This window comes from Equus asinus, chromosome 26, assembly GCF_041296235.1.
Source record: "Equus asinus isolate D_3611 breed Donkey chromosome 26, EquAss-T2T_v2, whole genome shotgun sequence".
Lineage (NCBI taxonomy): Eukaryota > Metazoa > Chordata > Mammalia > Perissodactyla > Equidae > Equus > Equus asinus.
In genome coordinates this window covers 30,194,313-30,305,112 of record NC_091815.1, presented here as the reverse complement: position 1 = coordinate 30,305,112, position 110,800 = coordinate 30,194,313, and the positions used below count along the sequence as shown (strand labels likewise).

General features: G+C 52.5%; 4 protein-coding genes and 2 long non-coding RNA genes across 11 annotated transcripts; 3 read left to right on the top strand and 3 right to left on the bottom strand.

Moving 5' to 3' along the window:
* Positions 1-2,418: 2,418 nt before the first annotated feature.
* Positions 2,419-6,245, bottom strand: LOC123281211 (uncharacterized). 2 transcript variants are annotated; one of them, XR_006520560.2, is made up of 3 exons: positions 5,988-6,245; positions 5,021-5,146; positions 2,419-2,926 (listed from the first exon to the last, which is right to left on the bottom strand). It is a non-coding gene; the product is annotated as an uncharacterized lncRNA (long non-coding RNA). The 2 variants fall into 2 exon arrangements; XR_011498684.1 differs by having other exon boundaries at positions 2,420-2,926; positions 5,883-6,172.
* Positions 6,246-6,969: 724 nt separating this feature from the next.
* Positions 6,970-15,834, top strand: CKM (creatine kinase, M-type). The gene is made up of 8 exons (XM_014868288.3): positions 6,970-7,178; positions 9,189-9,399; positions 10,090-10,244; positions 10,717-10,849; positions 12,736-12,907; positions 13,965-14,088; positions 14,585-14,774; positions 15,302-15,834. Exons 2-8 carry the CDS (start codon positions 9,207-9,209, stop codon positions 15,478-15,480), a joined length of 1,146 nt encoding a protein of 381 aa, XP_014723774.1. The 5' UTR covers positions 6,970-7,178; positions 9,189-9,206; the 3' UTR covers positions 15,481-15,834.
* A 2,959-nt stretch (positions 15,835-18,793) lies between these two features.
* Positions 18,794-48,968, bottom strand: MARK4 (microtubule affinity regulating kinase 4). Of its 2 annotated transcripts, XM_044759093.2 has the most exons (18): positions 48,792-48,968; positions 44,197-44,397; positions 42,134-42,187; positions 41,992-42,040; positions 41,213-41,278; positions 41,058-41,128; positions 39,563-39,619; positions 36,896-37,132; positions 33,038-33,157; positions 32,529-32,628; positions 30,982-31,091; positions 30,725-30,884; positions 27,777-27,994; positions 25,321-25,424; positions 22,950-23,228; positions 22,697-22,776; positions 21,679-21,723; positions 18,794-20,095 (listed from the first exon to the last, which is right to left on the bottom strand). In XM_044759093.2, the coding sequence occupies exons 1-18, from the start codon at positions 48,840-48,842 to the stop codon at positions 20,031-20,033; spliced, it is 2,067 nt and encodes a 688-aa protein (XP_044615028.1). In that variant the 5' UTR covers positions 48,843-48,968; the 3' UTR covers positions 18,794-20,030. The 2 variants fall into 2 exon arrangements, with proteins under 2 accessions (XP_044615028.1, XP_044615026.1); XM_044759091.2 differs by lacking the exon at positions 22,697-22,776 and having other exon boundaries at positions 48,792-48,967.
* Positions 47,558-51,406, top strand: LOC139042209 (uncharacterized). The gene is made up of 3 exons (XR_011498685.1): positions 47,558-47,790; positions 49,850-50,003; positions 50,703-51,406. It is a non-coding gene; the product is annotated as an uncharacterized lncRNA (long non-coding RNA).
* A 1,772-nt stretch (positions 51,407-53,178) lies between these two features.
* EXOC3L2 (exocyst complex component 3 like 2) lies at positions 53,179-72,443 on the top strand. 3 transcript variants are annotated; one of them, XM_070499366.1, is made up of 12 exons: positions 53,179-53,270; positions 56,856-57,394; positions 60,369-61,002; positions 62,794-62,905; positions 63,862-63,963; positions 64,068-64,168; positions 64,368-64,478; positions 64,899-65,034; positions 67,630-67,752; positions 68,195-68,350; positions 69,114-69,235; positions 71,777-72,443. In XM_070499366.1, exons 2-12 carry the CDS (start codon positions 56,872-56,874, stop codon positions 72,063-72,065), a joined length of 2,409 nt encoding a protein of 802 aa, XP_070355467.1. In that variant the 5' UTR covers positions 53,179-53,270; positions 56,856-56,871; the 3' UTR covers positions 72,066-72,443. The 3 variants fall into 3 exon arrangements, with proteins under 3 accessions (XP_070355467.1, XP_070355466.1, XP_070355469.1); XM_070499365.1 differs by lacking the exon at positions 53,179-53,270 and adding an exon at positions 53,879-54,021; XM_070499368.1 differs by lacking the exon at positions 53,179-53,270 and adding an exon at positions 56,159-56,264.
* A 16,838-nt stretch (positions 72,444-89,281) lies between these two features.
* Positions 89,282-110,114, bottom strand: LOC106848436 (very-long-chain 3-oxoacyl-CoA reductase-B-like). Of its 2 annotated transcripts, XM_014868324.3 has the most exons (11): positions 109,827-110,114; positions 109,491-109,537; positions 105,829-105,904; positions 105,184-105,294; positions 104,961-105,028; positions 91,617-91,661; positions 91,354-91,388; positions 91,051-91,132; positions 90,534-90,599; positions 89,918-90,058; positions 89,282-89,750 (listed from the first exon to the last, which is right to left on the bottom strand). In XM_014868324.3, the coding sequence occupies exons 1-11, from the start codon at positions 109,984-109,986 to the stop codon at positions 89,646-89,648; spliced, it is 936 nt and encodes a 311-aa protein (XP_014723810.1). In that variant the 5' UTR covers positions 109,987-110,114; the 3' UTR covers positions 89,282-89,645. The 2 variants fall into 2 exon arrangements, with proteins under 2 accessions (XP_014723810.1, XP_070354902.1); XM_070498801.1 differs by lacking the exon at positions 109,491-109,537 and having other exon boundaries at positions 109,827-109,967.
* Between the last annotated feature and the right edge of the window lie 686 nt (positions 110,115-110,800).

Here is a 110,800-nt window from a genome sequence, read left to right as displayed (position 1 = left end):
ACTTAGCACATGCCAGCTACCGATGGCGTGATGTTATCGCTTCTCCCAGACTAGAAAGTCCGCTCCCGACGGCTGGGCTCTGGATGGTCCGCGCTCTATCTTCAGCGCTAGAACAGAGCCTGGCGCAAAGGAGGTGCCCAACAAATGTTCGTTGCATGACTGAATGAATGAATCAAGTCCTGGAAACGTAAACCGGCTAAAGCTGGGCGCGCGGCATAGAATTCGGTTCAATGCGAGTTTTTCCGAACTCTGACGGTAGCCGGGCCCCTGCACATGGATATATAGGAACATAGGATGCTTCCAGCAGAGGGCGCTGCCGGCCCGCGGACCAGGCCCAGACCCCGCGCGGCTCCTCGGCCTCCCGCAGAGCAGCCGCCGACCTGCTCTCTACTCATCAGTTCCTCGAGCCCCAGGGCAGATGCTTCCTCCTCCGGGAAGCCCTCTTGGACCACCCCAGGCTGGATGAGACGCCCCTTCCCGGCTCCTGCAGCCTCCTGGGCTCCCACATCCCAGCCTTGCCCTCTCTGGGTCCTCAGCGTCTTGAGGATGGCTTTGCCTCCCGCGCTGGACTGTAAGTCCGAGGAGGGGATGACTGACCAGGGCAGTCTCACCCGCTACTGTGTCCCCAGGGCCACGCAGCACAGGCTGAACACAGAGAAGGCACTCCGGAGAATGGGTGTTGACTGAATGACGGAAAATAAGACGCCACCCACCATGCACACTCTCACTTTTCCAGCTTATTTCTAGGGAACGGGGTAGAAGGGAGCAACTGAGTCCCTCCTCTTCCCCCTCCTGCGTTGTTTTGGCCTCAGGACACTGGACGTTGGTTCTGGATCTGCCACAGGCTTACTACAAGGCAGCACAGGGACTGGAGCCTGCGCGAATCCCTGCTCCGTCATTTGCTGGCTGTGTGACCCTTGAGCCAGGAACTAACCTCTCTGGGCCTCAGGTTCCTATTCTGTAGAACAGGACTCACAAGGGTAACCTACTTTGCGAGGCTGTTGCGGGATTAACGAGTAATCTCTTTAAAAGGTTTAGCACTGAGCAGCGGGTGGTCACGCCGTGGGGATGGGGGTGGGGGTGGGAGGGGGTCGGAGCCAGCTAGATCTGAGTTCAAATCCTGGTCTCGCCATTTCCTTTCCGTGTAACCTGGGGCAAGCAATGATTTTCTGAGCACGTATATCCCTGTCTGTTAAGCCAGGATTGTCACACTCATCGCATAGCTCAGTGTTGAGGATTAAATGAGATAAAGGCAGAAGGTGGCCGTTTCTTTAGGCCGGCCCTGCGCCAAGCTCTTTGCACAGCACCAGTGAGGGCGGGAGTTTCTGAGTTCTTACCCAGGACGGGCCTTACGCCAAGGCTTGTAAATTAGTCCTCACACCAACCTGATGAGGTCAGTGCTATGATTATCCTTGTTCCACGGGTAAGGAAGATGAGGCACAGAGAGGTCAAGTGACTTATCCAAGGTCACACAGCCAAGGAATAGCAGAGCCCCGGAGTCCATACAGGACCCCAGAGGTAGGCACTATTGCTAGCCCCAACTAAAGATGGGGAAACTGAGGCTCGAGAGGAGGAATCCCTTGTCCCAGACCACAGCCAAGAAGGCACTCAACAAAACTCCTGTCCTCTCACTGAGGGCCTCAGTTTGCCGTGTCAGGAAAACGGGCGGATGGGTTGGGGCCTTTTTGATTTTCACCTCTTGGCCAGTTTTTAAAAAGCTCCCCCCGCCTTTGTTTAATTTACAGAGTAATGCACTGTCAGAAAGAATGTCACAGAGAACAGAAGACTAGTCTCTCCTTGGTCCCTAGACATCACTCCCACCAGCAAACATGATGACCCCTTTCTTTCTTTTTCTTTTGAGGAAGATCAGCCCTGAGCTAACATCTCCTGCCAATCCTCCTCTTTTTGCTGAGGAAGACTGGCCCTGAGCTAACATCCATGCCCATCTTCCTCTACTTTATACGTGGGACGCCTATCACAGCATGGCTTGCCAAGCGGTGCCATGTCCGCAGCCGGGATCCGAACCGGTGAACCCCGGGCCACCAAGAAGAAGAACATGCGCACTTAACCGCTGCACCACCGGGCCGGCCCCCGTGACCCATTTCTGATATCCTTCCAGAGGCATCCCAAGGGCACGAATCGTGTGTGGCTGTGTGAGCGTGGTGCCCATTTAAGAAAAACGGAAATGAGAAAAATCTTTACCCACGGAGGGAGAGGGGACGGCGGCCTTGACACTGGGTGTGGTCATGCGACTTGCTTTGGCCAATGGCCGAGGGGCACCAGGGACGCCGTGCCAGTTCTGAGCTTCGATCTTGAACATTTCCTTTTGTGACCTGGCCTCGGCATGAGAAAGACCTCCCCTGCATGGCCCACACCATACGATGTCCACATATTGTTAAAAGATAAACTGAGGCACGGTAAACATTTTAAGAATTTATTTGAGCAAAAATCGATTTGAATCGGGCAGCGTCTGATCTAGCCGATAGAAAGGAGCTTCGAGGAGCAGGACAAAATGAAGGACTTACAAGAAGGGAGCAGGAATGAGGAGGGTGTGTTAGGCCAAAAGGCAGCTTGGTGACTCAGGTCACTTTCCCTGATAGGGGACATCAGGGGTCTGCCAAGCAGACACCGAGGGAGGGCTGATCAGGCGGTTCCTGATGGACGGGTTTAAGGTTCCATTTTTAAAAAATTGTCTTTATTTATTTATATATTTTTTCTACTCTTTCTCCCTCAATCCCCCCAGTACATAGTTGTATTTTCAGTTGTGGGTCCTTCTAGTTGTGGCACGTGGGACGCCGCCTCAGCATGGCTTGATGAGTGGTGCCATGTCCGCACCCAGGATCCGAACTGGCGAAACCCTGGGCCATTGAAGCAGAGTATGTGAACTCAACCACTCGGCCGCGGGGCCGGCCCCAGGATTCCATTTCTGGGAGAGCCGAAACTGTCATTAGGTTCAGTGAGTATGAGGGGCTTCTGGGAGGTGACAAGGTCCTGAAGGTGGACCCCTCACTAGTGGGATTGATGCTTTTATAAAGGAGAGCACAAAAAGCTCCCTTGTCCCTTCTGACACGTGAGGATAGAGGAAGCCTGGGATCTGGAAGAGGCCCCTCCCCCGACCCCACTGGCACCTTGATCTCAGGCTTCCAGCCTCCAGAACTGTGAGTAATAAATTTCTGTCATTTGTAGGCCACCCTGTCTGTGTTACGCAGCCCGAATGGACTCAGGCTCTTAGCAATTATTCCAGAGCACTACATGTAGATTAGCTTTTTCCCCTTTTCACAGCTACATATTATCCCATTAGGTGACATCTCATCTTTTGTCCATTCATACATAAAAAGATTTTTTAAAAGCCACTCATCAGACAAAGAAGAAATGAGAACAGAAATTAGAAAATATTTAGAAGTGACAGTCATCAGACTGCTCTATAGAAAAACCTACTAAAAACACTCTCTTGCTGCCTGTGACCATGTGAACAAATCTCAGTAGACGGAATGTTGAGCAGAAGAAGTCAGACAGAAGAGAGGACAGCCTGTGTGATTCTATTTACACGAAGTTGAATCACAGGCAAGACTGATCTATGGTGTTAAAAGTGAGGATAGTGGTCCCTTTGGAGAAGAGAGGGGACACTGAGTGGGAGGGGGCATGAGAGAGCTGTCCAGGTGCTTGGTCCTGGTGAAGCTTCCTCAGATGGACACATATATAAAAGTTCATTGTTCTCATTGGGCACTTTGCTGAATGTAAGTTATACCTCAACAAAAAGGTAAATTTAAGAAACTAAAACATGAATGAATGTGACCATCCAATGCTCCAAATGTAACATTTTCAATGTAAAGAGTAAATTTGAAATGTTAACAGAAAGTGAAAACAAACCACCAAAAAACAAAACAAAACAAAACTGAGATGCAGCTAAAGCAACACCTAGAGGAAAACGTATAGCCAAATTCATAACAATGGATTTGGAGGGACTGGGCAGGGCAGGGCAGGAGAGGAGTCATGAAAGACTATCTCATTTGCCTGTCTTCCCCGGCCCCACCACCACATGGGCCTGACGTCCAGTTGGTTACAGGGCTGCCGCAGGCCTGGCCTTGCTGTCAGGGAACAAGAAGCAGTGGGCAGGTCCTTAAGGCTCTGCTTCTGGGGCTGACTATGATTTACAACTCATCTTCCCTGAATCACTTGGCATCATAGACCACAAGGACTGGGAGAGGAATTTTGGGGTTGGATGAGGAGAGAGTTCTGGGGTGGTGGGCCATGAGGATGGAGTGCCGCCTTCCAGACTCTCTCCCGGAGGTGGCAGCCCCATCCCCAGAGGAGGGACAGGGACAGGGGAGGTGGTAGGAAAAAGGGGGAGTTTGGGAGCAGAGTTGCTCTGCAATGCCAGGACCTTGGGGGTGAAGGGAAAAGAGTACAGGCTCTGGAATTCCAGAATACTGGCTGTGAGCTTGGGTGACTCCCTTGCCTTCTTGCAGCCTCAGTGTCCACCTTCTGTAAAATGGGGCTTCAGCACGAAGAGGTGGGATCAGGAAGAGGTTACGAATACAAGCTCAGGGCCTGATGATCTGGTCCAGTCTTGTTCTGCTACTTCCCAGCTGTGTGACTTTGGGTAAGTGACCTGACCTCTCTGAGCCTCATTGTCAGGAGTGTTAAATGAGTTAATATATGTGAAGTACTTAGCATAGCACTTGACATATAGGAGCGCTCCATAAGAGTCAACTATTGTGGTGGGGACTGCGGAGTGGCCAATCAGTGTCCCTGCTAACCTTCTGCTAGCACGTCCAGGGAGCATGGTTCTGTAGGTGGGAGGGGGCAAGACCAGGGCAGGAGAGAATTCGGAGGAGATGGAGGGTAGGAGGAGGGATGGACAGGCCTTGGAGACTGACGGGCTCTGGGGAGGGGGCTGAAAGATGTACGATGGGGGTCATCCTGCTCCCCAACACCAATTCTTCCTATGAGACTCAAAGAAGATAAGGCGGGTAGAGCTCAGGACGCAGGGTCCTGCTGGAGTGTTTGATTGGCTCACCTTGATCACATGACTGGACTGTTGCTGCAAAGGATCCTGGGAAATGGAGTTTTTGACATTGTTGGCTTCTTCAAAGGAGGCTGTCATCAGGTGGGAACGCCCCAAACACAGAAAGGGCTTCTGACACTGTGTGGCCAGAAAGAATGTCAAATGTCCCCACAAGGGCTTCTTAGGGGTCCAGGGGGCCCGGCTATGCCACCCACCAGGTCTCTCCCCTGCTGACAACAGTCAGGGGCTCCTATCCCACCCACAGAGGCATGGAAACTCCTCCTGTCCCCCTTCCATCCTCATCTTCTTCCTCCTGCTCTCTCATCTGCCCCATCTGCTCCAGTCCTCCAGCCTCCTCCCTGTCTCTCAGATATGCCAAGCCACACCCACCTCAGGGCCTTTGCACCTGCTGTTCCCCTTCCATATCCCCAGATGGCTGGCTCCCTCCTCTCCTTCAGGTCTCTGCTCAGATGTCACCTCCCCACGGAGGCCTGACCTGACCTCCCCTGCTGTGCCATCACTCATCTGTCACCCTCTTTCATTTTCCTTCAAAGCCCTTATGGCCCCCGACATCACAGCATACGGTGACTTGGGGTGAGTTCTGCTGTGTCTCCAGTAAGTGCTTAATAAATAATTGGTGAAATGGTAAATGCATTATGATTCCAGACCAATTCCTTTTAGTTCTCCATGCCTCAGCTTCCCTAACCGTGAAGGAGAACTTTGCCACTCTGACCTTGCCGGGAAGGGACAGGTGGGTGGAGAGCTCAGGGTCTGGGCCCCAAGGAGAAGTTTCCTCTGCATCCCCCTCCCCACCAGGAGTCTAGGGAGATTCTAGCAGAGAGAGCCCCGTTTCCCCAGGTCAGCCCCCACTTGCCTGGGAAGAAATGGGGGAGACCCGGGAGGCGCCAGAAAAGATGGAGACCCCGGGAGGAGCGAGGACCCCCAGAGGGAAAGGAGCTTTCTGTTCTAGGTTGCAAACCTGGGGGCTCCCTGGGCTCGCTCGTCCTGAAATCTTGGTGCCTTCCAGGCGGAGGAAGCAGCTTCCTGTAGGCCCCCCTTTCACCGAATCCCCTCTTCAGCCCTTGAGGTCCCCCCTGGTCACACACTCGGTCACACACTCGGTCACACACTCGAGGCGCCCGTAGCTCCTGCTCCGCCCGAGTCGCCACCCAGCCCCCTTGCCCTGCGCGCCCGGCGCCTCCCGGGCCCGCGGCTGCCCTTGTAAGGAGGCGAGGCCGGGGACACCCGAGCCGGCCGGTTATAATTAACCCGGACACGTGGCGACCCCTCCCCCGACACCTGCCCCCGCGCCCCCCATCCCGCCCCCATCCCGCGGGGCTCGGCCTCCGGCAGAGGAGACAGCGCAGCGCGCGCTCTAAAAATAACCCCGGTTCCCGGCAGAGTCCCCGGGGCGTCCCCTCCAGAGCGGAAACCTCCCGGAGGGACGGGGACTGCAAGCGGGGCGGCGACCACCGCCTCCCACCCCGGCATTGAGTTGGAATCTCCTCCGCTCCGTCCAGCCTCAGTTTCCCCCACCTCACTCCCCAGGAGGAAAGTGCATCCAGGCACAGGCTTCTGGGGTCAGCCTGCCCTGAATTCCCACTCCTGCTTTGGTCATATGCTCCCTATAGTCGGGTGACAGCGGGCAAGTCACGGCCTCTCTGGACGTCTGTTTCCTCTTCTGGAAATCCAGATTCCTGGCTCTCCTGGGGCCATTGCGAGGTTTCCCCACGTGCAGGGCCCAGGACACACTGCCATTTCCCAGGGTCAAGGCCACCCTGGCCGAAGAGAGGCCTGTACGTGCCTGGGACATTTCTTGCCACCGTCTCGTGTCCCTGACTGGGGGCCAGCTGTCCCCGCCAGCCCGACTCAGCACTTGGTCGGGGGATCAACTTGGAGGGGGTGGCCAGGGCCCAGCCCCTGGGGCAGCCCATACAAGGCCATGGGGCTGGACGCAAGGCATGCCTGGGTCCAGGATGGGCCCGGTGCCCAGGGAACCGGGGGGGGGGGCAGCTCAGCTGCTCTCGGGGGCCCCCTCCCTGGGGGCAGCCCCTCCCAGCCAATAGCACAGCCCGGCCCCCCCTATATAAGGCCAGGGCTGGAGGCCCATCCTTCGGGTCAGTGTCACCTTCCAGGATAGAGACAGCCCCGTTCAGCACAGCCCAGCCAGGTACCGCTTGCGGTGGGACTCCGGGTGGGGGCCAGAGTGGGGGTGTCCACGGGGGCCAGAGACCCGCCCGGCTCTGGCAGGGGTCTCGGGCATCCGCCCGACGTCCTCCTGCATACAGGTGTGCAGGAAGATGGACCTCTCGTCTGGGCGTCCCCTCCACCTGCGAGACCCCCGCTGGGGCTCGCGACCTCTGCAGCCCAGGGTCCTGGGGAGGGACCCCAGAGACAAAGGAGTCTTGACAGCTGCCAGCTGTCATCCCCTGCAGGGGCTGCGGGCCCAGCCTTGTTCCTGACGCTTTGTCTCCAGAAACGGGCTGCCACCAGACGTGCGAGGCGCCTGCGCCTCACCCGTCCCGGTCCACAAGGGCGGGAGCTGTGGGTTCTTTGGGGTTTCAACCCTGTGGGTCCCTGTTGTGTCCCACAGCCGTGCGACCTTGTGTCTGACTTTCCGTGGCCCCCGGGAGTGCCTGTATCCTGCATGTGTCCCAGAGCCCGGGGGTGTGTGCCTGTGACTTTGTGGTTTGATCTGGGGGTCCCAGATCGCATCTGGGGGGATGTGAGCGTGTGTGGCTCTGGGGCTATTTCTGCTCATGTCTCCTGGGCTCAGGGCCCTTTCCTGGGGGTGGGGGTGGGGGTGGGGACGCCCTGCGAAGGGGTCTTTCTGGGCTGGGAGCTCTTGAGCCCCAGGGCCTGGATGCGTGTCCGCCCAGCCGTCCTGGCCCACCTGTCTCCGGCCTGCTGAGCTGGCGCAAGCTGAGCCCCTGGAATGTGGGCAGCGGGTTCGGGGGGCGGCAGCTGGCGGGGAGGAGCCTGCCAGCCGCTAAAAATAAACCCAGGCCCTGGACAGCGGCTTCAGAGGGCTTCGTGGTCCCCATCCCCCACGGCCTGAGGCCTCCGCCTGGGTCCCCGTCTCCTTCCCATCATCCTCCCCGCTTCCCACTCCTGGAGCCGGGAGAGAGGGTCCCCCCCAGCACCGCTGCTGAAGGGTCCCTCCTCCCTCCTGGGTCTTGCAAATAAAAATAATAACAAGAACGGCAGCCATCCCTTCTGGGTACCAGTTCCCAGTCCCATGCCGGGACCTCTGCCTGAATTCGAAGAATCCGCCTGGGAATCCCAAGGGGAAGGCTCAGTTCACAGGAGACAGAGGCTCAGAGAGGCTGAGCCACTGGACTAGGGTCACACAGCAGGGAAACAGCATGGGTGGGATTGGAACCCAGCCCTGTCGACCCCAGAGGCTGAGCTTTTCTTCTCACCTGAGCCCTGCGGGAGAGTTGTCAGCAAAACGAGTGAGGCCAGGCGCCTGGCCCTCCCTTCCACGCTGCTCCTCATCTCTTTGACTGAGCACCCAAGAACCGTGGCAGAGAGGCTGTCCCCTCTCTGGTCACACACTCATTCCCATCAACACCGTCCACCTTCTCTCCAGCTCCTCACAGAGACCTTGAAAATAACGATGATGATGATAATAATAATAACGGCTGAGCAAAATAATGCTTATTGTGTGCCAGGCACTATTCCAAGCGCTTTATATAATTAACTCATTTAATCCTTCCAGCACCTCCATGAGCTGAGTGCTCTCACGATCCCCATTTTACAGATGAGTAATTCGAGGCACAGAGAGGTTAAGCAACTTGCCTAAGGTCACACAGCTTGTTGTAAATGGCAGAGCTGGAACTCAAACCCAGGCTGTTTGATTCCAGAACCCATACTCTTATTCATACCGCGATGACTACTCTGGCCCAAGGGGTTCCCCTCTCCATTTTCCAGCTGGAGAAATTGAGTCTTTAGCAAGGTCACTAGACCAGGGTCACCTGCCAGGATTTGGCAGAGCCAAGATCCTAACCCAAGACTCCTGATGCATCTTGTCAAGATGCAAGAGCTCAGAGAGGGGGCTTCCTCTTGCTCCAAGTCACACAGCGCAGAAGTTAGGCCTGACCCTCAATGCCCGGCTCTGTGCCCTTGCTGGTCTCTGCTGGCCACAGGCTGACCTTCCTCTCCTGGCCTGCCCCCCCAGGCCCCCAACACCGCCACCATGCCGTTCGGGAACACCCACAACAAGTTCAAACTGAACTACAAGCCTGAAGAGGAGTACCCGGACCTCAGCAAGCACAACAACCACATGGCCAAGGCGCTGACCTTTGACATCTACAAGAAGCTGCGCGACAAGGAGACTCCATCGGGCTTCACTCTGGATGATGTCATCCAGACAGGTGTGGACAACCCAGGTAAGCGCGTCACAGGGAGGAGGTGGGGGCTCAGGGAGGGGCTGCCAGGCCTCCATCCCACCTCCTGGGTCCTCAGTTTCCCCACCTAAAAAATGGGCCCCCCTGGTATGGAAACATCGGAATCAGCGCCCGACACAAAGTGAGCTCTCGGGACCTGACAGGGGGTGCTATTGGTGCTGTGCTCGCTCTCCGAGGGCCCCCTCGAGGGCGAGGGGAAGTGGTGGCAGGGGCTCCGCTTCCCGAATTCGCCTGCGACTCATCGTAGCATCGAGGGGAGAGGCTCTCTCTTTCCCGGCCTCTCTCTCCCCATCTCGGAAATAACTGGATCTTTTAAGTCTCTGCTTATCTGTGGGAGCTGATAGTTGAAGGTTCTGAAAATTTTTAGGCAAAGCCTCCAGGATTTGGGGACTCTGAAATGGGAATACTTTTCGTACCTTGTCACTGGCCCCCTGAAACTCCCTTCCTGCTCTGCTGGGCCCCCCAGCATTCTTCTCTCACCCCAGATGCCACCTTGACCTCTCCCAGCCTTCCCACCCTGTCCTGCAACCCTCGGCCTTCTCACTTCTGACCCAGAGGTCTTGAATGAACCTCTGCTCACACACACACACACACACAGACTACACTGGACCCGGGAACCCAGGCCTTCCCTGCTGGGGACAAGCACCTCTGACCCCACCCTGACACCCCCAGGTCATCCCTTCATCATGACCGTGGGCTGTGTGGCCGGTGACGAGGAGTCCTACGTGGTTTTCAAGGAACTCTTCGACCCCATCATCCAGGACCGGCATGGGGGCTACAAACCCACCGACAAGCACAAGACTGACCTCAACCACGAGAACCTCAAGGTCGGCTGCCCCCAGGGGAGGGGAGGGCTGGGGGACAGAGGGCAGAGGGAGCAGGACGGAGGTGGAGAGAGACGCAGAAGGACGGAGGTGGGAAGGAGCACGCAGAGACACAGAGATGGAGAGAGAGACAGAGGGAGATGGGAAGAGAGAGAGGGACAGAGAGACACAGGGACAGACAAGGAGACGGGGTGGGGGGCAGAAGCACAAATCAGACATGTAGAGAAGGGAGAAACAGAGGCACAGAGAGAGGATGGAGAGGGTCAGAGATGGGAAGACAGACAGGGAGAGAGAAGAAGAGAAACAGAAATAGGGGGGAAGAGAGGTTTGGAGAAAAAAATAGGGACAGATGAGAAGACAGCAGCGAGCCAGAGAGGATGGAGGATCTGGGGGAGACGGGCTTGCTGGGGAGGGGGCAGCTGGGGAGGCGCGCCCAGGAGGGTCCACCAGGCCCTGACCCCCACCCGTCCTCCAGGGTGGAGACGATCTGGACCCTCATTACGTGCTCAGCAGCCGCGTCCGCACTGGCCGCAGCATCAAGGGCTACACGCTGCCCCCCCACTGCTCCCGCGGGGAGCGCAGGGCGGTGGAGAAACTCTCCGTGGAAGGTGAGACCCCTACCCTGCCCACCCTGGGCTCACCCAGCTCTGGCTCTGCTCCTCCGTGGGCAGGTCTCTGGCTCCCTGGGCCCCCATGTCCCAAAACACGGAAGGAGCTTGGTAAATAATGGCTGCTTGGTGAGTGACAGCTGGCAGTATTACCCCGGTGGAAGTCTGGGGGGCTGTTAAGACATGAGGGGCCTTGAACAGATTGATGCAGATGCCCACCTGCACCGGAGTCCTGACATCCATGCATCCATGCATCCATCCAACCATCTATGCATCCACCCATGCATGCATCTATCCACCCATGCACCCATGCATGCACCCATGCACGCAACTATCCAGGCATGCATGCATCCATCTATCCATCCATCCAACCATTCATCCATCCAGCAAACATTTACGGTTCTTATGGCCCTGTGTGGGGAGCTGGGGCCGCCAAGGTGAATAAGATGGACAAGGTCACAGCTCTCACAGGGCTGTTAGCCTGCTGTGGAGATGAGAAGAAACACAGAAACCAATCAAGCAAAGAACAAGATAATTCCAAAGTGCCATGAAGCCACGAAACAAGGGGTGTGGCAGAGGATGACGGAGGGGAGCTAGCTTAGAAAGGAGGGTTTGAGACCTGATTGACAAGGAGGAGCCTGCCGTGGGAAAAATTCCAGGCAGGTGGAACAGCAAGTGCCAAGCCGCCGAGGTGGGAAGGTGTGTTGGAGGAAGAGCAAGGAGATCTGAGTGGCTGAAGCCGAGCGGGCGAGGGGGAGAGGGGAGGAGTTGAGGACAGAGGGCTACAGGCGGGCAGGCTGTGCAGAGCCTGTGGGCTGTTGGAAGGTGGAAGCCATGGGAGGGTGGCGCGCAGAGGAGGGACTGGTTCAGACTTCCATGGATCCCTCTGGCTGCTGAGTGGGGAAAAGACTGCCAGCAAAGAAGGAGCAGAGAGACCAGGAGGGGACAACCGCAGTGGTCCAGGCAAGGGATGAGGGATAGCAATGGGATGCAGAGAAAGAGTGGGTATGTTTTGGAGGTAAAACCAATAGGACTATGGTTGTTCCGGTAAATGTTTAACAACTGGCTCTCAAAAAAAAAAAAAAAAAAGCCCTGATTTGCAATGGCTGCCAATTTCTGTGGGGTAAATTCTCCCACCACGGCCAATTGTAAGTTATCAACGTGACGTCATACAGAGATGGGAAGAGACGCAAAGAGATGCCAGGCAGCAAATCATTATATAGTATTCCCGCCACACAGATATGATAGATGAAAGTGGCTTCAAGAATATAGATGATGGTAAATGTAGTAGAATAATTAGGAAGTGATAGTTTTGAGGATTTATTACCTTTGTTTTAAGTATAATTTAGTCAATTGTAAGTTTACATATCTTATTTTAACAATATACTATAGTATATATATAGTAATGTATAAAATGTATATAAATATGTATATATTATGTAAATATTATGCATATATACATATATTTATTATCCACAAAACGTATAATTATTATGCATAGGAATATATGCGAATCCTATATATACTGTATGATAGTAATTTTGACTGATGGCTCCCCAAATTCCTGAGACACTGACTTTCTGGAGTGGGCACCGGGATAGTGTCGCTTGCCGGTGCACTGGATGCGAGGGGCAGGGTGGGAAGGGAGAGTCCACGTTTTCCAGCCTGAGCACTTGGGGTGGCTGTTCCGGGGACCCGGGCAGACAGGGGAGGAGCATGCTTCAGGGGATGTCATGAATTTGGGTTTACATCGCGTATAGTCGCCTTTAGGACCTCCACGGGGCCAAGGTCCAGGCCTGTTAGGGACAGCAGTGAGGGGTCCCTGGGCCCCCACACCCTGCTTGAGGTGGGCAGGCTGCTGACCACGCTGCCGTGTGGCCCCTCAGCCCTCAACAGCCTGACGGGTGAGTTCAAGGGGAAGTACTACCCTCTGAAGAGCATGACGGAGCAGGAGCAACAGCAGCTCATCGACGACCACTTCCTGTTCGACAAGCCCGTGTCCCCACTGCTGCTGGCCTCAGGCATGGCCCGAGACTGGCCCGACGCCCGTGGCATCTGGTGAGGTGCCCCCTGTCCCAGGGCAGCCCCTTCCCCCCAACCCCCTCCTGTCCCCCCCTCACCTTCCTCCTCACTCCTCCACCAATGTCAAGACCCTACAAATAATGACCTTGCCAAGTGCCCCAGAAAATGATCTTGCCCCCCCGCCCCTGCCTTCCCTGTGATCTGTGTGTCACATTTTGGGAAACTTGGACCAGAGAGGTGGCAGTTAGGAACTCAGGCTCGAGCCAGACTCCCTGGGCTCAAATCCCAGGGCCGCCACTTAGCAGCTGTGTGACCTTGGGTGCATTATTTATTGTTTCTCTGCCCCAGTTTCCTCCTGTGTAAAATGGACATCACACTAATTCATAGCTGAGGATTAAATGAGCTCACTTACGTAATGTACTGGAAACAGCACCCGGTATCCAGGAAGTGCCAGTCCATCTCGGCTGTTAGTATGATCTTTACCACTAACTATTGTTGCTAGTTAGGCTTTCCATGAATCTTTGAATCCCTGATTCTCAGAGGCAGGATTTAAAAAGTTTTCCAGAATCTAGGTTTCAAACGGTTTGAAGCGTCTGGGTTCTAAGTTGGCCAGATTGGATGAGTCTAAGATTTCAAGATTTTAAATATTTTTAGGTCCTCAGATCCCACTCATTTCAGATTCTGTGATTCCGTGGTTTCAAACATTTCCAGATCCTGAAGTTTTATGACGCTAAGACTCTGTTCCAGAGATGTCACAATGTGATGGGAAGGTTGTCTGTCCTGAGACCAGATGTAGGATTTCCAAGATTTATCCATTCTGATTCCGGGCATCTATTTTTTAAAGATTCTGAGATTCTAAGAGTCAAAGACTTAAGACCCTAAAAGCCCTTGATCCCAGGATTCGAGCTTTCACACGCCCTGGGACCGTTAGTGTCCGCAGGCTTAAGCTTCTGCGGTTTTGAAGAAGCCGATGATGTCGCGCCTCCTGCCCCACAGGCCCGCTGCCCAAGAGCGGGGGGCATGTGTTTGCAAGAGGGAGGAATGGGGTTCCCGCGGAGCTGATTCCTTGGCCTCTTGCTGCCCCCCACCCTAGGCACAATGACAACAAGAGCTTCCTGGTGTGGGTGAACGAGGAGGACCACCTCCGAGTCATCTCTATGGAGAAGGGGGGCAACATGAAGGAGGTTTTCCGCCGCTTCTGCGTCGGGCTGCAGAAGGTGAGGGCCTGCCGCTCACTGACTTCTGACTCCACCCTGTACGCCCCCCAACTTCCCAAGGCCCCGCCCCTCGGATCCCGGCTCCTCCCCATGCCAAAGCCCCGCCCCTCAGCACCCGCCCCACCCACTTCCCAAGGCCCCGCCCCTCGGGCCCTGGCTCCTCCCTATGCCCAAGCCCCGCCCCCAGCACTCGCCCCACCCACTTTCCAAGGCCACGCCCCCTGGAACCCGGCTCTTCCCCTATGCTCAGGCTCTGCCTCTAAGAACCTGCTTCCAAAGCATCTTCGAGCCCAGCACCCTTGGAATGCTTGCACTGTCTGTGCCATGTGGCCCCTCCTCACAGAATCTCCTCCCTCCTGGGTTCCAGCCCCGCCCCCTCGGAACCTCGCCCCCACTCACATCCTCACGCCTTGTCCCTCCGAACGCCCTCCCGGTCGCGCGTGTGTTTGGCGACCCCCACTGGCACTGACCCCTGGTCCTCTTCCCCCTGCCTCAGATTGAGGAGATCTTCAAGAAAGCCGGTCACCCCTTCATGTGGAACGAGCACCTGGGCTACGTGCTCACCTGCCCATCCAACCTGGGCACGGGGCTGCGTGGAGGCGTGCACGTGAAGCTGGCGCACCTGAGCAAGCACCCCAAGTTCGAGGAGATCCTCAAACGTCTGCGCCTGCAGAAACGGGGCACAGGTGCGGCCCCGCGGCCCCGCACGCGGCGTCTGGGGCGCGCCCTTTGCGGCGGCAGAAGGGAAGCGGGGGCATCCCTGCGGGTTCTGGGGTCGGGGAGGCTGCCGCTCTGTGAGCCTCAGTTTCTATCTCTGCAAATGGCCATCAGCACGCCTTATTTCATAGGAGTCAATATGACAGCATCATGGTTGTACAATATACCTTGTGTACGTCCCCGGCTTCCTAGGGGCCTCAGTTTCCCATTTGTAAAGAGGAGGATGGTGGGGGTTCGATCCCAGGCAGCCTGGCTCCGGAGCTCACTCTTACCCACCATGCTATATTTTCTTGTTGGATGGTTGAGGGGTGAGGTACCCAAAGCCGGAGACGGGGGAGCTTGAATAGACAGACGTCTAGGGGGCTCTGCGTGCACGCAACCTGTTACACAGTAGGCACTCAATACATGCGGCTGTCGCAGTTGGCACGGGGGCCGCCTCCCGACCCCGCCCCTGCACGTCTGCTTCCTCCTCACGCCCTGCCTCCTGTTTCGGCAGGGGGCGTGGACACGGCCGCCGTGGGCTCCGTGTTCGACGTGTCCAACGCCGACCGGCTGGGCTCGTCCGAGGTGGAACAGGTGCAGCTGGTGGTGGACGGTGTGAAGCTCATGGTGGAGATGGAGAAGAAGCTGGAAAAGGGCCAGTCCATCGACGACATGATCCCCGCCCAGAAGTAGGCGCCCCGCCTGCCCGCCGCCGCCGACTGCTGGAGCCCCAGCCCCCGGGAGGCCCGGGCCCCCTGGAGGCCCGCCCCTTCGTCCCTGGCCCCGCCCCTTTCCTCCGGAGGCCCGATCGTGGTTGGGTCCACCCGGGGCTCTATCCATCCATCTCGGAGTTCCGATTCCAACCACAATTCCAACCAATGGGCTCCATCCTCTGGGTTCTGGCCAATAGGAAGCCTCCCTCACGCGCTCTCCTTTCCCGGAGCTCCGCCCACCACCTGGAGCTCTGGCTGGTGGAGCTCCCCAGCGCATCTGGGGCTGGTGCTTTTTCTCCACTCAAAGCAACAAATAAAAGCAATGGTGGCCTTAGCTTTGTGTGCGATGCTTATGGAGGGAGGAGAGACTTTTGCAAGTGGCCGCTGTGTGACTTCGAAGTGGTTCGCCCTTTCTAGGCATCTTTTATCACATCTCTAAAATGAAGCCAGGTTAGGGGACAGAGTCAAATCCAAAAATTGTAAGGCTCCGTGGGGGAATCTGAGACCCAGAGAGGTGTGGCTCAGTGTCACATAGCCAAGCTTGGGCCCTTCCCAAACTCGGCTCCCGATCACTCAGACTCAGATCTCTAACACAGGGTTCACTCCAGGGAGAAATGCAGGCCCAAGAAAACGTCTAAGACTTGAATGTGGCCCCCGGGCCTCCAGTTTGAGACCTCCCGTGCATCTCATCGTATATACCTCATTATGCTTTTCACTGGCCGCCTTCTGTGCTGCGTGACTTCATCCCTCTGTAGCTGCTACCAGTCTTTTCAACTTCCCTAACCTGGCTCACGAACCTGCCATGGCTCCCCGCACCTCCTAGAACGCACTCCTATTATTTGCGATTCTTCAAGGTCAAACTGCAATGTGAACCCTTTGCTGAAGGCTCATCTTTCCAGTTCTTTCCCCATGATTCCTATATACACTTTCTCTCCTTACACCCAGCAATTGCCACCTCAGTGTCTTTGCTCCAGCTGTTTCCTTCCTCCAGACTGGGGCTTGGGTCAGAGCATTCCCGTAAAGTTTTTGGGCACGGGCCTTCCGGAGAGCTCGGTCCCAGGAAAGGGCCGTGGGCGGAGCGGGAGGGGCCGATAATAGAAGTCAAGAAGAATCTGAACACGTATTGGGTGTTGGCCACGTCAATCACTTCTACGGGCCCCAGTAGGCTGAGGCCTCTATCCGCCAGGGCACACGGTGGGCCCCCAAGAAGGCGAAGGTTTCGGAAGGAAACGTGAGGCAGAGTAAAGAAGACGGAGCCCTCCGCGACCTGGAGGAGGCGCTTTTTCAAACCTTAAGTCACACAGGTAAAGAGCTCTTAGGGATCAAGAAATCTACTCTCCGTTGGACAGAGGGGAAACTGAGGCCCAGGGAATGTCCCAAAGAGTTCCCGGAGACATTACTGAAACGAGAAGAGACCCCAAAGGTCAAGGCAGGCAGGACCTGTCAGACGCTGGGACGTCCCTTGAAATATTGTCCCCAACTGCAGATCCCATCGCTAACTCCAGCTCCACCTCCCAGGCCACACAGACCACAAACACTGCAGCGGGGAGGGTGGGAGCCAGCCAAACCCGCAGTCCGGGGATCTCGCAGCTAGCACGCTTGTCCTGCCCATTGCGCCCCATAAGCCTTAAACCCACCCCTTCTCACCTCACCTTCTGTCCCGCCCCGACCTCCTCCCTGCTCTTCTGACCTGCCTGCTTCCCTCCGTTCACAGCACAAACCTGCCCCTGCCTCTCCTTTGCTCACAACCTCACTATGGCTCCCCAGTGCCCTTGGAAGAAAGCCCAGGTTCCTCTCCACGACCTTCAAGGCTCTGCCAGCATCTCTCAGGGACTCTCTACTCACCCTGCATCCTACGACGTTCGCTGAAGGTCCTGTGCTCTCTTGCTTCCCAGCCATTGCACAGGCTGTTCCCTCTGCCTAGAATGCATGCCCCTCCACCAGGAAGCCCTCCTTGGTTGGGGCAGGCGCCCCCTCTGGACTGCCTCAGCCCCTGGGCTCCCCTACACCAGCCTTGCCCACTGTGGGCCATCAGTGAGGATATAGGTGCCTCCCCTCCTGGACTGTGAGCCCCACGAGGGCAGGGCTGGGGCTGTCTCGGTCACCTCTGTGTCCCCAGCACAGGGCTGGGCACAGAGAAAGCCCTTAGGGATTGAGACTTCAAGACATGCTTGGTTCACCTCCACAGCGCATTTTCCTGCCCTCTCAACTATAAACACCTTTCAGCAGATCCCTATCCCGGCCTCACTTCTAAGACAGTAATGTGGTTCTGCCCCAGACCCTGAACTTTTCCCACGGACCACTCAATCTTCACTACCCTTCGTTTCTCATTTGAGTTCCTATCAGCCCCATGAACAAGACGAGGGTTGACTCTACCTGCCCCAAATGGGCAACTGAGACAGTTCTAAGTCTCTTCCTTGCATAGAACCCTCCATGGTTCCCCAGTGCCCGAGAATCAAAGCCCAGCTTGTTCAGTTTGGCCCACAATGTCCTGGTGAACAAGCCCTGCCATCCTATACTGGATGGCCCTCTACTGCTTAAGTCGACCAAGCTCCCACTTCCCTTCTGCTCACAACACCTTGCCTGTCCTTTGTGGAGCCCCCTCTAAGTCCAGCTCTAGGTACCGGCTGGGCCACTCCAGAGTCACAGAGACTGGTTCATGGATGATCACATGACTTATGTGGGCCAATGAGAGTCTGTCTCCAGACTTTCGCCGGAAGTTGGCAATGAAGAACTTTCTGCTGCAGAAACCAAGCTGGAGGAATGAAAGCTTGGAACTGCTGGGGTCATCTTTGCGACCCGGGAGTGCCCACTGGATGAAACTGCCGGAATGGAACTCACACTGAAAAAAGCAGAGGTGAGATGGCCTGCTGCCTGGATCCAGCCATACCTGAAGCCAGATGCCCTTGGACTATTAAATAACATAAGCAAACAGATACATTTTTGCTTAAGGGCAGATGGATTATTAGTCCTAATACAGCATTTCTCTTGCTAAATCTCCACCCACCCCAGCATAGCAGCCACATGGAAACGACCCACAGTTCTCTGAAGATATACCACACACTCCCACTTCCAGGCTTTCGCCCAGGGCATATCCAATACCTGGTCAACTCCTACACGTCCTTCAAAGCCCAACTCCAGCACCAGTTCCCCCAGAGCACCTTCCCCAACCTCCTCTCACTTTCTTTTCTGGGCTCCCCAAAGCAACGGTTTCTTTAGCGTTTGCGTCAGAACCCACGTCCCCCAACACAGGGGCTCCTTGTGTCTGCGTGTCCAGCACTGGGTCTGGCATGGAGTAGGCACCGGTCAATGACTGTTTATTGAATAAATGTACTACCGGAGTAAGAAGTGGTTGAGAGTCCAGTATAACGTGGGTGGGCATGTGAGTGGACGAATGGGGTCCAATATGGGAACTGGGGCCTCGTGGATGAGGCCGATTCTGTCCCGCCCTCCTCCACAGTCATCCTTGACCCTCGCACCCCCGCGGCTCCCATTCTGCAGATGAGAACACCGAGGCTCAGAAAGGAGGACCCACTCGCCCAAGGTCCCACACCTCCTCCTCGTCACACTTGCAGGGGAGGGCAGGGAAGGAAAACCCCGGGGGCAGCGTGGGGGAGGGGGGACTCTCCTAAGTTTATTGGGCGACAGGCTGCAGGTGAGGGGCTGACAGGGGGCGGGGTGTAATAACTTAAAAACCGGAGGTGACAGCGGCAGCTCCTTGAGAGATCTCTGCAGAGGGGAGGGGGTGGGGGGTATTTACACGGATTTGTACAAAGTGCCCCGCGCCAGCCTGGGGCAGGAAGGGGGGTTCGAGCACGAGGGGAGGGGGAGGGGAAGGAATCTGCCTCTCGGACCCCCACTCCCAGCCCTCCTCCCCCCCATTCTCCAGTCTTTAGGCTCAGTTAACTCCTCCGGCCCCTGCCCAAGCCCTAATTCTTGAGCCATCGGGAGGAATGGAAGAGCTTCCTCAGTTTCCCTTTCTGCCCCGGCCCTGCCCCCAGAGTCTCCTCAGGTGCCCCATGGCAGGGCGAGGGGGGACAGGACCTTCTGGAGGCTCCAGGAAGTGCCAGCTCCCCCTGCCAAGCACCCTCGCTCTTCTCTCATGCCCAGCAACCCCGCAGAACAGCCGAGGGGACAATCTTGGCCCCTAAACCGACTTCAGGGAAACTCAGGTGATGACAAAATGAGAATCCCCTCCCTGACCCCAAGGGGAGGGGACGAGGAAGAGGAGGGGGAGGGGACCCGGGGCCGTGGCGGCTCAGAGCTCGAGGTCGTTGGAGATGCGAGTGACCAGGGTGCGGAAGGCCAGGGCGGTGCCCGCCACGCGGCGGAACAGGACCCCCCGCAGGCCCGGCCGGGGCAGCTGGCAGACCTCCACTTCGAAGTGGGACAGGGGCTCGGGCCCGCCCGCACCCCCGTGCAGGCAGGCCAGCAGGAACGGCTGGGGCTGGCGGCAGCGGCAGCGGGCGGCCGCCGTGGCCTGGCGCAGGGCTGCCATCAGGGCCTCGGGCGGGCGCGAGCTGGTCAGCTTCACACTCCAGGGGAATCGGAGCAGCCGGGGGGCGGTTTCCGCTTGATCCCAAGGTAGATGGCAACTGCGGGGGGAGAGAGGACGCTCAAAGGAGAGAAGAGGACGGTAACCCGTCTCCCCGTTTCTCATCCCAGTGACAGTTTCAGCTGGACACGCAGCTGCCCAGCCAGAGACTACATTTCCCAGCCTCCCCTGCGGCCAGGTCTCCCAATTCCAGGATGCGAGCGGAAGGGATGCGCGCAATTCCGCGCACACCGCCTCTTTCAAAAGACACCGCGTGCCCTGGACTCTGTGGCCCCACTCGGCTGCAGCATGAGCCACCCTCTGCTGCGAAGATGACCACAGGGCTCAAAGGGATGGGGATGCAAGACCCCTGGCTCCCTGAGTGACCTAATGGAACAGATTGGCCCTGCCAGCCTGGCCTGGCCACAGGGTGCGGGGAAGAGAGAAATTTACTGCCGTCTGTATGGGGGGGGAGGGGTCTCTGCTCCAGCAGCTGAGCTTGCTTCCTAGGTAATACGTCCTTCTGGTAACAATCACCGCTTTTGGAGGCCCAGCCCTCCCCACTCTAGGGCACAGGCTCTCACCTAGAAGCCGTACTGCCCCCCAACTGGGTATCTGGACATTTCTGGGGCTTTGTGAGTGCCACAATGTCTTGGGATGGGCGCACCCGTGGCATTTATTAGGTTGAAGGGGAGGGATGGGAGATCACGCGCGTTCAGCAGTGCGGGAGGGGGCCCTGCACAACAAGGAAACGTCCCGCCTAAACTACCCACAATGCCCCTCTTCAGCAGCGTCCCACATGGAGTCTTCCGGGTTCAGGAGGGGACTCCACTTCTCAGCTCCAAGGGGCAGCACGTGACTCAGTTCTGGCCAATGAGGACATTCCACATCCACTGTGATTGGTTCAAGGCTGAGCAGATGACCAGGTCTGACCAATCAGAGAACTCCCTGCCCCTGACTACAGGCATTGGTTTAGGGGTGGACATGTGACCCCATTCCAGCCAATGAGAGTGAGTCCTGGGACTTTGTTGAACTTACCGGGGAGGCTGTTTATTCCCACTGGGGTCTCTCCATTGCTACTGTGTCAAAGAAGGCAGGGCTTGGCCAAGGACGGCCCGCCTGCTTTTGTCAATAAAGTTTTATTGGCACATGGCCACACCTATTTTTTTTTCCTATTGAATAGGGCTACCTTTGTGCTGCAATGGCAGAGCTGAAGAGGTGTGACAGCGGCTGTCTGGCCCTCAAAGTCTAAACTATTTCCCACCTAGGGCTGTAGAGATAATGTCTGCCACCTGATGGCCCAGAGGTGCCTGCGACCGCCCTGCCTCATTGGATGAGAGCGGAGGGGAGGCGTGGTGTCAGCAGGGGGAGGGGTCGGTTGTAGATGGAAGAGGCTGAAGTTAAAGACGGTCAAGGGATGGAGCTCAGGGATGCGGGTGGGAATGAGGGGAAATCCTTGGGGATGGGAGCTGCGCTAAGAAGAGCAGAGGAGCGACGGTCACAGGGCATTTCAGGAAGCTGGCCTCGGAGGATGAGGCTCAGGTCCCATCTAAGGGTCTAGGGGAATGGGGGCAGGTGCTGAGACACCTGGCCAGAGGAGGGGTGGGGGCTGGTGTGGTCGCCAGGGGCAGGCACACGACTCACCTTGTGACCTCAGGTCCCCCGATTCTCTCAGGTTCGTCTGCGACCCTAAGGAAGGGGAGGGGGACAGAGTGTCTCATCTGGACATAGGGAGCCCCTCCCCCAACCCACTGCCTCCAGGACTCGGGGCAGCCCCCCTGGCTGAGCCCCGGTCCCTTCCCCCTGGCTGGAGCTGGACCCGGGAGGGCCGGGAATCGGGATCTGAGCTCCCTCTCCCTGCCCAGAAGGGGCGCCCAGTGTGAAATGGTTAGTGCAGGTCAAAGGAAAGAGACGGAAGAATCTGGAAGACGAGAGAGAAAGGGTGGCGGGTGGAGACACACACCTACACACAGAAGGGGCCACACACACACACACACACACACACCCCCCTCTCCTTCAGGCTTTGCTCATATGACACCTTAGGGAGGCCCACCCCATTTAAAACTGCACCCTCCCTCTCCACGCCCCGCGCCCCCTTCCCTGCTCTATTTCTCCCCTTAGGACTTGTCACCACCCGAGAGTCTATACATTTTATTTACTTATTGTCTAATGTCTGGGTCTAGCAGAACGTTGGCTCTGCCTGGGGAAGGACTTTACACATCTTGTTCACGCTCTACTCCAGGGCCCAGGATGGCCCCAGGCACACAGTAGGCGCTCAGTGAGTAACAGCAAACATTTATAAGGCATTTTCCAAGGCAACGTTCTAAGCTCAGTCCATATCTCACCTCGTTTAGTCGGCGCCACAAACCCTATGAGGAAGGTGCTGCTATTACTATCCCCCTTTTACAGAAAAGGAAAGCAAGGCCCAGAGAGCTTGAGTGACTTGCTCAAGGGCACTCAGCAAAGCTGGGGGATGAACCCGGAGTCTGGCTCCAGAGGCCGGACGATTGTTTATCAAATGAGTGAGTCAACGAACCACCAGAGCCCACCTACAGACCCCATCCCCGCTCCCGGAGCCCCCTTCCCCCGATGCCTGCACACACAGATCAGACATGCAGACAGGGAGGCAGAGCCACGAGAGCAGAGGGGGGTTGGGACTTACTGATCTTGGATCCCTGGGGCAGAGAGGCGCCCGAAACACAGCGGTTAGAGTTCTGGCGTTTAGAGGGATCGAGGGTAACCCTGCAGCGTGAGGAGGAGGAGGAGGAAAAGGAGGAGGAGGAGGAGGAGGAGGAGGAGGAGGAGGAGGAGGAGGAGGAGGAGGAGGAGATGTCGGGGCACAGGAGGCGGAGCAGAGACAGGTTAGACCCCATCAGCCCCATCCCGCTCCCGCCCCCACGGCCGGGGAGGCTCACCTTCGCGTCAGTTTCGAGGTCAGCTTGGTGAAGAGGTTGGTGGTGGGGCGGGGCCGCCCGGTGGGCAGGGGCGTGGCCTCGTGGGCCAGCGTGGGAGAGGCGGGGGGACCGTTCTGCACGCCCCCACCTCCCCCGCCCCCTGCCCGCCTGTCCCGGACCTGGCCACCGTGGAAGGTGCTGCGGATGGTGGAGCCGCGAGCCAGGCGGCTCCGCTCCCCTGATGGGGGAGCCAGGCTGTGACTGGAGGGGGAGGCGGGGGGCACCCGTGGGGTACCCGAGCTGTGGGCAGAGAGGGACGAGTCAGGGTGGGGCCTCGAAGAAGGTCAACAAACCCCAACCAAGCTAGAGCTCAGAGACAGGGCTGCCTTGTACAGTTGTCCAGGCTGTGTACTGTACAACCCTAGTATTATTTTACCAACTCTTCTCCCCTCTTAAGTCATCCCTCCTTCAAACTGTCCTTTCTTCAATCTCTACCCTCTCCAAACTCAGCAATAAATAGATTCAGATATATTTTTGCAAGAATCCCTTGCTATTTGCCATCCAAACCTCAGGAGCCAAATCAACTTTGCGAACACTCTGCTATCTCAACTTTCATTATGCAAACTCGGGAAAATGAACAGATGTGAAGGTCAAGAGTACCTATATTCATTATGACAATTTTTCAACAGGTGAAAATAAAGAGTTAGAGACCTTCTTCCTAAATTTCCATTGTCCCAGGACCCCCCTCCAGCCCTTCTGGCCCTCCCAGTCCTGCCAGCAAGGACTAGACCTCCAATTTCTATTATTCCAGGGACCCCAGGACCAGCCTGGATCTCAGAGGGGGAACCCTGACTGTGGCAGATGCCCCCATGTCTCCCTCACAATCCATCCTCCTCGTTTTATTCTTTGTAACCAAACCTCTAAGAGCAGGGCACATGGCCGCCAGCCAGAGACTACACTTCCCAGCCTCCCTTGCAGCTAGGGGTGGTCATGTGACTATGCTCTAGCCAATAGGATACAAGTAGAAGTGCTTTGTACTATTTCTGGGTCAGGCCTCTAAAGAGAAGGCAGTTTGTGCTCCACTCTCTATCCGCCCTTCTTGCTGGTTGGGAAATGGTGGCAACTGGTGCAGCGGCCTTGGACCAGAGCAGGAGCCTCATGCTGAGGTTGGCAGAATCAACCTGGGTCCTTGGAGGACCCTGGCCTCCTACGTCTGGATGCTTAGGTCACAGTGGACTAAAGCTCCATTTTATTTAAGCCACTGTGCCTTGGGGACTCTCCGTTACAGCAGCCGAGCCTATAATCTAACTGGACACTGTCTCCTGACCAGAACTGAAGGCCATGCCTTATCAGCGGTTACAAATACCGATCCCAGAGTCAGTCTCGAATCTTTGCTCCTCATCAGCTGTGTGGCCTTGGACAAGTTACTTAACCCGTCTGTGCCTCATTTCCTCAGCTATAAGATGGAGAAACCTCACAGAGCTGTCAGGGGCATTCAACCAGCTAATATACAGAGGCCTGGCACATGGTTACCGCCTGATGAATGTTAGCTATTATTATTTTTATTTAATAACCACAAAAAAAGCTCTTAGTCATGGAATGCCTACTATGTCCCAGACCGTGTGCCAGGTACAGGACGCACCTGATCTCTACTGGATCCCTCTATTGGGGCCCGGAGGCAGAGAACATCACCCCCGGCTTATGGGGGAGGAAAGAGAGGCTCAGAGACTTGTCGAAGGTCATCTTGCTAACAGAGTGCAGAGGCCAGATTTGGAACTCAGAGCGAGGAGCCACAGAATTCCTGCTATCCATCACTCATCTCCCTGCCCCGCCCAGGAGGAACACCTGCATCCCTTTATGACGTGCTTCCCAGAGTGCACCTTGGCATCCCATCCTACAGCCCCGGGGGAGGGGGGGCAGTTGTGTCATTATCCCTAAGCCCGCCCCCGGCCTGGACTTGAACTGTGATCTGAACTAACTCGTTCTCTTTTTAGGCTCCAGCCGGTCGGCACTGGTTTCCCTCACTTCCCAGCTGAAAGGGACGGAAGGAACTCAGGCAAAGAAGTCTGAAAACCAGCCAACCAGAGGATGCTGGAGCTGTGACATTCTGGGGCTTCTCTCGAGTTCTAAAAACGGATCATTCAAAAAACAACAATCCACTCAGGTTCCCAAGGCTGGTGGGCGGAGGACAGGGCAGGCTGGTTTCCTGGTGTTGGTGACGACTCCATGAAGGGGGGTGTCTGCGAGGGGGCGGACGTGGGTGGACCCTGCCAGGGGCAGGGCACACGCAGACACTCCGCAGTCCCCGCCGGGGCCCCCTCCCCCACTTCTGTCAGCTCAGCCCCAGGGGGCCCTGCTCCCTCCCCCCGCCCCGTCGCGCCCGTCTCCATACCTGTTCTCTTTGCCATTTGGCAACAAGGACGGGCGCTCGGCCCCGGGCCGTTCTGTGCAAACGTAGGTGTTTCTGCGGGTCATCATGCTGGGGGGCAGGTTGTTCTGTGGGAGACACGGCCAGGAGGGGGGTGAGGCGGGGCAGGCACAGCCCTTAACGCACCCCTTTTCCGTTCTTTGGCCTCCATCCTTATGAAGGAGGTAGAGGCCTGTGTGTGGACCGAGGGGGAGCCGGCGATGGTTCACGCCGGGCCATCCGGAGGTTACTGGGCCATGCCAGCAACGCAGGCTGAGCCACGGGAGCCGAGAGGAGGCGGTCGGGCAGGATTCCCAGGCGGCAGCCTTGTCTCCCTCACTTCTCCCAGCTCCCCCACCTGGGAACAGTCCAGCCACGTCAAGCTTTCTTGAACATCCTTCATGCCACATTTTGCCTCTGTGCTCAGCCCCGGGCTGTCTCATCTGCTAGTTACACCTCCTGACTCACGCCTGTGTGTGTGCAGGTGTCTGTTCCTAACACACCCCACCCTCGGCCCCAGGCTGACTCAGGGGCCTCCTGGGGGCCCCTCCGCGACAGCCTTCCTCCCTCCGTATTGTCAGAGTCTGTTCGCATATATGTCCCACCCGGACTGGGCACCGTCTCTGAGGACAGAGGACACCACGCCAGGATTATGTCGCCTCATACATATGCTGGTTAACGATTCCTCTTTTTCTGTCCTCTGCAAGTGTGTCTAAGATCAGTATTATTCCTTCTTTCCGTGTTTCCAAGAATTCCACCAGTTAGCGCTATCTGGGTCTGGAATTTTCCTTCTGGGAAAGTTTGAAATCATGGATGCAATTTAACAAGAACCTAAGACTCTTCAGGTTTTCTATTTCTTCTCACGTCAGTTTCGGTAAATTGTGTTTTTAAACATATCTGTCCATTTCATCGAAATCGTCAAATTTACTGGTATGAGGTTGTTCCTAATAGCTTCTCACTTGTTTTTTAAAGATTTTTTTTTTCTCCTTTTTCTCCCCAAAGCACCCTGGTACATAGTTGTATATTCTTCGTTGTGGGTCCTTCTAGTTGTGGCATGTGGGACGCTGCCTCAGCGTGGTTTGATGAGCAGTGCCATGTCCGCGCCCAGGATGCGAACCAACGAAACACTGGGCCGCCTGCAGCGGAGCGCACGAACTTAACCACTCAGCCACGGGGCCAGCCCTCTCACTCGTTTTTTTATGTTGGAACATAGTTCTCGTTTTCATTTCTGATATGAGTAATTCGCGTTTACTGTCTTTTTTTCTTAACCAGTTTTGCTAGGGGTCCGCTGATCTTACTCATCTTCTCAAGAGCCAGCTTTCGGCTTCGTTCATTTTCTCTAGTGTACATCTGTTTTCTCCTTTATTGACTTGTTATTTCCTTCCTTGGACTTCTTTTGGAGCTAATTTGCGGTTCCTTTTCTAGTTTCTGAAGGTGTGGGTTTCTTGTAGCCATAACAATAGCTCTCATTCGTTGAGCGCTTACTGAGCCCGACACTGGGTGAAGTACTTTCCGTACAAGATCTTACAAGAGGTTCACAACAATCCAAGTTCTCTGATGAGCCCATTTCACAGGGAGGAATGCTGAAGCTCAGAGAGGTGCAGTCACTTGCTCAAGGTCACACAGCTCATCAGTCTAATTCAAACTCTGGTCCGTGTGGCTGCAGAGTCCTGACCACTTTCCTGCATTGTGCCTGCACCCTCGTCTCCCAATGTTAAGGCTCCTTTGGTTCCTTCAAACCTCCCATTCTAGGGAGCTCCAGAAGCAGGAAAGCCAAATATTACATCCCTCAGACTCCTCTGAAGCTCGAGGTCTGTATATGAATGGGTCCTGCCAATCTTGGCACTCACAAAGATCTGGAAGGTGGAAATGGGGTGGCAGCCACCTTCCCATCCCCTCTGACTTCCGCTCATACAGGCAAGGTCATGAGCTGAGGGTCTTTGCTTCAGCGGGGCCCCAGGGCCCCTTCTCCAGACCTCTGGGCATCAAGGGGCCCTTCTGGCGGAGGATGGAGTCTGAGTCTTGACTGTAGCCTGGACCGTGTGTTCTTGAACTCCACAGCGCTAGAGGCATCCTCCGAGGTGGCAGCTCCCCGGGTGGGTCGGTTCTGCTGTGTCGATGTGTCATTCCTGTGGGTCTCGTCCACTGTCGGCTCCTCCAGCGCGTCCCACAATTTTGTCAGCACCTGACTCCCCGTATTAACTCCTTCCTCCCTAAAGCCACTACAGTCCTCCTTTCTGACACGGAATGCTGACTCGTGCCCCAGCATCAAGCAGAAGGTCAGGACCCAGACAGCCTCCATAAGTGTTTGTTGAATGAGTGAGTGAACCGCTAGACCAAGCGGTCCTGTGTGCTGGTCTAGGGAACAGGACAGGAAACAGCAGGTGTGAAAAAGGAACCGGGAGGCCCCCTGGCCCGGCCCCCGAGCTCCGGCCACTCACAGGGGTGCTCGTGCTGTCCTTCCGCCGCTCCGGGATCTCTGCCTTGTTAGGGTTGTGAGCACTGCTGACCATCGGGCTGGAGGGGGGCAGCCCGCGGCTCCCGCTGCCCGCCGCACTGCAGCTCGCCTTCCGGCCCGGCAGACGCTCCTCTTTCAGCTCCGTCTCCCCCGTGCTGGTTGGGCTGCGCTTGGGGTGCAGGGGGGCGGGGGATGGGCCACCTGGGGGAGGGAGGGGACAGTGAGGGCTGATATCAACTGGAACAGCCAGAAGCTACTCTGGGTGATCCTTGGGACCTCGGAATTCCTCGCCCAGGCTCTGAGCTCTGCATAGGCCATTCTGACAATATCCGTCCCAATGACACACGCACAGCTACTGACCCAGAAACTCCACATAGATGACAAGATGCACAGACAGGTTACTCATTGCATCATCCTTTTCTTTCAGGCCAAAAGACTGGGCACAGCCTAAATGCCCTTTAACGGGGGAATGGCCAAACAAGTCAAGATATTTCCACCCGATGGAATACTACGCAGCCATAAAGAAGAACAAGGTGGGTTCTTACGTACCAAAATGGAATGATCTTTAGGCTAAACTATAAATCAGAAAAGGCAAGGCATGAGGCCTACAGTGTGTTGTCACTTGTACAAAAAGGGGGAAAGTTTGTATCTATATCTATCTGTATCTACTTGTTTATATATGAATGCCTCTGACAGACTATCATTTGTATTAAAAGTGGAGAATATTATCTTCATATTAATATATGAACAAGGCATTTATCTATCTTTATATGTCTCTTTTCTTTCTCTCTTTCTCCTTCTTTTCACATCTATCTCTTTATATGTTTAGGTACAAATAAAATCTCTCCAAAAGAATTCATATGAAGCTGGTAACAGTGGCTGCCCCCAAGACAAGCTGGGGGCCAGGAGAAATGTGTAGGATGGACGCTTTTTTACCGTCTACCTTCTTCCTCCCATCGAATTTTAAGGATATGACTGTATTAGTTTCAAAACCAAATCTGGTCCTTTAGAATGTTTTGGGAATTTATGGTCTTAGAACAGGGGGTAAATGTGTAGAACTTCAGACAGTCAGAACTTCCATGTGTCAAATTCTCAGGAAACTTCATGTTTGAAAGTTCCAGAACCACAGTAAGCTGAGAGCTCTACAATGACTGACAGGGGGCCATCAACAGTCCCTCACCCCAGAATGCCTGCAACCCAGACAGTCTCTGTGTGGAGGTTTAAAAGGTTACCACGTTCTAACCATGGGATGTTGGAGTCACAAGCTTCTTAGGGACTTTCTGGGCCAATCTTTTTTTTTTTTTTTTTTTTGGTAAGGAAGATTGGCCCTGAGCGAATCTTCCTCTAATTTGTATGTGGGATGCCACCACATCATGGCTTGATGAGCGGTGTGAGATCTGTGCCCAGGATCCAAACCTTCGAACCCTGGGCTGCCAAAGTGGAGCGCACAAACTTAACCACTACGCCACTGGGCCAGCACCCTAGTCTTGCTCTTTCATAGGTGGGGAAAGAGTAATGGCTTGACCATCCAGAAGCCCACACTTCCTGCTTAGGGCGGATGCTGAGCATCCTTGACACCCTCTCCCCCTGCTGGCACCCACCCCCGAGGACAGAACTTTGCCCCTGCAGAGAAGTGGGGCTGCATCAACAATGGAGAGTCGGAAACACCCGGGCAGTTCCTTCAACTGTTTACAGAGTTATCACGTGACCCAGCACTTCCACTCCCAGGTAAATGCCGGAGAGAAACGAACACATCCACCCACACAAAAACCTGCACACGAATGTTCACAGCAGCCGTGGTGGAAACAACCCGAATGTCCACCAGCTGATGACAGAGACACAAAACGTGGTACCTGCACGCAGAGGAATATTACGCGGCCATTAAAAGGGATGAAGCCCTGATCCAGGCTACCACGTGGACAGACTCTGAAAACATTATCCTAAGCAAAGGAAGCCAGACCCCAAAGGCCAGAGACCGTATGACTCTGTTTACACGAAATGTCCAGAACAGGGAAAGAGAGAGAGACAGAAAATAGATTAGGAGTTGTCAGGGGCTGGGGGTTGGGGTGGATGGGGGATTGGAGGCTGATGGCTAAGGGTTCTGGAGTTTCTGTCTGGGCTAACGAGAACGTTCTAAAGTTGACTGTGGTGATGGAGCACCCCCCCGTAAATGTACTAACACCACTGAGCTGTGCACTTTAAACGGGTGAATTGCATGCTATGTGAATTAGGTCTCGATAGAGCTGCTAAAAGAAATAATGGGGAAGATGAACATTTGATGAGGGTGTAGGGAAGAGAACTCTTGGAAGTTTCTGTGCCTGATTTGTGGGATTGGTGGTGGCATCTACTTATTTTCTGCAGAGGAGACACCTGTCAGTTGTAGAATGTGGGGTATAATCAGGTGTCTGCACAGCCCTTTTCTACTAGTAAGGGCCTCCCTTCATCTCAGTGTGGAGGAGAGGCCAGAGGGCAGGCTCTCAGCAGCCACTTTGTACAATGTGTCCTCCTGCGTCCTAGTCAATATGGATTAATCTCAACTGGACCCTGATATCAGAGCTCCATCCCTGACAAGTGGATCAAAGAGATTCCAGCTCCCATTTGGGCTGGTCTCTAAAACCAACATGTAAGGAGCTGGCAAAAGGATTCGGTGAGATAAGTAAAAAAGAAAGGGAAATCCAGACAGGCAGAGAGGAAGCAAGACACACAGAGTGTTTGCTCTGCATCTGGCTGCTTTTCCAGTTTCTAATCCCTTCCTGAGCTGGCCGCCTCCAAGTTCCACACAATGTCCCTGCGCCTTTATAAGAAATTTGTCCCTTCCCTGTAGTCGGCTTGAGCAGGTTTCTGTCGCTTGCAGCCAGAGAACCCTGACGTGACACGGGTCTGAGGCCTCGGGGCCAGAGATGGCGTGTGCGGGTGCAGGCCGATACTCACAGAAGTCGCTGTGCCTGCGCTGGCGGTGGTAGGTGGAGGACGAACTCCGCTGCCCTTTGCTGTGGCTGGTGCCTTTGCTGGAGCTTGTTCCATTGGTGGTGTCGCTGGGCGCCCGCACCCGTGCCAGGGCCAGCCCCGGGGTGCCCCGGTCCCCACCCTCCTGCAGGAAGATGACAGACGAGGAGCCTCAGACCCTGTCCCCGACATCCCTCCACCCCAGGCATCGAGCCTCCCCAATGCCCCCGGCGCCTTCTGACCTCAGTCTTCCTGCCCAGCAGGAGGTAGGTGGCAGTCACTTCGTTGTACTTCTGGCTCGTCAAGGCCTCTTTGATTTCTTCCCGCGTGTAGCCCATACCCACCATCACCTCTGGGAGAGAGGGACGGAGAGGAAGTTCAGTCTCCCCAGACGCTTCCCTTCCACTCGTTTCTGCACCACACAGCGACGCCAGCTCTTTGGCGTCTGTAGTATCCAGGCTCCCTTCGGCCAGCAGCACCCTGATTTTCCTTGGAAAAACATTCCTTCCCTGCTCCCATCACCTGGCTGACTCTTGCCTGTTCCAAACCCCAAGGGCAGGCATATAACCTGGGTCTGGCCAATCAGAGTGTTCCATCCCCAAGGCCACACTGATTGGTTCAGGGCAGGAATAGGACCCAGGTCTGGCCAATCAGAGTGTTCCATCCCCAAAGCCACACTGATTGGTTCAGGGCAGGCATATAACCCAGGTCTGGCCAATTAGAATGCTCCATCCCCAAAGGCACACTGATTGGTCCACGGCAGGCATATGACCCAGGTCTGGCCAATCAGAGTGTTTCATCCCCAAGGCCAAACTTATTGGTTCAGGGATAGCCAATGGGCACCAGCCTAGGGCTTCTATTAGAACATAAGGAAAGTGGCCTCTCTTCCTGATGGGGTGTCCAGGCCACTAGGATATGCTGTTGCCAGCTTGCTCCAGGGAGAGCTGCCTGGGAAAGAAGCCACCACTGAGAAGATTCCCAACCACTGCCTCTGAGCACCTGGATCCAGCTGTGCCTGAAGGCTGGCCTACCCTGGCCTTTTTAGTTCTGAGAATAACATCACTATTAGATTAAACCACATGAAACTGCTGGTATTGACTATTTTGGACCTATAAAAATGGCAATTTCATGTGATTCAACTTATTATTATTACCTAGTTCAAGCCAGAATGGCTTGGGTTTTGTTACTTGCAGCCATGAAAGTCCTGATCAATGCAGCCAGCTTTGATGGTGGCCTCCGTCCCCTCCGCAGTAGTAGGGAGGGTGACTGGATGGTTCCTAAGGGGCACTTCCAGGGCTAATGAATGTCTCAGGGGTCAAGAGTTCAAGGTTCCAGGCTGGAGGATCGGGACCAAAAGTGTGGTGGGCAAGGCACATGTCAAGCTGAGGCTCTCCCCCAAATGTGCAGATTACTGACGACCTGTGCACAAATTCTTCTAGAAACAATCTATGATTTCTTTTTGCATCTTAATAATCAAAGCTAACACATCAGCACTTATCACACGCCTAATATAAGCACTTTACGTAGATGAACTCATTTAATATTCATAACAACCCTACAAGATACGTTCCACAATGATCCCATTTTATAGATGAGGAAATAGAAGCACAGAGAGAGGAAGAAACTTGCCCAGGGTCACACAGCTAGAAAGTAGCAGCACAGGAATTGGAGCCCAGATGCCTCTGCTCTCCCTAATTGCCTTGCAAACTCTTCCGATGCCCTAACCCAAGGCGTAGGTATTGGGGAGACCCTACCCCTGGCTCCCTGGCGCCCCCCACCCGACCCTCACCGATTCGCTTGGTGTCCCCAAAGTCCTCCTCAGGCTCCGTGTATGGCTTCAACTCCTCACCCTCATAGCCGATGTTGATCCATTTGTCTTTCATGATTTGCTGAAGGAACCGGGAGCAGGACAGGGCAGAAGACAGATGTCAGAAGAAATCGAAAAAAATACAGCTCCCCACCTCCCACGTGGGCCCCCAAGGGGGGCTATCGGCCCTGTCGCCCACCTCCAGCGCCTGACATCCAGAACCGAGGGCTTCCTGAGCGAGCACCTCCACCCCCGCCCCCTCCCGGAGCCTCCTGATGTCACCCTCCCACGTGCGCGTCATCTGGGGCCCCCGGCACCCTGCAATCACCTTAGGAGCTCATTAGTTAATTACTGGCACGGCGGCGAGTGGGCGAGGCTGGGGGGGGGTTGGTGACAGGACGGGCCTGGGAGGCTTGTCTCGGGCAGCCCGTCCCCCTGCACCTGCCAGGCAGGTGGGCGCAGGCCAGGCAGAGCGCGGGCCGCGGGCTCACCTCGAGAGTGCAGCGTTTAGCTGGGTTCAGCACCAAAAATCTTCGCAGGATGCTCTCACAGTCTGTCGACATGTAGAAAGGGACCCGGTACTTCCCTCTGAGGACCCGCTCCCGCAGCTCCTGCGGGGACGGCGTTACTGGGGGCGGGGCCCGCCACTCTCACACATGCGCGCACACGCACGCACTCGGCTTTGTCTCAACCTCCCCCAGAAGCGACAGCAGCTCCGAGGCCCAGCATCCCACCTCTCCCCTGACCTCAGCTCCCCGTCTGTAAAATGGGAATGTGGTATTAGATGCAGCAATTAAAAAAAGTTCTTTTTCATGGGGCCCGGTGGCGCAGCGGTTAAGTGCGCACGTTCCGCTTCTCGGAGGCCCGGGGTTCGCCGGTTCGGATCCCGGTTGTGGACATGGCACCGCTTGGCAAGCCATGCTATGGTAGGCGTCCCACATATAAAGTAGAGGAAGATGGGCATGGATGTTAGCTCAGGGCCAATCTTCCTCAGCAAAAAGAGAGGACGACTGGCAGTAGTTAAGCTCAGGGCTAATGTTCCTCAAAAAAAACAAAAAAACAAAAAAAAATCCTTTTCAAGCTCCATAATTTAACCTCCAGTGAAAGTGACTTCTGAAAGCCAGATCAGAGGGGAGGTAGGCAGGTGAGGCGGCCTGTGGAGCCTCAGTGTCCTTATCTGTAAACAGGGACCACATGCCCACTTCCAGGGTGGAACGTGAGCGAGTCTGTAGAAATAAATGCTGGCACAGGTCAGGCCCGGAGCAAGTGCCACTGAAACATCAGGTTTACAAAAGAGGAGGAGAGAGGGGGATTCTGGACACCCTCCTCCCACCCTCGGGGCCTCCTCCCAGCCCCCCAGACACGCCTGGCTTTAAAAGGGCAGCCCTAGCAATGTCAAAGAACAGGCATTGATTTTTATGCTTTTTTTTAAGGGCCTTTTTTTTTTTTTTGAGGAAGATTAGCCCTGAGCTAACATCTGCCAATCCTCCTCTTTTTGCTGAGGAAGACTGGCCCTGAGCTAACATCCGTGCCCATCTTCCTCTACTTTATACGTGGGGCGCCTATCACAGCATGGCTTGACAAGCGGTGCCACGTCCGCACTCGAGATCCGAACCGGTGAACCCCGGGCCACTGAAGTAGAACATGCGAACTTAACTGCTGCGCCACTGGGCTGGCCCCTTAAGGGCCTTGTATGAGGGGCCCGGCCTCAGCTGTGAAAGACAGAATAAACTCTGTGCTCCATGGCATGGCAGACCAGGGAGACCCCTTCCATCCCTGAAAGAAGGACTGAGGGAGACAGAAAAAGGAGCAAGGGGGTGAACGGGGAGACGGGGGTCTCTGGGGCAGAGCCCTCTGTGGGGACGCGGCTGGGAGCTACGTTCTGGGGCCTTGTCCTAGAAGAGCTGGGAGAGGCACGTGCCTGAGGAGCTCCGGGGTCTGCCGCCCATCACAGCCCGAGGGGTCGTGACTATTTAATAAGGACATGTGTCACTTTCAGAGCACGTCCCCGGGCCTGGCTTTATGCGCATGACATCTGTGTTCACAGGGGCGCTGTGAAGCAGGGCGGGGATACCCATTTTCCAGACGAGAAAACTGAGGCCGAGAGAGGTTAAGTCACTCGTCCTGGATTTGAACCCAGGCGGTCGGGCCCTGGAGCCGGGGCTGTGTAACCACTGTGCCACCCGCCACTTGTCACAATGGTGAGCAGCAGCCAGGTCCCTGTGACGGGCTTTCCACGCCCAGTCTGGCTGTAAGTGGCTCTCGATGTCCCCATCTGTAGGCGGGGAAACTGAGACTCACAAAGGGGTTTGTCCAAGGTCACTGAGCTAGGTAATGACAGTGCCAGGAGCTGTCCCCAGCTGTGTCTCTCCCTCGCTCAGCAAGCGCTGGGGTGCCTGGTGGGGGAACCAGGACAGCAGGAGGTGACACCGGCCTGGCCCTTTGAAAAGCCCCCATGGCTTCGTGCTGGGCGCTCTGACGGATTATTCTGTGACAGCGCATGCTCTGCACGCCCGGCCCCAGCGAGGCCTCGAATGCCGCTGAGAGGCTGGTACCTTACAGTCCTCACCGAACAGAGCGGGAGACTGAGGCTCAAAGGGGTGGATGCTCGGCCGAGGCCACTGTCAAGAGGGGAATCCCTCCTCGCCATCGCTCGGGTCTCTGCACAGACGGTCTGTCCTCAGCAAGGACTTCCCTGACCTCCTGGGGGCTCCTCACAGGCCACGTGGAGCAGGACCGGGCACTCCCGCTGCGAGGTCCCGCCCGGAGCGCACCAAGAGTCCCGACCACAAGGAACCACGGAGCACCCCTCGCTGAGGGAGACAACTGGCCGACCTCGCCAACAACGCCACGTCCCGAGTGCCCAAGGAAGGCGGAGGGACTGTCCCAGATGACAGGACGACTGAGCCGCAACACAGGGGCCTGAGTGGATGCCGGAGCCGGAGGAAAAACAGCTACCACGGAGATTCTTGGGCCAACGGACGACATCTGAGTATGGACCGGGGGTTGGAGGCCAGGACGGTGTCCACGCCAGAGCTCCTGAGCGCCACCGCCTCGGGAGGGACCTGCCGCATGCAGCCCTTAGGCATAAAGGACACTTTGTGTGTGACTTGCTCCTGAATGTTCCATCAGTATGAAGATGCCAACAATACCACACGCATCTCCAGTCAGATACGACCGACATGGCCAGGGGCTAGCCATCAGCGCGTCCCCTCAAGGGCACCACGTCCGCCTGTCCTCATCCTGCAACTTTTTTGTAGACTGGCAATGCTCCCGAAAAAAAGTTCAAAGGAAAGAAAAGCAAAATACACAACACCACAACTCACCCCCCACTTCCCACTCCCATTTTCTCCCTGATCGCACTGGCCAGCTTTTGACATAATATATATCTCGCTTGTTTCTCTAGTTTTCTGGCCGACTCTGCCGCTGGCGTGTCGGTCCACGAGGGCAGGAATCTTTCCTTGTTTTAAGCGCACAATTCACTGGTTTTCAGTCTATTCACGGAGTTGGGCGACCATCACCACCATCGATTTTAGAACACGTTCATCGCCCCAAAAGAAACCCTGAACTCCACCTCCCTCTAGACCAGGGCCACCACTGATCTGCTTCTGTCACTCAGGATGTGCCTCTTCTGGACGTTTCATATGAATGGAATCCTATAACAGGTGGCCTTTGGTGACTGGCTCTTCCCACAGAGCATGTTTTCAAAGTTTGGCCACAGAGCAGCCTGTATGAAGGCGCGAATTTTTTTTTTTCCCTTGAGGAAGATTAGCCCTGAGCTAACATCTGCTGCCAAGCCTCCTCTTTTTGCTGAGGAAGACTGGCCCTGAGCTAACATCCGTGCCCATCTTCCTCTACTTTATATGTGGGACGCCTGCCACAGCATGGCTTGCCAAGTGGTGCCATATCCGCATGCGGGATCTGAACCGGTAAACCCTGGGCCGCCGAGAAGCAGAACGTGTGCACTTAACCGCTGTGCCACCGGGCTGCCCCGAGGGCAGGAACTTTTGCCTCTCTGGTTCCACTGTGTTTGCAAAACCTAAAACAGAGCCTGGCCCATCGACGGAGGGCGAAAAATACGGATGAGTGAAGGAGTGAGTGAGCCAGGATTCGAGCTCAGTTCTACCACCTGCAAAACATGTGCCCCGTGGACCAGCCTGACACAGCACGGTCCACTCGGGCTGCCCCATGGCCAAGAGAACCTGGGTCCTGCCTGACCCCCGCCTGGCCATGTGACCTCAGGCCAGCCCCGCCTCTCTGGCCGTCTGCCGAGGACGTGTATGGGGGATGGGGGCCCGGAGAGACCCTCCCCAGGAGAGCAAGACCCCCACGCCAGCCGCGCCCAGCACCTTGAGGTTGTGCCCGTCGAAGGGCAGGGAGCCGCTGACAAGGGTGTACAGGATGACGCCCAGGCTCCAGATGTCCACCTCCGGCCCGTCGTACTTCTTGCCCTGGAACAGCTCGGGGGCGGCATACGGGGGGCTCCCGCAGAACGTGTCCAGCTTCGAGCCCAGCGTGAACTCGTTGCTGAAGCCGAAGTCGGCGATCTTGATGTTGGCCTCGGCGTCCAGCAAGAGGTTCTCAGCCTGGGAGGAAGGGAGATGGCCAAGGCGGGGGGGGGGGGCGGTGTGGACGGGTGCACGGGGTCCTCAGCCAGGCCCCCTGGACCAACTGTGGCCCTGTCCCTACTCTGTGTGACCCTGCGCAGTGGCCTTATCCCCTAGGCCTCGGGTTCCTCATCCACAGAATGGGGACAATCACGTCCCTATGTCACAGGGCTCTCTGAGAATTAAGCGAGTTAATCCACATAACAGGCCTAGAGCAGTTCATACCCAGTAAGCGCTATATAACATTAGCTACTACGATCCCACGTGGTCTGCAGAGCTGGGGGTCCCCAGGCAATCTCCTGCCCCTCTCTGCGCCTCAGTTTACCCAGAAGAAGAGACAAAAAGAGGACTCTTCAAGACCTATAACAATGAAAACGGGAATTTAATCTAATATTTATTGTGCACCTACTATGCGCTGGGCTGAGCGGACTATCATTTATAAGAGTGGCTGCATAATGTAGGGTTAAGAACACAGATTCTGGAAGAATCCTGGCTCCACCACTCACTCGCCGTGTGACTTTTCGTAGGTTACCAGACCTCTCTGTGCCTCAGTTTCCCGATATGTAAACTGAGGGTCATTGCGGCACCTGCCTCATTGGCGGTCATGGGGTTAAGCGTGAAGGGCCCACCGCAGCGAGGGGGACATAGTCAGCACTCAATAAATGCTTCCTTTCATGATAAGGTGTGGTCTGTTTTTAGCGGCACTTGTTCTAGTAACTGTCATTTCACAGGTGAGGAACCCAGGGCTCAGGGAGGCCACCTCGCGCCTACCACGAGAAAGAGGCAGAGCTGGAATCCAAAAGAGGATGGAGCGTGAAGGCGGCTCCAGCACCTGCCTCTTCCAGCTTTCTGACTGCAGATCGGGGCACATCCCCGCCCTCGAAATGTCGCCCGCGTCTGGCCCATGCCACGTGGCCCTTCCCTAGCCAGGCCGCCCGAATCTCTGGGCCTCCTGGTCTCCCCACCTCCCGGTGCATTTCCATACCAACCTTCCCCACCTCCGACTCATCAGGGGACAGAACCCACAAGGACACACACTCCAGAGAGATCTGCCCCAAAGCTCAAAGCAATAGCATCCTGCAGCGGGGTGACATTCCCCGCTCTGCCATTTGAGGCTCCACAATCCAGCCACAACCCCACGTCCGGGTTGGTTCTGGCGGCTGGTCCCCCTGGTGCACTAACCACATCCCAAACCCCTTTTAGCCACTTCCAGGACCCCCCACCAGGGGGCGTGCCTCCTCCACTGGATCTTCCCCATCTATGGCAGGGCCAGTCCCCTCGTGCTCAGAGCCTCTGAGGGGCCCCCTCTGAGGGTCAGGACAGAGTTGGGACTGTCTAGGAACTTCTACAGCAATTTGACAGTGGGATTTGATTTTCTTTTTCTTTTTTTTTTTGGTGAGGAAGATTGGCCCTGAGCAAACATCTGTGCCCATCTTCCTCTAGTTTGTATGTGGGACGCCTACCACAGCATGGCTTGATGAGCGGTGCTAGGTCTGCGCCCAGGACCTAAACTGGCGAACCCCAGGCCGCCAAGCACAGTGCGTGAACCTAACCACTACCCCACTGGGCCAGTCCCAGAATTTCATGTTTTCTGACTCTAATAACTTAAAAAATCGGGCTAGTATTTTGCACATCTTTTTTTTCATTTCCTTTTCATCGTACTTTACAAAAGCACTTGTCGACAACGGATCGGGAATCGAAAGCACTAACATGAACCTGGTCCTTCACTACACATCCCACGGGAAGACCTTCCGTAAAGCACACGGCCTGGCACACAGTAGGTGCTCAAGAAATGAGCGTCAACACCACTCGACGGAGCCACACAGACGTCTCTCTTGGGTCTCAGACGAGAAGGCCTGAGACGGGCAGGTCTCTCCGGTGGGAGGTGCGGAGGGGAACCCGGGCACACAGAGCGGCTCGAGGGGCTGCCCCAGCCCAGTTCCAGTGGGCAGACAGCGGGGGCCAGGCCCGAGGTGTCCCCTCCCGGCCTGGCGCTGGCCTCGGGGGTTCAAGTCCTGAGATGTCTGTGACCCTAAGACCTGAGGCAGGTGGCTCTTGAGGATTCGTGAACGTTCTAAGCCTGAGAGATGCCGAGGCTCTGAGAGCGATGGACTCTTTATGGAGCCGCAGTGTCCTTGTATGGCACACAGGGACCCGTCCGGGCCATGCTGGGACACTGTTTCTTTCTCCTTTGTTCTCTCCTCCTGTCCCCACCCTGCTCCCTGCTCCCCCACCTGCTGGCCTTGTTTTTGCCACAAAAGCTTGAGAACAAGTCAAGGGGCTCTGGACACTGAGGAAGGAACACGGGGAGAGGCAGGGGATGCGGAGGGTAGAGGGGACCCCAGGGGACCGGAGTCAAGCGTGGGGGGTGTGGGCTGAGCTGGGGAGCTCCCAGCGTGGGGGGCTCACCTTCAGGTCCCTGTGGACAATGTTCTTCTGGTGACAGTAGTGCACAGCCGATACAATCTGGGGGGGAAGGGCGGTTACTGGTGGCCCCCAAGCCCCTCAGCCTCCCTCAGAGACCCTGTGAACCCACCCACAACCGAGCCCCGGGGCCGAGGCCGAGACGCTGGGGCCTCCCACCACGATTCGGTGCCAGCAAGAAATGCTGTGGGACGCACAGCTCCACTCGGACACGCAGACGTGAGGACGCCCTCCCAGCAGGGCCGTCAGAACCACGACGTCAGGACCAGCCCCCCACCCCCGACTTTCACATCTGGAAACACACAGGACACGGCACACTTCTCGACACACGACCCTGACACAGCAGGGCTGGAGCCCCCACCCCCAGTACAGCTGCATCAGGCAGCTGGACAGTCCTGGACCGACGCCCCCAGACCTGTCTGTCCTCCTATGTGTGTGGGCAACCTCCTTGCCACACACCCAGGCATCTACACTCCTCCCTACCCACCTGGACATCCTCGCACTGCACATTCTCTTGTCCACAAACCTAGATACCCACACTGAGGCTCTCCTGCCCGCTTACACACCTGGCCTTCCTCACTGCCACACATCCGAAACCACAGGCCCTCCCACACACACACCTGGGCACCCATGAACTTGGGCATGCATTCACCTGGGCACGCACACACCTAGGCACGCACACGCCTGGGCATGCACGCACCTGGGCATGCATGCACCTGGACACCTGTGCACCTGGGCACCCATGAACCTGGGCATGCATGCACCTGGACTCCTGTGCACCTGGGCACGCATGCACCTGGGCATGCATGCACCTGGGCACGCACGCACCTGGGCACGCACACACCTAGGCACGCACATGCCTGGGCATGCACGCACCTGGGCATGCATGCACCTGGGCACCCATGAACCTGGGCATGCATGCACCTGGACTCCTGTGCACCTGGGCACGCATGCACCTGGGCACCCATGAACCTGGGCATGCATGCACCTGGGTACCCACACACCTGCATGCCCTCTTGCCCACAAACTTACATACCCACACCTGGGCCCCCTCACCCGCACACCCAGTCTGCCATACACACTTTGTCCACACATCTCCACACCTGTCTTCCTGGGCACCCACGTACCTGTGCCCCACACATGTTCTAATCCCCACTCCACACACACACACACGCCTTGGCACCCTGCAACTGCTGCCCTCTCAGCCACAGTCCTGCGCACTGGGTACCTCCCACCCACACATCCCACACCTGCACACCCGGGCACCTTCCCACCTGACCCTCTCGCCCACACTGGCACCTGCACACCTCCATCTGGATCTCCTCGCTGGTGGTGGGCATCCGCACACCCACGGGCACCCAACCCCCCCAAACCCGGCTGTAAGCCACGCCCCCAGGACGTTGGCCGCCCAGACCCACGCCCAGCAATCAGACCCTCCCGCGGGCCGCAGGCACCCGCCCAGCCTCGCCCACGGGCCGACCTGGCGGAACTTGGCTCGGGCCTCCTTCTCCTTCATGCGGCCGTGCGACACGAGGTAGTCAAACACTTCTCCTGCAGGGCAGAGGCTAGGGGTCAGGGAAGGCAGTGGGGGGGGGGGCCTGTCGGGGGCGAGAGGGGCAGGGGGCGGGGCCTCACCGGCACTTGCGTATTCCATCACCAGGTAGAGCGTCTTCTCGGTCTCGATCACCTCGAAGAGCTTCACTGGAATGACCAAGGGGAGGGGGGTGTGGGTTACTCGGTCGGGAGGAGCCCCTCGCCCTCCACACGCTCTTGGTAACTGTGTGGATGCACCCACGGCAGCACCCCTTACTCAAGAACACTCAATGGCTCCCTATGGACGGCAAGATTTTCCAAACTCCTCGGCCCCACTTTACCTGCTTTTCCACTCTCTCACAAGAATGTCAGCTCTCCGAGGCCAAGAATGTGTGTCTGTTACTGTGTCGCCAGGGCCTGGCACCCAGCAGACACTCAGTAAATATTTACTGGGTGAACGAGCGAACGGATGAATAAATCCTGCGGCCACATCCAGACAAGGCTAAATCCCGCTTTTCTGGATAAAGATCACGCTCTCTCTCCTCTGCCTGATGATAATGACAGTGACAACGGATGCTGCTGATGACAACAATCACACCAGCTCCCATGGCTCTGAACTGTGTTTTGCATGCACGATCTTATCCAATCCTCACATGACCTTGAAGTAAGCCCTCTTGTTACCCCCACTCCAGAGGAGGAAACCGAGGCTCAGAGAGGTTAAGTGACTTGCCCAAGGTCACACAGCCAGTGAACAGCGATACTGCTATGAGAAAACAGGTCTTTCTAACTATTATAACCACCAGTTCTCCCTTCCCCTGACTCTCTTTTTCCCCAAGTGCCCTGGCCGGCAGCCTCTGAGGCCACTCCCTTCCCCTCCTCACCGATGTTGGGGTGGTTTAGGCCCTTCATGATACGGACTTCTCGGAACAGCTGGAAGAAAGAAAGAGAAAGATGAGGGTGGTCGGTTTCAAGGACCCTGCGCCCAACCTCACCCCCACCCTGCTCCCTCTCCCTGCGCCTCACCTTCTGTAGGCTGCTGGGGTTCAGCTGTGTTTTGTCGATGATCTTGATGGCGACCTGGAGGTGGGAGATGGAAGTGGGAAAAGGCCATGGTTCCAGAGGCCCCCGAGCTGAGAAAGGTTCCCCAGCTCAGATCACCCTGGGATGTCCCTTCTTTGCCCCCACTCACAGAAAGCCTTACACCTGGGCCATTCCTACTGGATGGAGGCTCTCGGCCTCAGGACCTTTGCACATGCCGTTCTCACCATGACCCTTCCTTCTCCAGGGAAATATCCCCTATTCCACAGTGGTGACTGGGTGGGGATGCTCCAGGGGCCTGTGTGAGCGTGTGTAAGGGTGACCGAGACCATGAGGGGGCCCCTGTCTGAGGACATCTCAGACCATTCACCCATCACATCTTTGTTTTGAAGGCACTACTTGTGGAACAATAAATAATAACTGTAGCTAACATTTACAGAGCAGTCACATAGGCGAGACCCTGGTCCGTGGGCTTTACAAACGAGAACTCTTTCAATTCTCACAGTGTCTCCATATGGGCTAGGATTATCCCCATTTTATAAATGGGGAAACTGAGGCACAGAACTGCTCAGCTGCTTGGCCAAGATCACAAGGCTGGTAAGTCTGTGGGCTGGCGTTTGAACTAATGCAGCCTGATAGTTTAAACACTTAAACACTTGAAACTTAAAACTCCATATACAGTTTTGAAAGAACTTTGAGGTAGTCATTACAGGGGAAAAATCAGGAGGTTACTGAACTTTCCTTATACTTGTAGTGAAGTTTTTATTTTGAATTACACGCTGGGGTCAGAGCACAGTAAGTTTTTCAGCAGTGAGGGGCCTTTAAAAGTCTTAATCAGCTCTAAGTCTATAGTTTTCCTAAAGGGTTTTGGGGCCACCCCCAAACCCACTGGATTACAGAATTCTTCCCCCGCGAGGCCCTGTTTCCTCAGAAGCTGGTCCCCCTGGAAACCTCTGGAATCACGTTCAAGATCCACATAAGGGGAATGACGTGTTCTTTGTGGGGGAGCGGATCCCCAAGCTTTCCTCATATTCTCACGAGTGGGTTTTTAATTTTATCAAGAACTTCTCATGCCAGTATTGGGCCCGATCATATGGTTTCTCTCCTTGAATCTGTGAACGTGGCAAAGAATGTGAATAAATTGTCAATTTGAAAAGAACTGTGTCTTCCTGGGAGAAACCCAGCCCTGTCATCGCACAGCTTTCTTGAACGGATGGGCCAGACTCTATGTGCCGAGATTCTGTTTAAGATTTTTGTATCTGCGTCCGTGTGTCAGGCTGGCCCGTGAGTTTATTTCTCATCTGGTTTTGCTGTCATCGTCGAACTAGCACCTGAAATCAGGTGGGCAGTGAAAAATCAGGCTTTTTTCTATAGCCTCTGGAAGTATTGGCATAAAAGTGGAATGTCTGGGAGGATTTGCCCATAAAACCACTGGGGCCTGGTGTCTTTTCTGTGTATGGCGTGGACAGCGTGAGGGCAGGAGAAATCGCTCCAGTCGCTTTCTCTAAAATCAAGGAGGGAGCAATGGAGTCACGAACTCATCCACCATCTTTTTCTCCCGTTAAGTGTGAATCAGAGGCATCATATCTATGTTACAAGGTCCCTGTGGGCCCCGTCTGCAACAACGTTGCCACCCTTGCCACAGGCGCCTGCTCTGGCAGGGGAAGTGGCGACTGTAAGATAATGTGCAATTGAGAACTCGAATAAACCTGTGTTCTCATTGCGATCACTGCAAGATTTGATGGACCCAAAGTCCATCATTAAAACAGGGAGGTGGCCCAGGTTATGACACCACAGCCACGTCAATTTCTAGAAACAACGCCCGACTCTACCTGGGATCGGAGATTTCCCCACAATTTCAGGGCTGTCTGAAATTGGTTCTCCTCTCCCACGAGGGTGGTTCTGGAAAAATCTGAGATGCTCTGATCTGTCCCAGTGAGAGTCAGGGACTTCCCTGAGGTCACCAAGCACGGTGAGGGCCAAGCCCGGCCCCCCAGTCCCCTCAAAGCGCAGGATGCGGTCCTGAGCCTCGCCCATCCCCCACTCACCTCCCGGCCGGTGAGGATGTGCCGGGCCAGCTTGACTTTGGCAAAATTGCCCTTCCCAATGGTCCTCAGCAGGCGGTAGTTGCCCACGTGGGGCTGCTCTTCCGGACAGGAGGCGATGGAATTTCGGCAGCGGGCGCCCAGGGAACGGCTGGACCAGGACGGTCCCTTGTCCGAGGAACGGCCGCTGCCCAACGTGCCATGCTGGGTGGGGGAGACAGAGTGTGAGCGGGGGGCACCTTGGGTGGCCTCTGGGGCTGGGGACAGTTAACTCAGCCACGGCCACTGGCCCCTCGGGGCCCTTTCCAAACCCAGGCCGGAGGGAAGCACGATGCCCTTGGGTCCCCCATCTCTCTCCATGAAAACACGCCTCTGAGAACAGAAACCCGGGGCCCCCCCACTCTGCAGCACCCAGGGCCCCAGCAACAGGCATCTCCTTCAGCCCTTTCTGCCGTCCGTCCACCCCCGTCCTGGGACCTCCATCGGCTCCACCATATTTTATCCCAAATGCTACTGCCATCAAGCCCAAGCCACAGTGACCTCCATCTGGACTCGATGCTGCAGCCCCACACGCCCGCCCCAGGGCTCCCTCGCTGCTATCAACAGCCACTGTCCCCATCCGGCCCCCAGTTCTGCTCCAAACCCAAACGTCAATATTCTCTTCCCAGTTTACAGCTCTCATCATTTTATTCCAATCCTATTGCCCCCAGTGCGACTCGAAACATTGTAACTCTGACACAGCCTTTCTAGCCCCACATGGTCACCCTCCTACTGTGGGAAACATCGTTGCTTCCTCCACTTGCCCTGCCACCCTGTGCAACAGCGCCCGACCCGCCGGCTCCCACGCCATCGCTCCTCTCTGTCCCTGACGTTCTGTTCCTGCCGCCCCGGCCCTCCTGGGCCTCTCTCCCCCGCAGGTCACCTGCCTGCTCCAGGCTGCCCTGTCCTGATTGTGAGCCCCAGGGACCGTGCCTCCCTTTCAGCACGGGGGCCCAGGATGTGGGCGACAGAGGGAGCCAGAGGCCCCAGCCCAGACGGCTCTGCTCAGATGCTGCCCCTTCCCAGGGCCGGGGGGCGGGTAGGGGGGGAGCAGAAGGACCAGGGAGCCGAGGAAGAGGCGAGGCCAGGTAGGCGACGAGACGAGACCCCACGGCTGCTCTGCACAGGGAGTCTGCCAGGCCACTTAACCGTGATGACGACCAATACTTAACGAGCACCCGCCATTCACTTAACGAGCACCTGCCATTCACGCAGCATCATCCCCATTCTAGAGGTAGGGAAACTGAGGCCCAGAGCGGGGATCTGAAACCAGTTTACCCCGAGCTGATGCTTTTTACCCTCCCCACACCACACCGCCTCACACGGCCACATCCTTTTTGTGAAGCAGCGTTTATCACGTCTGAGGCCGTGTTCCCGCTAATGTCCGTCTCCTCTATGTTTAATCCCCACAGAAGCCCAGTGACAGCGGCACCTGCACGCTGACCTTCCCAAGGAGAAACTGAGGCCTGGAGAGGGAAGGGGCCAGGTCAAGGTCACACAGCTCATTCACAAGGGACACAAAGGCAACCGCCGCGGCAGACGCCCTAACCACACGCCTGCCATGCTCTGTGCCCTCACCCTGGCCTCCGCTGGGGGTCCAATGACAACCCGTATTCTCCAGACAGGGACCCCAAGGCTGATGCAGGGGAAGTGCCTCGCCCAGCGTCACACGGCAGGTGGAGCAGAGGGCCTGGGATTCGAACCTGGGCCTGCTGGTTCCTGAGCACAGAGCTCTGTCCCATTGGGCTGCCTGCAACCCCAGGCCTCCTCCCAGGGGACGGTGGGGAGGGAGGCGGAGGTCCTGGATGATAAGGCCTCGGATCCCCAGCGAGATAAGGGCTTAGAGGAGAACTGCCATCAGGTGGCACCAAGGGAGCCACCTGGGGGTGGGCTGGCACCCCACTGAAGGCAGCATGGCTGAGGAACCCCTGCAGGGGGCAGCTGGGGCAGTGGGTGACAAAGCCCCCAGGGGCCGGGGGCGGGAGCTAAAATTGGCTGGCACCACCAGCTGGCCTGACTCCCTCCCGCCCGGCTGGCACCCCAACACCGGGCCTGTTGCTAAGGAACCTCCAGAGAGGCTGGGCAGTGGGGGGCCTGGAACTTGGGGTGGGGGAGCACGACCCCACCTGGCTGTCGTCATGGTAACCAGCCAAGAGGGAGGGGGCTGAGACCTCAGACTCCAGAGGGAGAGAGGTGAACCCCCACCAGGGCTGGCAGGGAGGGTTTCCACATGAGAGTCGAGTCGGGAGGAGACAAGGGCATTCGCTTCCTCAGTTAGGGTCCTCAACTCCCCACCATGCACCGATCTGAACAACCAGAGAAGGAAGTGTTCATGAGCTCCATTTTACAGATGAGGAAACCGAGGCTCAGAGAGGTGAGGTCACTGGCCTGAGGTCACCCAGCTAAGGAGGGACAGAAACCAGATTTGCATCCATGCTTATCTAACAATCAAAGGAACAATAATAATAAGTAATAACAACAGCAGACACAATATTCCTGGCCCTGTGCCTCTTAACTCACAGAATCTCCTTGGCTCCTTAAAACATCCCTAACAGGCGGTGCGATCATCAACCCCATACAGAGATACAGAAACTGAGGCTCCAGTGGGGAGTGGATCTGCGAGCTCACGCTACAACGGATGACAACCCAGGCTGAGAATGTGACTCATGGCCACAGCCACAACAGCAGCGACCGTGTGTGGAGCGCGTCCTGCGGGCCAGGCGTCACCGGTACCATCTCGAGTAATTCTCAGAGGGACCATCCTCCTTTTCCAGGACGGGAAACTGAGGCTCAGAGAGGGACACCCCATAGTCTGAGGACACAGTGCAAACTGGCTGGTAGAGCCAGCATTTGAACCCAGGTCTGTGGGCTCCCTGGCACTTCCTGTAGTGACTGGGGGGAGCGGGTATCTTATGGGAGACTCCAAACAGAGCTGGCCTAGGGCATGCTGGGCAGCGGGGAGGGGGGCATCTCTGGGGGAGGGGGGTCCTGCAAGCAGAAAGGGCAGAGATAAATCTCTTTGGTGGGGATCTGGGGTGAGGGTGGCCGGTGGGGGGGCAGGGACCTGGCAGAAGGCCTGGGGGAAAAGGGACAAAGACCCCAGGTGGGGAGGAGTCTGGCACTGGTTGGCAGGAGGGTCTTTAGGAGCACTGAGAGTAATGAGAAACCAGGGAAATATAGGGTGAGTCTCCCCAGGATTGTTCTGGGCTGCGGTGTAGGCACGGGGCCTGGGAACAGCGGGCAGGGTCAAAGCCACAGAGCAGTGGAAGTCGGGGGCCAAGGATCCCTGGGCGGGGGCCTGGGTCTTAGGAAACTCCTGGAAGTCAGAGGAGCAGTCCTGGGAACCTGAGGAAGTGCAGGGGCCTGGAGGTCCTGGGAAGGGGCGGCCCACAGGAACACAGGCTGAGCCTCACGGGGGTCACGAGGCCTAGAAACTTGGAGAAAAGGCTTCCAGCAGACAGACCCCCAGAGAAGAGGACTTAGAGCCAGCGCCAGACCAGAGGCTTGGAGGCTTCTGGAAGAAGGATCAGGGGCCAGGCCTTGTGATGGCCTCCAAAGGTGAGGAGGGGGCTTCCCCTGGAAGCCAGACCTCCAGCAAGCAAGAGGGAGGCCCTGGGGCGGGGAAGGGGTGGGGGCCGGGAGGTTTAGGGGGAGAGATGGTGCCCAGTGAGCAGGGCACTGGCCGAGGACGGACCAAGGGGTTGGGGGCATGGGGAGGGGGCTTGCCTGAAGGTGAGTCGATAAAGGGAAGATGAGGCCTGGAGTCAGACTGGTCCAGGGCCTAGAAATCCGAGACTGGGCTGGGCGCCTGGAAGTTGGAGGCCAAAGCTTCCTGGGAGAGGAAGAGACCAGACAGGGTCTGGGGGGGAGGGGGGGCGTCTGGGGGGCCCGGGATGCCGGGAATGCAAAGACAGGGCAGCTGGGAAGATGGGGACCAGGCCGGGGAGTGGAGAGACCTTGAACAAGCCGGAAAGGGCCCTGGGCCCAGGAAAGGGGGAAAGCGGCTTCCTGGGAGGGGGTGCCCGCGGGAGCCGGGAGCGGCCGGGAGGGGCGGAGGGATGCGGGGAGGGGGCTCCTGGGGAGCCCGGCACCGTATCCAGACCGGGGAGGCCGGAGCCGGAGGCAGGAGGGGCCAGGCCTTCCCGGGAGAGGGCCAGGGCCGGGCCTTGGGGTCAGGAGCCCCGCAAATCCGGGAGGGGGCGAGCTGTCGGATGCGGGCAGCCGGGAGGGGAGGGGGCTGGAGAACACGCCGGAGGAGGGAGGGGCTCCCGGGAGCCGGGGAGGGGGCTTCCTGGAGGGGAGGGACCCGAGCGGAAGCGGGCTGCAGAGGGACGAGAGAGGGGTCCCGGGAGAGGGGCGCCCCCAGGGGTCGGGCTGGGCAGAGGAGTGGGGGAGGGTCGAGAGGCCTGGAAGTCCGGGCGGGGGTCGGGAGGTGGCCGGCCGGACCGGGCCCCAGGAAACGAGGGAAGAGGCTCGCTCGGCTGGGAGCACGGCGGGCGGCCCGAGGGGGTCGGCAGCTGGACCCGCCGGGGCTCCCCAAGGGGCCGAGCCCCACTCACCGTGTCCGAGTTCCGATCGTTGCCCGGGGCCAGCGCCGTCCGCGAAGACATTTTCTCCGGGTCCCGGGGGACTGGGCGGCCGGGTGGGGGGGGCGGGGGTCCCGGGGTCCCCACTCTTCCCCTCCCCCCCCGCCGGCCTGGGGACGCGAGCTCAAAAGCTGGGCGCCGTGGACACCGGGGTTCGCGCCGCGGGAGAGGGGGCAGGACGGGGGAGGGAAGAGGACGCCGAGGGTCCTAGTGGCCCCGCGCACTCGGGGCCCGGGGCGCCATGGGGGCGGCGGGCAGGCGGGCGGGCGGGGGCCGGGGAGGGGGCGCGGAGCCGGCCGGGCGGCGGCGGCGGCGGGGCCGCGGAGGAAGGGACGTCAGGGGGAGGGGCGGCCGGGCGGGGCCGCCGAGACCCCGCCCCCTGCCGCCGGCCCTTAAAGGCGCAGGCCCGGGCCGGCCGGGGGCTCCGGGGGCGGAGGCAGGTCCGGGCGCGTCGATGGGGAGCGTGTTCTCACAGGAGGGCAGAGGCTCCCCGGAAAGGAGAGGAGGAGAGAGACGCCGCGGCAGCGCGCCAGAGACGCGGAGAAGGATGTTGACAGACGCAGAGATGGAGAGACGCAAAAAGAGAGACAAAGAGATAGAGGGAGGGAGGGAGAAGCGCAGAGACACAAAGAGATGAAGGGAGAGCCAAAGGGCAGAGACAGACAGGCAGAAAGAGGGAGAAACGAGGGGAAAGAGACACAAAGAGACGGAGGGAGAGACAGAAAGAGACAAAGAGATACACAGAGACGCAGAGACCTGTGAAGAGAAAGCAGATAAAGACACGGGCGGAGAAGCCCCTGGAGGCAGGACAGGCCACCCGCGCTGTCCACATCCTCCCTCCCAGTCCACCGTCTCCCCAGTCCTGGGGCCCAGGGAGCTCGTGGGGACCCGGGGCTAAGGGGGGGGGGAGGAGATGGGGTGCCGGGCAGGGCCACTGCACCTCTAGCCCAACCTCTAGCAATGCTACCTCCCAGCTCCCAGAAAACTCCAGACCCCAAGGTTGTGGGGGTCTTCTCTCCTCTGCCCCCCAGATGGAGTCTGAGGCCTCTCTCTGTCCAGCTGTGTGACTCGGGGCCGGCATTTGCCCTTTCTGGGCCTCAGTTTCCGAGTCTCTGAAGCGAAGGCGAGGACCCACATGTTGCCTTCCTGGCAGGGCTGAAGCAGGCACCAAGGACCCCTGTGCAGGTATGCATTCACCTGCAGGGCGAAATGAGACCAGAGAGAGTGAGGGCTTCGCTGAGGTCACACAGTGCTGTGAGGACCACCCGTGCCCTCTAAACGAGGGTGGGATGAAAGAGAGAGGGACATGCACAGCCCTGGCTCCAGAATCCCACAGCCCTTAGCTGGGATCCACGCCCTGCCCTTGTCTGTCTGACCATCTTCCTGAGCCTCAGTTTCCCTTCCTAAAAAACAGGTGTGATGCTATACCAGGAGTGTGCTGGACTCCAGCGAGCTGTTAAAGTCTCAGGAATTTTGGAACTGGTTGTTCAACAGCCATTATTAAAAATTAAATTATGCAAACATACAATTAAATTATATGCAAAACAAAGGTAATAAATATTCATCACATTCTAATACTTTCGCTACGTATGATTATTACCTGTGATCCCGAGTTTCTTTACGTCTATTGTATCTGCACAGTGAAGCTACGATGTAATGGACCCCTGCGCATCTTTTTTCCCGGAAAAAAATGCGTTCAGTGAGGTCACCTCGGTACTTGAAATTAGCCCTGGTGGGGATATTCACACCACAGAAATTGTCAAATGCCGCCAAGTCAGGGTCCCCACTCTCTCCCCGCGGAGAGCTGGCTGTTAAACATTTCCCAGCACATTTCTGGGTGATTCTACCGGCTCCGTTGACTCACTGAGGCTTCCTCTGCGCCAGGATGGGAGCGCTTCCTCCTTCCCGCCGCCCCCTGAGGCTGGACCAGCATCATCAACCCCACTTCCAGATGGGGAGAGAGATGCCCGAGGAAGAACATCCACCTTCTCTGAAGTCACACAGTGGGTGAGCCGCAGAAGTGGAACTGGAACCCCAGTGCCTCCCAACTCCGAACTTGGGTATTAACCTCTCTGATTTCCCGTCCCCGAATGACAATAGGAGCAATCTCAGCCTGCAACAAATTAACCAAACGACGGAAGGCAAGCGCTTCACATCGCAGCAGATTCGAATTTCGGGAGTTGGGGACATGATCACGATTATTTAGCTGATGGGGCCCCGAGGCGTCTCAGGGATGGGGCGAGGCAGAGAAGGAGGTGTTCAGGATGGTGTCCCAGAAGCTTTGAGAGCTCAAGGGCTCTGCGGGTGAGGGGGTGGGGTCTTGGGGTGGCGTGGGGGTGGGGAGCGCCGAGTGACCCCAATCCCTTCCCAGCCCCGGAGCTGGGAGCTGCGGTTCTCCCGTCTACCACACGGGGGCGGCAGATCGCCTCCCTACTCAACGCTCGCCCACCAGGCTTCAGGGCCCACTCTGGCGCCCCGGTCCCAGTGCCCCGCCCCCCACAGTCCGACCCCATTTCCCAGATGGGAGCACTGAGGCTTAAAGGGGGGAGGGTACAATATGGATGACCCTTGAAAACAGTATGCTTAGCAAAAAAAAAAAAAAAAAGCCCGACACAAAAGCGCCCTGTTTGATTCCATTTCTATGAAATGTCCAGAATAGGTAAAATCATGGAGAATTATAGTAGATTGGAGGCTTCCAGGGGCTGAGAGGAGAGGGGAGTGGGGGGCACCTGCTCATGGGTTCCAGGGCTTTCTTTTGGGGCTGATGAAAACGCGGTGTTTGCTGCGACCTTGAGAATACACTAAAACCCACTGAACTGTACACTTTAAAAGGGTGAATTTTACAGCATGTGAATTTTATGTCGATTAAAAAATTAAATTAAACATAAAGAGGGGGAGATCCGACAGTGGTCACGGCCCATGACAGGCCGCTTGGATCCAGCCTGGGTGGCCTTCTGATTACCAGGGTCCACACCGACCTGGGGGGGACAATGCCTGTCCTGCGCCCCCCCCTCTTGGCCACCCAACCCTCCCCTCCCCCACGACCCATTGTCTGGCAAATCCAGTCCCCATCTGAGGCCTTCAGACCTTGGAATCTTAACCCCTGACCCACTTCTCCCAGCCTACTCCGGGTCTACACAGACAAGCAGAGATCTCCAGCTCAGCCTGTGACCCTAATGTTGACCCCAACTCCACCGCAACCCCAACTTTGCCCAGTGATTACTCGTCCCAGGCCGAATACCTAGGACCCTGTGCTCGAGCCCATGAAAGGCCACCTAAACATAAAACCCAGCCTTAAAAGCAACTCGGGCGGCTGGCCCAGTGGCATAGCGGTTAAGGTTGCCCATTCCCCTTCGACAGCCTGGGGTTCGCCGGTTCAGATCCCAGGTGCGGACATGGCACTGCTTGGCAAGCCATGCTGCAGTAGGCGTCCCACATATAAAGTAGAGGAAGATGGGCACAGATGTTAGCTCAGGGCCAGTCTTCCTCAGCAAAAAGAGGAGGATTGGCAGCAGATGTTAGCTCAGGGCTGATCTTCCTCAAAAAAAAAAAGCAACCCGGACCCTGCATCCAGCCTCACCCAGAGGAGCCAACCCATTCGCAGCCCCAGCCACACCTGCCATCTCCATCCCCAGCTTCCAGCCCTCCGTTCTGATCCATCACCGTTGGCGCCATCCTTAGCGAATCTTTACTGAGCATCTACTGCATAAAGATGAACAAGGTAAGCAAAATCTGCTTTGAACTGACATTCGAGTGGGGGAGTCAGAAAATCTCTAAGGGAGGCAGAGGAATCTGATCATTTCAGATCGTGGAAGGTGCTCTGAAGGAATTGACCGTCAGAGTGATGTCTCTGGGAGAGAGAGAGAGAGCAGGGCTCGGAGGTGCCGGCCGGTGCTGGCTGGACGAATGTCTCTTTTGAGGAAGAGATGCTGGAGCTGAGACCGGGATGGTAAGGAAGGAGGGGGCCATGCAGAGACCTGAGATCTGAGGGTTTTAGGCAAAGAGAACCACAATTCCAAACCCACACTCAGGGCCGCCCCCATGGGCCTCCCATCCCGGCCTCTGGGTCCAGCAGAACCTTCACCCCATAGCGGGGAACTCAAACCCAAGAGAGAGCCTTGGGCCCACGTCCAGCGTGGGGTGTCCCCTGGGGCGCCCGGAATGGTGTTATCAGCTTGAGAGGCGTGAAGAGCAGGCTGGGGCGGGCGATTCCGGCCAGGGCGGGGGTGAGGGTGGGGGCCGGCCTGTGGGCCTGTCTTTCCCAGCCTGACCGACCGCAGCCGGCCCGAAAGGGCAGACAGATAGAGTCTCTCCCGCCCCTGGCCCCAGAGAGGGAGGGGTTTCCTGACAGGAAATTGACCTCCTCTAACCCCCCCTCCTCAGATCCCAGCTCTCAGCATTCCTGGCTCAAGTAGCCTTAGGACAGGACAGCAGCAAGGACAGAGGGACGAGGTGAGTGTGCTGGAGGAGGGGGCAGGCTTCGCAGCGCAGGGGCCCCTCTGGATCGGGGCTGCATCAGAGTTCCTGAGCACAGGGGTCCTGAAGCCCGGAGAGGCTGGGCGCAAAGAGAAGATTTGGAGCCCGACCTGGGGAGAGTGCCAGCGAGAGGGCAGGGAGGAGATGGGGAGACGAGAGTGGCAGGAGGGCACAGGGAAGACTTTGGGGACCCTGGGGATGGAGAGAGGCTGCAGGGCGCCAGGGAGCTGGGAACCACCAAGGGAGAAGAGGTATGAGAGTTGGTGGGTCTGATGCCCTCTGAGCTCAGGTGGGAAGACAGAAGCCGGGGAGGGGTGAGTGCTTTGCTCCATCCCCAAGGATGGGGGCCTGGAGATGGGAAAGGGGACAGGGGTTGGGATGGAAATGAAGCAGAAGACAGGATGGGGATGGGGTTGGCAGAGAAGATGTGGATGAGCTGGAAACAGGCGGGGCTGGGGACAGGAGGGTTAGGGAGCAAGGCTGGATTGGGGTATACTGGTTGGGGTCAGACTTGGACGTGCCATTTGTAAGGGAGGGGTTCTCCCATGCAGACCCTGGGGACCGGAGGTGACAACTTCTGCAAACAGAGGTCGGGCTGCCTGCGGAGGGTTTGGGGCTGTGGGGAGAGGCTGCCAGCGAGGAAGAGGAGGAGGCCAGAGGGAAGCAACGGTGGCCAAGACATCCTGCGGGGGCCCGGCGGCTCGGGGGCTTAAGGGATGCCTCGGAAGTGAGTCAGGGGCCTGGCACTGGGAGGCAGACAAGGGGGCTGGAGGGGCAGGATGTCAGAGCCGGTTTGCAGAGGTGGGTGTCGGAGCCAGGAAGGAGAAAGACGTCGGGCCAGTTTGGGGGGAAAATGTTGCAGCCGGGCCTGAGGAGGTTGGAAATGGTTTGGGGGCATTGGCTCCAGTTTGGGGGTGGACGCGAGAGCCAGCGGGGGGATGTCCCATCTAGTTTGGGCGACGTTAACTTCAATTGGAGGGAAACTGGAGCCCCCTGTTTCAGCGGGGGGAGGTGGCGATGATAGAGCCATTTGGGGAGGAGGCATGTGGAAGCCAGTCTGGAAGATGGAAGACAGAGAAATCAGGGTGCTAATAGTGCGCATGCATGGGGGGCTGGTATGGACTGCCCACAGCCATGGGGGCTCCAGGCAAGGGTTGCCATGGTGACTGCCTCCCTGGGGGCTAGGGGACCATGGGGACTGGCGGGAGGCCAGGACGGTGTGTCTGGGGACAGGAGGCTTGAGAAACGACAGCTCAGGTCTGGAGGCTGAAGTCAGGGAGCAAAGACGAGGGCTCCTCACCAGGAAAGGAGCTGCTCTTGCCCCCGGCCCAGCCACCTCAGGGCCCCTGCAGCGCCAGCATCCCCCAGCACCCCCCGCTCCCCCGCAGGGCTGCCCACCCCTGACCCTGTCCCTCGCCTGCTCACGACCTCTCTGGGTTCAAAACGACCTACGTGGCCAGCAATAGGAGAACGAGCGAACACGGGGACACCTTACACGATTTTGTCATCGTCACACAGTGGAATAGTATGCAACAGCTAGAGCCACAGAGACGGGACATAGATGAATCTCACGTGTATAACGTGAGCCAAAAATAAGCAGGTTGCAACGTACACACAGGATGAGGTTTCTAGTGAGTTGGAAACCATGTAGAACAGTGTATGCTTTCTGGATACAGTCTGTGTGGGGATTGAAGAACCGTCTGCGGTCATGGGAGGACAACTCTTTCGGCCACTTTCCCTGGGAGCAGGCTGGGGGAGGGGCCGCAGGAGGCTTCTGTGCGTTTGGGGCATGTGATTCTTAAAGTCTGAACGAACAGAGCGAATGTTTGCCTCCGATGAGGCTACAGCTGTAGCCACAGGGGCCGTTTCTGAAGTTTTGTTTTCGATAATTTTCTAAACGTTTGGACTATTTCATCATTTTCAAAAGCGCCCTTCCCGGTGCCCTGGGGAGGAGGCCCTGAGTGGCCTGCTCCTTCCTGACCTCCACAGCTTAACTCGTCATGCCTCCTCCCCCACAAGGAATGAAGTCCTTGCCTCCTTCCTCCATTTCCTGGGTAGCACCCATTCATTCCCTGAGTGCCTGCCCTGGGAGCTGGGGACACAGTGGTGACCACGACAGCCCTGACCCTGCCGTCTCGGGATGGGGGGGTCATACAGACCCATCCCCAGACAGTGACGACCCAGAGTGTGCAGGGCTGGGTTAGGGGGAGACCTGAGGGGGGCACCTGACTCAGCCTGGGCATGAGGGAGGGCTTCCTGGAGGAGGAGGCATTGGGGTTGGGTCCTAAAGCATGAATGGAACATGGAGAACAGGCTTCTGGGTAGAAAGATCGAGAGATGCAGAAACCCAGAGGAGCCTGGATAAGGATGAGGAGAATGCGGGATAGCACTGGTGATGTGCACAGCTGGCAGGCAAGGGGGCTGAATTTTGTCCCAAGTGAACTGGGGAGCCATGGAAGATTCGAGGGAGGGGAGAGGCAGGTTTATGCCTTAACGAAGTCCTCAAAGGTGTACTGGAGGGGCCAAGACTAGAGGCTGGAGACCAAGGAAGAGGCTGCAACAGGGAAGCGGGGGTGGGGTGGGGTGCTCAAACAGGAGTAGGGGCCATGGAGAGGGAGGGGACGAGGAACTTAGGAGTTGGAACGGGCGGGGCCTGGGTCTGCCTTGGCCACCGCTGTATCCTCATTGCCTGCGTGGCAAATGCCTAGTAAGGTTTTTTTTTTAATTGTGGTAAAATATACGCAACATAAAATTCACCATATTAGCCATTTTAAAACGTACAATTCAGTGGCATCTAGTACATTCACCATGTCGTCAACCATTGCCACCAGCAAGTTCCAGAACATTTTCATCCCCCTAAAGGGAAACCCTGCACCCATTAAGCGGCCACTCCCCGGCTCCCTCTCCCAGCCCCTGGCAACACTCCTCTCCTTTCTGTCTCCAAAGTTTGCCTCTTCTGGATATTTCCCAGTAAGTTTTTGCTAATGGAATGACTGGGGTGGGGTAGGGGTGACAGGGGTCCTGACTGGACCAGGGAGATGAGGCAGGTACCCAGGTGGGTGACCTGGCTATCTGGGTAGACAGTGGGGCCTGGGTCCCCATGCAGTCTCTGCCCTTCGCGGGCTGTGCCATCTTGGGAAAGACCCTTCTCCTCTCTGGGCCTGCTTCCTCCTGGGGTAGCAGGGCCCACTAAGATGATGAACACTCTGGAGCAGGAGTTAGGCAGGGGAAGGGTCTGAATGCCGATGCTGGGGGTGGGGTGGGGGTGGGGAAGAAGCCAGGCTCTGGAATCAGACAGGTCTGGGCATGATTCCCGGCTTTGTCCCTGCCTCACTTGGGACCTCAGGCAAGCGCCTTCGCTCTTCCGAGGCTCAGTTTACTTATCTGCAAAATGGGCCCACAGATAACACCTGCCTCGTGGGCCTGTGCAGATCCGCGGGGTTAGCAGGTGCTCAGACCAGAGCCTGGCACACAGGCGCTGAAGGGCTGGGTGCGCGGTGGTGTTGTCATCCACACCACTGTCATCAACACCATCGATGGTCCGTTATTTTTCTCCCCCAGGTCCCTGCCTGTCAAAATGCCCATCCTGAAGAGCCTAGGGGTGGCAGACTCCAAGGTGCCCCGGGCGGGGACCCTACCCCTGAGGTCCTCTCGGAACCCCTTTGAGGAAGTTCCAGGGCTGGAAGAGGAGGAATCTGGAGAGTTGGGGAGCCTGCCCAATGGGACATCTTGTGGCCGCCGTGCCACCCTGGAGAAGCTGGCCGGCCTGGCTCCCTTCCGGCTGGGCTGGACTCCCGGCCGGCGGGCGGGCAGCCCAGGGAACGGGCAGCCCCGCTCTTTCCTGGGCCGTGTGCTGAGCCCGGGGATCCGCCGTAGCTCGGCAGATTTTGGCCTCCTGGCCAGGCTGCAGGGGATCCGAGCCCAGGGAGACGAGGAGGCGGCTGGGGAGGCCGCCCGGAGGCTGGCCTTCCTGAGACTGGGGCGCGGGCCCAAGCCCCGGCGGGCATCCCTGGCTGAGAGGGTGGTACCTGCAGGCGAGGCGGCTCCAGAGCCCCCGCCCCAGGTCCCGGAGCCCCCAAAGGTGAAGGAGCCATTGTCAGGTGAGTCTGGAGTCCTGGTTCATTCCTGGGGGGATCACAGTGCCTCCACCTGTGACCCCATCTCCATGCACATCCCCGGCTCCCCTCCGCTTGCCTCCACGTGCAACACCAGCCCATCCTCCTTGAGTCCGAATCCCCATCGTCACCAAGCTCCGGCTTCGGCCCCATCTCCACCCCCACCTGTCCCCCTCTCCACCTGCCACCTTCAACCTCACCCCAGTGTCCGATGACAAGCGAATCACCAATCCTATCTCCTCTTAAAGGATCCATGTTCCATCTTGACTTGAATCTCCATACTCCATTCGTTCCCATCCCAGCCCCAACCCTGGTCCCAAACTCCAACCCCCACCTCAGCCTCCTCCTGCATCCCCAGTCCCTTCTCCGCTTCCATCCACTCTAAGCCCCAACCCCGACTCTAGCCGATGCTAAGCCCCAGCCTCCACCTTCACCACTACCTGAACTCATATCCCAACTTTGTCTTCAGACTCGGCCCCATGCCCAACGTCCACCTTTCTCTTTCACCGACATCCCCCAATCTGCCACCACCTTATTAGTCTCCTGGGGCTGCCGCAACCAGGGCCCACACACTGGGTGGCTGAGGACAACGGGAACTCATTCTCCCACACTTCTGGAGGCCAGACGTCAGCAGGGCCGTGCGCCCCCTGAAACCTGCTGGGGGTCCCTCATGGCCTCGTCCAGCTTCCGGCGCTGGCCGGCCACGTTCCTTGGCTGGTAGCTGCACCACTCCAGTCCTCTGTGGTCACAGAGTGCTGTGTCTTCACATTATCTTCCCTCTGTGCGTGTCTGTGTCCTAATTTCCCCTGTTTACAAGGACACTAGTCACACTGGATCAGGGCCCACCCTCTGACCTCATTTTAACTTGAGTGCCTCTGTGCAGACTGTTTCCAAAGGCCCCACTCTCAGGTCCTGGGGTAGGACTTCACGTATCTTTTTTTGGAGGGGAGAGACACATAATTCAACTCACAACGCCACCCTATCTGTTCCTCAACCTCGATCCCAGTGTCTCTCCCATGCCTTTGTGGTTTCCACCCCATACTTATTCAAACCCCATCAGCAGTCTCCACCTTGAGATGCACCCACACGCTTATCCCCAACTCTCCCTCCAGACTCCATCTTTAACCTCATCGCTATGCCAACACCACGACAACCGCCAGCGGGTCCAGTCTCGCCCCATGGCTCATTCCTCTACCCCAATCCCGTCCTCACGTACAACTTCAACCCCTTCCGCTCTTCAGTCTCACTTCTGACCCCCAACCCCAGGCCCATCCCAGCATCCACCTTCAACCCCTCGCCCCCAGCTTCCTCATTCAGTCTTAGCCCCATTCCTAGTCCCTCCGCAGCCCCCATGTCAGCCCCGACCCCAGCCTCAACCTCTTCCTTCATTCTTAATCCCATCGCCACCCCCATCCCGAGTCCCATTCCTGACCCCCATCCCAACCTCCATCGTCAACTCCATCCCCATTCCTAACCCCAACTCATGTCCAAGCTTCATCTTGAAGACTCCTAGCCATCTCTTCCTTCTTCCTGTCCTCAACTTTCACCCAAAGTCATCACCACCCACATTTCCAACCCCATCCCTACCCCAAACCCCAGATGTCCTGCTCAATTCCTTTCCTATCCCCCTCTACAGATTTCAACCCCAACCGTGTCCTGATCCGAAACTCCCTCATCCCAACCCCCACCTTCATCCCCGCCCTTATCTCCAGTCCCATCCCTGAACCGGGTCCCCAGCCCTGTCCCAATGCCCCCCTTCATTCAACTCCATCCTCAACCCTCAACCCTGTCTCTGGCTCCCCCATCCCCCATTCCTGCTCCTAACCCTTCCCCCTCCCCCCCAGTCCATGCTGCCCCAGCTTTGGGGATGTCAGGAGAGCGCCTTCTTCATCCTCCTGTGCCCTCCACATCCTGGCCTGAGGCTATTTCAGCCCCGGCTCCCTGGGGACTGGGAGGGCACTGCAGGGAGGTGAGGAGGGGGTGACTGGAGCCCCCGCCTTCTGGAAACGGACGGGCAGAAATAGCGCTGGCCAGGAAATAGTTTCTCTGCCAGGGAGGAAGTGCAGGGGGGTGGAGGTGTCGGGGTAACCCTGGGCCACTGGGACCCTCCCTCTGCCTTCACTCAGAGGCCTCCCAACCCCACGGCTCCTCTCTCTTGGAGGAGTCTGAACTCAGCGTGTCAGATCACCCCACGGCTGCCCACCCCCAAAAGACCCCTTCGCTGGTCTTACTATCCTCTCCCCACCTCCATCCTGCCCACGGTCCACTGGTGCCCTCCATCCCTCTCCCCCTTACCTGGCCCACTGGCTCCCCCATCCCTCTGCTCCTATGCTCCCTTTCTCTGGCCCTGATGCACTTCTCCTGTCCTAACCCCTGGTCTCTCCTGACTCCTCCCCTTGTCCCACACCATTCCTTGATACCTTCTTCCAGGCCCTGACCCCTGACCCTGAGCCCTAATGCTCTCCGTTCCTCCTCAAGCCCTTACTTCCCGCTTCCTCTGACTCCCCCCTCCATCCTCTTCCTCATGGGACACCTCTAGTCCTTTGACCTCCTTCCTGCACCCAGACTCCCCCTCCCATGCCAAAGCCCCCTTTTCCCTTCCCTAACCTCTCTGGTCTGCTCTCCCACGGCCTGGTCCTATCCCTTGCCCCTTCCTCCATCCCCTTTCGCCCCATCCTCCCCTCCCCTAGCCCTGCCCCCTGCCCCTCTTTCTTTGCTCGCCCTCCCCCACCCTTGCCTTCCTCCTCTCTCCACTCTCCTCCTCCTCCACCCCCGCTCTCCGCCCCCCTTCCCTTCCCTTCCCTTCCCTTCCCTGCCCTGCCCCCTCATGCTTCATCGGACACCCTTCTCCCGAACTGCCCCTGACTCCTCTCCCCCTCCTCCTCCCCATCCCTCTTCCCCTCCCCTCAACCCCTTCCCGTAACCACCCACCCTGTGCCCTCCCCGTCTGCCCCCACAGTGCTGGAGATCCTGAGCCTGATCCAGCAGCGCGAGCTCGCGCGGGCCGACGAGCACATCTTGGAGCTGGAGGCCGAGGAGCTGGCGTCGTCGGGGTGCGGCGTGCCGGGGCCGCCCAAGGCCGAGGGCGCGGCCGGGGGCCGCCGGGCGCGGGACGTGGCGCTGCTGTACGAGGCCCTGCAGCGCGAGCTGTGGGCGCTGGTGCGCGAGACGCTGGCGGGCCCCGGGCCGGGCGCGGGCGCCGGGGCGGGCGCCGTGGCGCAGCTGGGCCAGGTGCTGGTGCAGGAGGAGGCGGCCGACGGGCGCCGGGGCCCCGGGGCGGCCCGCAAGCTGCGCGCCCGCTGGGCCGAGGCGGTGGCGCGCGCGGCGAGGGAGCGTCTGGAGGCGGCGGCGCCCGGGGCGCCCGGGGGCCTGGCCGGGCAGCTGGAGGCGCTGCGGGCGCGGCTGCTGGAGGACATGGGCGTCGTGCGGGGCCGCCTGGCGCCCGCCTACCCCGCCGGCCTGGGCGCCTTCAGCGTCTACCTGCGCGGCTACCACGGCGCCCTGGCCGAGTGGCTCGCGGTGGCCGCCCGCCGGAGGCTCCCGCTGGCCGACCGCTACGCGCTGCTGCACTGGCACAACCAGGTGTACCCCAGGTGAGCTGGGGCCCGTGCAGGCCGCGCAGCCTGGGGACCCGCTGCCCCAAGGTCGCGTAGGGCCCTGCCCCTTCCCTCAAGGACCTTGGAACAGCCAACCCTTCGATTCTAGAACCTTCACACCATTGACTTGTCCGGTCCTCAGCACCAGTGACATTTACACTCCTAGAATCTTTTTTTTCTTCTTCTCCCCAAAGCCCCCCAGTACATTGTTGTGTATTTTTAGTTGTGAGTCCTTCTAGTTGTGGCGTGTGGGACTCCGCCTCGGCATGGCCTGATGAGCGGTGCCATGTCCGCACCCAGGATCCGAACCCGGGAAACCCTGGGCCACCAGAGTGCTGTCCACTCTTCTTGTGCTAGAACTTTAGCCATGCTGATCCTTCCAGTTCTAAAACCTTGGCACCGTGGACCCTTCCGGTCCTGGATCCTTAGCACCGTCCATCTTTCCAGTCCCAATATCTCACCATCACTGGTCTGTCCAGTCCTAGAACCTCAGCCCCATCCCAGTCCAACATCTTAGAATGGTCCACCCTCATGCTCTAGGACTCTTAACACCGCCCACCCTTCCAGTTCTAGAATCTTAGCATCGTTGATCCTTCTGGTCCTAGAACCTTTAGCCCCGCTGACCCTTTTCCTCCTAAAATCTTGGCCCCGTTGACCCTTAGAATTCTAGAACCTTCACACTGTTCTCTCTAGATCCCAGGACATTAGCACTTTTGACTCTTCCAATCTTATAGCTTTAGAACTGACGACGCTTTCAATCTTAGACTCTTAGTGCCAATGAGCCTTTGCATCCTAAACCTTAGCCTCATCCCTCCTTTGGATCCTAGAACCGTGACCCTGTTGACCCATCCAGTTTGAGGACTGTAGCGCTGTTGGCCCCTGAGTTCTGTACTCTTAGCTTCTAGAACCTCAACGCCCTTGACCCTCCCAGTCTTAGAATCTTATAACTTTCAAGCCTTTGAAACCTAACACATACGCATCTTGTGGCCAGGGGATGGAATATGGTGACTAGCCATGACTGGGTCACCTCTCCACGCCCGGGAAAAGGGAGCTGGCCATCCTCAAACCACATGTTGGAGAACGCAGGGGATGGGTGGTTCCTCAAACAAAATCAGGATGCTGTCAGCAGAGGAAAGAGAGGGAAGCTGCTACCAACATTGCTCCCCCCATCCTATTTGGGAATACATGTTAATAACACTGTCACCCCATCCATGAGAGACGGAGGTGGGGTAGGGAGTCTGGAGAGCTTCCTGGCATGGTGGGACATGAGTTAAGTCCGATCTGTAGGGAGATGGTGCTTCTGCCTGAGAAGCACCGAGAGCAAAAGCCTGGATGGGGAGGAGTGTGTATGGGGTGATGGTACTGTACAGGCCGGGGCATGCAAGAGTGTAGAAGCAGGGAGCGAGGGCTGGACTGGGGCAGCCTCCAAGGCCAGGTGAGGCGGTAGGGACAAAGAGCAGAGGTGGAAGGAAGCTTCTGTCTGGGGCAGCCGATCGTAGGTGAGACCCTGCGTGCCAGATCCTCGAGCCTGGACTTGACCCCTGGAAGTCTTGCCCAGACATCATCCATCAGGGAGCTGACTCAGAGAGCTGGAGCCAGGGGAGTGACAATTTCAGACACTTCCTTTGAGGGATGAGCAAAGCCAGTCCCTAGAGAGGAAGGGAGTGGTCCATGGTCACAAACAGAGCAGCAGCGGGGGTGAAGGGATGGGGAGGGGATTGGGGAGGGGTCTGATGGCCCAGCCTCACCTCTCACAGACCTCCCTGTCTCTCACCCCCCACCCCCCAGAGAGGTCCTAGGGTTGGTGGACGTGGTCGCCCTGGAGAACGGGGAGCTGGGGCCCCTTCTGTCCCCTGGCACCCTGCGGGGCTTGGAGGATGAATGCGTCACCGATGTTAAGGTACCTGGCACTTGGCATTGGGGATTAGGGAGCGGGAGGCATTCTGCAGGGAGTGGGGGGACATGCTGAGCTTGGGGGCCTCTCCCCTCCGCCTTTTGCTATTTCCATCTCCCTTTTTCCCTTGTGGACTTCTGAGTTCTGTCCAAAAGACAGACATGGAAGCCCATGCTGCTCCCTTCTGCCTTATGGTCGGTGTTGGAGCTCAAGCACCCAGGGGGGCGTGGAAACCCTCCAGAAGGTTCGGTACATTCAGACACTTCAACTCTTAGAGCAAGAGAGTCAGTCACAGAACCCCAGCTCACAGACCTGCAGACTCACAGATGGAGGGCCTCATGGCGTCTCTGCGTATAAGCAGGGCTGATGGTTAACCGGCCGGGCACAGGCATCACAGAGCAGGATGGCCCGGCCGTTGACACCAGCCTGGCCACAGGGGCCTTTCCTGCCTGAACCCCAGTCCTGCCCCCGCCACAGAAATGAGAATCTTTGCAACTTGAGAGCCTGGAATCTGAGAATCGAACATGTCTCGATTCTCAGACTCACTGAATTGGAGACAGTTTTGGACCAGAGAATCAGAGATGGGTAAACCTTAGCATCCCAGGTCCTGGGAAGACTTGAATGCCAGAATCTGACAGTCTTGAACCAATTGTTTGCAGAACCTGAGAGCAGAGTCTTAGGAACATCAGTAATGAGAGAATAGATGCTTAAACACTCTGGCTATTAGATGAAGGATGCTGAAAACCACAGACTCAATATGAAGCTTCGAGTCGTAGACAGGAATGGAAAGGGCTGGGGCGGTTTTCCAGTCCATCCTCCCTCCCAAGCGTAACCTTGACGAGCTCACGGATAGAAGCCAGACCTGCTTGGGGCTCAGAAGCGGGGATCATGGTGGGAGAAACGGGGAGAGAGGCTCCCAGGCGGCCCCTGACTCCTGCCTCTCCCCCGACTCCCCACTCCAGGCTCAGACGCGGGCAGCCCTGCTTCGCGTGCTGCAGGAGGATGAGGAACACTGGGGGAGCCCCGAGGACCAGCCCAGCAGCCTGGCCCAGGATGTGTGTGAGGTAGGGCGTGGGGAAGAGGCAGGGATCAGCTGGACAATACGGGAGTGGGAAAGTGGGACCTCGCCCCTCCTCACCCCCTCTTGCCCCCACCCCTGACCGTGCAGCTGCTGGAAGAGCACACGGACCAAGCACCCCGCATCAGCCAGGAGTTTGGGGAGCGGATGGCCCACTGCTGCCTGGGGGGGCTGGCAGAGTTCCTGCAGAGGTAGGAGGGCTGGGGGCAGGGTGTGCAGGAAGGGGGCTGGGCATCAGGATGGGGGATCCAACAGAGAGAGCAGAGATGAAAAGCAATCAAGTCAAGAGAGACACGGGGGGGGGGGCCTCAGTGGGGGTCACAGGCTTCGCTGGGCTGAGCGCGGGGCAAGCGCTCCATCTGTCATGCCCTCCACATCCCCTCCCACCAGCTTCCAGCAGCGCGCGGAGCGATTCCACGAGAATCCAGGAGTCCGGGAGCTGCCACCGGACACCTATGTCAGCAGGACCATCTCGCTGGTCAATTGCGGGCCCCCCCTGAGGTGAGAGGGCCAGTCCCGGGGGGCAAGCTGACCTGGGGTGCTCGGATCCTGGGAGCCCACAGAGCTGGCCCCGAGAGGCGTGTCCACGGGACCATAGAAGCATAAAACCTGGGAGTCCTGGAAAGACCCTAGCATCTCAGAGCGCCAGAATCAATCAGAACATCGCAGTGTTAGAATTATAGGAACCGAGCAGCCAGCCTCAAACATGCTAAGAATTACAGATTGTTTTCTGCCTTATCTTACTTTCCTTTTTTATTAACTGATTTTTGATGCATTTTGCAAATTGGTTATGCATAATTCACATAATTCAAAATTCAAGATATGAATTCAAATATATTTAACTATGTGCACTCAGCCAGGTCCAGGCGGTTGGGCTCAACGTCGAGGCTCCTTGACTTTTGGTTCCGCTGATCCCCACAGGGCCCTGGCGGAGCGCCTGGCCCGGGTGGGGCCCCCCGAAAGTGAGCCAGCCCGGGAAGCAGCGGCCAGCGCTCTGGACCGAGTGACCCGACTCTGCCACCGCGTCCTGGCTGACCTGCTGTTCCAGGAGCTGCAGGTGAGTGAGGCAGGGGCTGGGTGGAGCCCATGCCGGGACAGGGGACAGGGGAGTGCCCCCGTCCCACAGTTCCTTTCAGCCAGTGTTTGACTCAGTGTTTGGGAAGCAGATGGGGTGGGGGTGATGGTCATGAATAGGGGGGCAGAAGGGGGTGCAGGAAGGAAGAGGTGGGAGGATATGGCTGGGGCGGGGGAGGACAGAGAGCCACCAGCAGTTGGGGGCCTGGGGATGGGGTGGAGCCCCCCCAGTGAGGTCCTCCAAGTCCCTGTCCAGCCTCACCTAGACCCTAGAGCCCCATTCACCATCTCTGGGCTGCTGTGCATGCCCGGAGTGGGCTAGGTTCAGAGGTGGGTGAGAGCATGTGGGGAGGGCGGTGGGAGTACTGGGGAATGAGACCCAGAGGTATGCGTGTCCCTGGTTGTAATACTTGCCCAACCCATGTTGTGCACCAGATTGTGTCCCTCCTCTGCTCAGAACTCTCCATGGCTCCCAGCTTCCATGTAGCAAGAGCCAAAGTCCTTGCTGTGGCCCCCAGGGCCCTGCACATCACTGGCCCCTTCTCTCTCTGACTCATCTCCTCCCACTATCCCCCTTGCTGCTCCACTCCAGCCACACCGCCCCCTCACTGTTCCTCAATGCGACAGGCACAGTCCAGCCCCAGGACCTTTGCACCTGCTATTCCAGCTGCCCGCATTGCTCTTCTCTGCAATGGCCACACAGCTCCCTCTGTCACCTCTCTCAAGTCCTGACTCCAATGTCACCATCTCAGCGAGACCTTCCCTGCCTGCCCCATTTAAAACAGAAGCCCCCTTCCCCAGTCCCTGCTCTCTTTGTCTCCAAAGCACTTACAGCCACCTGCCATGCTATGGCCTTTCTTTCTTTTCTTTTTTTTTTTTAAATCATCTCCTCCCACTAGAGTGTTAGCTCCTCAAGGACAAGGATCTGCTGGAATGTTTCTAAAATAACTTTTTGTTATGGAAAATTTCAAACAAACACAAAAGTAGGCAGAATGACAGAATGACCTCTCGGGGACCAGTTCCAGCAAATATCAACTCCTGGCCAATCTAGTTTCACCTCCCTCTCTGCCCCCACGGGGTTCTTTGAAAGCAGATCCTTGACATCCTGTCATCATCCATCAACACTTCAGCCTGTATCCCCAAAGATAAGGAGTCCTTTTTAAACAAACATGACCGCAGTGCCATCTGCATACCTGACAAATGGAACAGAAATTCCAAATATCATCAAGTATCAGATGAGTATTCAGAGTCCCCCAACCTGCTTACGATTATCAGGCGCTTGGAGTTTGTTTATCTCATTTTCCCGTGTCCCCAAGCGTTCTCCGACACGTCCCTAGTAACCCCCCAGGGCTGGGCTCAGAGAGTGTTTGTTGAGTGACTAAATGCACAAGTATGTGAATACAAGTGGCTGAGTTGGTGGGGGGAGTAGGGGGGTGCAGGGGACGGGGTACAGTCTTTGTTCCAGGCCTGGCTGCACCGCTTCCAGGTAGGGGGACCCCGGACAAGTTGCTTGTCCTCGCGGGGTCTCTGTTTACTCATCTGGAAGGTGGGCTCAGGAATTCCAGGCGTCTCTGGCAGCAATGGGACTGTGGCCGTCAGGGGCTTTGCTGGGGTCCTGGTGGCGGGTATTGGGCATCCTTATCATCACAGATACACAGAGCTTATGGCAACAGCGACACACCTGGAGCCAGATGCTACCCCACAGTGGCCCCTCACTGCATCCTCCGAATTCTACCGCCTGCATTCTCCTTTCTCCCTGCTCAACCCCTTTCCCCCCTAATTTCTGCCTTAGTCTCGTCCTCTCCCATCCATCTCCATAAAGCACAAAGCTGACCCTCTCCCTCCCCTGCTCAGAGTCTGCCATGGCTCCCCAGTGCCCTCAGGAGAAAGCAGGGGCTCCTCACACTGCCCAGGAGGCCCTGTGTGCTCTGCTGCCCCCACCCAACCAGCCCCATCTCTCCACTGGGCTGTCACACAGGGCCCCCTTGCTTAGAAGGGCCCCAGCTTGGTTTAATGCTCTCTCTGTCTTGAAGTTCTTAACAATTTTTGAATGAGGGTCCTCCTTTTCCTTTGCCCTGGGCCCTGAGGATTATAGAGGGGGTTTTGCCAGCCACGCTGACCGTCTTTCTGGTCCTCTGATGGGCAGGCCCATCTGAAATCTAAACCTTCTTCACACTGGCTCTTCCCTCCCAATGAGCCGCTCCCTCTCCCACCCCTCACCTGGTTAACAATGACCAGCATGGGGCCTCAGCTCTGGCACCCCCTCCTCCAGGAAGGCCTCCTTGATTCTCTGTGCTGACCCAGGCCTCCCCTCTGGGCTCGCTAAGTCCCTGGGCTCCCTCCTCCAGCCCTGTCCACTCTGGGTGGTCCCTGTCTGGGCTCTGGTCTGTCTCCCCTTCCGGACTATGAGCCCCAGGCGGGCAGGGTCGGGCTGTCTCCATCACGGCTGTGTACCCAGCGCCATGGAGCTCTGGTTCAGCTGGGAGCAGGGTTTCGGGAACCTATGTTGAATTGATAAGTGAAGAAAGAGGGTGGAAGGGAAGACAGCTATGCGTTCCCCCTTCTCTGCCCCCCCCAGCCCCACTTCAACAAGCTGATGCGCCGGAAGTGGCTGAGCAGCTCGGAGGCCCTGGATGGCATCGTGGGCACGCTGGGCGCTCAGGCCCTGGCACTACGCAGGATGCAGGACGAGCCCTACCAGGTGCGCCTCCTTGGGGGGTGGAGGCGTGGGGGTTGGGGCTGGGGGGAGCAAGAGCGCTCCCCTGGGGGAGACCCCTTCAACGTGCGGAGCAGCTCTCTCGGGGGAGATAGGTGGCACTCTGCCCCGGGTCTGGGGGAGGCGTGCCCGCGGGTGCTGGGGTGTAGGGCCGGGTACAGACTGGGTCGGGGCCCCTGGAGGTGGAGCTCCGGAGACTGGGGAAAGGTCGGGGATGGGGCACCTTTGGGACGCCGGCAGGGGGTGTCCGCGGGCTCACTAGGAGGCCGGAGAGGGGGTAGGGAGGGGGCGGGGGGAGGGAGGGGGAGGGGGGTCACCCCTTGGGTGCCGGCGTGGGGGAAGGCCCCCGCTGGGCGCCTTCGTGGGCGCGGGCGGGTGGGGAGCGGGGCCCCCGGCGGCTCACCCCTCGCGTCCCTCGGGTCCCCAGACGCTGGTGGCCGAGCTGCACCGGCGGGCGCTGGTCCAGTACGTGCGGCCGCTGCTCCGCGGGCGCCTGCGCTGCCGCTCGGCGCGGACCCGCAGCCGCGTGGCCGGGAGGCTCCGGGAGGACGCGGCGCAGCTCCAGAGGCTCTTCAGGCGGCTGGTCAGTGCGGCCCCGGGGGGGCGGGGCGGGGGGGGGGTGGCTCGGAAACCGGGGTCGGGGGGCAGCGCCTGAGAGGAAGACTTCAGGGCAATGGGGACGCTGATCTTTGCTCTCCGCGCGTAAAAATGGGCTTTCGCCCGGTGATGGCTAGCCTCTGCGCGCGGGGGAGAGTCACGGTCCCCAGGTGGTGGTGTGGGGTTCCATCACTTAAGTCCCTTTAAGTGCTTAGGACCCTAGCTGGCCCAGAGAGAACATTCCAGAAACATTAGCTCTTAGGTGAGCCCACCTAGAAGCCAAATGCCCCAGAAACTTGGAGTCTTAGTGTTCCCAAACCCAAGACTTTAAAGTCACTAGCGCTTATTTGTGCCAGTGTGATCAGCGGCACCGGAAGGGCCTCGCTCAGCCGCTATTCCAGGAGTTTCTAGCCTGGAGTCCTTGGAATGGTTTTTTTTTTTGGAAATTTTCTTGAGAAGGCAGAGAGACGGCTCCTTAGGCAGTTTCCCCCAATGGTAACATTTTGCAAACTTGGCTACGACCCGAGGGGTGTCCCCAGCCCCAAATTATCTGCAAAACTGGGAGTAGATGATATCATGGGTATTTCTTCAAATTTCCAAAGGTTCCAGGTGACCTCTGAGGACAGTCTGTCCTCTGCCTGGTTTTACAGACGAGACCACTGAGGCCGGGAGGGGCCGGGCCTTGGGAGGGTGTGGTTTGGGGGAGCATGTACCGGGGGCCGAGTGCCAGCGCGGGCCCTCTCCTGCAGGAGTCCCAGGCCTCCTGGCTGGACGCCGTGGTGCCCCACTTGGCCGAAGTCCTGCAGCTGGAAGACACGCCCAGCATCCAGGTGGAAGTGGGGGTGCTGGTGCGGGACTACCCAGACATCAGGTGAGAGCTCCCCCCCAACCCGGCCTGCCCCCCGCGCCCCCCCCCCCCCCACTCCCAGCGGGCCTTGGCAGCAGTCCCTGCGTTTCCTGCCTCCTGGGCGAGGGAGAGGGGGCGGCGAGCGTGTCTGACGGCCGTTTCCTGCTGGAACCAGGGCATTATTAATACGATTTCCCTCCTTCTCCCGCCGCCGCCGTCGCTGCCGCCGCCGCCCGCCGCCACCAGGGCTCGCAAACAAACAGGCAGTCACAGGAAGCCCAGGGCAGGGGCGGGGGGTGGGGGGGGCGCGGGACCGCCCGGCGGCAGGAAGGGCCGGCCCGGCAGGGAAGCCGCGGGGGACACGGGGACACGCACGGGCACACGGGCGCACACGCACTGAGACGGCGGCAGGCGCCCTTCCGGTCCTGGTGGGCCATTTCCTTTCTCAGCGGTCCACTCTGAACCTCAGTCTCCTCATCTGTTCCGTGAGGGGACGATCTATTCTTTTCATAGGATTATTGAGGGATGCATCATCATCATCAATGGTGACAACCGTAACAATGCCAGTTCTTGTTGGTCGAGTCCTTAGCTCAGACCTAAGAAATCACCTTACACACCCACTCTATAAGCAGGACCTATAAGAAAAGTTATTTCAGAAAACATACGCAAGTAAAGGGCAGTGCTGTTCTAAGTGGCTGGCGTCACCAAAGGCAGGCAGAAATTAAGTAGCTCACCCCGAATGTCACAGCTAGGCGGTGGCAAAGCCTGGACTTGAACCCAGGCAGCAGGCTGGCTCAAAAACTGGTGCACGTGACCACCACACCCCACTGCCACCCGTAAATGCTGGATGGTGGTGGCAGTGGTGGCAGTCATGCAGTGCTGTTCAGGCAGATAGACGTTCTGTACTCAGAGAGACGGAACCCCATGCGCCGGGGAGGGAGGCCTCAGTGGGGTTTCAAGCTCCAGGGCGGAGGGCCAGCGGCTGAGGGTGAGCCTCCTGGGGTTGATTCCGGATACACAGTTCTGATTCCAGGGTGTGGGGCTCCCGTCCCTGGCAAGGCACAGAGCCCTGGAGTCCCCTGAGAGTGGGGGGACCCCAGCACTCCTGCTGGAGTGGGGCTTCTGCACTTGAATCTGAAGCCCCCTTTGGAGCTCGAGCTGGGCTGGGAGGAATGGCTCCAAAGCGGGGTTTGGGGCCGTGTTTGGGAGCTTGGTTGAGCCGGAAGGTTCTTGAGCCACACCCTGCGGACGCGCATGTCTTGGAGCCATGGGGCTTCTCAAGCCGGTATGGGGGAGGGCGAAGACGCCCAGCTGGGCTGGAGGGAGTAGTGGGGGCCCCCCGAGCTGTGTTTGCAAGTTCGGGAGAGGACGCTTGGGCTCAGCATCTTGCGTTGGAATGTGGTGGTGGTTCTGGAGTTGAGTTTTAGACCTGCGGTCTTGAGCTGAAGCGGCGACGGGGAAGGTCCCATTGCGTTGGATTTAGGGGCGAGGGTTGCGGGGTACAGTTGGTTTTGTTTGGGGTGAGGGTCCCCAAGGTGAGTTCCAGTTCTGGAGTAGAATTTTGGTCTAGCACCATTCTGCGGCTTGGTGGGAGGGGAAAGTGAACGAGTGTTCTGAGGCCGAATTTGGGGATGAAGGTTCTAGAATGAGATCTAGGCTGAGCGATCTTTTTTTTTTAAGGAAGATTAGCCCTGAGCTAATTACTGCCAATCCTCCTCTTTTTGCTGAGGAAGACTGGCCCTGAGCTAACACCCGTGCCCATCTTCCTCTACTTTATATGTGGGATGCCTACCACAGCATGGCTTGCCAAGCGGTGCCATGTCCGCACCCGGGATCCAAACCGGCGAACCCCGGGCCGCAGAAGCGGAACGTGCGCACTTAACTGCTGTGCCACTGGGCCGGCCCGTAGGCTGAGCGATCTTGAGTTTTGGATGAGGCCGCTGGCACTGCAGTGGTGGAGAAACTTCCAGAATTGGGCTTGGGGCGAGGACTGCGTTAGGATGGGAACGAGGGCGAGCACATCTGGGCTGGGTCCGAGTGGCAATGGTGGGGCCGTTCGAGATGAAAGTGAAGATGAAGTCCAGGGCTGCTGTATTCCAGAGCTTAACGAGGAGTGAGGGGACCAGAATGGAAATTTAGGGGCTGTCTAAGGTTGGGGGTGAAGGCTGAAGATTATTTTAATCAGGAGCCAAGACTGGGGTAAAAGGGAAGATTCCTGAGCTGGGGTTGGAGGTGAGGGTTCTGGAATCGACTGTGGGTGGCAGGTGTTAGAAATGGTCGGAAGCCAATTCTGGAGGGGAGCTCGTATGAGGGGAGGGTCTGGGGGGGCTGCTGTGAAGGGAGACACCGGAGGGGAGCCTGGTGCAAGAAGAGGGGGCTGATATGAAAGGAGGGAGCCAGGGGGGCTGGTGAGGGGAGGAATTTGAGGGGGACTGGTATTAGGAGGGATCTGGGGGGACAAAGGGACTCCAGAGCTGAGGCGGGTTCTGAGGCGGGGTCCCCGGGGGGCTGGGCCTGTGTCTGAAGCACCAAACCCCCAGGCACCTGGTCCTTCCTCTGCCCCAGGCGGAAGCACGTGGCGGCCCTCCTTGACATCCGTGGCCTTTGCAACACAGCCGCCCGCCACGAGATCCTGGCAGTGGCCCGGGACCTGGAACTGTCTGAAGAGGGAGCCTCGTCACCCCCCCGCGACCGGGTCTTCTTCGCTGACATCCCCGTGCCCCGCCCGCCTTTCTGCCTCAGCCTCCCTCTCGTCCTGGGCCGCCTCCCCCTCTCCCGGCTGGCCAGGCCCAGCTTGGCCTGTCTGCCCCGGCCCCGGTCCCCCTCTGCATCCCGGCCCCGGGCCCAACGCTGAGATGCCCCCAGCAACCTCCCCGCCTCAGTGCCTCCCCCCGTCTTTGCTGCTGACAAACCGCCCTCCTGGACGGCCCCTTACTGACTCGGTGCCTGGGACCACAGACCCCCCGGGATGAAAAGTTCCTTTGAGGTCCCCTCGCCCATCGCTCCCCATGCAGAAGAGAAACAGAAGCCAGAGGGAGCAGAGACTTCCCCAAGGCCACGAAACTCGTCCTTAGCACCTCCTCCCCAGCCCAGCGTGTGGTGGGTAGCATTTTGGAAGACTCTAGAAATATCCCGGCCCCCCCCCCCCTTCCCCTGCCTTCAAGGTCTGGCCCCACTCCAATGTATTAAAAAATGTACGATACTTAGAATAAAGAGGTTTCTATTTAACACAAGGAAGGGCTGAGTCCCCAGTGTGTGGGGGGAGGAAAGACCAAGGCAGGGCCCAGGGCCAAGGGCTTCTCACACGCCCAAGGCCGGGCCAGGGTCCAACTCCTGGGCCGGGCAGTGGAGGCTGCAGAGGGCCCCGCGGGGCCAGGGGCAGCCCGGCCGCCCCATTCGCACGGAGGGCCCGGGCTGCATGCCTCCAGGGCAGGCCCTTGGCCGCTCCGAGCCAGGGTCCCTCACTTTGTCATTCCCTAAGCGCCTGTCCTTTTCTGGGCCCAGCGGTTCCACCTTGGCACGCCCTTCCCATCCATCCTCAGCCGGGAAGCCGTGTCAAGAGAGGAAGGAGGTGGGGGGCAGGGCCAGCAGCATCCAGGGCGCCCTCCTGGGTTGACGCAGGAAAAAATCTCAGGGTGGGAAACATTCCACCTTCTCACCCCCAGCCCTGCCGGATCCTGGTCCCCACGGAGTCCTTGAGGTCACCTCCCTGCTGACCTCTGCCCCTCCGGCCCAGTTGGACAGCCTATGATGGATGCTTCCTGGCATGGTTTTTTTTTCCCTGAGAAATGGGAAGGAGGCAGCCAGGGGTCAGCCTTGGGGCTGGGGTTGGAACCTCACGCACGCACATTTGAACTCGGGAAGGTGGGGACTCAGGACTTTTGGAGCCCCGGGGCTGTGTGACCCTGGGCAGGAAGCTGACCCTCTCTGGGCTGTGGTTCCTGTTCCTCTCTGGGGAGCTGCTTAACCTCTCTCTGCCTGGGACAAGGTGAGATGTCCAGAGGATGTACCCTCCTCACTTCAACTCCCCAAATGACACTTTCAATGTCATTGACATACAAGAGAGAGGTCGAGGCACGAACATGTCGTGGTTTGCAGGCATTTAATTACAGACGGATTAACCTCAGGTTGGCAGTGTCCTTTACAGATTTTAGTGCCCCATGTCAAAACGGCTTTATTGAAATATAATTTACCCACCAGACAATTGATCCATTTGAAGTGTGCAATTCAGTCGCCATCCGTATATTCACAGAGCTGTGCAACCATCGCCACAGTCCATTTTAGAACATTTTCGTTACCCCGAAAAGAAACCCTGCACCCCTTAGCCATCATCCCCCAAACCCTCTGTCCTCCTCAGGCCCTAGGGACCACGGGTCTGCTTTTCGTCTCTGTCGATTTGCCTCTTCTGGATATTTCCTATAAATGGATCCCAGAATATGTGGTCTTGTGTGTGCGTGTGTGTGTGGCAAGAACGTTTAACATCAGATCTATTCTCCTAACACATTTTTAAGTGCACAACACAGTATTATTAATTACAGGCATGATGTTGTCCGGCACATCTCAGGAACTCACTCATCTTGTATGACTGGGACTTTGCACCCGTCAAACGACTTCCCGTTCCCCCTCCCCCCAGGCCCTTGAACCCCTATTCTGTTCTCTGCTTCTGTGACTTTGACTGTTTTCGACCTCTCGTCTAAGTGAACTTGTGCAGCCTATGTCCTTCTGTGACTGGCTTGTTCCCCTTAGCATGATGTCTTCTGGGTCCACCCATGTCGTTACAAATCATAGGATTGCCTTCCTTTTTAAGGGCTGAATAATATTCCATTGTATGGATGTGCCACATTTCCTTTATCCATTCGTCTGTTGAACGTTTGGGTTGTTTCTGTATGTTGGATATTGTGAATAAATATGTGGTCTTTTGTGTCTGGCTTCTTTCACTTGACAATGTTTTCGAGGTTCATCCATGTTGCCACATGTGTCAGGACTTCATTTCTTATTATTGTCAAATAATATTTCACTCTATGGATGGATCACATTTTATTTATCTATGTATCAATGGATGGACCTTTAGGTTGTTTTTACTTTTTGGTTATTAGGAATATTGTGCCCCTTCCCCCCTTTTTTTTGGGGTGAGGAAGATTGGCCCTGAGCCAACATCTATTGCCAATCTTCCTCTTTTTTTTCTCCCCAAAGCCCAGTGCATAGTTGTCTATCCCAGTTGTAAGTCCTTCTAGTTCTATGTGGGACGCCGCCTCAGCATGGCCTGATGAGCGGTGTGTAGGTCCGTGCCCAGGGTCCAAACTGGCAAACCTCAGGCTGCCAAAGCGGAGCGTGCAAAATGAACCACTCGGCCACGGGGCCAGCCCCCCATTTTTTCTAGATGGCAATCATTTTCTTGGTCTGCCAAGAAGCTCTGACCTTACTCGGAGCCTCAGTTTCCACTTTTGTAAAATGAGGGAAAGGGTCCTAACAGCAGCATTAATTTAGTGCCGACTGCATGCCAAGTACCGTACTCGCAAGGATTCACTTGGTGCCCCTGCTCCACAAACTTGCAGACTTGGAAACAGAGGCCCAGGCGGGGGAAGAACACAACCGAAGCCACCACCCAACCAGTGCCAGGGGTGGGACCCCACCTGCACGCCCCAGGTTCTTACAGCAGTCACCCACCCCTGGGAGCCCGCGGGGCTGGGAGGGCTCAGCCGAAAGGTCACGTGATGCATCCGGCACAGGTCCTGACCGACGGGGAAGAGCTGGGAAAACAGGAGCTGTTCGGACTCAGAGTGAGACGCCTTCCCATCCCAGCCTCTTTTCTGGCTGTGGGGCTGGGGCAGGATTGCCGCTGTTTACCGGGTGTCCGCTGTGTGCGAGGTGCTCCCCGCGTGTGTCTAAACACACAGAATCTCTTGGCACCGTCCCCCGGGCCCTGGGAGGACGGGTTGTTTATCTCAGGCAGGAAGCTGGCTCAGAATAGGCACCGGCTGGGGGACAGTGTGTTAGAGGCAGGGGCCGGGAATCGAACCCCAACCAGACTGCAAGCGCTCCCAGCGGCTGTCTACCGGGTCGCGTCTGTACCGAGCATGCGCAGACTTTTTCCCTTGTCATTATTCCCTAAACAATACAGCAAAGCAACTGTTTACATAGCATTTATCTTGTGTCAGATGTTGTAATTAATCTAGAGATGATTTAAAGCAGACAGAGGATGTGGGTAGGTTATACGCAAATACTGCGTTGTTTTATTACATCAGCGACCTGAGCGTCCGTGGATTTTGGTATCCGCGGGGGTCCTGGAACCAAGCCCTGGCGAATACGGAGGGAAAACAGTAATTGGAATGTGACATTATAACGACTCTGGTTTCTGTCTTCTTTCACTCAAGATCACATTTGTGAGATTCATCCATGTTGTGCAAAGCAGTAGTGTGCTCGTTCTCATTACTCTGCAGGATCCCATTGGAGCAACTTGCCAGAATTTATTGATCCATTCTTCTTCTTCTTCTTTTTCTTTTTGCTGAGGAAGATTGGCCCTGAGCTAACATCTGTGACAATCTTCTTCTGTTTTGTATGTGGGTTGCCGCTGCAGCTTGGTTTGACAAGTGGTGGAGGTCCACGCTGGGGATCAAAACCCACAGATCAGGCTGCCAGAAGCAGCGTGTGCTGAACTTAACCACTAGGCCACCGGGCCAGCCTGCTCCATTCTATTCCTGATGGGTGTTTGAATGATTTCCAGTTTGGTGCCAGGCAGGTGGTGTTCCACATCGACCAACACTTGATATTGTCACTCTTTTTAATTTTAGCTGTTCTCGTGGGTGTGTATCGGTATTTCATTGTGGTTCTAATTTCTTTCCCTCATGTTTAAAAACATTGAACATCTTTTCATCAGCTTACGGCCATTCATATATCTTCTTTTGCTAAGTGTCCAAGGCCTTCGCCTATTTTTTGCTGGGTTATTTGTCTTTTAATTAATTATTGAGCTCTCTAGACCCTGGAGACTAGTTCCTCATTAAATACATGGATTGCGAATATTTCCTTCAACTTTTGGCATGACTTAATTTTTCTGATGTTGCCTTTTGAAGAGCAGAAGTTTTAAATTTTAATGAAATCCAATTTATTGATTTTTTTCTTTTAGGATTAATGCTTTTGTGTCTTAAGAAATCTTTGCCTCTCCTAAGCAGGCAAATATTTTCTCCTATGGTTTCTTCTAGAAGTTTTATAAAGTTTAGCTTTCACATTTAGGTCCAGGTGCCATTCTGAGTTGATTTTTGTGCATGGTGTGAGGTAGGGGTTCAAGTTAATCTTTTCTGGTGTAGATACCACATTGAATTACACTGTTACCTTTGTAGAAAATCAGTGACCATATATGTGTCCGTCTATTTCTAGACTCTCTATTCTGTCCCACCAATCTATCTACTCCTACACCAATATACCAATATCACACTATCTCGATTAGTGAAACTTTATAGTAAATCTTTTTTTTTTTTTGAGGAAGATTAGCCCTGAGCTAACTCCTGCCAATCCTCCTCTTTTTGCTGAGGAAGACTGGCCCTGAGCTAACATCTGTGCCCATCTTCCTCTACTTTATATGTGGGACGCCTGCCACAGCATGGCTTGCCAAGCGGCGCCATGTTCGCACCCGGGATCCGAACCCGCGACCCCGGGCCGCTGAAGCGGAACGTGAGAACTTAACCGCAGCACCACTGGGCTGGCCCAAGTATAGTAAATCTTAAAATCAGCAAAAGTTCTCCAATTTTGTTCTTGTTTTACCAAATTACATCAAATCTAAGTCCTTAATTTTTCCTCATACATTTTAGAATAAAATGGTTAATTTCTACCAAAAAACATCTGCTGTGATTTTGATTGGGATTTCATCGTGTCTGATAAGTTTAGGGAAAGTTGACTTCTGAACATTACTGAGTCTTCTGATCCAAGATTAAGGTATAATTCTCCATTTATTTAGACCTTCTTTAACTTGTCTCTGCAATATTTTGTAACTTTTAGTGTACAGGTCTTCCGTAAATTTTGTTAAATTTATTTCTTAGTATTTTATATCATAAATTGTATTGGCTTTTAAGCTTCATTTTCCAGTTATTTATTGCTTATATGTGGAAATTCAACTTTTTTTTATTGCCCTTCTATCCTGCAACCTTGATAAATTCACTTCTTAGTCCTAGTTTCTGTTTTTTCCTTTTTGTAGATTCCTTAGAATTTCTACATAGACTGTTAGGTATTTTGCAGATAAAGACTGTTTTATTTCTTCTTCTCCAATACATGAATTTTTTTTCGTGTCATATTGCACTGGCTGAATCTTTTAGTACAACATTGAATAGAAACATTAAGAACAGAAATCCTGTCTTATTCCCAAGCTTAAAGGGGTAACACTTAGTCTCTCACTATTGAGTATCATGTTAACTGTAGGGTTTTCATAGATACTGTTTATCAGAATGAAGAAGATCTCTTCTATCACTAATTTGATGAGAGTTTTATGAGGAATGGGTGATGAAATTTGCTTAATGCATTTTCTGCATCTTTTATGGTAATCAAACTATTTTCTTCTTTATTCTCTTGATAGGATAGATTAATTAGATTGGTTTTTTGTTGTTAAGACAGTCTTGAATTTTTTAGGTTAAACCAAATTGATCATGATGTATTATCATTTATTACATATTGTTTGCTTTGTTTTGCTAATATTTTATTATTTTTACATTCATGTCCATGGGGCACATTAAAAAGAATTAGACAAAATTCAACACCTTTTATGATGAAAACCACTCAATAAACTAGGAATAGGAGGGAAATTCCTCAACATGATAAAGGCCATGTATGAAAAAGCCACAGGTAACATCATACACAGTGGAGAAAGACTGAAAATTTTTTTTAAAGATTTTATTTTTTTCCTTTTTCTCTCCAAAGCCCCCCAGTTCATAGTTGTATATTCTTCGTTGTGAGTCCTAGTTGTGGCATGTGGGACGCTGCCTCAGCGTGGTGTGATGAGCAGTGCCATGTCCGTGCCCAGGATTCGAACCAACGAAACACTGGGCCGCCTGCAGTGGAGTGCACGAACTTAACCACTCGGCCTCGGGGCCAGCCCCAGACTGAAAATTTTCCCCCTAAGATTAGAATCAAAACAAGGATGCCTGCTGTTGCCACTTCTATTCAACATAGTACTGGAAGTTCCAGCCAGAGCAACTAGGCAAGAGAAAGAAATCATTGGAAAGTAAGAAATGAAATTATCTCTGTTCATAATGACATGATTTTGTCTGTAGAAACTCCGAAAGAATCCACAAAAACAACAGCAACCCTGTTAGAGCTACCAACGAATTCGGCAGTGTTGCAGGATATAAAATCAACACACAAAAATCAGTTGTGCTTCTATATATTAGCAATGAACAATCCCAAAAGAAAATTAAGAAAACAATTCTGTTTATAATAGCATCAAAAAGAATAGGAATAAATTTAACCCAAAAGATGACAGACACGTACACTGGAAACTGAAAAACATTGCTGAAAGAAATTAAACAAGACCCAAATTAGCAGAAAGACATCCTATGTCCGTGGTTTGGAAGAATTAATATTATCAACGTGATTGTACTATCCAAAGAGATTTACACATGCAATGCAATCGCTATCAAACTCTCAACAGTGTTTTTTGCGGAAATAGAAAAATCCAACCTAAAACTCATATGGAATTTCAAGGAAACCTGAATAGTCAGAACAACCTTGAAAAAGAAGAACAAGGTGAAAGGACTCATACTTCTTGATTTCCAAACCCACCACAAAGGTACAGTAATCAGAAGAGGGTGGTATTGGCATCGGGACAGACATCTAGACCAACGGAAAAGAATAGAGAGCTCAGAACCAACTCTGACGATGAAATTTTTTTTCGACGAGGATGCCAAGACCACTCAATGGGGATCAGACGGTCTTCTCAGCAAAGGATGCTGGGAAAACTGGATATGCACGTGCAAAAGAAGGAAGTTGGATCACACCTTACGTGATATACAGAAATTAGTATCAAAGAGCTAAATTAAGAGCTAAAACTATAAAACTCTTAGAAGAAAACCTTGGGTAAAATCTTCATGACCTTGGATTTGGCAGTGGTTTCTTAAGTACGACACCAAAAGCACAGGCCACAGAAGAAAAAATAGATAAATTGGACTTTATCAAAATTAAAAACTTTTGTGTATCAGAGGATACTATGAAGAGTGAAAAGACAACCCACAGAATGGAAGAAAATATTCCTTATACATCTGACAGGGGATCAATATCCAGAGTATAAAAAGAACTCCTATAACTCAATAACAAACAACTTAATTCAAAAACAGGGGGCCGGCCGGTGGCGCAGCGGTTAAGTTCGCACGTTCCGCTTTTCGGCGGCCCGGGGTTCCCGGGTTCGGATCCCAGGTGCGGACATGGCACTGCTTGACAAGCCATGCTGTGGCAGGCGTCCCACGTATGAAGTAGAGGAAGATGGGCATGGATGTTAGCTCAGGGCCAGTCTTCCTCAGCAAAAAGAGGAGGATTGGCAGCAGTTAGCTCAGGGCTAATCTTCCTCCAAACCCCCCTCCCCCAAAAACAAAACTAAAAACAGGCAAAGGACTCGAATAGACATTTCTCCAAAGAAGATGTACAAATGGCCAACAAGCACGTGAAAAAAATGTTCACTAGGGAAATGCAAATCACTTCACTCCCATTAGATGACTATTATGAAAAAAAAAAAAGGAAAGTAACAAGTGTTAGTGAGGACGTGGAGAAACTGGGAGCCCGTGCATCGCTGGTGGGAATGTAAAATGGCACAACTGCTGTGGAAAACAGTATGGAGGTTCCTCAAAAAACTAAACCAGAGTCACCATGTGATCCAGCAACTCCACTTCTAGGCCGATATCCAGAAGAATTGAAAGCTGGGACTCAAACAGATTTTTTGATCTCAATCACAGCAGAATTATTTACAATGACCAAAAGGTGGAAACAACCCATGTCCATTGACAGATAAATGGATAAACAAAATGTAGTAAGTCCACACAGTAGAATATTATTCAGCCCTGAAAAGGAAGGAAATTGTGACCTATGCCACGATGTGGATCAACCTTGAAAACATTCTGTTAAGCAAAATACGTTAGTGACAAAAGGAGAAATACTGTATGATTCCACTTGTATGAGGTACATAGAGTAGTCAGATTCACAGAGACAGAAAGTAGAATAGTATTGCCAGAGGTTGGGGGTAGGAGGGTATTAGGAGTTATTGTTTAATGGGTACAGAGTTTCAGTTTGGGTTGACAGAAAAGTCCTGGAGATGGGTGGCGGCAATGGTTGCACAGCCATTTGAGTGAACGTAATGCTGCTGAATTCTGCACTTAAAAATGGTTAAGATGGGGGCTGGCCCCATGGTGGAGTGGTTAAGTCCACGTGCCGGGCTTTGTCGGCACAGGGTTTGCCAGTTCGGATCCTGGGTGTGGACCTAGCACCGCTCATCAAGCCGTGCTGTGACCGCCTCCCACACAGAAGAACTAGAGTGACTTACAACTGGGATGTACAACTATGTACTGGGGCTTTGGGGAGAAAAAAAAGAGGAAGATTGGCAACAGATGTTAGCTCAGGGCCAATCTTCCTCAGCAAAAGAAAGAAAGAAAGCAGAAAGTGGTTGAGATGGTCAATTTTATGTTTTGTATATTTTCCCACAATTTTTGAAAAATTTTAAGAAACTGAAGGCCAAAAAGAGTTTTTCAACATTCCAAAGCTGGAAGAATTTATCACCAGCCGACCTGCATGCACAACAGGAAGTGTCACAGAAAGCCCTTCAGGCAGAAGGAAAAAGATACCAGATGGAAATCTGGATCTACACAAAGGAATGAAGAGCGTCAGAAATGGTAACGATTTGGGTAAATATACAAGCTGTTTTTCTTATCATTCAAATCTCCTTAAAAGAAAATTGCCTGTTGAAGCAAAAATAATCACAATGCATTGTGGAGTGTATAACCTCTGCAAAAGTACTATGTATGATAATCGCACAAATGCAGGGAGGGAGGAAATGCCAATGCACCATCAGAGGGTTCTGGCGCCCTGTGTGAATTGGTGGTGGGTCATTTGAAGGTGGTCTGGGCTGAGTTAAAGGTGGAGAACATACGCTCTAGAGCACACTCTAAAATAACAGAGTGAATAGCCGTAGCCAACAGACCTCAAAGTGGACTCATAAAAAAATAATCGATTAATCCAAAAGAGGGTTGAAAAAGGGAACAAACACCAGATGAGGTAGATTTTTAAAAAATCAGGATGATAGATTTCCACTTAACCATGCTAACAACCAACCTAAACTTTGAAAACACCCACTTATAAGACAGAGGCGATCAGACTGGACTGTCTGTTGTGGACCGTGTGCTGCCCCCAAGAAGTGCGCTTTAAATATAAAGATCATTTACACAAGTTGACTCAAAATAGAAATTTATATATTTAAATGTTTATGTTAGAAAAGAAGAGGGTTTAAAACCAATGATGTAAGATTCCGCTGTAAGAGGCTAGGCAAAGTAGAGCAAATTAAACAGAAGTAAACAAAAGGAAGGAAATAAACTTAAGAATGGAAACCGATTATATAGGAAATTGACCAAAAATAAGGAAATTCAATTTTTAAAAAGCTGGTTCTTTGGAAAGGTTAATAAAATTCTCACTAGATTAAATCAAGAAAATAAATGAAAAAAAATTACTAAATTCAGTAGTGAAAGAAGGGACATCATTGCATTTCCTAAAGAAATTAAAAAAATAAAAAAGGAACATTATGGACAATATTATGCCAATGAATTTGGCAACTTAGTTGAAATGGACAAATTCCATGAAACACGCAAATTACCAAAATTGGCACAAGAAGAAATAAGATATCTGAATAGCATTATAACTATTAAAGAAATTAATTCATAATTGAAAACCTTTCCCCAAAGAAAATTCAAGGGCCAGACAGCCTCACAGTTGAATTCTATTAAACATTTCAAGAAGATGTGAAATCAATTTTACAGAAACTCTTTCAGAGCAGAGAGGAGGGAAGAGAGCTCACCAACTCGCTTAACGAGGCCAACATTACCCTGAAACCAAAATCAGACAATACAATAAAAAGAATTTTATTGTACAATAAAAGAAAAAGTACCACCTATATCCTTCATGAACATAGACATAAAAATCCTTAACAAGATATTAACACATCTATTACAGCAACATATAAAAAGGAAAATATCTCTTGGGAAAGTGGTATTTACTCCAGACTGCAAGATGGACTTAACCATCATAAATCTGTCAACGGAATTCACCACATTAATAGAATTTTGGAGACAAATCATATCATTGCAATAAATGAAGAAAATAACTTGACACAATTCAACACGCATTCATGATAAAAATTCTCGGCAAACTAGAAATTGAATGAAATCTTCTCAACTTAATACAAGGCATCTACAAAGACTCCTACTAACATTTTACTTAATGGTAAAAGACTGATCACACCCCCTCTAGGATCAGAAACAGGGTAAGGACGTCCACTGTGGCCACTTTTACTCAATACTGTAGTGGAGATCTGGCCAGGACAACAAGGCAGGAAAAAGGAAATAAAAGGTAGCAGATTGGAAAAGAAGTAAAATTCTCTTTATTTGAGGATGACATGATTACGTACATAGAAAATCCTAAGTATTCTAACAGAAAAGGAACTAGCACTAAAGAGTGATTTTAACAAGGTTGCAAGATACAAGGTCAATATATGAAATTAATTGCATTTTTACATATTACTAACCAACAACTGGAAAATAACATTTTAAAATATTATTTATAACAGCGTCACAAAATATAAAATACACATAAGGCTAATAAAATATGTGCAGGATGTGGGCACTGAAAACTATAAAACAAGGATGAGAGAATTTAATGAGAACGTAAATAAATGGAGAGAGAAACCATATTCACGAGTTAGAAAGCTCGCATTGTTAAGATGTCAATTCTTCTCAAATCTACCTATAGCTTCAATGCAATCCCAATCAGAATCCCAGTAATTTTTTTGGTAGAAATTGACAAGCTGATATTCAAATTCACATAGAAATGCAAAGGACCAGGAATGGTCAAGATAGCTTTGAAAATAACAAAGCTGCAAAGCGAACACTGTCTGACTTCAAGATTTATTATACAACTATAATAATCAAACAGTGTGTTATTGATATAAACACAGACAAATAGATCAATGGTATAGAATAAAAAGTCTGGAAATAAAACTGATCAAAACCCCAGCAAACTCTTGTAGAAAATGACAGGCCGATTCTAAAGTTTATATAGAAATTCAAGGATTTAGAATATCAAAGATGGGGGGCTTTACTATCTGATTTCAAGACTTCCTATAAAGCTACAGTAATCAATAGCGTGGTATTGATATAAGGACGTATGTCACACAAAACAGAGAGCCCAGAAGTAGACCCACAATTGCTTTTCCATAAACATGTCCACATAATTCTATGGCAGGAAAAGAGTCTTTTCAATAAATGGTGCTGGGAACAACTGGATATTTGCATGAACAAAATTGAACCTCACACACACACACACACACAAATTATCTCAGAATGAATCATAGACTTAAACGTAAGGGCTAAAACTATAAAACTCCTAGAAAAAAAAATTGGAGAAAATCTTCAGGAACTTGGGGTAGGCAAAGATTTTTTAGACAAGATGCTAAAAGCACTGACCATAAAAGAAAAAGAAAAAGATAAGTGGGACTTCATCAAAATTAAAAACTTCTGTTCTTCAAAACACATAATTAGGAAAAGGAAAATGCATGCCAAAACCTGGGAGGAAATATTTGCAATATGTATTTCGCAAAAGAAGTTGAGTCCAGAATATATAATTACCCTTATAACTCCATAATAAAAAGATTAAAAAATCCAACTTTAAAAAGAGCAAAAGCCTTGAACATTTTCAAAAAGAAGACACATGAATGGCCAAGAAACCCATGAAGATATTCAACATCTACAATCACCATGGAAATTCAAATTAATGCCACAAAGGGATATCACCACATGTCTTCAGAAAGGCTAAAATTTTTAAAGACGGACAATACCAAACATTGGCAAAAACGTGGAGCAGCTAGAATTCTAACAACTTGTTGAAGGGAGTGTAAAATGGCACCCCCACTTTGGAAAACCCGTTGGCAATTTCTCGTCAAGTTGAACATACATTTACCCTATGACTCAGAAATTTCTCTTGGGTATTTACTCAAGAGAAATGAAAACATGTGTCTACAAAAAGACTTGACACAAATGTTCACGGAAGCTTTATTCATAACATCAGAAAACTGGATATAACCCAAATGCTCATTAATAATAAATTGCAGTGTACTCATACGATGGAATATCACTCATGGGCAAAAAGGAACATACTACATCCGTGTGACAACATGGATGAATCCAAAACTGTTACGCAGAAAGAAAGAAGCCAGTCCCCAAAGTGTACAGACATTATTTCAATTGTATGAAATTCTAGTCCAGGCAAAGCTCATCAGTTGTAATGTAAATCAGATCCGTGATTACCTGGAGGAGTTAAGATTGGCTGGAAAGAGGCTCAAAAGACCTTCTGGGATCATAAAAAGGTTCTATATCTTGATTTGTTTGGTGATTACACAAGCACATATATTTTTCAGAACTCAATGAACCGTACACTCATAGTGTGAGTGTTTTAGTATACATAAATTATGTTTCTATAATGTTGGTTTAAAAAGAACTCATTGAAGAGATTTAACAGCAGATTACTGACAACAGAAGGAAAGAACAGGAATCTTGAAGACAGATCCATAGCAATTATCCACGATGCAGCTCTAAGACAAAAGAATGGTACCAAAAGCCCCGCAAAAGACGTGCATGAAATATGGGGCCACTGTTAAACGATCTGCCACGTGTAGCATGAGGGCAGCATAAGGAGAGAAGAGAGAGCATGGGTCCAGAAGTCATTTTTAAGAAGCGCTTTTTGGAGAAATTTCCAAAATGCGTGAAGAACATCAACTCACAGATTAAAGAATCTCAGTGAACCCCAAGCAGTATAAAAACCAAGCAGGAAAAAACACCTAGGCATTTCATGGTAGAACTGCTGAAGCCAAAGAAAACTGAAAATCAGGAAAAGCATTCAGAGAGAAAAAGACATCACATTTAAGGGGAAAACAAGGGCGTCTGACTTTTCTTTTCTTTTCTTTTTTTTTACTGAGGAAGACTGGCCCTGAGCTCACAGCCGTGCCCATCTTCCTCTACTTTATATGTGGGAAGCCTACCACAGCATGGCTTGTCAAGCGGTGCCATGTCCGCACCCAGGATCCGAACTGGTGAACCCCAGGCCACTGAAGCAGAACGTGTGAACTTAACCACTGCACCACTTGGCTGGCACCCCCTACATATCTTTTTGGGGCGGACACCATTCAACCCACAATACATGCCAGAAGACAATGGAATGACACGTTTAAAGCACTGAATGAAAAAAATGAACTGTTAACCTAGAATTCTATACCAGCGGTAACATCCTTTGAAAATGAAGGTGAACAAAAGGAGAAATAGATCAGTTGGACTTAATGAAAATTAAAAGGTTTGGTGCTTCAAAGGCTAGCATACTGAAAGTGAAAAGACAACTCATGGAATGAAAGAAAATATCTGCAAATCGTGGATTGGATAAGAGGTTTGCATCTAGAATATACAAAGAACTTTTGCAATTCAATCGTAAAAAGACAACCCAATTTTAAAATGGGCAAGGATCTGAGAAGACGTTTCTCAGAGAAGAGAGACACCTTCTCAAGTGTCCAAAAAGCACATGAAAAGATGCTCATTTGCTTTTAGGAAAATGCAAATCAAAATCACAATGAGGTACCACTTCAACCCACTAGGATGGCTGTAACAAAAAAGACAGGTCATAACAAGTGTGGGCAAGGATGTAGCGAATTTTGAACTATCATATAGATGAGCCACTAATGAATTCCTAACCTGCAGAAAGTGAGAGATAATAAATGATTGCTATTGTCTCAAGCCAGTAAATTTTGGGGTGATTTGTTACACAGCAATAGGTCACTAGCGCAGTGATCTTAAACACAACTGTATTACCAAGTATATTAAATATAAATGAAAATAAACACCCTAGTTACAGGGAGATATTGTCAGACTGGATGAGAAACAAGATCCTTTTATATACTCTGTTAGAAACACATTTTAAATATAAAATCAAAGAAGAATTTAAAATAAAAGAAATGCAGATGATGCACAAAGCAAACAGCAACCAAAAGAAAGAAAAAAGCTGGTGTGGCTATATTAACATCAAAGCAGACTTTAGATAGAAGTATTACGAGAGTTAAAAAGTGACAGTTCATAATTTAAGATGGGCTCATTAGGACCATACAACAATCCTAAACATGCATGCACCTAATAACATCCTCAAAAACATAAAGCAAAAGTTGACAGAACTAAAAGGAGAAGTGGACAAACCCACAATCAGAGTTGGAAATTTTAACATGCTTCATGCAGTAACTGACAGAAGAAGCAAAAAGTATATTTCAGAAAGAACATAGATTTGAACAGTATAGTTCATCAATTTGAACTATCAACACATATAGAACGGTAGATCAAACAGCTGCAGAATATACATTCTTTTCAAGTGTATATGGCCTTTTTAGGTAGCTTCTGGTTTCCAGTTTCACATATAAGGAGCTTGGAAGTTGCCACTCCGTCTTAACAACAAATAAAAAGCTGAACAGAGATGAGGACACGGGGCGAAACACTGCCCCTAAGATTGGATAGACGGAGAGGCAAATACAGGCAACAACAACTTTCCCGAGCAGAGACTCGCGGGCAGACACTGCCGCGGGAACCAGTGCTGGGGTGGGAAACCGGCACCGTGATTGATGAGGCTCAGTGTGGACAAGCGTGAGAGTTGAAAACTCCAGGGGAACCCAGTCATAGGAAGTTTTCCACAATTTGGGGATTTACCTCTAGGACCTCAAGCCACTTCCCACAGTAAATATCAGAGAAAAATCCCCTTGTGTTCCTGGCAGGGGGACGGGGGAAAGGAGCATCTTGAAATTCATCAGAAGCACTCTGCTCTTCTTAACAAAGACTGCCCTGGAGGGACTAGTGACCCAGAGCCTAATCTTCTGGGATATCATCAGATTCTGACAGAGCGGGGTGTAGAGGAGGGAAATGCCCAATCTCAGCCCACACTAGCCACACTCTCCTGCTTAAGAAAGAGAAAAAAATTAAAAACACTTGTGAAGTTCACAATCTAGAGGCACTGGCTTACTAAACTACTGAGATCTAATCATGGGACTACAGAATGCACCATCCCCCCCCAACTCACACCTCACCACCACGTTACGACAGACCTATTCAGTTCCTTTTACCCAGTACATCATGTCCGGCTATCAAGAAAAAATTACAAGGCATACCAAAAGGCAAAAAAACCCCCACAATTTGAAGAGACAGAGCGAGAATCAGAGCCAGACGTGGCAGGGGTGTTGGAATTATCAGACTGGGAATTTAAAACCGCTATGATTAAGGGCTCCAATGGATAACGGAGACAGCATGCAAGGGCAGATGGGCAATGGAAGCAGACAGATGGAAATCTTAGGAAAGAACCAAGAAGAAATGCTAGAGATTAAAACCACTGTAATAAAAATGAAGAATGTCTTTGATGCTTACTTGCTAAGTAGGCACAGCTGAGGAAAGAATCTCTGCGCTTCAGGCTATCTCAATAGAAACTTCCAGAACTGAAAAGCAAAGAGAACAAAGACTGAAAAAAACAAAACAGGACAGAACAGAATATCCAAGGACTGTAAGATGGCTACCAAAAGTGTAACACATGCATAATGGAAACACCAGAAGGAAGAGAGAAAGGAACCGAAGAAATATTGGAAAGAATGACTGAGAACTTCCCCCCAAATAATGTCAGACACCAAACCACAGATCCAGGAAGCTCAGAGAACACCAAGCAGGATAAATGTAAAAAAAAAAAAAAAAAAAAAGACACTTTACCTAGAGAGGAACCAAGACAAGAGTTACATCTGACTTCTCTCCAGAAGCCATGCAAACAAGAAGACAGTGAAGTTGAGCATCGTTTCATATAGTTAAGGACTGTCTGTGTTTGTATCTCTGTGAAGTGTCTTTTCACTCCTTTACACATTTTAAAACATTGGGCTTTTAGTCTTTTTCTTTCTTTTTGAGGAAGATTAGCTCTGAGCTAACATCTGCTGCCAATCCTCCTCCTTTTTTTTTTTTTTTTTTTTTTGCTGAGGAAGACGGGCCCTGAGCTAACATCCATGCCCATCTTCCTCTACTTTACATGTGGGATGCCTACCACAGCATGAATGCCAAGTGGTGCCATGTCTACACCCGGGATCAGAACTGGCGAACCCCAGGCGACCAAAGTGGAATGCACGCACTTAACTGCTGTGCCACTGGGCCGGCCCCTAGTCTTTTCTGTATATATTAAGGAGATTCACATTTTGTGCATAAGTTGTAAACATTTTCTCTGAGATGGTCACATTTTTACTTTGCTCATGGAATCATCTTTTCTAAAGTAACTTCTAAATCTGCTTAAGTAGTTTTATTTTATTTTATTTTTATTTTATTTTATTGCTCCTGGATTTTCCCTAGTATTTTATTATGAAAATTTTCAGACACATAGAAAAGTTGAAAGAAGTGTACAGTGAAAAAGCGTGTATCTACCACTTAGGTTGTATTACTAACATTTTACCAGACTTGTCTTATCTCTATCTGCTCCATCTATCCCACTATCCACGAGTGAATTCAGCTCACTTTTCAATGCATTTCAGAGGAAGCTTCAGACACTTTCCCTAAGGAATTCAGCTTGCAGTCATTAATAGTTCAATATTTATTAGAGATTCTTTTTGTTGTTGCCTTTAATTTTCAGTATTAATTAGAAACATTCTCCCACTCCCAAGATGGAGAAGAATTCATTCGTGTACACTTCTAGTTGCGTGTTTCTCTTTTACATGAGGATTTCTGATTCATTTGGAGTTTATGCAGGTGTATGGTGTGAGGAATGGATCTAATTGTATATACATATACTTAGGGGGTCTCCATATTAAAAATTATTTTTATTGAGATATAATTCACATACCATAAAATTCACCCTTTAAATGTGTACAATTCAGTGGTTTTTAGGATATTCACAAAATTTTGCAACCATCACCGCTACAATTATATGTATATTTTTTGTTTTTCCCCAAACGCCACATATTGAAAACTCCATCTTCCCATTAGAGGTTTGAGATCTGCAGTTGTCACCAAATGTGCAGGTGTTCGGGGGGTCCAGTTCTGTTCCATTGGCCTGCCTGTCTGTCTGTTCTCCCGGGTGGGACATCTTTGCTAACAACGACAGCTCTGGCCTGGGATTGGGGGGCGGGGGAGGATGGACAAGCGGCCACGCCTCTTCAATGCCTTTAATTCGCGAACTTCTCGTTAAGCCTGTTCGCCCACAGAGATGTCAACTTCACTCCCCAGCGCGAGAGAGAAAACCAACTGGGCAGCAGAGGCAGCAGGAAACTCTGGGAAGGAGAGGTACCAGGGATCAGGATGTGCCCCCATCTCCTCTCCTGTCTCCCCAGCCCAGGGTGGGGGACCTCCCCTCCCATGGACGTCTCTCCGCTCTAGTGGACCGGAGCCAGGGAAGGTTCCCTCCAGCTCTCTGCCCGTGATTGCCCCGTGAAGGCACCTGCAAAGCGTGGCTCAGGCACCCAGGCGTTTGCGAGGTGAGGCCAAGAGTGTCCAGCGCCTCCCGAGCAAAGTCTTCGGCATTCTTTCCGAAGCTCACGTCACGGGTCATGTTTGTGGCAACCGTGTAGGGGCTCACTGTCTGCAGGAAGGAAGCCGGTAAAGAAAAGAAGTCCCCTCCCACCCCAGCCTACCCTCCCAGGCCCTCTCTGTGGATCCCAGAGGCTCGCCTTCTAGCTGCAGTCCCACGTGGGTCCGAGTGTCGGCCCTGAGACCACGCCCCAAGATGCCACGCCCCCAAGATGCCACGCCCCCAAGATGCCACCCCAGAAACCACGCCCCCAAGAGGCCACGCCCGTAAATGCCACGGTCCCAGGAGACCACGCCCCTACATGCCACTCTTCCAAGAGACCATGCCCCCCTGACACCACGCCCCCTAAGCAAAGCCACAGCTCTGAGCTCTGGTCACTCCAGCTATTCCAAATCACTATCCTCTTTCAGACATCTCTCTGCTCCTAGAAGCCTCCACTGTCCCTTAGCTCCTACCCCGTGTCCATGCCCCTCCCGTTCTGAGCTGCCACGTGCCTTCTGAGCCCCGCCCCTGCGGAGTCAGGTACCTGTACGCCGACGCCCTGAGAGAAGTACTCTGCGCCCACCGCCCGGGAGAAGCTTCGCACAAAGGCCTGTGGAGGAAGGAGAGGGAGGGTCCCAGGACCGAGAGCCGTCCCTGTGCAGAGCACTCCGTCCGTGGATCCAGCAGGCCCCGCTCCTCGGACCTTAACACCCGAGCGCTTGCGTGTTCTGAGCCCTCTCTCTGTTCCCATACACGCACCCTCCACGCCAGCCAGGCCAGTCTCTGAATTCCCCGACCTCCTTCCCACCTCACGTGCTCCCTTGACCCCAGCCTCCCTTTCTCTTAAAAAACAAACCAAAAAATCTAGCTTGCCCACTGGATTGTGCCCCAGATGTCTGTCTGACCTATGAACAGCTCCAGACTCAGGTGGCACATCTCTGTCTCACACATACACACATTCAGGACTTTTCCCCCAGAACCTTCAATGCCAGAATAAAGGGCCACAGCAGGAATCGAGAATGGCAGGACAGCCCTCGCCCTGGGTCTGTGGGTCTGGGTACCTTAGAGGCTGCATACGCTGCTAAAAATGGACAGGGTCTCCTGTCAGATAACGAAGAGATGTTGATGATGATGCCTTTGCCCCTGGAGGAGGAAGCATTTGTTGCAAGGTGATCAATGCCAACCGGAAATAGAGGGTCCAGGTGATTCCCCCACTGCCACCCCTTAGCCCGAGCCCTCATCTGAGAAACCTCAGAGGGACAGAGAAGAGTTGGAAACGTGGGTGGGACCAGCAGGGAACGGAAAAAGCCTGGAGGTTGGATGGGAGAGGATCCAGAGTGGAAGAGAAAGAGACTGCCTCTTACCTGGCGACCATCTGGGGCAGGACAATTGCAGTCATCTGTAGAGAAGAGTGGGGGAAACTCCACCTTTCCCCTTGCAATCCTTCCACCCGCCCAACGACTCCTGCTCCCTCCTCCAGTTCACTCCCTCCGCTCCCTTCAAGCCTCAGGGAATAGCCCCTAGCACCTTCTCCATGCCAGGTCCGGTGTGGAGGGATGCTGGGGACCACCCAGAGTAGTCAGAGCTGCACTGACCGTGGACCCAGCGCCTCCTGGCCCAGACTCACCTGGACCACAGACATCACGTTGCAGTTTACAACATCCGAGAGTCTCTGGGGAAGAAAACAAAACCAATCATCCCCAGCCCCGCCACAGCGCCCACCTTTTCTTATTTCCTAACTTAGTTTTACTTTAACACCTTTTGTAAAAGTAGCACCTACGGCACGTACCCTTTGACCCATCAACTCCACTTCCGGAAATTGATTCTTTTCCAAGATACTCACCCGTGTGGGCAGTGAATATTCATCGCAACACTCTTTGTAGTCACACAGAACAGGAAACATCCTGAATGCTGATCAATAGCAGAGTGACTAAATAAATACAATGTAGCCAATGGATGGATCGCTGGGCCGCAAGTGAAAAGAATGGGTCATGGGGTCACCCCGTGGCGAGTGGTTAAGTTCACGCGCCCGCTTCAGTGGCCTAGGGTTTCCCTGGTTTGGATTCTGGGCGTGGACATGGCACAGGTCATCAGGCCACGCTGAGGCGGCGTCCCACACAGAAGAACTAGAAGGACCTACAACTCAAATATACAACCATGTACTGGGGGACTTTGGGGAGAAGAAGAAGAAAAAACAAAAAGAAGATTGGCAACAGATGTTAGCTCAGGGCCAGTCTTTAAATAAAAATAATAATAATAAAAAAGAATGGGCCAGCGATTTATTCTGATTAGAATGATCCCCAAAATACAAGCCTACTTGTGAAAGGTGAAGTAGGAAGAAATAAAGTATTGACACTTTTCCAGATTTCCCCCTGTAGTCACTGTCCTTGCCTCCCCCTGGGTTACCCACTATCCTGACCTCTAATACGCTCTAGAATAGTTTTGTCTGGTTCTGACCTTCATATAAGCGGAGTCATACAGTATGTACCGTTTTATCTCTGGCTTCGTCTGCTAAACATTTTGTTTGTAAGATTCATCCATGTCGTGTGTAGCAGAAGTGCATTCATGTTCATTGCTGTAATTTTCCACTCGATGAATACAGCATGCTTTATTTATATATTTATATTTATATTTATATATCTCATCGACTACTGACTGACATCTAGGTTGGGTCCAGTCTGGGGCTATCATAGATAATTTATCTAGGAACACTCTCGAATGTGTCTTTTGGAGCACCTGCGCACTCACACACCACCAGGAGTGAAATGGAGGGATGCTTGTGTATGCCTATTTCCAATCTTAGGCGGTATTGCAAAACAATTTCCCCAAATCGTCCAAATTTATATTCTCACGAGCAAAGCTCAAGAATTCCGGTTGTTCCACATCCCCAGCAACACATAGTATCGTCAGTACTTTTAGGGTTAAACTTTTTAGTGGCTGTGTAGCTGTATCTCATTCTGGCTTGAATTTGGAGCTCCCTAATAAGAATGAGGCTGAATACATTTTCATGTGTTCACTGATCTCTTGGATTTCCTCTTTTGTAGGGTGGCTATTCAAATCTGATTCCCCTTCTTTAACTGGGTTGTTTGTACTTTAAAAAGATTTATATAACATATATAATATATAACATAATATAATAATATAATATATATTAATATAATATATAATATAAATAATATATTTATATATGATATATTAATATATATAACTTGTATATGACATATTAATATATGTAAATTCTAAATACAAGCCCCTTGGTGGTTACTTGCACTGCAAATATCTCCTCCCACTCTGTGGCTTGTGCCTTCACTCGCTTGTTTGTGACTTTGAATGAACAAGAGCTCTTAATATTAACATAATCCAGTTTTCTGATCCCTTCCTTCATGGCTTATGCTTTTTGTTTTCTGTTTAAGAACTATTTCCCAGGCCAGCCTGGTGGCGCAGTGGTTAAGTGCGCACGTTCCACTTCAGTGGCCCAGGGTTCGCCGGTTTGGAACCCGGGTGCAGACATGGCACCACTTGGCACACCATGCTGTGGCAGGCGTCCCACATATAAAGTAGAGGAAGATGGGCACAGATGTTAGCTCAGGGCCAGTCTTCCTCGGCAAAAAGAGGAGGATTGGCAGCAGATGTTAGCTCAGGGCTAATCTGCCTCAAAAAAGAAAAGAAAAGAAAAGAAATATTTCCCAACTGTAATTATGTGAGGTGACAGGTGTGTTAACTAACCTTATTGTGGTCACCATTTCACAATATATATGTGTATCAAATCATCATGTTGTACACCCTAAACTTACACATGTCAGTTATATCATGATAAAGCCAGGGAAAAAAAGACAAATATTTCCCTGCTCCATGGTCGTGAAGACATTCTCATAAGTTACCTAAATGTTTCTATGCCTCACCAATCTGAGTTCGTAGTCAGATCCATGATCCAAGAGGAAATGACTTCTGGGTAGGGTGTGAGGTAGGGAACAAGTTTCCCTTTTTCCCAGATGCCCACATCCACTTTGATTGATTGACAGAGCCTCTTCCCCCTCACTGATCTGTAATACAGTCTTGCTATAATTTCGATGTCCATATATGTGGGAGTCTATTTCTGGACTCTCTTCTGCTCCACTCTTCTATTTCTCTATCATTGTACCAGTGTCACACCGTCTTATTTACTGTAGCTTCATAATAATTCTTGTCATCTGGTAGAACTTTTCTTCAAGATGTTCTTGGCCCTTTGCATTCTCAATTTACACTAAAGAATCTGCTGGGAATTTGTCTAGGATAGCCCCGAATTCAGTGAGAGTTTCTTTACACACTGAACCTGCCAATTGATGTATATTGCCTACAATAGAGGTACTAAGTATGCCCCTCTTTTAATTTAGGTCTTTTAAAATTTCTCTTAGTGATGTTTTATAGTTTTCTGTAAGGAAAGGTGGTCTTACATATTTTATTTCAGATTAATGCCTAGATATTGGATGTCCTTACTGCCATGATAAATCTTGCCTCTTAAAAAAATTACTTTTTGTTGTTGTTGTTGAGGAAGCTTTGCCCTGAGCTAACATTCGCTGCCCATCTTCCTCTTTTCGTATGTGGGATGCCACCGCAGCATGGCCACTGACGGGTGAGTGGTGTAGTTCTGTGCCTGGGAAGTGAACCCGGGCCACTGAAGTGGAGCATGCTGAACTTAACCACTAGGTCACTGGGGCTGGCCCAAGAAATTACTTTTGAGGGACTGGCCTGGTGGTGCAGTGGTTAAGTGAGCACGTTCTGCTTTGGCGGCCTGGGGTTCACCAGTTCGGATCCCGGGTGAAGACATGGCACTGCTTGGCAGGCATCGCACATATAAAGTAGAGGAAGATGGACACGGATGTGAGCTCAGGGCCAGTCTTCCTCAGCAAAAAGAGGAGGATTGGCAGCAGATGTTAGCTCAGGGCTAATCTTCCTCAAAAAAAAAAAAAAAAAGAAATTACTTTCTAGTTGTTCATTACTGATATATAGACATAAAATTTGCTGAGTTGATTAATAAATAAATTCTTCTGGGTTTTCTACATAGAAAGTCTTATCATCTGCAAATAATGACAATTGTACTTCTTCCTTTCTTAGCCTTATAACTTTGATCTCCCATAAAATGTTAAATAGAGAGGTCATAGCAGACTTCCTTGTCTTGTTCCCAACCTCATGGAAAAAGCATTCAACATTTCACCATTCGGTATGATGCTAGTTGCAGGTTCTTTGAGGATTGTTTGCCAGATTAAGGTAGTTTTGTTCTATTCCTAGTTGCTTTTTAAAAAGTAATGAACATACATTAACTCTCAGCAATTGACTCTTACTTTCTCTGTATCTATGCAGATAATCATGTGGTTTTTCTCCCTTTTTTCTATTAATATGGTGAAGTATACAGATAGATTTTCAAATTCTGAATTATCCTTGCTCTCTTGGAATAAAGCTCATTTGATCGTGATATTTAATTCTTTTTCTATATCACAGGCTTGGTGAGCTAATTATTTGGTCTAGGATATTTGCATTTATGTTCCTGAAGGAAATTAGGCTCTAATTTTTTCTTCCTTGTAATTTCCTTATTGGGAGTGGGTATGATGGTTGTATGCCCTCATAAAATGAGGCAGAAAGTGCATACTCTTTTTCTAGTCTTTGAAAGAGTTTAGATGAGATTGTTTTTACTTTGTGCTTAAATATTCAGTAGCTCACGGATAAAGACATCAGGGCCTGGAGCTTTTACTTACAGGAAGGTTTCATCTTTTTAAACTTGCTATTGAAGAATAGCATGGATGCTGAAATGTGCCCACACCATAGATGTAGAGCTCAATGAATTTTCACAAACTGGATACAGCTATGTGACCAGCATCCAGATTTAGAAAAACAGAATTAACAGCTCCCGAGGAGCCCCCACCCACGTACCCTTCCACACACTACCCCTCCAAGAGTAAACACTATTGTAAGGAGCTTTTACATGATGGGTTCAATTTCTTTAAAGATATAGCACTAGTCAGATATTCTATTTCTTTTCGTTTTTGTATACATTGTGTTTTCTAGGAAATAGCTCCAGTAATCTAAAATTTCAAATTTTTGCCATTATATCTTAGTAGGATCTTCTTACAGTTTTGATATCGCCAAGGATATCCTCATTTTCATTTCTTTTTTTTTTTTTTTTTTGAGGAAGATTAGCCCTGAGCTAACTGCTGCCAATCCTCCTCTTTTTGCTGAGGAAGACTGGCCCTGAGCTAAGATCCATGCCCATCTTCCTCTACTTTACACATGGGATGCCTATCACAGCATGGCGTGCCAAATGGTGCCATGCCTACACCCAGAATATGAACCGGCAAACCCCGGGCCACTGAAGTGGAACATGAGAACTTAACTGCTATGCCACCAGGCTGGCCCCTCATTTTCATTTCTGGCATTACTTATCTGTTCCTTCTCTCTCTCTCTCTCTTTTCCTGATCAATCTTGCAGAATTTTCTCAATTTTATTCGTCTTTCAGCTCAAATTTTTTACTTTCTAAATCCTGCTTTGAAAGTTTCTATGCAATTGCATTGGTGGTCATAGTGATCCTGGAATTTGATTTGTGCTTGATGTCTTCTGTCAGTACTGCACAATATTTAGCCATTATGTTTTTAATATTTACATCATGCCTATTTACTCCTTTTTGTATTATGGGACTCCAGTTACACACATATTGGGCATTTTCACAATACTTCACATATCTCTTATCCCTTTCCATGTTTTCTATCCTTTTGCCTCTCCAGGCAAGTGCCTGAGTATCTACTTCTGTCCTTACTTCCGGTTCACCAATTCTCTCTTCAATTGTGTCTGTTTCATTATGAAATCTATCCATAAAGTTGCTTTTCAATAAATGCATTTTTCAATCCTAGAATTTGAATTTTCTAAATTTCCAGTTTTCTGAGTAAATTCTCTGTTGTGATTTTTAGTATGTTGAATATATTAATCACAGTTATTTTAAAATCTATGCTGAACAAGACAACACAAAATGGCAGAGCAGGAAGTGCTAGGGGTCATTTCTTCCATCAAAGCAACTATTGAGCTGGAAAGAATAATTGGAATGAACTATTTTGGAACTCTGGGACCTGACTGGACACTTATAACCATCAGAGGAGTGCTTCGTGGACAGGCTGCTGATCTTTCATAAGTGAGTGGTGTGGGCAGAACACCCAGCATCCTCTACTTCTCAGCCCCACTGTGGTTTTGGGAATAGCATCTTGCATTCCTGAAGTAGCTGGCTAGTACCAGGGAGGGCAGTGAGGACCTTGTCCTCCAAAACTGTGAGCTTATGCATTTTGGTTGGTCTGGTGGTTCCCTAAGGGAAGGGTGCAGACACTTGCCTTGCCTTTGGCCATCTTAGAAGCAATGGCTTCCCCTGGCAGTATCTATTAGAAGATTTAAAGAGATAAGAAAGACACTACCCTCCTCTGCTTTTGGAGCCAGACACTTAAGGAAATATTTGTCAGGTCACTGGATGATCCCAGAGATAATGGAACAGAAACTCCAGTGACCACACACCACAAGAAGACACACTTTGCAAAAATAGTTTTTAAAAAGTCACAAATGACTTTTTCTCAGTAAGCAGAAGTCAGCAACCTCTGAGGAGTGAGGAAGTCATATTTCAAGAGTTGACATATTTTAATACTCTGAATGTCCAGTTTTCAACAACAACAAAAAATACAAATAAAAAGGAAAGGGTGGCCCATACATAGCAAAAAATTAATTTCACAGAAACCATCCCTGAGAAAACCCAGAACTGGAATTACTAGTCAAACACGTTAAGCCAACTGTCTTAAATATACTCCACTTGTTAAAGAAAGCCATAGAAAAAGAACTAATGGAGATGTTTAAAAAATGATATATGAACAAAATTAGAATTCAACAAAGAGAGAGAAATTATAAAAAAAAAAAAGAACCAAACAGAAATTCTTCAGCTGAAAAGTTCAATAACTGAAATGAAAAATTCACTAGGGGGGTGTTCAACTGCACAATTGAGTGGGTGGAAGAAAAGATCAGCATTCTTGAAGATAAGAGAATTGAAAGTATCTGGCTGGAAGAGCAAAAGAGAAAGAAAAGAAGAAGAAAAATGAACAGAGTCTGCGGAACCTGTCAGACATCATCAAAGAGCATTATACACATCATATAATAATAATATATAATATATAATATAATAATGACTGAAAACTTCTCAAATCTGATGAAACATACATATCCAAGAAGCTCAACAAACACCAAGCAGAATAAATTCAAGGAGATCCACACCAAGACACACTGTAGTCAAACTGTCGAAACCCAAAGAGAATTTTGAAGGCAGCAAGAAAGACGTCCTCATGATAAACAAATAGAATTAACAGCTTACTTCTCATCAGAAACCACAGAGGCCAGAAAGCAGTGGGATAACAGATTTAAAGTCCTAAAAAACAAAAGTACAAAATCCGTCAACCAAGAATTCGATATCCAGCAAAACTATCCTTCAAAAATAAGGGGGAAAATGAAGACATTTCCAAATAAACAAAAGCTAAGGGAAATCATTATCTGTAGACCTGCTCTAACAAGAAATGCTAAAGGGAGTCCTTCAGTTTGAAAATAATCAAAAACTAGAAAATAATCAAAGCCATAAGAAGAAATAAAGAAACAGATTAAGATAACTACATAGGTAAGTAGAAAACCCACCACTGTTTTACTTTTGGTTTGTTACTCCTGTCTTTTCAGCATTATTGAAAAGGCAAATGTATAAAGTAATCATTGTAAATTTGTATTATCTATGTTAATGGACACACAATGTATGAAGATGTGACAATAACAGTACAAACAAGGAGGGAGAGTATGCATAGGAGCAGAGTGTTTGTACACAACTGAAAATAAGTTGGTATTATTAAAACTAGTTTGTTATAAGTTTAAGATGTTAACTGTAATACCCAAGGTAACTACTAAGAAAATAACTTTGAAAACACACAGAAAAGGAAAGAAGAAGGAAATCAAAATGGTACACTACAAAAATTCAACTAAATAAAAAAGTTATTAGGAATAGAGGGGAAATTAAGACATACAGAGAAGAAACAGCCAAATGGCAGAAGCAAATCTCTTCTTATCAATAATCACTTTTTACAAATGGATTAAACGCTTCTATTAAAAGACAGAAATCGACATATTGGACTTAAAAACGTCACCCAACTATATGTGTCTACAAGATATTCACTTTAGATACAAAGACACAGAGACATTTAAAGTAAAAAATTAGAAAAAAGATAGCCCATGCAAACAGTGATGGAAAGAGAACTCGGGTGGCTATAAATATGTCAGAAAAAATAGACACTAAGTTTCAAAAACAATACAAAAAAAAGAAGGGCATTATACATATATATTTTTTTTCCAGAAAGATTAGCCCTGAGCTAACATCTGCTGCCAATCCTCCTTTTTTTGCTGAGGAAGACTGGCCCTTCCTCTACTTTATATGTGGGATGCCTGCCACAGCATGGCTTGATAAGCGGTGCCATGTCCAAACCTGGGATCTGAACTGGTGAACCCCAGGTCACTGACAGAGAATGTGCAAACTTAACTGCTGCACCACTGGGACAGCCCCAGGGCATTATATTTTTTAAAAGTTCAATGCAGCAAGAAGATATAACAATTATAAATATATACAGACCTAACAACAGAGCCCCAAAATATATGAAGCAAAACACTACATACAAAAACCTCAAAATGGATCAAAGCTCTAAAGGTAAGAGCCAAAATTACAAAACTTTTGAAAGAAAACATAGGGGAAAAGCTTCATGACACTGAGTTTGGCAATGATTTCTTGGATATGACACCAAAAGCACCACAACCAAAGAAAAATAGATAAACTGTACTTCATCAAAATTAAAATGTTTTGTACATTAAAAGACACTATCAATGGAGTAAAATGGCAACTCACAAAATGGCAGAGAATGTTTGCAAATAATACATTTGATAAGGGATTAATATCCATAATACATATTGAACTTCTACAATTCTTAAACGCCAATGAGTCAAAAAAGAAATCACAAAGGAAATTAAAAAAATATTTAGAGACAAATAAAAATGAAAATAAAAACACAACATAGCAAAACTTAGAGGATGCAGGGAAAGCAGTGCTAAGGGGGAAACTTATAGCTGTAAATACTTCCGTTAAAAGAAAAAAATATCTCAAATCGACAACTCTATACCTTCAGGAAGTAGGAAAAAAATAACAAACTAAACCCAGAGCTAACAGAATAAAATAAATAATAAAGATTAGAGCAGAGAAAAATAAAAGAGAGAATAGAAAAATAACAAAGAAAATCAGTGAAACCGGAAGTTGCTTCTTTGAAAGGGTTAACAGAATTGACATTTATCTAGACTGACTAAGAGAAAAAGAAAAAACATTGAAATTAATAAAATCAGAAACAAAAGTGGGACATTACTACCGATTCTACAGAAGCAAAAAAGATGATAAGAGAGCACTACAGACAACTGCACGCCAAAAAATTGGATAATCTAGGTAAAATGGACAAATTCCTAGAAATACGAAACCTACTAAAAGTGAATCAGGAAGAAACAGAAAATCTGGATAGACTCGTAAGTAGTAAGGAGATTGAATCAGTAGCCAGTAATCAAAAATTTCCCAAGAAAGAAAATCCCTGGACAGACAGCTTCACTGATGAATTCTACCAAACATTTAAAGAGCTAATGCCAACCCTTCACAAACTCTTCCAACAAATTGAAGAGGAGAGAATACTTCCTAACTTCTGTAAGCCCAGCATTGCCCCGACACCAAAGTCAGACAAAGACATCAGAGGAAAAGAAATCAACAGACTGAGATCCCCTATAAACATTCACACAAAAAATCCTCAACAAAATACTAGCAAACTGATTTCATCAGCATATTAAAAGGATACACCATGACCCAGTGGGATTTACTCCTGGAATGCAAAGATGGTTCAACATATGAAAATTGATCAGTGTAATACAACACATTAATGGAATAAAGGGGAAAAGTCACAGGATCATCTCAATTGATGTAGAAAAAGCATTTGACAAAATTCAACACTCTTTCATGATTAAAACACTCAACAAATTAGGAATAAAAGGAAACTACTTCAACATAATAAAGATACGAATAACAAACATACGAAAAGCCCACAGCTAACATCATACCCAATGATGAAATACTGAAAGCATTTTCTGCTTTTTGCTGTTTCTATTCAACATAGTATGGGAAGTTCTAGCCAGAGCAATCAGGCAAGAAAAAAAAAACAAAGGCATCCAAATTGGAAAGGAAGAAGCAAAGTTATCTGTTTGCACATGATCTTATATGTGGAAAATCCTTAAGATTTCACGCAAAAAAATGTGAGAACTATAAAGTGAATTCACAAAGCAGCAGGATACAAAAATCAACATTGAAAAATTAGTTGCGTTTCTATACACTAATGACTAACCATCCGAAAGGGAAGTTATGAAAACAATTCCATTTATGATAGCATCAAAAAGAATAAATATACTTAGGAATCAACTTAACCAAGGAGGAAAGACTCATATACAGAAAACCACAAAACATCACTGAAAGACATTAGAGAAGAGATAATTAATTGGAAAGACATCCCGCGGTCATGGTTTGGAAGATTTCATACTGCTAAGACGTCATTACTACCCAAAGCGATCTACAGATTCAATGCAATCTCTATCAAAATCCAAAGAGCATTTTCTGCAGAAATAGAAAAACTCACCCTAAAATTCATAGGGAATCTCAAGAGACCCTGAATAGCCAAACCAATCTTGCATGCATCATTTCCACTTCTGGGTATAGGCCCCAAAGAATTAAAAGCAAGGACACAAACAGATATTTGTACCCCAATGTGCATAGCAGCATTATTCATAACAGCCCAAAGGTGGAAACAACCAGAGTGCCCATCAATGGAAGACTGGATCAACAAATTGTGGTGTATCCATACAAGAGAATACTACTCAGCCTTCAAAAGGAAGGAAATTGTGATACATGCTACAACAGGGATAAGCCTTGAAAATATTATGCTAAATGAAATGTCAGGCACAAAAGGACAGATACTGTACGATTCCACTTATCCGAGGTACATAGTGTAGTCACATTCACAGAGACAGAAATTAGAATGGTGGCTTCCAGGAGCCGGGGCTAGGGAAGAAGGGGGAGGTATTGAAAAAGTTCTGGAGGTGGATGGTGGTGATGGTTTCACAACAATGTGAGTGTACAAAATGCCACTGACCTGTCCATGTAAATAAATGTAAAAATGGCCAATTTTATGTCTATTTGTCACAATTAAAAAATAAAGAAAATAAAGGAATGAAGTTGTGATACTTGCTACAACAGGGATGAAATGGAAAACATTATGCTGAGTGAAATAAGCCAGACACAAAAGGAAAAATATTCTAGGATCCCACTGGTATCTAGAATCAGCAAATTCATAGAGACAGAAAGGAGAAGAGAGGTTACCAGGGGTTGGGAGTAGGGAAGAATGAGGAGTTATGGGTTAATAGGTCCAGAGTTTCTGTTTGGATATTATATAAAGCTTACCACAATTTTTTTAAAAAAAATCTATGCTGATATTTCCATTATCTTGGTCACATGTGGACTAATTTACATGATGTATTATTTATTTTGTTTTCTGTCATGATTTTTCTCCTAAGATTCCTGGTTATATTTTGTCGAGTGCTGGATATTTAATACAAAAAAAATCGTATGGCTAATTTGAGGCTCTGAACTATATTGTTTTCGTCTAAAGATGATGTGTTGGTTTCTTGTGCTTCCAGCCAGCTAAACTAGGGGGCGCTGAAATGTCAGGTCACATTAATCCCGACGGGAATGGAATTCACTGGAAACTCTGTTTCAGTTCCCATGCAACCTAGTTTATTCTACTTTACCCCAACTCCTAATTGATAGTTTCTCAGGGTACCATCTTAAAACTTGGGATATTTCCCAAAGCTTTGAACTACATTATTCGTTGGAGCAAGAGTAGGTTGAAAGCTGTGCTTCGGTTCTTAAACTCTGAGCCACCTTGAAGTGAAATTTTGCTCCAAATGTCAAATTCCCTTCTTGGGTTCTCTCCTCCCTCAAATCTTGGTGCTAGGTTCTTCATTGCCTTCCTAGCTCTGTGATGTCTCCAGTTATTTTTTATAACATTGTATCCCGCTTTCCTAATGGTTCTCATTCACAGCGTTAGCCTCCAACAACTTCCTCTAATACCAGAAGCAGAATACCCAGCTACCCTCTCGTTACGTTTTATAAAATGAGCATATGTTTTCCTCTTGAAATAATAATATTTAAAATTTAAAAACCACCCTGATCTTCTGTTTTGTCTATGTCTAATAGTAATAGCCAACATTGATGGAGTGCGCAACTTAGATTTATGTTCATTATTTCATTCCATTGTCATAACAGCTCTGTGAGTCCAGCAAAAATATTTATTTTCATTTTATAGACATGAAACTGAGGCTCAGAGAAATGAAGTCATGTATGCAAAGTTGCGTAACTGATAGAAAACAGAGCTGAAATTTTTACCATCCATGCACCCTTTCTCAGAATGCTACTGGAGGACATGCTCCAACAAAATGAGGGAGTAAACCGAAGAAAGCTATAACATGTGATAGAGAAAATAGGGGCTTCCTAGGAGAAAGATAAAGAGAGGTCCCAGGATTTGTGACACAGAGGGTAACCAGTCCAGACTGGAGCAGGACAGAAGGCTCTTGGAGAGTCCTTCAAGAAGATGAAATTGCCTGGAACATTTTTATATTTTTGTATTACAATTCGGAGTTGAAGTAGTGATAAGCACATAGCAATCCAAGCAGATGAAAAATCGAGGCAATCACTAACTCCAGGGAGAATAAAAAGTTGTTATAGAAAGGAAAACTACATGGCGCCACCGTGGACAGCATTTTCAAATGCACAGTAATGTGATTCTGCAGCCACACCTGTGAAACATTATCCTGGGGGATGGGAGGCCTGGGTGTGTGTTTGTGGTGGTGGCACCGGTATCTGCGAACCAGAAATAATCCTCCTCTTCCGCTGGGGGTAGTCACTAGATAAGGGCTAAAGCTGAGAAATCAAGATGTACCCTCTAAACAGGATTATTTGAAAGGATGAATTATATACTTTTTCAGGTTGAAAGCGGTAGCTTCCAGGGCAGTGGTTCTCAGCCGGGTGGGGTTTTCTCCCCAGGGGATATTCGGGCGTGAGTGGAGCCATTTTCTGTTATCACAGCTGGAGGGCGGATGCTGTTGCCATGTGGTGGGTAGAGGCCAGGGATGCTGCTGAACAGCCTACAGGGCACAAGAGAGCCCCCATGACAAGGAACCATGAGCCCAAATGTCAGCAGGGTGGATGTTGAGAAACCCTGCTCTGTGGAATAGGAGATGAGAATGGCGTATGCCGTTTTCTTCAACAACCCTTGTAGAACTATTTGACTCTTTATAACTTTGATATAATTTAAAAGACAAAGAAAACAATTAATTTAACAACAGAGGTTGGCAGCAGAAACTGAGGTCCAAGTGACTACTGGCCTCTCCTAAGAAGTACCATGGGGCTATATGCACAGGTGATTAAGAGAAAAGAAGCCGTGGGTTCAAGAATGATCCCAAATAAAAATTTAGAAAGCCACGCGCTCCACAAGGCAGGCACTGGTTTTCTCATGTGGGTCCCCCTTTCCCACGTGGGTCCCCTTAGTGAGCACCAGGGAATAGGAAAGGGCAGAAGCAGGCTCAACTTGAACAGTCGTGCCGGTTGGGCACTGCACAAGGGCGCGCCATCGAACGAGACCGCCTTCACGTCCTAGACATCATAAGATTTGTAGGTTTTAAGACAATTTTCCAGCGGAAGGCAATAGAGTACCTTGTTCTAACACGGGTAGCGCACTGCGTGAGTTTTCCAACAGAGGGCAGTAGCGTGAGAGGAGGGGCTGGGCAGGCCAGTCCTGTCCTCGGTTTCACTCACTTTGGCGACGTTGTCACAGTCGAGCAGTTTCTTGAAGCCAGGTGTATACAGCATGCCCACATTGTTCACTGAGCGAGAGGGGACAAATTGTCTGAGTCACTCCAACAGGCCCAGGGAGACCAGGTCGGGGCAGAGGAAGGGCCACCACAAAAGGGTCCCTGGTCACGGTGAGCTTGGGGGCAGTGGAGGACAGGGCTGCCCCCGAGCAGGCACGGGGACTTACCCAACACTCCGATCTCCAGGTCCTTCAGTCCTGCCTCGATGGCGCCGTAGATCTCCAGGCCCCCGGTGAAGTCGGCCTGGATGACTCGTGTGATCCTGCCATGAAGCCGCTCTGGGAAGCGGGGACAGCGGGAGCCAGACCCTCAGCTGGAATCCAGTCCCACCTCTGGCCCAACCCCATCCCTGTGCCTGTCCAGCCCAAGCCTCTGCCCCATGCCTTCCCAGGCCCCCGCCTCCGCCATGGCCGCGCCCCCGACCACGGGGGGCCCCGGCCACGCCCCCGCCCAGACCACACCCCGGCCCCGCCCCGCCCCTGACCACGCCCCCGTCCGCGCTGGCCACGCCCCACTCGCGCCCTGGCCACGCCCCCACCCTCTCGCCACGACCGCACCACGCCCCCGCCCCGCGATGGCCACGCCCAGATCACGCCCCCGCCCCCGCCGTAGCCGCGCCCCCGACCACGGTGGGGGCCCCGGCCACGCCCCCGCCCAGACCACACCCCGGCCACGCCCCGCTCGCGCCCTGGCCACGCCCCCACCCTCTCGCCAAGGCCGCGCCACGCCTCTGACCACGCCCCCGCCCTGGCCGGGGTCTCACCCCGGGCACTGTCCCCAACTTCCCCAGCGCGGCCCCCCCTGGCTCTCACCTATCTCCTTTGCCTCGTAGTCCAACTTGCTCAGGCTTCGACTGATGAGGACAATGTTCAGACCTCTCCTGGCGAGCTGCAGAGAATTCATCGATTGACTGATTGATTCGTTCTACAAAGATTTCGTGTGGTGCCTGCCCGGGGGCACCGTGTGGTAGGCGCTGCGGACGCAGAGGCGAACGAAAGAGAAAAAAGATGCCTGCGCTCCGGGGAAGGCGCAGTCCAGGCAGGCGGAGCAGGAAGCGCAGAGGCCTTTGCACAAAGGCTGGGAGGACAGCAGGAGTCCCGTGTGCCCTGGGGGCAGTGGCCCGTGGCACAGGAGCCCAGTGAGGTAGGCAGGGGACCAGATCATAGGGCCTCGGATGCCCCGGTAAAGACTTTGGCTTTTATTTGCAGTGACAGAAAAGTCCAATAACTCAAGCGTTTGTTCCTTCCTTCCTTCAAATATTTGTTCAAGGTGTGTTTGCAGAGCACCTGCTCTTTGCTGGGTGGTGCTGGGGACACAAGGTACCCGTGGCAAATTCAGTCTCGCTCCCTCCTCTTCACCCTCCACTCGGCAGCCAGAGGGCTCTTTCTAAAGCACGAACCTGCCCCTACCTCTCCTGTCTTGACTCCCCAGGACCTTGGGACAAAACCATGTTCCTCACCCTGGCTCCACGTGACCTGGTACCAGCTCTCTATGGGAGTCCAGGCACAACAGATGGTTCATCTAGCCCCACAAGTATCTCCTGGATTTTCCTGCCTCTGGGCCTTTGCACATGCTGCTCCTTCTGCCCTGAATGCCTTCCCCCTTGAAAGAGAGTTAGCAAATATTTGTGGAATGGGTGCCAAGTAGCATTTTGGCACACATCTGACCCTCTCCTCCTGTGTGTCTGAGGGTGATGTATTATGTGGAGCTCAGTGTCCATCAGCTTCGGAGAGAGGCCAGGCACAAACATCTCAACAGCTCCATGCATCTGAGAGGTTGGTGCTATGAAGGCCATTCATTCATTCCACAAACATTTGCACAGCATCTGCTTGTGCCTGGTCCTGTGCCGGTGGCCCTGACCAAGACAGTCCCAGCGCTGCCCTCACGGGGCTCAGAGTGCAGAGGTGGGACAGACTAACTCTCAGCCAGCAATAACCCAGAGTGGCCATCAGGACTCGCTGACTTGCAACTAAACACAATCCTTTCCCTTTCCTCCAGGGTCACCCTTCTACTCCAGCCCTAGCTTCCCCTCCCTTCTTGCCCGCTAAAGGACATTGCTCCAGCTTTTCTCCCACCTTCCCTTGCATCACGACTTCTCTCTCTTCTGGATTATTCCCATCAGCATACAAATCTGCTGTGGTCTCTCCCACTTTCCCTGTCCAGGTGTTGCCCCATTTCTTCTCACCCCACCCACTCCCTTCACTCAACATTCCAAGAAAGGATTGTCTACACTGTTCTCCTCCCGTACCCTCTCATACCCACTCCAGTCGGGCTCCTGCCCCGACCTTGCCACCCAAACCACTCTGGTCACCAATAACTTCCCCGTTGGTAAAGCAAATGCTGTATTCTCAGCACCTCCCAGCGGTGATTGACACGGTGATCACTGCCTCTTGCTGGAAACATTCTTTATGTGGCTTCCAACACCTCTTCTCCATCCCTTATACTCTGGTTTTCCTCCTACTTTGTCTCATTTCTTGTTCCTCCTCATCTTCCACGCCTCTTGACTTTGGATGGTCCAGGGAGCTCTTTGGGGTGACTCAGACTGTGCTCAGCTTCTCCATCTCCACCCACTCCCATGGCCATCTCATCTAGTCTCATGACTTTAAATGGCATCGCTATGTTGATGATGCTTACATTTATATCTCCACCCAGACTTCCCCTCGGGACTCCACAGTGCTATACCCAGCTGCATACTTCGCAACTTGGATACCTAATTGGTATCTCAAACTTAAAATGTCCAAAATTAAATTCCTGCCTGTTTTTCCCCAAACCTGGTCCTCCCTCAGTTCAACCCCATCTCAGTAATGGCAGCTCCATTCTTTGAGGTGTTCTGGCCAAAAATCTTGTAGTAGTTTATTTTGTGAGGCAAGCATTATCCTAATACCAAAACCCAAACAAAGATATTACAAGAAAAGAAACTCATAAGTTTACACACAAAAAATCCTCAACAAAATATTAGTAAATCCAATCCAGTAATATATAAAAAGGACCAAGTGGGATTTATCTCAGGAATGCAAGGTTGGTTCAACATTTGCAAAAATCAATCAATGTAATTTCCCATATAAACAGACTAAAGAAGAAAAACCATACGATCATTTCAATAGATACTGAAAAATTACTTGACAAAGGATAAAAACTCTCAGCAAGCTAGGGGTAGAAGGGACATTCCTCAACCTTATAAAGGGCACATAAGTAAATAAATGAGTAAATAGGTAAATGAAACCTAGAGCTAACATTACGTTTAATGGTTAAAGACTAAATGCCTTTCCCCCAAGATCAGGAATAAAGAAGGATCTTCACTCTCACCACTCCTTTCAACACCATATTGAAGTTCCTAGCCAGTGCAATAAGGCATGAAAAGGAAATGAAAGGTACACAGACTGGAAAGGAAGAAATGATCTCTATTCACAGATGATGTAGAAAAATCCCAAGAAATCCACAGAAAAATTACAATAACCAAGAAGTGAGTTTAGCAAGGTTTCAGGTTACAAGGTAAAAAGCTGAGTCATATTCCACATCAAACCTTTCCGTATATCTTGTCAGCTTTATCTTCAAAATAATCCAGAATCCAAGAACTTCTCGTTCTGTCACCCTGGTCTGAGTCATCACCATCTCCTGCTTGGGTTGTGCAAGAGCACCTTAGCTGATCTCCTACTTCCACCCTCACCCCCTACAGTATCATACCCCTCTTCTGCTCAGAACCCTCCCAGGATCCCACCTCACTCAGCAAATATTAAGGTATCCACGATAACCTACCAGATTCCCCAGGATATGCCCTGAAATTGCATCTCTCTCCTCAACTCCTACGACTCCCCTATTCTTCTCACTCTGACACAATCACAGTGGCCACCTCTCTGCTTCTCTAACAAGCAGTTCTCCCTACCTCAGGGCCTTTGCACTGGCTGTTTCTTCTCCCTGGAAATCCCTTCTCCCAATTATCCACATAACTCCCTCCTTCACCTCCTTCAAGTCTTTTCTCCATTTCACCTTCTCAGTGACATCTTCTCTGATCATCCTATATAAAAATGGGAACCCACACATCCCCAGGATTCCCTGTTCTCCTTTCTTGATTGATTTTTCTCCTTAACCCTTGGCACCATTTGACACACTGTATATTTTATTTATTAATCTTATTTACACCTGTCTCCCCTCACTAGAACATAAGTTCCATGAGGGCAAGTTCTTTTGGTTTTTTAAACCCAGTTTGTTCACTGCTGTACCCCCCAGGACCTGGAAGATGCCTGGCACGTAGAGGGGGTCAATAAATATGTTTTGAATGACTGAATCAGGGTGACAATGGGAAAATGTTGAGGGGCTGTAGAAGCCTGGAGACCAGAGGGAAGGCTTCCTGGAGGAGAGGACATCTGAAGGAACCAGATAAAGCATGCAGTTTTCAGTCTAGCAGGGGCAGCTGCTGCAAGCTAACAGACAGAAACTCCTAGCATTCCCTAGGCTGTAAGACATCATGACTCACCTCGTGCGCATAGGCTTTGCCAATGCCGCTGGTGGCTCCTGTCACCACTAGAGACGAGAGGAGGAGGGAGGGCAGGAGGAGGCAGCCACAGACTTTGCCCCAGCCCAAGCTCAGCCCACCCCAGATCCTTCCCCCTGCCGGCTCCTCCACTCTCCCTCCTGGCCCTTCTTGTGCCTTTTCTGGGTGCCTCCCTCGCCCTGGTCACTGCAGCCTTCACCTGTCTTGCTTCCAGGAGTCCTCCAGCCTCTGTTCTGATCGGGGGTCCTCACCTGTCACCCGTCCTCATTCCTGCAGCCCCCACCCATACCCACTTGGCACAGAGCTCTCGCTCCTCACCTGCCCAGGCTCCATGTGCCCGGAGCCAAGGGGCGCCCCGGCGTGCCTGGGGCAGCAGGTAGACATAGACTAAGTGGCCCACCTCCCAGGTCACCCTCAGCAGCAGCCACAAGGCGGTAACCGCCCCCAGCGCCCTCAGCGCGTCCCATTCCGACTCCATCGCAGCCCCCAGCAACCGGTCACCAGACCCGAGGACAAAACTAGGAGGCTGCCTCCGGGAGCAGCGATTTGAACGCTGGCCTGCCAACTCCGGGTTAGCCCCGCCCACACTGCCAGTCAAGCCTTAGGCGCCCCCCCGCTTTATTCTGGCGGACGGGACACGCCCATCAGCCCTGGCACCGCCCCTTGCCATCTAATTAGGTCACATCTGGGCTTAACGCCCAGGTACCTTCCCGGACCAGAAGGTCTTATCTCCCCTCACCCTGCACGGCTGGGCAAAGGACACCCACAGACTCCCTCTCTGTTTGGGTCGCTGAACCCCTCTTAGCTGCAGGTGGTCTGACCTGATAATACCCATCCCAAGGGAGTTTTGTCAATAACACAGAGTTTGTCCGAAAAAGGTGCCCTTCAGATTTTCTGCTGAGGCAAAAGTCAAAGCCCTGACAGTGGGCTTACATGACCCCGCTCCTCATTTCCCCTTACAAAGTCTGTATCTTTTTGTTTTTTTCACTTGTTCTGAGTGTTTATTCTTATTGTGATAAAATATACACAGCAAAATTTACCATTTTAACCCTTTTTGTGTTTGTTTTTTTTTGTTGAGGAAGATTGGCCCTGGGCTAACATCTGTGCCCATCTTCCTCCATTTAGTATGTGGGATGCCACCACAGCATGGCTTGATGAGCAGTGTGTAAGTCCATGCTGGGGATTCAAACAACGAACCCCGGCTGCCCAAGCAGAACATGCGAACTTAACCGCTGCACCACTGGACCAGCCCCATATCTTAACAATATTAAGTGTTCCAATCCATGAACATG

What these genes read in the sequence shown, in the direction of transcription:
- CKM (XM_014868288.3), top strand. Translation starts at nt 9,207, where the DNA reads ATGCCGTTCGGGAACACCCACAACAAGTTCAAACTGAACTACAAGCCT. An exon ending in GACAGGTGTGGACAACCCAG is followed by an intron (nt 9,400 to 10,089) that starts GTAAGCGCGTCA and finishes TGACACCCCCAG; the next exon opens with GTCATCCCTTCATCATGACC. An exon ending in CCCGACGCCCGTGGCATCTG is followed by an intron (nt 12,908 to 13,964) that starts GTGAGGTGCCCC and finishes CCCCCACCCTAG; the next exon opens with GCACAATGACAACAAGAGCT.
- MARK4 (XM_044759091.2), bottom strand. Translation starts at nt 48,842, where the DNA reads ATGTCTTCGCGGACGGCGCTGGCCCCGGGCAACGATCGGAACTCGGAC. An exon ending in CCTAAACCACCCCAACATCG is followed by an intron (nt 41,279 to 41,991) that starts GTGAGGAGGGGA and finishes TGGTCATTCCAG; the next exon opens with TGAAGCTCTTCGAGGTGATC. An exon ending in TGCTGGGCAGGAAGACTGAG is followed by an intron (nt 30,885 to 30,981) that starts GTCAGAAGGCGC and finishes ATCTTCCTGCAG; the next exon opens with GAGGGTGGGGACCGGGGCAC.
- EXOC3L2 (XM_070499365.1), top strand. An exon ending in TGCTGTTCCAGGAGCTGCAG is followed by an intron (nt 65,035 to 67,629) that starts GTGAGTGAGGCA and finishes TGCCCCCCCCAG; the next exon opens with CCCCACTTCAACAAGCTGAT. An exon ending in AGAGGCTCTTCAGGCGGCTG is followed by an intron (nt 68,351 to 69,113) that starts GTCAGTGCGGCC and finishes CCTCTCCTGCAG; the next exon opens with GAGTCCCAGGCCTCCTGGCT.
- LOC106848436 (XM_014868324.3), bottom strand. Translation starts at nt 109,986, where the DNA reads ATGGAGTCGGAATGGGACGCGCTGAGGGCGCTGGGGGCGGTTACCGCC. An exon ending in CTACGAGGCAAAGGAGATAG is followed by an intron (nt 105,295 to 105,828) that starts GTGAGAGCCAGG and finishes CCCGCTTCCCAG; the next exon opens with AGCGGCTTCATGGCAGGATC. An exon ending in ACTGTGACAACGTCGCCAAA is followed by an intron (nt 91,662 to 104,960) that starts GTGAGTGAAACC and finishes TTTCTTCCCCAG; the next exon opens with AGACTCTCGGATGTTGTAAA.